Genomic DNA, 142089 nt, shown 5'->3' on the forward strand with positions numbered 1-142089 from the left:
TTTTAAGGTTGATCCAAGACCTTTTTCAGTCCCTTTTGTGTCTTTTAGCAGCTAATCTGCTACTTTGACTTAGAAATGTGTTAGTGACATTTACTGTGCCTTCTATGAGTTATATATAGCTTTGCATTGGAGATCTAGCTTTTAAGTAAATAGACTTTTTTGTTAATGTATTGGAGCTATTTTGTGTAACTTGAGAAGACCAAATACAGGTAACCATAACTATGTCCTGTCCTGTAAAGTGTGCATACATAGTATGTTCTTTCTGGCAGGAACAAATAATAAGCTGCTTTATTCCAGTATATTCTCTGTGATTAAACTAAAAATGACACCTGGATGACCAAGGCAGAAGACCAGCACTCAACAAATCTAAAACTTTCATTGTCCGTGAATGAACTCTCCAAAACTGAAGGATGCATTCTGGATGACTACAGCTGCATTCTGGAGTGGTAGGAGATTTTGAGTTACTGTTACATTATAATAATTCTAGCCAATGCTGCTATTGGAACACCCTGATTTAAAACAAAACACTATCCCCTCTAACCGGCAACTCTTCCATTACTTCATCTAGGAAGCAGGCAAATAGGATTTTGACTACGGTGTGCAGTTTTGGCATCTCCATTTTTCAATATAGTAGAACTGGGAAAGCTTCAGAGGTCAGCAAGGAAGATAAAGTGATGTAAAAGAAATGGAAAAAAGAACGTCTCTCAGTGGAGAAAGGTCGATAAAAAGATGAATGGCACAGAAGGGATGTTTACAACTTGCTTGTTTCATCCTTGTCTGCAGTTGCCTGAAGTTAGTCTTGCAAGACATACAACTAAGATAAATAAAGGTAACATGAGACAGGTTTAAAACAAACAGGAGGAGTTTTGTTCTCACAGGGAGAATCTTTCCTCAGCTTTTATTTACTTACCTGTTTTCTCTTACAGCTTCTTAGACTGATAGCAGTCTGTTTATGGAGATGTCATGGTTTAAGTCTAGGTTCAGAACTATAAACCACACAAGCCTCATCTGCACCTGACAGCAAGGCTCTTTATGCCACGGTGCAGATCCTAGCATAAGTCTGAAAATATGTATCATGCAAGGTTTAAAAAAAAAAAAAGTTACATGCCAAAAATACCTAAAGCATTTTGACTTTCAGTTAAATCTCTTTCCTCTTGTACTTTTGAATGCTCTTGGAATGAGGAATTTAATTCAGTTCTCAGATTCCAGTCCATGCAAGCATTCATCCAGATGATACTGTTGTGGGTGAATGAGGGTGGAGAATAACCCAGAAATCATATCAATTACGATTGATTTCTTGCTCTGAAAAAGTTCTAAACCTTTGCGATATCTACTTTTTAATATCTCTCTCTCTCTCCCCCCTCTCCCCCCCCCCCCCCCCACTACTTAATAGTAACTGCTACCATTTGAACATTGCTTTGGAATATGGGTAACAGAACATACAAATTAAATATTCAGTGATACACATCAGAAATCTTAGCTAATGCGTGCAATGTTAAACTCAATTTTTCTTGGTCATATTTTAAAAGAAAGAAAAGGGGGGAAACTGGACTTTTTGGTTCTGGATTTTTTCCAAACAGTTCTAAGTAATCATATACTTTTGAGGAACTTAAATATACCTGAACGTTTATCCGAATGTGTTTGGCTTGCCTTTCAACCCATATTCCCCAGAAGCAGTTGCTTTCTATGTATGAGATTTTATTTTGGCAGACGGAGTGTTACTATTTGTTTGAGGAAGGTTGAGCAACAATGTGCAAACTACCTCCCAAGTTTCTGGCAAAGGCAGCAAAATAGGCAATACTGTGAGGCAATAGCAATGGAGCTGCCAGTGTGACCTCATTATTTTCAGAGGACATCTGGAAGTTTCAGTGTATTGCTAAATCAGTCCTCGGCTTTTAGTAGCTTTTACCAGAAATTCTCAAACTAATAGCAGTGTCTCTCTTTATGGAAGCGTTTGGCTACTATGAGCTGCGTTCCTTCCTACTCTGCTTTAGGTGCGAGTGATGACAGCCAGAGCGGTGCCTTACATTTGCACTATCTTGGCAAGTCAGTGAGCCAACATCTACAGTAGAGTTTCTATCAACTAATCTCGCCGAGTTTTAGAAAGTCAAAGATACTGTACGCCTGCTTAACTTCCTGCACTGCTACCTTGAGCCCCAGGGACAGTTCTTGTTTTAAACCGCGTACAGGACCCGCAAGAAAGCGCGCTTCACTCGCTGGCTTGGCTGGCCTGCACCGCTCCGCCGTCCGTGCGGGGCCTGCACCCCGCCTGTCTCGCCTGTCGCGGGCGGCGCGGCGGGCTGAGGAGCCCTGGCTGCGCGCTTGGCTCCGGGCCGGGCAGGGCCGGTGGGAGCCGCGGCTGCCCTTTGCCGTCGTCGTCAGCTGGTGGGCTGGCGGCGGCGGGGCGGGCTCCTCTTCCCGGAGCGCCCGCGGCACCGCCAGGCCACCGCTCTCCGGCCTGGCGCCCGGCGCGTTGCGGATCGCGCTGCTGACGCCCTGTTCCTGGGCAGCAGCGGGGAAGGCGATCCGTGGGGCCCCGGGGACTCCGCTCCAGGACCGCGGTGCCGGGGAGGGGGCGAGGGGCCCCGGCCTGGGGTGCCCCCTCAGACCCGCCGCCTCGGGGGACCGCGACTCCCGGCGTGCGCCGCGCCCCGCTCTGCGCGGAGCGCCGTTGGCTAAGGCTGGAGGTTGGGCCTGCCAGCGCCTTCCGGGGCAGCGCGGGGGGGGGGGGGGGGGGGGACGGAAGTGTTCCTGGAGAGCACCGGAAGCTCTCCTGGCCATAGCAACGGCGGCGGAGCGCCCGTAGCAACCGGCGCAGCCATGCCGGTGTGGCTGCGGGAGTACAGCTGGCGGCAGACCGGCTCCGCCGTGTACCTCTCGCTGCCGTTGCGCGGCGTTCGGGTCACCCCCGCCAACATCTTCTGCGCTGACCAATACCTGAAGGTGGGGCGGCCGCGCACCGCGCCCTCCCTTGTCTCACGGGCCTTCTGTCGTGCAGTATCGCCGTCCGTGGGCCTGTGGCTTGGCGTTACTTTAGAGCGCTGTTAAAAAGCACACGCTTAATGTACCGTGGCGGTGCTGTCAAGTTTACAATCTTTTATAATATTTAATTTATAATCTCCCTCTGTATGCTGCAGGCCGTTAAATACCTATCCCGCTAGAGACAATGGCGTTACCACTGTTCGTTCTTCTCCGTTACTAATGCTCTTGCTACTCAATAGGTGCCAGCTGCCTCTTCTCTCATAAATGGCCTGAATTATACACATCTCCTTATATTACGAATAATAATTCTAAATTTGAGGTCCACGGCTTCTGTTGCAGTGTTGAAGAACCAACTTTTTCAATCTCTTTTAACTGGTCTAATAAAATATGTAACCTCTATACTGGATACTAAGCAAATTAGTTTTGCCAATAGCATGTGTTTCTTGAGGTTTACTGTATGCTTGTACTGAGTATTTTGAATATGTGACAATTAAAATTAAATCATAAATACTAGTACAAATTAATTATATTTTTATAGGTAAGCATCCCTCCCTTTTTATTTGAAGCCATTTTATATGCTCCTATTGATGACACAAATAGCACAGCAAAGATTGGAAATGGAATCATTTTCTTCACTTTGTATAAAAAAGAAATGGCCATGTGGGATTCCCTAACTCTAGCAACTGGTAAGTTCTCTACTGTGAAAAGTAGGTTGCATGTAAGAAACTCACACCGTGCAAAAACTTTACAAACTATAATAAGCAATGCGAAACTTCTGCTGCTAGATATCTGCTAAGTTAAACCTTGTTGTTCATTGTTAAAAACAGAAAGTATATGAAAACAAAGAACATCTACTGGCTCTAGTGTGCACAAAACAAAACAATGTTGCTTGTAAAACTTCCATTCGGTGTGTAAGCAAATCTCAGTTTTTCTTTTTTAGAGATGGGCTTGATAGAGACTGCTTTGTGGAATTTGAATGATGTTGCATTTTCCCAGACAAAGTAGCGAAAGGAATCCTGTTTTCTGAATATGGTACATAACAGTAGAACTTCAGGCCTAAATTACTAAAATAGTTTTTATTTGTTTTTTTAAGCTAATAAGGAGAAACTGCAATATCTAAGAGAGAATGCTGTTCTAAAAGCCCATGAAAAGGCAAAAGAGGAGACCAAAGCAAAAAAAGTTACAAAACAGGAGCACAAAAAATATGCTTTGGAGGCCACAATGAAGGTGAGCTTAGAAGGAACTCTACAAGACATATACATGTAAACAATTACCAACTAATCTGACAGCTGCTTGGTTAAATGCACCTTAAAAAATATGAAAAGTACTCGTTTTTATTACAGTGGGGGAGAACCTTGTTATTTCTTTGTACTTAAAACATATCTATTACCAAATATGAAAATGATACAGAAAAAATACTTAGAAGTTGCCATTTTCCGTTAGTAATATGAATGAAAATTTTTGGTGAGGAGCTTGGATTTTCGTCAGTTGAAAGGAGACTACAGTAATGTGGCAAAACTGTAATTTTTTGTGGCCTTTGCATCAGTGCAAGTGGTTTAGTCATTTAGCACTGTCAAAAATACAGATTTTTTTTTTAAATCTTGTTTATTCATTGTTATATCAGACTTGCTGTTCATTGCCTTTTGTGTGTGTGTATCTGTCGTTCTGTGTTTTATGTGTATTTTAAGATACGTTCTTTTCTTCAAAATTTTTATCTATATAAAAAGTCTGGTCACTTGTGTTTAAAAGGATTTTTTAAAGCATACAATGAAATTTTAAGATTGCATATGCAATTTGGACCAAAATGAACCGCAGTTAGTGACTTTCTTAGTAGCAACGTTGTACCTATTCTGCCTATGTACTAATCTCAAAGAGAAGATGAGAAATAAGAAATAGTGTATTAAAATGAAGCCATATATTTTACATTTCTGTATATTCCGGAGATCTGCATTGGAATATGGCTAGGATTTTCATTGTTTACAAGTAAAACTTATTTCTGAATGTTTCTGGATGATACCTTAGTAGTGGTAGTAAAATCGTTAAAAGATATGACTTTTAAAAGCTAATCAGAAATCTTTACTCTCCCAATCATTTTTAAGCATCTTTCATAACTCTGCTTGTACGATCACATTAATGATGACGCTATGCTTGGGATATGAAACTGGGAAAATAATGGTAACTTCTACTTAGTCATCTTACTTTTACCAGATGTTACATATCTCATAGGCTTATCATTCAAACAGCTAGAAGAAGCAGAAAGAAAAAGAATTGAAGATCTGAAAGAAAAGGAGCGGCAGAAGGTCACTAAGGAGTTGGCGTTATGGAAAAAACAGCAAAAAGATGCTGAGAAACAAAAGAGGGTACAAAAAGAAGGGGAACTACATCAAGAAGTAGAGCAATTAAAGGAGAAGAAAAAGGAAAAAATAAACAAAACTAGGATTCCTAATGAAGAAACTTCTGAGACCAGACTCAAACCTACTAAAGGTTGTATTATTGAAGTGTATTTTATCATTCTTTAAAGCGTGGGTATAACTTTATTCCTAGATGTTTCTAATTCATCATTTATCTTTGTCTCCACCATACTGAACTAATTCTTTCAGTTTGCAGTTATTTTAGTGTCTTTTTGTTCAGGCAATCTATTGAGCTAAAGCATGTGAGTTCTTAGCTCTCGTTTAAGTCTTTGGAAATACAAAGACAGGTTTTGTTCTAATCTTTAGAAAAGTAAAACAGAAAGCCTTTCAGATAGTGTAATGCAGACTTTCTGAGGGTGGAGTTCATGTTACCCTAAGTTACCTAACTGCTGGTTTTCACAGAAATAGGCAATCTCCTTTCACTCTCTCTTATACCACATCTTGGCCCCACAGCGAGCCAATTCAGGGAACTAAAACAACAGAAAATATTTCATTTATGTTTTGTTTGTTTGTTTTGGTAAGGTTAGTTTTAGCTCTTGTAGTTGCCCTGTCAGAGAATCATAGAAGTGACAGTGGTGTAAGAGGAGTTTAAGTTCATTTTTGACAGGTAGTGTAGCCAGTAAATAGATGGCATGATACAACAAGAACAAACATTTTTTTGAACCTTCCTTTCCAAAGAACAAGTCTAAACCTTTCTCAAGCTATTGGAGGTTTAGTTCTAATGTGCAGAATTTCTAAATTAGGTGTACTTTGGCTTTAGTAGAAAATCAGAAAAATTCCTTTTGCTTCATTTTTCATTTCCAGTACTCAAATTCTCTTCATAGGTCATGGTTCCTATAGTATGTTTTCAGAAAATTTAAAGGAAGAACAGTTACCAGCTCCTCGATCTGCTGCTACAATTAAAATCAACTTTACATCACGAGTTTTTCCTACAGCTCTGCGAGAATCTCGCATCGCAGAAGAGGAGGAGGTAAGGCTTGCTCTCTGTTTTAGTATGGTGCTTCTGCTGTCTTCCAAGGTGGTGAATTATTTAGCATTTATTCAGTAAGTTGACAAGAATGTTACCTGTGCAATATTCTTCTCTTCCAAGGAAGGCAGTGTTATTTAAATTAAGACTTAAAGAAACACTTTTATATAAAAATTATTTTCACCAAGCATGTGATTGTGCAGGTTAATAAACAGCATGTTCCTTTTTTTTTTTTGGGGGGGGGGGGGAGGCAGCAATATTTAATTCGTTGAAGTACAAAATTGGAAATGTCTTTACTCTTATATTTAAGATTCTTTAAGTTCTGCCTTCTTAAAAAGAAATTTACAATAAGCTCTTTTGAGCTCTATTGAATGAACACAAAGAGTCATTTTGGAAGTTCCAAAACACACAAGCAAACAAAAATGTATTAGTGATGCAGTAACCTTACTTCTCACATAGTAATAAAATATTTGGGGAAACTTGGCAGTTTTTAATCTCTGACATTATTAAGTATTTCTCTGTCCAAAATATGTGGCAAATAGAATTCTTTTGATAGGAGTGAGTGAATAGATGAAAGCAAAATCCTTTTTTGGATTTGAATTTTCCTTCAGAAATAATACTTGCACATTGTATATTTACAGTGGCTATGTAAACAAGCAGAAGCTCGAAGAACAGTAAGTGCTGATTTGTCTGAGGTGGAAGATTTAAAAGAAGAGGAGAAGAATCCAGACTGGTTAAAGGACAAAGGAAAGTAAGTTAGATTCCATTTGAAGATGTATTTAAAATGAAATACTAGTTATACAGTGTGTGTCTATTGTTTAGTTTTGATATTTTCTATTTATCCTAGACAGAGATGGTGAACATCTACATAGTAGAGAATTTATTGACAGCTTATGGGGTTTTAATCTGATAAAGTCATGAGATGCAATTGCTGAAGCTCATGATGAACAAAGTAATTGTGAACACATAATGCATATTATTCTATGAGGACAGTTAAGTCAGTGCAGTATTATACCTAGGTGGATTTCCTTTCATTTGTACTTTTTGTTGAGAGGTTAAACATCTGTCTAGAACAAACTTTAGGAATTTGATAAAAATACTGGTATGTTTATATAGCTGTGTTGTGCAGAAAGGTTTGATTAGGCAATCATAATCAGATACACAGCTTTCGAAATTAGTCCTGTGTCTGCATAGATGTGTCCACCTCTTACTGTTTTTCACTGCTTTTAAGCAGTGACTATTTTTGTTGAGTTATATGTCTATATGCTATACTGTCAGCATCAAGTTTGACTGAACTTCAGCGATGTTGTTCTCAGGAAAGGCTATAAATGGCCATTTCCAAGGAAAAGCTGCTAAAACTTCAAATTTTTGAAAATTAATTGTTAACAATAAGTAGGTATTTATTTTGTGATGTATCACCGTGTTTAAAGTGCATGTTTCACTTTTTGTTTTATACTTAGCAAAATGTTTGCAATGGGAAACTATCTTGCAGCTGTTAATGCATATAACCTCGCAGTGCGGCTAAACAATAAGCTTCCCCTACTGTACCTGAATCGTGCTGCTTGCCACCTTAAACTGAGAAATTTACATAAAGCTATTGAAGATTCCTCTAAGGTATAAATATATAGGTTCTTGGACTGTTGTCTTACACATGATTGTGATTTATTACTGTGATGTTTCAAGCAGATCTATAAATACTTATTAGTGCGATTCAAAATTTTTAAATTCAAACTTGATATAATGAAGCCATGGTGAAATATTAAAATTTGATAGTGATTGATTAATGAACTTTGAGAAATTTAAAACAAAACAACAACAAAAAAAACCCCAAACCATGCTTCCACACATTTCGGCCGAATGGCCCTATGTTGACTCAGTACATGTTTCTTTACAGGTAAAATATTGTAGCAATATATACACTTGAAAAAAAAGACACCTTTGAGCAGAAAAAAATTAAAATATACACAGATACCTTTGGTATTATGTTGTGGTGTTCTTCATTTGTTGGGAAGAAAAAAAAAAGGTGGTGGTGATGAGGAGGATACCTTAAAAAAACCCCAACAAACCAGACATTTTTAAAGAAGGGCTGTATCATCTCGATGTTTTAGCAGCCATTATTTGTGCAATGAGAGGCGTGATCTCAAATGGCACCTGAATTATTTGGAGAAAGTTGTCCCAGAATTATTATTTTTTGAACTAATAAGTACTTGAGGCTTGAAATTCGTTTTTTCTAGTAAATACTGCTACAGTAACACATGTGCTTCTTTAGGGCTGTACTTTTTTTTTTTTTGGTAGCATGGTATGTAATTTCATGTATGAAAATAGAATACATTATTTGACTGTAATAAACATTTAACACAGTATTTGTCATTTTTTAGCCATGACAATGAAACTGTATTTAGCAAACTGTGGGGTGATAGATACAAATCTTAATGACTAGATTCACAAGCCATATAGTTAAATTTGAATAGTTATTTTCTATTTCTGTTTGACTAGTTATTTTGTTACTGTATAATAATAGTACTTAGGTGAGAGAAGTGTGTGTAAATGAGAAAAAAACCCCAAATTATGGAAAATCTACCTCTAAATGTTTTGGATGTTTTCATTTGTAAAGGCACTAGACCTGCTGACACCACCCGTTCCTCATAACGAGCATGCTCGAGTAAAAGCATATGTGAGACGTGGAACAGCATTTTGTCAGCTGGAATTATATACTGAAGGTGAGACCTTGATTTTGTGAAAACATGCACATGGATTTATAGTGACATGCAAGTAATTCTGTTTAGCTCAATGAGACTGCTCGCACCTTCATTTTTTCAGGAGGGACGTTAAAGCAGGCCTATACAATCTATGTCTCTTTTTGTTATGAACCTTTATACAACAGTCCTTAATTTTTTTTTTTTTTTTTTAATTTTTTATTTGCTGGCTAATTGCAATTCCACTTGAAAAATCTTTACAAGTTTTAAGGAAATTGATTGTACTCCTAATTTAAGGAGTACAAATTAGTTTCTCCATCGAGGAAAAGGCTTCAGCGAGTTGTGTATCCTCTGTTTGGTCTATTGGGTAATCAGTCTTTCTGTGTATAATGGCCAGCTATTGATCATAGCAGCTTGGTGGCCATGGAAGGTATTAGTGAGGAATGAATGAGAGGTCAAAGATGAGGTATTTGCATTGGGAAGCATTCAAATGTAGGATGCAAACTATATGAAACTAGGTTGCACTAGTTTTGCTGTTCATGAAGCAATGTTTTATTGGTTTTGAGATTATATTTACAGTATTTCCATCTATAGAACAAATTAACTTAAAATAACCTGACATATTTCTAAAATATTTGCTTGTGAAGTGCTTAGTAACATATCTTTGTAAAATGATGTATGAAACCCATATTGATGAGCAAAATGTTTCATCTGGTACATGTGGTTTGTGTGAAAATATCTGAAGTAACAGTGTCCCTACTGAGTTCTCTAAGAGTATCAGTTTAGTTTTGTAAGGCAAATTTACAAGTGAAAGTTGATAATAGAAAGTGAAGAATACTCAAAATGTCAATGTTGAAATACTAAGCTTTTCACATTGGTAACCTTTTTCTACCTATGAATCTCTTTGTCATTCCCTTACAGCTTTATTTGCACTTGGAAACCTTACAAAAAACACAACTAAACAAGATTTTATTTTACTTCCTGTACTCATGGTTTGCTCCCCCCCCCCCCCCCCCCAGCTCTAGTATTCACAGCTCATGTCTTTTTTTTTCTTGTTTTCATGCACTTTCGTTCTGTCATTCAATTTTTCTCTTCTGCAGAACACTTTTGAACAGCTCTCTCATGCACGTGCACGTATATATATGTGTGAATGAAGAGGCTTTGTTTTCATGTTTCAATACCTGAAAATGTTTATGTAGTAGAGTGTTTCCACTAAAATGTTTTGTAAAATAATGTAAACAAAATATAAATTTATTTACTGACAAAAGTTAAACCTAATGTCACTCTGATTCCATCTTGCTCAATAGCAAAACTCAGGATCAATCCTTTATGCATATTACTAGGGAGCAGTTATTTCCAGTTAGTTGCTAAAGAGGATACTCTTGCATTATTGATTGACATTCTTATTAATGTATCTATATTAGGTCTCCAGGATTATGAAGCAGCTCTCAAGATTGATCCTAAAAATAAAACTATAGAAAAAGATGCTGAGAAGATTCGACACCTAATTCGAGGAACAATACAAGATTCTTAACAAAAAAAAAAGGGAACTTTTTGAGAGGGATGCCTTTTGAGGGCATCGGAAGGAATCTTAGTTCTCTTCAATATGTTGTTAACTAGACATTTTTCTGTTTCACTCAGAACCCCTACAGAACTGGTAAAAGATTGGACATATGAATTACTGTTTTTGGAAAGTATAGTCTTATAACAAATATGATTAGATCTATTTTACATAATTTTGATACAAAGTCATTTTTGCTCTCTGTGAAATATTGGTGGGCCAAATATTAAAACATGCTTTTGGTACTTGATTTAAAGTTACTCATAACTAAATGAAATACTTGTCTGGAAATACCTACTGAATCTAGACAATGGGTTTTCAGACAACTTCAGTAGCTCCATATAGTCAACACCTGTTAACTTCTTATCTTTCTGTTCTCCACCAAAGCTTGAAACAGTTACGTGTTTTATGGTTATGGCTATATGTTTTCCTCTTTTCTTATTGTTCGTGGTGTTTGGCATATCTGAAACTAAGGCAGTGAATTTAGATACTCTAATTCGGGCATCCAATTTGGAAAACCTCCACCTGGAAGCATAGAGGTAGATTTTATGTCGTGCAGAACATTCTTTTTAACATTAAGTAATGTACATTGAATATTTTCAGACTATTTTGAAACATTTATTTGGGTTGAACAAACAAGGTAATTGGAAAAATTATAAACCTGTAGCATGGTATTGTTGTGTGGTGGTAAATTAATCCTGTGGTAAATTGTCCTATCGATGAATATGACTTACTTCTTCCATCCTACTACAATTAGTAATCTTACAGTGTAGCTGTAAAGCATATTCTAAATCAAAAACATTGTTATTTATATGAGAATATATATTTTTTTGAGCTGGTATTTTAATTTGTACTCTGTTGACATTGACCAGTATCTCAGGAATACTGGTGTGATTAAAGATTCTCAAAAAAGGGGCCATCCTGGTGAGGTTACAGGTGTTGTAAAGTGACATGAAACACGACACTGTGCTTTGAAGTCCTGCACCTGTTGTTTTGGATAGTGGAAGAATGTAATATAGAATTGTATTGTTTTTTTATATATATATATATATATATGTATGTTAGTATTTGTATTACTGTGACAACCTGAAACACTGGACTTGAAGTGGTTCTGTTTTGTTAGGCATTCTATCCAAATTGTGACCATTTCAACTATGCTCCTTTCAGTAGCAGTTTTAGCAGACTTCTGAATTTTCCACACCAGTCTGTTTCCTGAATACCATTTATGACTGATTTCTGTCTTTAGAAGAAACTATTTATTATGTAGATAGATGTTATTCTGTGTAAATTTTATACTCTTGGAACAGGGAGGAGGTGGCATGTGTTGCTTCCAGTTGCTTTACTTAGAGCCTTGAGAGGAGTGCTGAGGTGGGTCAGAAATGTCTGGGGTAGCTGCTGTTCCTTCTTTCCTACAGGTACCTACTGCACTGCAGTGGAGGGGGGTGAGAATACTTTATTTATAGCAGTTGGAAGGAGGGCAGTGCAGGAGCTTTAGTGCCTCAGTTGAGTGTAATGGTATACTTGCCAAAATACGGCTATTTTCTGAGGGGAGGTGGGGGCTAAGGAGGAGAGACACTGGCCGTGGGAAAAAGAAAATGCAAAGAGGCAGACGCTGGTGGTAAGTTCCTCAGTTTCTGTTTTAGTTCCAGAGCCTGTTAGAACAATCTGTATAGGCTGTTTGTATGGTAGTGATTTGTTATAGCTGCTCAAGGCTATTTTTGATGTAGACAGGCACCTTTTTCTACTGCTATGAAATAGAAATGGTGCCCTCTTTAAAGGTTAGGGAAGCGAATGTGCTTGGTAGCGTGAAAAATATCTGCCTGTTTCATCTGATTTTATTGGGAGCAAATGGATATTAAACTTCTGACTTCAATACCTGAGCTGACGGTGCGTATACCATATCAAAGTCATATATGCATTATGTTGGTATTAGTGGCCTGAGATGTAGGAATGTGGAGACTGACTTTTAAGTTTTAAAACCAGAAAATACTTTAATTAAAACAAAGAAACCTTCAGGTCAATGTCTTCTGCACTTAACTCTTTCTATAAAATTAGAGTTCCACATTTATGATACCAGTTTCGACAGTTTTATTTTTATGGGTTTAGGTCTGATTGAGAGAAGTGTATCATCAAATGGGCTACATCCTTTTTGATACATCTTATTCAACCCAGCAAACCCCAAATAAATCAGATATTGACAGTTATTCCCAGAATGACTGAAGTAACAGTCAGATTTGTTTTTTTAAAGCTAAGTTTCTAGTCTAAGTCTGTGACAAAAAGATGGAGATGCATTTTTACAGAGTATGCTGTAAATTGGGGTAGTCATATACCCTACTTCTGTCAATGGCAGTGTTTAAATAACTATCTTGAAATGATCCACAAGTGAGTAAGTGTTTTGAAAAGGTTTGATCCACTGGGTGATAAGTACAGGGTACCATCTGTGAGATAGGTGGTATAGCACCATACTCACTTGAAGTTGTTTTAAACAGTAAAACCTGAGGCTTTGTCAAATAACCATTGGTCATGACTGTTTTGGGGTCCAGCATACAGGAAAACACCGGATTGCCAGGATTTGTGCAGAGAGGCAGATGAGGAGATCGGTTTTGCTCAGTGTACGGACTTGAAGGCAGTTTCTTGGCAGAAGTCATCTTCTTTCCCTACTAAGGAGATGGATTTTAATTCAGTCTTTCAAATAACAGGGCAAAGCATTTCAAATTTGTTCAATGTTTGCGGTCGGAGCAAATGTTGCTCAAGATGTGTATTGAAATACGTGCATGGTAGAGAGTGAGGAACTTAACACTGCTGACTTTTGACCTTATTTAGTAAACTGTGGACAGTGATAAATGCACTCATGTTGACTATGAAGTATAGTAAAAATTGGAATTTGCATCAGTTTCTGCATTAGTGATAATCTTGAGCATAGAAAATATCTCAATATGTGTAGCGGAAATAATTAGTATGGATAATAAAAATATGAATGAGAGTAAGAATATAGTGAGGCTTCGTGGATGGTTTGTTTTGACTTTTCCTTTTCTAATATATAGAAATATGTATGCTAAAGTAGAGCCCTAACCAAACCTCCAAATGACTGTACTTCCTTGCTCGTGTTCACACGTATGCATTTTTTTTTTCTCTGTCAGGAGCAAATTAACATACGACAGATACTTCTTATTCATGGAAAGCGCTCTAATGCTTTATTGATGAGCATGCGGTAAAACTGCACTGAATAGGTACCTCCCTTAGTTTTGCTGAGCAAAACCTGCTGTTCTTCAGAGGTGCAATGAAATCTTTTTTCCTTGTTTCTCAATCATGTAAGAGATGAAGAAAATATTTAACTTGCTAGCTTAGATAAAAAGTAAGAAATTCTGACTTTTCCTTTGCTTTGTTTATTAATGAGGCCTGTTTTTGTCTCCCACTTATTTTTTGCACCAGTATTAGAGCCCTGTTGGGGCCTAAATCTCTGGGCTTTAGAATCTACTCTGTTTGTACTGTGCCTGTTGATGAGATGGCATCTAGGTGCGTGGTGGGTGTAGGAGCTGCCTTACCCCCCGTCGCGAGCGGCTCTCGGGAAAGGACAGCTTCTCCTGGCATGGCACGGCCGCAGGCATCTGATTCCAAGCCTGTGCTGTTGGGAAACTTTCCAAAGTAGTTAATTCACAATCATTAGAGTTTTTCCACCTGTCCAAGACTAGACGGATCAAATATTTCTAGTCCATATACTGCACCTTCCCCCCCGGTTGGGGGAGGGGGGATGTTCTTTGGTGGGGCATTTTTGTTTGTTTTTGTTCTGGGGGTTTTTGGTTGATTGTTTTTTTCCTCCCCTCAGTACAAGCATTATTCACATGTAACGGAGCGCGTCCCTTCAGAGCCGGTTGTCCCTTTGCCTGGCTATCCTGCGATTACTCTAGGACAAGAGGAAACGGCCTCAAGTTGCGCCAGGGGAGGTTTAGATTGGACGTGAGGAAAAATTTCTTCACCGAAAGAGTGGTTAAACATTGGAACAGGCTGCCCAGGGAAGGGGTTGAGTCCCCATCCTTGGAGGTATTTAAAAGACGAGTAGATGAGGCACTTGGGGACATGGTTTAGTGGACATGGTGGTGTTGGGTCGACGGTTGGACTCGATGATCTTAGAGGTCTTTTCCAACCTCAATGATTCTATGATTCTATGATTCTACATCTGAAAAACGCTCCCCGCGCTGTAGGTGCCCCAGGGACAAACGCCGCCACCGGGCGCCCCGCAAGCCCGCCCTGCTGCCCTCGCCCCTCTCGAGCCGCCCCCGCGCGAATTTCCCTCCCTCCGCCGTCCCGCCGCGCGGTCCCTGGCCTCCGGCCCGGCCCTACCCGCTGCCGCTGTCCGGGGGCGCCGCGGCCGCTCGGCCCCGAGCTCAGCGGCGCGGCTCCGCGGCCTGCGCGCGGCGCGGCGTTGCCATAGCAGCGGGGGGCCCGGCGGGGGCGGGGCGGGGCAGGCCGCACCGCCCGCCGCGGTGCACGCTGGGCGCTGTAGTTCGCGCGGCGCGCGGCCCGACGGGCCGCGGTGGGGCGCGGACTACGCTCGCCAGAGTGCTGCGGAGCGCCGCCGCCGTGCGCAGGCGCGGCCCGGGCGGGTCGGTGTTGTTTTTGACGGCGTCACCGGCGGCCGCAGCCGGCGGCCCCTCGTCCGTGCCGGGCCCCGCTGGGGGCCGCGCTCAGGTAGGCGGCGGGACCGGCCCGCGGCGGGACCGGCCCGCGGCGGGCTGCCGCCTTCCGGCCCGGCCTCGGTGCGTAGACTCCCAGGGAGCGCGGCGGCCGGGGGTGCGGAGGGGCTGCCTGGAGCGGGGCAAAGCCCGGGGGCGCTGGGGCCGGGAGAGCCGCTGTTGGTCGCAGGGAGCGAGTAACCGGGGCGCTGCGGGGCGGCCGCGCCTCTCTGCAGCGGCCGGGCGGGCTCCGCGGGCGGCGTTCCTCGCCGTGCCGGCCCTGGCCCCGGCCGCTGGCGTTTGCCAACTTCCTTCTCTTTCGTCATCTGCCTCTGTCTCTCCCGCTGATGCAAGGTGTTCTCCTTCATAAATTGCGTTACTGTTGCATTAACTGTTCTGGCACGGTGCCGCTTTCTGTTGCAGGTGTGATGCACCACCTGTGAGAGAGAAGCGGTGGGTGCTGAGCGGGGAGTGCCCGGCTTTGGGATGGGCTGGCTTTTAGAAGCTGCATTTGCCTTGCTGGAAATCATAGCAAGGAAATAGTCTGTATGGGTTGCTAAATATATTCATGAATGTTACTTTGTGGAAGAAACTATACTGCTTAGTAGAAATAATTGACTTGCATGAAAACCCTGAAGTATAATACCGCTGTAACATGTTTGTATTTCTGCTGTGCAACAAAGAAGCTACTGTAGAAGAAAACCGTGAGTTTTTACTTGGGATGACAGCACAGCAAATTCTAAACAGCACCAATTCCTATCGGTGCCTTGTTATTCATCTTTTTCTTTGTCAACACTTATTGAGTTTTTTTTAGTCTAGGAAATCCTCTTTGCAGACGGAAGAACTTAGGGGTTTGTTTAGACTGGAATGGTGATTCTTTCTGAGACTGGTATTTATTCTGCTTCACAGTGGATAAATAGGATGTGGTATCTCATATTTATTTTTATATAGATATGTGGGGTAACTTGGTATTACCTTATCAACAATACACATGGCTGTAAACGTTTAGACCTTACGCTTCTGGTTTGCATTTCACTAAGGTTAGGAAAGTAGTTCACGCTTCTGATTTCCTGCCCCCTCCTCCCCCCCGCACCTCCCCCCTCAACAAAAATATGTAAGAGGTTGAACTCTGACTATAATGGTGTGGTGGGTTGACCCTGGCTGGATGCCAGGTGCCCACCAAAGCTGCTCTGTCACTCCCCTCCTCAGCTGGACAGGGGGGACAAAATATAATGAAAGGCTCGTGGGTAGGAGATAAGGACAGGGAGAGATCATTCACCCATTATGGTCATGGGCAAAACCAGACTCGACTTGGGGAAATTAGTTTAATTTCTTGCCAATCAAATCAGAGTAGGGTAATGAGAAATAAAACCAAATCTTAAAAAAACACCTTCCCCCCCACCCCTCCCTTCTTCCCGGGCTCAACTTCACTCCCGATTTCTCTACCTCCTCCCACCCAGCGGCGCAGGGGGATGGGGAATGGGGGTTCCGGTCAGTTCATCACACATTGTTTCTGCCGCTCCTTCCTCCTTGGGGAGAGAACTCCTCACGCTCTTCCCCTGCTCCAGCATGGGGTCCCTCCCACAGGAGACAGTCCTCCATGAACTTCTCCAACGTGAGTCCTTCCCACAGGCTACAGTTCTTCATGAAGTGCTCCAGCGTGGGTCCCTTCCATGGGGTGCAGTCCTTCAGGAACAGACTGCTTCAGTGTGGGTCCCCCACGGGGTCACAAGTCCTGCCAGCAAACCTGCTCCAGTGTGGGCTCCTCTCTCCACGGGTCCACAGGTCCTGCCAGGAGCCTGCCTCAGCGTGGGCTTCCCACGGGGTCACAGCCTCCTTCAGGCATCCACCTGCTCCAGTGTGGGATCCTCCATGGGCTGCAGGTGGATGTCTGCTCCACCGTGGACCTCCATGAGCTGCAGGGGGACAGCCTGCCTCACCATGGTCTTTACCACGGGCTGCAGGGGAATCTCTGCTCCGGTGCCTGGAGCACCTCCTCCCCCTCCTCCTTCACTGACCTTGGTGTCTGCAGAGTTGTTTCTTTCACATATTCTTACTCCTCTCTCTGGCTGCAGTTTCTATTGCACAGGTTTTTTTCCCCTCTTCTTAAATATGTTATCCCAGAGGTGCTACCACTGTCGCCGATAGGCTCGGCCTTGGCCAGCGGTGGGTCTGTCTTGGAGCCAGCTGACATTGGCTCTGTTGGACATGGGGGAAGCTTCTAGCAGCTTCTCACAGAAGCCACCCCTGTAGCCCCCCCCCCCCCCAACCTTGCCATGCAAACCCAATACAAATGGGTATTTATTTTGTCTAGGTAGAAATTTAAAAGGCGATGTCACTGCGAGTGTAAGACGCTTGTGGGCCTAGAATCAGCTTTACAGTTTAAACTGGAGTATAGAAGAACTTGAACTGTAATTTTGTTTTGAAAAATAGTGGCAATAAAGGTATTTAGTGAGAAGCCAAACCAATGAAGCTGTGTGTGTGGGGTGAGTTTTTCTTATTTTCAATCTTTCCTTCTGGCTTGGCCTGACGTTTAGGAGATGTGGAATACTGTATGGTATACTCCAGTTATCCCTGTTGTTATCGGACTAGAAACTATTAGCATCATCTTGATTCGTTAGGAAGTTTGCAGGCTCCGTGTCTGTTTAATTCCTGCCCAAAGCTACTCTTTTTTTAATAGCTTGCATTCAGGAAGACAGTGTTAACCATATCCAGCACCTTTGGGCGGGTAGGAAAAGCCTCCTGGTTCTTAGTGGGTCTTTGTCATTTGGTGGTGGAGAACAGAAGCTGGTGAAGATTTTGTGACTAGGTCAGTTTAGCCATTGGGCTCAGATTAGTCTTCTGTATTTCAGTTTCCTTAAGGGACTGGATTTGACCTCTGATTTAGTTATGACTGTGCGTGTGTTATTAATCTTTTACAGAAATAAGCTGTTTTCTCTAGCTGTTGATTGAAGTTTAGGAACTCTTTTACTCATGTATGTTTGCTGAATGTGCTTGTAGGAATATAGCGACCCTAGAGGTGCCCTTCAGTCTGATGTCATGCTATCTATCTGTCATCATTTTGATAAATTGAGCAGTTCAACCTGTAAACCTCAATCATTTTGTAATTATTCTTTTTTACTCCATTCTTTTTCTTGATATTAAAAACTTTTCTATTTTGGAGATTGATCACCTATATGCAGTATTAGTGTAATATTCTGGTTGAATACAAGATAAGTAAATTTTAACTCAAGGCCAGCAAGTAATATAAAATAATAATTGTTTGTCTGCTTGTTCCTCTCTCTCTCTTTTTTTTTTTTTTTTTTTTTTTTTAATATTTTTGATTATGCCGATACCCACGTAGTTAGGTCCTGAAGCTTTTGTTTGGGAAGGGAAGACAGGTGTTTAATGCTCCGTGGAGCCTGAGGCCATGGTTGTGTATTCAGTAGAATTGGTTTTATGCAGTGCTCAATTACCTGTCAGTCTGTGATCTGGATGGAGAGGGAGAACACCATAGTGTTTATGCTGAGTTAGCCAGGGCCCACGATCAAACGCTGAGTTAGCTAGAGGAAGACAGACATTGCAATGTCCAGCGCAGAGTCTGCTGTTAAAACTTGCCCTTTCAAAATTTGCAAATGCACTTGTATCAACAGATTTTTTTTTTTTTTTGTCTGTTAAAGGATTTGCGTTATATGACTTGATTGTCTTTCATCTAGCACTGAGATGCACTAAACCTGGAATTGCCATGTTATGAAACCACAGTCTGAATTTCTTCCACAGTGGAGATCAGACTTGCTAGTAAGGACTGGGTAGCTGCCTGTACTATATTTGTCCCAAACTGTACTTTTTGTGGTTATGCAAAAGGCTTCATTTTCAATGACAATAAATTTGGTACTCTTATGATCGCTCTGGTCACTGAACTGTAGAATAATTAAATGGGAATGTTTTTATACTGATGAGAATTCTTAAAAGATAATTTCAGAATACCAGTACAGTTTTTGCAACATAGCCAGCGATGTTTCTGATAGGTGGTAAGTTCTGGTACTAGTAGTTACCTTCCTCTGAAAGGAATGCTGCTGCTGAATGCCTGGTCAAATTCAAAATAATTTAATGACAGCAAGGAGATGTTATCATCTCATGAGAACTCTGGAATGCAGTCTTTGCCATTTGGGCATTTGTTATTTTGATGATTGAAGAAGTATGATTTTAAAAAAATCATGATTTAAAAAAAATTTTGATGATTGAATACAGTATGATTTAAAAAAAAAAACCCCAAACCCCAAACAAACCCCAAAACACCCCCCACCCCGATGTTCCCTAGCTGAGATTCCAGGAAAAGCACGAATGAAGGAAGAAAAAGATCTAAAGGAAAATGACAACTGTATTCAAAATAGGGCTTTATAATAAATGGAAATCCAGTTTCTCTATAAGTTTGATACCTAAGTTGATTGTTAGTGAATATTTTTGCTTTATAAACTGTGATTGTGATTGTCACCATTGCCTTTTTTACAGAGGAACCCCAAATATATTAGTTGAAGTTGATGAGGAAAAAGTGTTATATTAGAAAAACATATGATAACTACCATAATGCAGAGATATGAGACAAATGGTTACTGTATTTTTTAAGAAACCTAAATGGAATTGGAAGTTTCATATTTTGTTGTGCAAATTTCTGGCCACACTGGCATATTTAGATGTTCTAATTCAAGGTTTGTGTGTATATTCTGTGTTAACAAACTGGGAGTAAAGACACGATTGATAATAAAGTAGAGAGTGAATAAATTTGAACAAATAGGTGCTCTTCTCTATGTTCTTACTGGAAGTAACTAGCTGTGGGAAATAAAGCAGGTGTCTGAAGTTCTCAGAACTCTCTGCTTTCACAACATAATCGTCATTTTATAGAAGCTTTATTGAACCATGATTTCTTTTGCTGTTTTATTACCTTGGATGCATAATGTAACACTCAATTGATTGGAAATTGTTCTATTTTTGGGAATTTTTTTTTCCCCAAGATAAATCTATAGTAAACTTTATTTAACAACTGGATATATTTTTATTTTAAGGAACAAGAAATGCCTTAAATTTCTTTTTAAAGTCTTTCTGTTAGTTAAGAACTTTAAAAAAAATAATCAGAATGTGTAACAATAATGAATACTCTGTATTCCTGGTACAGGAGGAGAAAAAAACAGACAGCTGCAGCCAGACAGCTCTCTTCTGAAAATAACTACCAAAGTCATCCGGTAGTATTGTAACAAGTAAAATTTGTACTTCAGGTTTTTTCATTCTGTTTTTGTGCTCTCCAGATACTGTCTGAATTTTCTTCAGAATCGGTATATTTGAGAGTACTTGAAAGGAATGAAAGAAACGTGAATATTGTTTTGCCCAGCAGTTGAAGAGAATTAGTTCCAAAAGATCCTAATTTGTGTCTTCTCAAAAAAACCACGGTGTTTTTCTTGAATAAACTGTACTTCCTGTGCATGTAACCATTCAGAAATGACTTCACCTTCTGAAACATGTCTTAAACAATGATGCTACAGACAAATTTTAAATTTGATTATTGATTTATTGGCTAGCCTTCTGCATGTGTGTTTTTAGCTAGTCTAAGAGCTTTTTGGCTGGCTAAAATAGGTATGTACCTAGCAAAGCCATGTGTTCTCCAAGTATAAAAAAGGTAATAGGAAATATGTATAAAAGAATATATTTTCTTTCTAAACTTTTATTCTATCTTTTCTTTTTTAATTCCACAATAACAATTTGTGAGTTAGTGTAGTGTTCTGTAACATCATGATTTGGATTCTTCTGTTTTGTTTATTTTTTTTCAAGAGAGCAGTGAAATTACGTATCTTGCATGTTAAAGGAATCTACTTTTACTTGCAGTGTGCTTTGAAAATGTCTGAAAATTCCAGTGACAGTGATTCATCTTGTGGCTGGACTGTCATCAATCATGAGGTACCCAATCTCAAATTAATAAAGTTCTGTCAGTTTAAGACTAGCCACATGCAATAGAATATTATTTTAACTTTGTAGTTTTTGTTTAGTGTGGATCTTGCATATCAACAGAGAATATAGAAGAGAGATTTATGAATAAGAAAACATAAAACTACTGTTTAAAAATATGTATCCTTTATTATAGCTGATATAAATTTTGTTATTTAAAAGAATAATTTTTTTCTGCAAAGGTTTTACTTTGAAGAATTGCTAGAATTTTAGTGAGATGCTCTCCTTTGTTCCATCTTTCCTGAAAACATTGATATTTTATGTAACTTGTCTGTTGTTGCTAATATATTTCTTCTTTTCCTTCCAAATCCTTCTCCCCGCCCCCCCCCCCAAAAAAAAAAAAAAGTTGGGAATAATGGGCAGGAAAAATATCTCATACAGAAGGGAATGATTCCATGATTTCTCCGAGTCTTTTCTACCACCAAGGTATCTGATCCTACCTTTAACAGTTGCTGTTTAGGAACAGCCCTCTGTCCTTACATTCTGTCTTTCTTATGAAAAAATAGGACAGGGACGAGTTTATGCTCAATGACTAGAATATTAGAAGAAGGCATTTTCAAGGCTCATGTGAATGCTATAGTTTGTGCATAACTGACTGCTTTTGTTCCTGACTGGAACAGTCTCTCTCTTTGAGTTGAGCCTCTGAGCTCAGGAGGTTGAGGACTGGCATAAAGACATCTGTGAGTTATATGCTGCCTCTAATCTTTTGTATTGCTTCACTCTGCTTACAGGATGCAGAAGGCAGTTTGGAGAAAGATGCGCATAGGCCTGTTGGGTCTTATTTGCATGATTTTAAGCACTTTCATTTGTGTGGAATGCTGTTCTGCATTGAGAAGGAAAGATACGGGGAGTTTAGAGGGTTTGGGGTCTCCAGAAATCAAGTGTGTTGCAAAGACTGGTTGGAAATCCCTTGGAGAGGGTTATGTAACAGAGACTATGTAGTTATATATTCCATACCCAAGATGCTGGAGTTTTCCCAGGCTTTCTTGCGGCAAGTGAAATCTGGGGGAAGCTACAGTGAGTAGAGGAATACCAACATTTTATTAGGTTTATTGGGAAATGAAGGTGATGGGAGGGCAGGGCAGTGCAGGTCTCCTTACATCTGTACTGTAAGGTCAGGAATGAGAAGTATAGCCTTCTCGGAGCTTAAAATGATGATTGGTGAGGGCTTGCCATACTTACGCTTGGAGGGTCTTGAAAACTGTAACAGCCTGAAAGGCTTGGAGGTGGTAATAGATTCTTCTGTGAGAAGGACTGAGTTTTGAAGTGACTTTCTTTTCTGTTTTCCAAGGACTCGCAGCAGCTTTTAGCACAAGTTCTTTGCAATTCACGTTGGAATTCTGGGTTTCCTTGGCCCTACTGTTGAGGCAGGAGAGTGCAAGGCATAAAATATGTAAAAATAACCTGGATATTTGCACCTTGTGGAGGAATTCATATGGCAGTGCAGGACTGAGCTAGTGGCAGCAACTAAGAGAATGTTGGGTTTTTTTTTTTTTTTTTCCATTAGGCAAACTGTCACTGAAGAGACAGCTCCCATAAGGAAATATACAAAAGCAGTCTAATTATTGTGTAAGGAAGTTGTGATGGTAGATTGTGTGGCAGCAGGTAGAAGGAGTTAACAGACTGTGTGTAAGGCAAAAAACTGTTCTTGGTTCAAAATACCTGTTGTCTTTTAAGACCTATTCAATTGCTGTATGGAGCTCTATCAAATTTGTATGGCTTCACTGGTGTTTCTGTCCATCTTTTGATCTCTGCTATAGCTTCATTTATTAGGCATACTTTTATTTGGGATGAAATGCTAGAATTCCCTCATTCTTTGATCAAGTCTTGGGGTATAGCTATTTGTAAAGTCACTATTATGTCTGTGTAGCCCTGGTTTAATTTGTGTGTTTGTATTTCCTGTCTTCTGATGTTTGACTAGTTGTATAAAGTGACAAGGGCTTTATTAAAACAAAAGTAATTTTTAATTCCTAGTAGAATAAAGCTTGAGACAAAAGAAAAAAAGTGAAGCAATTAAAGGTCTGTTGGGATGGGATTTGTTGTTGCCTAGGTGTCTACAGGGTAGTAGGTGTCTGAATCTGATGTTGGTTTCTAAGTTTGCATTATACAGATTAAATCAATACAATCAATGGAGTCTAGAGCACAGTAATTCTTATGCTAAGGTCAACACATATTTGATCAAATGACTTGCTGTCTTGACTCCACTGACTGTATTGATTGTAAATGTGCCTTCAACAATTCACTCAGGTGTAGACACTTGAAGTTAGATAAGATTAATGTTTTATCGTATTTTCCTCTAGCGGTGAACAAGGCAGGCCTAAATTGCTCAAACTCTGAGAGGCCCTACCCATTGGTGTGGACCTGCAGTATGCTTTCGTCCTTTAGTCCTGGGGATTTTTCTGTCTCTTCAGATCTTGGCTGATGCGTGGGTGTATTATGGGGGTTTTCTTTGTTTTGTTTTAAGTATTTAGCATTGTCTTGTAAACTGAGCAGGTTATTGAGGCAGAATCCTCAGAGCAAATGGGTTAACTGTTTTCCTGGAATGACACTTACATATTGGTTGTCTGTATCTTCTTGTTGCCTGCCCCAAAACATTTTCAAGGAACAGTACTTGAGATATTTCATTCATAGGAGGAAAACAGAAAATAATGGGAAGAGATCATGGGTAGTGATCAGCTGTTTCTCCTTCACTGCATACTCCCCTATTTGCAGATTATAATGAAAATCTGGGTAATTCGAAAGGCATGCCATTACAAGCTTGTGATTGTACTCAAGTTTTGAAAGCTCAGTTCAGTTTCAAAAGCAAGAGACACAGTTTGTGGCTTATAAATGTTGGGCCATGGTTTCATTTCTGTTGGCAGCAAGCTGGTATTTAAGAGGTGGTTAAAATTACTTTTCCTTGTTTTGGGTTGGATGACAAGTTGGGAATCGTGTCACCAAAAGAGAAACAGAAAACTCACTCACTCCAGTCCTCAAGACCAAGCGGGATACAGGAGTGCACAGGCTGCCGGACTTTACAGACTTCTAATAAAAGTGAAAGGATTTAGATGTTGGGTTACTCAGCTGTGAATTGCAGGCTTTATTTTCATACTTGGGATGGTTATTTTACACTGTAACTGAAAATGAATTATGCAGTCTAAATAAATTAAGATAATACAAGATTTATAGGAAGGCAGGGATTTGTCTAGCCAAAGCAGAACAGATTTCTGTGCTGTAGAGATTTTCTGTTCCCAGTTATTCTTCCCTGATTAAAAGGAATAAAATAATTCTGTTCGGGGTGGGAAAACACTGGTGTTTAAGAGCTTCCATTATTGGCGTTCTCCCGGCAAGACAGCTTTGAATCTGAGCATGAAGAAAGTAGAATGAATGGGATGGCAAGATACCCTTCACACACTTGTTATCCAGGGAAGGGGTGGCATGTGGACTACTGTATATACTTTGGGGAAATGATTTGGATACTTAGAAAAGGGATAGAGCTAAAGATTGGACAAATTTGGAATACTACAGTATTACTCTCTCACGTATTGTTGCGACCTGTATTGTGGATTTGTTTTGCCATTTACAAAGGCACCGAGTTAAGAGGGGCAAGAAATGGCAATTGGCTAGATTGTGACTGCAGAGAACCGACAGCTGTGTATACTGAGTTTAATACCTGCTTTGAACAGAGAAGTGATGCTGTGTATCGTTGGACTACTCTTAAGAAAGGACTTGCTAATTTTGTGTAGGAGTGTAGGAAAAGGGGTGTAGTGAGGAGACAATATCCTTTCTCAACCTCTTTGCTGTTGATGAAATGAAGGGTGATGGAGGTCTAGCAACAGATTAAGTGAACCGGAGAGTTCAGACATCCACACCAGACTGCACGTGCTTAAAAAAGGATGTTGTGGAGCCTGGACAAACTCAATTTTTGTTTTTCTTTTTCTTCACACTTAAAAACCGAAAGTAATGGTTCTATTACACCAGAGAACAATTGTCATGTAAAAAATCTATACACCTATCTATAAAACCCAACTGAGCCAAAAACCCCAGATAATTTTGTATTTCCTTTCCTGAGATTTCACTCGGATTTTAATAAGTTCTAATGTAAGTTACTTATAATTGAGCGGTGAATTTCTGCAAAACATTTGAGATTGAAATTGTGATATTTTTGTAGTCAAAAGAAAAAAATACAAAGTATTTGTCAAATTACTAAAGCAGTTAATTTTTTAAGCCTTTTAAAAAGGAACAAAACTTTGTAATGTGATTGTGGAATGTATCTTATGCAACTCTTTTTGAGGTATCTGATCTTCCTGAAGTACAGTCTCCTCTTAAAAACAAAAGCATACATGTTTGCTTGAGTCCTGAAATGAGGCATCTTGGGAAACTGATCTGGAAGTATTACTACTACTGTAATTTCACACCTGCTGTTGCAAAAATAACTATCTCTGTTTACAAAAACAGCTCAAGTTATTTATGGATCAGAGTGACTCAGTATTTTTCAGTTACATTTTGCATGTTTGTAGGTTTCTAATAACCTTACTTGTGTTCCATCAGTTCTTTTAAACAAAAATTACAATATGAAGATTAAATATTTAGAGTTGTCAGCCATATTGCTTGCCTTTAGTGCCCTGCAGTCTCCGAGCGTTGTTTATCTTCAGTTCCTGTTTTGCTCTGAGGTTGTTGCTGACTGGCAGCTGGCTAATAACTAAAGGTCCTTTCTGTATTAAAGACAGAAATCCAATTTAGATTGGATTATCGAATTTATTTGGATATCCAATCCAAATAAATATTTGTTTACCCAGTGTCAGAGTTGTACTATTAAAACAGCCATTCAAATTTGCTGATAGGAATTGAGATGGAGTAGAGTTATACATATCTTTTCCTGGTAGTAGTACTTGTTAGAGTTCACGGTGGTACTCCTGGAGTTCCATTTTTGGGGAGTGTGTGTGTATTTACATACAATACATGGACATGTGTGCAAGAACTAGATCCCATATTCAAAACTCATTTGACAACCTCCTCTGTTTCTCTAAATTCTACTTAATAAAATAGGTCTAATAAAGCTAATAGAAAATAGTTATTTTAAATACTTAGCATAGTTGTTAATTGATGCCTAAATTGCTTTTTTTTTCCCCTAGAATTGTTCTACTCTGCCTTTTTTTCAATCATGGTCATAAGTATTGCACACTAACAGTTGTTTCCCTCTAGTTAATTACTTGGTATTTCTCTTGCTTTGCTTAAAGTCGTCTTCAGTTTTAGAGTTGATTATTCTTCTCTTCTGTTTTTATTATTAATATTCTGTTTTCTTTGTAACCCTTTCCTTCTGCTTTACTGATGGAAACTCCAATAACTGTAATGTTTATCTAAAATGCTTCAACTCCAGGGTTCTGACATAGAGACAGTGACTTCAGAAAATGGAAGCACAAATGATAACCATGAGTTTGTTTCAGAAGAATATGTTTCTTTGCAAGAAGAGGAGCAACCAATTGATTTGCAAGGTAAGCTATTAAAAGAGGAGCAGTTCCATAAAATAGGTGTCTGTTGTAGCATTGGCACAAAACTAGTATTTTTAATAGAGTTTGTATACTTTGTAGGCCTCTGTCAAAGTACTTGCTTCATCAGTGTTACAGAAAATATTCCGTCATCAACTTTATAAAAGTATTTTTTCTTGAAATAGATGAAATTAGTAGAATGTCTTTCATTTGTAAATACGTTAGATGTGTTATAGAATAGTATGCACTGGTGTTGCTGGAAAATAGTTTATAGAAGTGATGTTGATAAAAGAAATTCACTATATTAAACATTCCTTAATAATGTCATAGATCAAATAAGAGTAATTTGGAAGGAACCATCAATGCTTTTACACCTAAAAAATAACATTGTGGCACTGTGTTAGCATTTCTTGAGTTGGAAGTGTAAGTCTGGTGCATATTAATATAATGAAAATCCTTCTGCTTACTTTAATTACTAAATTTAATACTCAATTTGTTAATATTGGCATGACAACACAGATGTGACAGGTTCAGTATGCAGTTGACTAAATTTGAGCTTGGCCATGTTTCCAGATTCATAACCTCTCCTTGTAGAAACAGGACTAGACACTCAAACTGCAGTGACTATCTGGAAAACATTTTAATTATCCTACCATACAAATGTACTGTGGTATCAACTTACAGTGTAGTGTTGGTTTTTACCTAACTCTGCTTTTCAGTTACAGGTTACTTGCATTATGATCAGTATGAGCATTTGAATTTAAGTATCCTCCAAAACATTGTATTACATAATGACAAATTGGATTCTGATGTTTGTTAGGGGGATATTAAAAATGAGATTTAGTGTATTTTTAGAAAAACTTCCCTGATATGAGTAGATAATAGAAATCGGTCACAATTATACATATTTTAATATTATACGGGAGTGGGCATAATTTGTGGAGTTACTGGTTTTAATCCATGTTTGCTTGTTTTTTCCTCTTTTTATTTATATAGCTCAGTGCAACAATGATGGAGAGATACCAGTGGTAGATAATGCTCTCTCTGCTTTTGAGGAAACTCAGACAGTTCCAGAGGTAAATTACGTTACGTTATTCAGAAGCTTCTGTAAGCCCCATCTGACAATGCCAAGCAATATTTTGAAGGCATTAAAATAAAGATACAGATTTTTCCTTTCTTTAAAGCATTAAGAATTCCTGTTACTTTAAAAAATTACTTTATATTGTACATATCTGAATAATTTTTACATTGTCCATTTCCCTAGGGAAAGAAAGAAAAAATCCCTGATGATGGGTCCTGCATTGGAACTATTAGTGATGATTCTGACATTGTTACACTTGAAGCTCCAAAACCAGAAGAAAATCAAAGTCAGGAGGAAGCTCCAGCTGATGCTGAAGAAGCTCGAAGTTCAGAGGATTTTAACATGGGTTCCTCCTCTAGCAGTCAATATGCATTTTCCCATCTAGAAACTGGTAAGAGCAATAAATTACTAATCAACTGTGTGCAAAAATGTCACCTGGGGAAAAAAATAAAAAATCTTTGCTTAGGGAACCTTCTTTCTGTGGAGAGGGAAAAAAAAATTGGTCTTGTTGAGTACACGTCCAAGTATTTGCAGTCTCTAGGACAACTCTAGTTGCCTTAACTCTAAAACTTTGTCCAAATGTGTATCTGCAATCTTTTTATTTGGTAGTGTTCTCTCCCATCAAATGTTCACTATTTTAAATGGAAAGTAACTTTCTAGCATATTTTGGAGAATTAAAATGACTTCTAGTTCTTGGAATAATTGTAGGTTTTCTCTTGGCAATTTTTTTGGCTTTTATGGAGTTGGCATAAGTAACTAGCAACTGGGAGAGAATTGATTTTTGGGGCCATGAGGACTAATTTTGTAGCATGACTACAAAAACTTTTTGCTTACCTTCATAGCTATGTAGAATATATGTATTTTTTAAGATGCTCCCAGTACTTGGCAGAAATGCAATGCATGATATTCAGGAGGAAGGATATGAATATTTGGCCAATTAAAAACAAACAAAACCCCAACAAACCCAAACAAAAAACCAGCGTTGTGTTACTCTTCTCTAGGTCTCTAGTCTTCCTTTTTAATTCTGTTTGGCTGCTTATTTGTAATCTTTTCTGTTCTCTTTATTCTCTATAACACTTTTGTGTTACTGACTTTTACCTTTCACAGTAAGTTTATTACAAGAGCAGGATTTTTCTTAAAATACTGTTTTATTTTAGAAGTAGAATAAAGCGTCATTAAAGGTTCATGTACCTGTATAGTATCCATTGGAATCAGAAAATGACAGCTTAGCATCTAGTTATGACCAGTGATGATTCGTAACAAAGCTGTCACCTTCTTTAAGTCTTCTGGATGACTTAATTTTTAACTTAAAATTTAGTTGACTTTCTTTTTTCTTTTAGGGCTGAGTTCTAAATTTTTTTTTTCCCTCCCATGTTTTTTGTACACAAAAGTCAGTTGGCTGGAGAAGCTGAGGAAGATTCCTGATTGTGTAAGGGGATGGGGAAATGAGGTGAAAGAGCATGTGTCTCACAGTCTTCCTTTCCAAGGTGGTGTGATTAAGTTTGATCAGCTTGTGTAAAGCTGATGGCTTGTGGCTTGCATGGAGTGTTCTTGAAGTTATCAGTAGCAATCTGACTTGATCTTATAGTAGTGATATTCCAAACAGATGCTGAAAGCCAGTCCTCACTGAAGAATTTGGCTAAGTGTCAGTGTTTTATTTGCTTTTTTGAAAAATGTTAAACGTACATGTCAATTTGGAATGGGCATCAGTAAGCTTTGTAATACATTTTAATATGTGTGCTTGACCATTTAAATGAATGGTTCTTGTTGGATTCCAAATCTATGTGTGACTGGCAAAAGGAATTTCTTCCTTCTAACTTAAGCTGATTTCAGCATGGTCTTTAGTGCTGTGCGTTTGATTGACTAAGTATTACAGAAAATGTCCGAGTACTTTAGCATTTATTAAATGCCAAAGTTTCAGGAGTCAAAATTTTCATGCCACTTTTTGGCAATGGAAATCTTTGTCATCCACTTCTTGTTGAGTTTTCTATTATGTTGGAAAAGGATGAGCTTCAGATTTTCCTAATGTAGATACTAAAACGTTCTATGAGGATTTTCTGCCACTTCTACTTGCAAACCAATTACTGTTCAGGCTGTCTTCACCATGCAAACAGAAATGTTTTAATATTGCTTCATGAAGAAGTTAACTAGCAGAAGCACTTCTATACTGAAATAAACTGCATCTAGGCTTGAGACATGTCTCTGCAGAAATGTCGAAGAAAATCACATTCTTAACTTCATTGGTTACATTGTTACTTCATCTGGTTTCTAGTGTAGATCTGACACTTCAAAATCATAGCAGAAGCTAGAATTTTGGACTGCTACTGTGGTCGCACTTTGTTTCATTTATACTCCTTTTCATCCTGTGAATGTTAGAGTACAGCTTTGTACTGAATTCTTAGAGCAGCTGTAAGGCAATGTCGTTCTTGCCTGAAAGTGTAATGCTGTTGACAACTTGCCAGTAAGTGCTTATGAATGGCTCTAAATGTCTTGCAGCTTTTTCTCTTTGCTTTCTGGTTGTCTTTTTTTTCCTTTCCTATACTTTGCTGTCCAGTGTATATCAAAGAATTTCCCGTTAGGCTAGAAGCAGCTTGTTCCTTAACCGCTTTTGTATTCCATGTGCATAAGCTTCTTTGGTTGTTGGAAAAAAACCTAAAAAACCAAATAGGCAATAATAACACCTGTCTTATTAAGTATGTCCTGTAATAATCCTTTATAATGTCTGACCTCTGCATTCTAGTGAAAATACCTCTCTCCTGACTAATTTCTGAATGCTTGTCTTTATTGTCCAGGTTTGGGGAAGTATGCATCTGCTTAAATGACTGATTCTAAAATAGCGTCCTTTTCTGCCAAGCTATATAAAGTAATTTAAGAATCTGCATGTCAAGTAGCTGTTTAAGTGATTTGTCTTTATTGCAATGTCTGCTTGGTCAGTCTGGTTTGACTCATTGACTAAAATGGATTTTTTTTTTTTAGTAAGAGGGGAAGTTATCTTTCATTATCTGACCTGTTGCTTGTCCATGGAGTCAGAAATTAGACATGTATTCCAGATACTAATTGGTAATCTTTTCTGGGGTTGATGCGATCGCTTCTGTGAAGTTGGAATTTATTTTCAGTGAAGAATCTTAACTGGTAATGCTTTTTATAGAAAATGGCTGGCACTGCTTGGCATTCTTGTCTATTCAGTGATGTGTGCATGGCTTTGCTCAAACAAATGATTTTCAGTTGTGGAATGTTCAAGGACAGTAAATCTGTATTTATACTTTTACACTTGAGTGATGATCTCTGATATGACGATGAACAACCATATTTCTAGAAGGGGCATTAGCATTGTGTAATTGCAGGCACCAAATTTAGAACTATCTGAGCAGGAGCACTTTGTCATGTGCTGGAGGCTTCATTGATCACACTGAATCTATTTCAGGCATGTGAATTAGGTACGTGAACATAGATATTTGAAAGCTTCTTTTTCACCCTGCTACTGCTTCCTCTTGATATTTGCCTTACACTTGAAAATGATGCTTTCAAAGGAGGGAGATTAAATAATCATTACTTATATACCGGATTATATACATTTATTTACAGTACATGTAGCAACCATTTGTACCACTAAGAGCAACAAGCAATTACAGCTCTGTTGTTACTTTCCCGGTTAGAATATATGGCTTTTGGGCCATAGGAACATGAACATGCAAATGGTATCACAAATACCATTTTACGAAGATGCTATAGAAGATTTTTTTTTTTTATGGTTAGAATTTGTTCTTATCTCAAATCTTGGCCGATTCAATCTTCCAAAACATCAGTCAGGTAATAGAAGTGTTTTGGATTCAGAGTGTTAGGGGAGGGACAAGCACAGAAGCACCTGAGTGGTTCTTTTCCTGTGCAGTAGGGGTTGAAAACGGCTTTTTTAAAAGGTGGGTAAAGACGTTAATAGGTAGTATATGGTAGATATTAAAAGTAAACAAAATTACATATTTAAATAAATTTGCAATGCAAAGCTTTGTTTGGATATTTATAATACCTACATTAATGGAACTTTTAATGGAATTTTGTCTGCAGCTGCATGTAGATCACAGAATGAAGTTTTTTGAGAGAATATAATAAAACCATGACTGTCTTTTAGGAGGCTTTCTTTTAGCAAGCCTTTCTGTTGCTCTTTTGTTATTAAATAGTTCAGTCTCAGTATCTGTAAGAGAAGGAAAACTGGATTCTTAACCTTTCTACTTCACAAGAATTTGCAGAGGCAGTGCATGTAGGTGCTTTAAGAGGCAGGATTGGCTGAAAGAAACACTAATGAGCGAATGATAAGGTATGGGGAAGTGCCATACAGTCTTTTGCTGATGATTTCTTGATTCTCTATCTTTTCCTTTTAAAAAATGAATTTTTAACTTTGGAGATCAAGTATTCCTTGAGTAATATCCAGCATAAACTATCACACTGAGAATTTTTATTTTGTTTTTTAAGGTTCTCTAAGATAAATGCCAAATACATTTTGCATAAATACGATGGATTTTGGTACTCAAATTGATTTTTTTTTTTTTTTTTTTTTAAAGCAACAATTAATGCATTTTGAAGACTGTTGTTCTATGTTGGTTTTCAGTTTTTTCGTCTCAGGCTAGCAATGATGAATCAAGTAGTGATGAAACTAGTAATCAGTCCAGTCCCGCAGTACGAAAACGTCGGGCTAAGAAGAGGCTGATCTCTAGCTCCGAGACTGAGGGTGGGTCACCTGCTGAACCAGAGTCTGAACCTCCCAGAGAAGAGCAGCGCAAACGCCAGTTCAGTAGTGGCCTTAACAGATGCATCATACTAGCTTTGGTGATTGCAGTCAGCATGGGCTTTGGACACTTCTATGGTGAGTTTATAGAAAACAAAATACATAGAATCAACATCTTACATAACAAATACCATTTTATTGTGCCTCTGACTTTTTTTTTTTTGTCTTGTTCTCTGCTAACAATCTAAACCTAAAAATGAGAAAAAGCAACTGCTAATGTATGGATAATATAGGGAGGCCCTTCAGCGCTGCAATTGTATTTAATATACACTACTTTAAAATTAAAGTAAATAAAAAGAAATTAATTTTTGGTTGCCCTTCCAGATAGAAATTTCTTGTTGTTCTTATAATGCAGTGTGTACCCTTCACTTTTCACATCTTTTTTCTTTTGAAATAAATTTGTGGTAGTGCTTATCATTCCTAACAGCATTCACAGAGTTATTTCAGGCTTTTGTCCCATATGTACTAATCTGGTAAATGTAAGAGCAAGGCATGTTTTTTACAGGAGTTCATAGTATCAATATTTTTCTCTCTCTACTGTAGTTGTCCTTGCAATTCCAGAGTGGTTTAGGGAATCCAGGATAGCAGCAGTTTTTCTGTGTTCAGTGCGTTGCCTAAAGTTGAGCGTTACACAGATTGTTACTGCATTTAACAAAACAGCAGAACTCATTACAGATCTAAACGTACGTAGTGCAATCCTGATATTCTAAGATACATATGTTATGATAAAAATGATAGAGGGCATTTATTTTTAATAGTAATTTTCAGTGAGTAGTTTAGTTTTATATGAAAATGCGCCTTCATAAGAAGACTTGTGATTGAATTTGAGACTGGGAATGTGATTCTAATTGGATTTGATTTTTGACTAATTGTTAGGGGTCTAAATTTTGAGATTTATTTTGAGATTTATACTAATTTTCACTTGACCTGATTTTTATTTTTTTTTTGTTCTTAGGTAAACCTGAAGGTAAGAGTCATGAGTGATGTATTGTGGATGCTGTGCTTGCATTCAGATTTCCCTTTTTAAATGGTGTGTGTGTATGTGTACACACACATCCATGTATGTATGCATACTTACATTTAAAAAAAAAAATAAAAATCAAGTCTTAAGAATTACTAGTGTATGCGGGATCGTAGGAATGACTAATCCAGTCATGTAAAATACTTTTTATTTAGCAGCTGCAGCTAGTAGTAGCTGGTGTAAAAACTGATTGATGTATATTGGCATGCTAGAAGCAGAGAGGAGCACAATGGCTAGACCAATCTTTGATAGTGCTTTGTGGTGGTAACTTGAGGTTTCACTTCTGTTAATCATTTTACTGTGTTTAAATTGGGGTTAATGATAAATATTATCCTTTTAAAGAACTTTGAGATCTATGGATGAGAAATAGATTTTGGAAATGAACTCAGGGTCACATCTTTATAACAGGATTCACTTTGACTTGTTCATTCATTGAGTTTGTACTTCGAAATAAAAGTTGTCATCACTGATGACAGCGCTGACAGCATTCTCAGCAGAAAGAAGGCAACTCTGTGTGGCTTTAGTTTTTGCTTCTTCAAGTGAAAGTTTTTCATGGTTATGTGATAACTAATCTTTCTACCACTAGAAAGGAAATCAAATCCTGCTTTCCATCTTACTGTTTTTTTTTTGTTTATTTTTTGAACACAAACTTCCAAAGAGAAATCCATCTCCCCAGAGAACTACTTTGCATTTTTGTGATTCAGCTTGGAATGAATGTTTTCCACAGCTGTCTTTTAATGCTAGGCTAATTGTCCTGTGAGAGGATTGGAAAGGGTTAGTTTTTATGAAATTACTTTTTTTTGGGGGGCGGGGGGAGGAGGGGGGTCAGTTATCAGTATAGTGTTTTCCCTTTAGCTACAGCTCCAGGACCCCTTTAAGACTGTTAAAGATGTAGAAAGCAACTAGGATTAGGTTTTAATCGATAACTGTATCCTAATCAGTATTAAACTGAGTTAGCTGGCTTTATGATGCTCTAGGAAGGAGATCTGAAAGAGGGCAAGCTTTCCAGGAAAATAGGTACCTGGAAAAACTAAAGTTGGGAAGCCCTTGCCAGAAGAGTGTCTCCTTATGGACATTCAGATATTTAATTTTTTTCTTTAACCAGAATCTGCAAAAGGGAATATTGCTATAATGCTAGGGATTTGGATAGATTACTTAAAGAATCTGAAGGATACTGTGACTTAGAGTACCAGCTGGAAACACAAACCAATTACTGAGGAATTGTGCGTCATTACATGCATTTTCAATGTCTTTGCTACCCTTTCTGTGTTGCTAAATGTCACTTTTGCTTACTGTATGTAAATTACTATTCTTGATAGAGAAACAGACTTCAAGTGTTTTTCTGTAATTCAGGTTCTTCTTAACGTGAACCCTTTACACTAAATGATGATTTTTTTTTCAGAGGCAGTCTTCAGATTCTTAGGATAAATGGACTTCTTCAAAAGTATCTATAAAACATAAATATGAAAAACAAATTTACTGTCAGTATACTTAAATTCACTTATGCAAGGATCTGTGCTTCCAATAAGTGTTTATTAGGACTCTGCAAACTTAAAATCATTGCTGTAAAAACGTTGCTTTCCCTTAGCTGAATTGAACTATTGAGGTTCAAGTTGGTTTAATAGAGCATTGTCTGGTTTTAGGTGCATACTTGACAACAGAGAGCACAAAAAATTCCTCAGTATAATAGTATTTATGGAATTTCTTCTGTTTAATAATACACCCCCCCTTTCAATACAGAAATAGAACTCTGCATATGCTGCATTGGTTTTGAAAGAAACACCTAAAACTTGCTGTTGCCATCTGCTGTAGAGTCAATTGAAGAGAATCTTAAAAGCAAAGAAATAAAAACTACATCAATGTTAGGATTTACAGAACTGTAATAGATAGGGAAGTACCAGTAAAGAAGTTTTACTTGAGGGAAAAACTTGGTGGCTAGTACAATGAAGATATTTTTTCAGAAAAATAGTGTGTCTCAGCCTTTATCTGACAATTGAAAGATAGGATATTTGCTTACTCCTCAGCCTTCACTCATGGATAAGAATGACAAGATAGGGCCTGCAAATACTTGCTGCTTTGTGAGCAGTGTGTAATAATTGTGCTTCTGCATGGAAGTTTAAATACTGTGTTAAGATCCTCTTGTTCATGTAACTTTACTTAACAGTAAAAGTTGTAGTTCTGAGATGGATAATGCATGGACTAATGGTCTCCCTTTTATCCTGATTGGCTTGCATGTTACTAAAAAAAGGACAAAAAAAATCACACATATCCTGTCCTGCATAACTTCTGTTGTTCTGTATCTAACTTATTTCTACGTAGTGTTCCAAAATCCCTTCATTTGTTATCATCAAATAAAAGACAGCAAATTTTTGGTCTGTTTGAGAAATTGTTTATCATTGGAAGAAACAGAATCAGTATGTAACAATCTGGTTTTATAATCTTTATTTTGTTACAGCTAAACAGTTACTAGTAAGTACAGGGCAGAAACTGCAAAGTAAGAATGCTTTTGAATTTGCAGAGAAAATGAAGATGATGTTTAGGTTCGTCTGTTCCTCTAACTACTTTACTTAATGTAAGTCAGACTATCAAAAGAAAGTTTTTATCTTTGTAGGTACAATACAGATCCAGAAACATCAGCAGCTGGTGACAAAGACACGTGAATTAAAGGATATGAAAGATGACCTTTACCAGTGCCAACAAGAGCAAGGCGATAAAGTGCATCATAAAGTGGGGGTAGGTATGAGTTTAGCTGGAAGTCACTGGGTTATTCTGTCATTATATGTGTAATTTACACAAAGTGAACTTAATTTATCACACAATCCATTACATTTTTTTCTTTAGTAAATTCTTTCTGAGAATGTCATTTTTCTTTCCCCTGAATTCTTGACAAAGATTTTGTATTTTGATAACATTTGTTATTGGAATGTATTTAAACATACTGGTTTTTATGTATGTAGTCTAGGATTTATCTGGACACAGAGACTGTCTCTTTTCCTATGACATAATGGCAGGTTGTCATTAACGAAGACAGCTGAAGTAGAACATGCTGGGTAAAAACCTATTGCAGGTTGAACCTACAGGTTTTGTGAATTTGCTTTCTAAATTGTCAATGGTTATTAATTTTTTAAATACTTAACCTGTACTTTTAGTTTTTTACTGTTAGATCATTCAGAGAGAAGATTAGGGAGTGCTTTGTGTGTGCGTGTCTTTTTTTTTTTTTTAAGTTTTCTTTTATGTGGCTGATAGCAGCATTTATACATAATTCAATATGTTTAGTTCTAGAGTTTGTCAAGGACACCAAGAGACTGGGGAGATCCTTTTGTGTTAGGATATAGTTACATGAACACATATTTTCAGCAGCAAATTTGGTTCAAAATCAGTTCCTGAATTTCTGCCCCAACTGTTGAATGTCCTTGCTTCTGCTAATGTATTTGGTTTTGTAATCTGTAAACCCAGTTTGCTGAACATAAATCAACAGCAAACATGCACATTTTCATTTCCTTTTAAGATGGAGCAATTAATGTACCCAGTTTTTTATCCTTCAGCTAGTTAAACCAAGTGAGGGCTGATGACCTCTGGTTAGAAGGGGGAGCCTCTCACATGGTCTTTGTTGCTAAGAAAGTGTTTGTGTGTATATCTGAGATAAACAAACTAGCTCTATTTTTGCATCTTGCTGGAACATGTGTCACTGCATCCAAAATGAGAAGTAAACTCTCTCTGGGCTACCTTGGTCTTTCATCTTTCTAGCTGAAATTGTAACAATTCTAATTGTAGTATTTTTGCTTGTTTTCTTTTTGTTTGTATTAGTCACTCAAGGGAGATCTTGCCACATGTTTGACCTCTACTGAGGTGGAGAAGAAATTCTTTGACTCTCAAAAAAAAAGTCTTGCTGCAGAAAATCAGCACTTAAGAGAATCTCTAGAGAAGGAAGAAAAAGCTTTGGCCTCACTTCAGGAAGAATTAAGGAAGCTAAGACAACAAATTAGAAACTTAGAAGATAAAGGTACTAGTACTGAGTCTATTGTAATGGAAAATCAGAAACTAAGAGAACATTTGGAAGAGGAAAAGCAAAGAAACCACAACTTTCTTAGGCAAAAGGAAACACTCTTTGCAGAGGCACAGATGTTAAGGAGAGAACTGGACAAAGAACGTCATGTTACAGAAGCCCTAAAAAAAGAACTGGAACAGTTAAGTTCTCGTCAAACACCTGACAATGCTGATGATGATACATTAAGAGAAAATCAAGAAATAGAAACTCTGCGAGGAAGGCTAGTAGAACTGGAAAAAAAGCTAAACTTTGAGCAACAGCGCTCTGACTTATGGGAGAAGCTGTATGTTGAAGCGAAAGACCAAACTGAAAAACAAGAACTTAATGAAAAGGGACAAAAGAAAGGTGCTAAAGGGCAAAGTAAGACTAAAAAGAAATCAAAGGAATCATTTTTTGGTTCAGTTAAAGAAACTTTTGATGCTATGAAAAATTCCACGAAAGAGTTTGTAAGGCACCATAAAGAAAAGATTAAGCAGGCTAAAGAAGCAGTGAAAGAAAACCTGAAAAAATTCTCTGATTCTGTAAAGTCTACATTCAGACACTTTAAAGATACCACAAAAAACATCTTTGATGAAAAGAAGAAGTCAAATGATAAAAGACAAGAGGCAAACAAGAAAGCTCAAACTTTTTACCGAGAACGTAACTCTTACGAGAATCTGAAGCACGTGCATTACAGGGGACCTAACATGCCAAAAGAATTCAAAGATGGAAGAAAACATCAGTTTACAGCATTTGAAAAAGATACAGATTCACAGAAATGTCTCAATGATCCTTTGTGTAATAGAAAACATCAGTTTGTCTTAAAGGGCTGCTCTGGTATTTTTGAATGTGCTCATGAAGAATTCATTAATCTCTTTAACAGAGTATCGGATCCTATTAGGGTGGATGAATTTAATCGGCTAATGAAAAAGTATTTGCAACAAGTTGTACATAACTTTCATCACTGGAGAGAACTAGAAAATTTCATCAATAAGTTTTTTCATAATGGGGTATTTATACATGACCAGATGCTGTTCACTGATTTTGTTAATGATGTCAAGGATTACCTGGAAGATATGAAGGAATACCAAAATAATAATGAAAAGGTTTTTGAGGATTTGGACAAATACATCTACAGATACTACTTTCATTATGATAATTTACCCCAATATGGACCCAGGTTTGTTTCCGTGTTTGCTGAACTTGTTAACACAATGAAGTAGTCTTTGTAAAGACAACTAGTGTCCTTGTTCTAATAGGTGGTCTTCTAGCCTGTACGTATATATACATATATATCCACACTAGAAGACTTTCTGAAGGACTCAATGGAAATACTAGATTGTATTATATAAAGTGGATCTGTAGTACCTTATATATAAATCTTGTGTGTGTGTGATTGTTTGTTTGCGAGGCACTACAGATCCACTGTACATAGCACAATCTAATATTTTTACTGAGTTCTTTAGAAAACTGTGTAACTGCAAGTAGGATTACTTTAGACTGAACAGCTATGATTGCCTATCTGATTGAATGAATAACTAGCTCAGAAGCAGCATTAACTAGGACTTCCTTGTTGTCCTTCCCGGTATGAGAAGGGTTTTGGATATATTTGAGCAGTCTCAAAGTCCTGTTCTGGCAGGCATATTCCCTGATGGCTTTTTAGGAATTTCACGACTCTTTTGTAGCTTAGTATAATACTGAGTTAGTCTGTGTGCCCAGAACAGAGCTACTCAAATGGCAGGCTTTAGTTCAGGTCCTGACCCTGATTACATTTTGTTCAGGCTTGCTTGCAAAGGTCTTTGGCGTGAATTGTTTCCTACGTTACTTTCCTGTATCTAATGGTATTCTCAGGGCTTCTACAGAGCGGTTGTAGTACGCTGCCTGGCTGGCCCAATGGAGCTAGACATGGTGGGCTGTTCCTGCTGCATAGACTTTGGTGAAAGAAAATTAAGCAAGCAGCCTTAATATATTGTGTGGAACTTGCTCCTTCTGGAACACTTACGTATATATTTTATGTGGCTTTTAATATCATTGCTATTACAAAATTGGCTATATAGTCTCTTGTACTAATGTTTATTCTGATCAGGTAAGAAAAAATGTGATCTAGTAACTAATTTGTAATACACAAAAAGTTGTCCTTGTAGACATAACAGAACTTTTCCCTGTGCTGGTATTCAGTGCAAAGCATATTTAGTATTTAGATCAAGGTGCAGTTCTTCAGTCAGGTTTCTCTTTTGGACTTGTATTGTTTATTATTTCATGTGTTTTATTGCAGCAGGAAGTCTGAATACTTAACTACTTTGGGATTACTAAATGTTATGTGAGGTAGTACTTTCTCTTATTAAAAGTTGAACCGTGAAGATGATACTCCTATTATCAGCTACCAAGTAGCCTTTTTAATGTGTAGTTTTGGCAAACACATGACATAAGTTTTATGTTTTTATTTATAGTCCAAGTACTTTTTACTAATTTACTATTAAAATGAACTTTAATTTTTAATTAATTGAGTACTTCAGTTTGCAGAAAAACAGAATCTCAAATTCATTTACTGATAGTATTATACAGAAGTTTGTATGATACTGAGGATGCAAATAGCCTTGACTCAGCTTAGCAGAAGGCTAGAGACGCTAGTCATATAACAGCATGTAGTATAATGGGACTGTTTGCATCAAAAACTGCAACAGGTGAGCAAGTGTTTTGTCAGTGCCCCCTCTCTCTGTATAAATGTACTCACTGTACATGAAAACCTCTGAAGTGCCTACGTTTACACAAAGCATGCTTTCCTAAGGCTCTGTAAAGTTTTTGCTTTTTTATAGAGCAGAATGTAATAGAATAACTGAAAAATAGATTGAGACCTCACTCAAGCATCACAGTAGGAATAATCAAACAGCTGTTTACCTGGCTTTATCCTAAAAAGACCTTCAGGCAACCAGCTGCAGAGCATTTTTATTTTTAGAAAGAATTTATTTCAAATATACCAACTTATTGATGATTTAAACAAACAAATAAACCCCACCCCCATTTTGCTTACAAGAGAAAGGACTACTTCTTAATACTAATTTTGTTTTCTTTTCAGTCAACCTCAGCATGTTAAAAGCTGTTCTTGACAATGTAATTGTGTTTAAAAATGTTTTTAGAGAGATGCTTTCATAAGAGTAGTAATAAGCTTTTGTTTACTCCTTGCAGTCGACCTAAAAGGCCTTCTTTTACACAAACTGAAAATTCCAGACATGAAAAACAAGCTCAGAAGTACCACCACCGTAATAAAAGAGAAGGTAAATGGCATAAACATGGTCGCACTAATGGAAGACACATGGCAAATCTTGAAATAGAATTGGGGCAATTACCCTTTGATCCAAAATATTGAGTAATTTATGGTAAAAGTAAGATTAGAATTAATAATTCATGTTGTCTCTGGAATCTAATTGTTTTTCAACAAAGCAGCAAGATGCAAGTTTTTTCTCTAAATAATTTGATTTTTACACATTTTTGTTAAAAGGCAGAAGTCAAGCTTTCTAATTTGCATATTCTGTACTGTTGCTTTAACTGTTCTTCAGAAGTGATGATAGTTTGGGTGCCAGCAGTATTGTTGCAGAAACTAGGCATGCAATGACTTGTGTATGAAAAATATGCTTAATTGCATTCCGTTAGTGTAGCTCAAGCTTGAGTCATGCATAATGTACCAATAATTAACTCCAGTGTTTGATATACTAACTTCATCTCATCCTTCAAAAAATAGGTCTACATTATGGTAATGTATTTGTTAGTGTTTTGTAATCTTATACTTGCTTCTTGTCTTTGGGGGGGGGGGTTCAAGAGCCTGTTGAATTGTGAAGAATTTGCTGTGCTGCATTCTAATCAGCTTGCTGATTTAAGCACTTGAAATGTCTTGCATATCTGCATATTGTAAGAAGAAAAATAAAGAGACATTGTGGATAAAAGTCTTTATTTATAAAACAAATCTGCATAGCTGTACAGTTCTATAAACATGGTCCAGTCTTGTCTAATTCCTTATTGTCTAAGTAGTCATATGGTAACTTTGGTCTTCCCGATGTTTTCTAGTGTTGCAGGGTAGGTCAACACTCCCACCCTGCCATACTGCTACTGAAGTTGCCTTCAGGAAGAGGTTTAGGTATTTCCAGACAGCCAATGGCTGCCTAATCAGACTTCCCCATTTGACTTACCAGGTTTCAGACTCACTACTCTCTCCTTTCTGCAGTACAAGATCTTCTAAGCATAGTACTGCTATGCAAAATTGATCTCATTAGGTCTGAAGTCTAGAAACTGATCTTCAGGTATGATTCATTTCAGTTTTTTTCCCGTAGACGTAGATGTGGCTTCCAACTCGTCCTTGAGGTATGTGAGTGTGAAAGACACTGGCTGTTTTCTCATAGCCCCTTAAAGCTAGAAATGATGATATTTCCTGTGAATGAACATACATTAGTTTCTACAGTCAGGAACTGTAGTTGGGAGCATCAGAACAGTGTTCCATAGTCTTCTGAAAACTATCAGTTCAACTGTCCCCTGGAAGTTTTATCCTTTATTTTAGGAAAGACTGCTAGAAAAAGAGGTACCTATCCTGTTTGATCCTGTCCGGAGTGGTGGATATTCACCAGACACTTATTTGAGGACATGACTTCATAAAAGAATTGAGGGGAAAAGGTACTCTGACTGCAGGCATTTTTGCTTGTCATTGTTGCTTACTTAAAAGTGTATGGTTCTAGGAACAGACCGCTCATTTATTTTAATATGACTTGAGGAGAATTCCATAAAACATTATGTAATGTAGAATTCTCACAGAGAGGGCATACATGAATATAAAGTATGTATCACTGGAATGGTATCTATACTATATTATGGACCAGAGGGTTCAATTTTAATTTAAACTGTGTTTTAAAAAGTTGTGGACAACAATTTTCAAAAATCTTAACTATAACTCTCCCCTAATTTATTTTTTAACTTGACCTCAAAACTAGTTTGTTTCATCTTGTAGTTACCATACCTCTTCCAGCACACTGAAGAAGATCAAGTGACTGGGTAATAACGTATCATTGTAAAACTCCTTATTAAGCCAGCCAAGTGGATTAGAGTAAAACACATCTGCTTCGTCAATATAGCTCTCATTTCCGGTTAGGTCTGGGGGACACTGAAGGAATCTCATTTTTAGAGGACAGTGAACATGACTAGGGAGAAAAACAAAACAAACACTTCAGGATAAACTGACCAATATCTAAGATTTTAAATGACTCATCACTTAAAGACACCTCAGTCAAAACCAAAATTGAGTAATTAGTTTTTTCCCCCAGAGTCATATTTTCTTCCCTTCTGTACTTCATAGGAAAGCAAAAGTAGAACAAGTCGATTCAGCTCCAAACTGCTGTGACTATGTTGTTAGCAGTTCACAGAAAGCAGATTTATCTTAACAAAAATACCATCTGCGTAACATCAGTTTCTTAAAAAGATACTTTTCCATATCAGCTTCAGTGTTTATATCTGCTTTAATGTTTTGTTTACTTGCTAGGATCTATTGCAAACTTTTTGGAATAGCGACCTCAGTCGCTGTATGTTGTAATTACATTTCTTTACTCTCTAGCAGCAGAAGTAAAGGTAAAATTAATAAAGTTTGACAGTAACAATTAGTCTTTAGCTTTGCTGCAAAAGTTACCATAATGGAACAATATGACTTACTTTCAGAAGTCGTAAGACTGCGTATCCTCATATAGAGCTATTTTACAAAAACTGAGTAAAACTTAGATGCTGAATTTTATTCTGTGGTATAAGCGTTTGGCTTATTTCCCCTATTCATTCTGTATTAATGGTATGAAAAATCAAAACTCTTCCTGTACATGTTTATCCATCTCAATTTATTAAGCTTAGGGGGGGGAAAAAAAAAATCTTAATTTCTGCTTAAGTGTATGGATTTTAATATAGGACACTTAACTATTTTAATACCTGTAAAATGGAGTAGAGTGGCACGGCATCATGATGAAGACAAAAGCTTGTGACTGGTAGGAGTTATTACAGAGTTGCTGTATGTGGCTCATAACATCAAGAGTGCCTCGCTGGTGAATCAAGCCTGCGTACAGGGCTGGGAGTAAGTTTGATAAAAGCAGGAACCTTGCTGCAGATTTCTTCCATGCTTTCAGGTGTTTCAAAGAATATCCTATAGAAACATTTGAGTAAGTTTTAGAGTCATGCAAAAACTAACAGTTCCACACAGTATTTTTGAAAGTACCGTAACTTACTGGAAAACCATTACTCAGTTGATAACAATACCTTGCTTTGAGGTGTTTCAATATAGTGTTCTTTCTGTCTCTACTCTTTGAATGGAAATTCAACGGTTAGACTTTGCCCGTATTAACTCTTGGGTTTAACAGTGTAAATGTTAAACCCATACCTATCTTTTGAAGTACAGAAGTACGATTTCAAAGCCAGTGCTTTGTCTCTTTAGAGCTTAATTTTAATTTCTTGTGGGGAAAAATAGTCCATTTGGTAGTTTGGATGAATGATATGTGGTGACTTACTGATGTGTTCTGATTCACGCATGTCCAAGTAGAGCCAGAATAAATGGTAACTACATGTGCTTTGGTATGGCTGTGGTATTCTTTTTCTCCAACATGCTGAAAGCTACAGCATTCCCTTATGGTTATTCATTTTTGAGCTACTGTCCTTGGAAAAGCTTACTCCTCCATCTTTTCCCATCTCCTGTCCCTGCCCCTTCCCCTCCACTATTCTTGAAGGAGCTAATAATAGGAAGAGACATTTCTCCTGCTGGGAGATAGCTGTATAAACCTGTTTCTCACAACCACAATTTAGATGAACTTGGCACAGGAGACAGCTTCATGTTGCAACAAGTCTGGAAACCCTTATTAAGTCATGTGCTTGTCAGTACTAGGAGATAAAAATGTTTTATGCAGCCTAGCTCTGTGACCACTTTCACTGAATCACAAGAAGCAAGTTAGAATTGGCCTGTTTCAGAAGTCAGGAACAAGTAAGTTAAATTAGTCTTCAGCTGGTCTGCTCTGACAAATTGCAGATCTTTATCTCAGATGAAAACAAAGTCCACTAATTAGTCTGTGGTTTAAACACTAGTGGAAACATTCTGTTATAGGTATTTTTCTACTGCTTTTATGAAATGCTCTTAGCTTATCTTTAAGTGTGCTTGGAAATAATTTTGAAATTCATGTGGGTTTTTTTTCCTGCTTTTATTTATAATGTTTTGAGCAATTTAAAGACCTCTTTGTAACCAGTTATCAGAAATAACTTTTGTCATTTTTTTTCTTTACTAAAGTATCCAAACAGATGATAATTAGCTCTTGATAAATTGTGTAGATGACCTCATTCCCTTATAGACATGAAAGTTAAGAGGGATATTAATAAAAAATAGCGGTCTGGAATTTTTCTGCATGTGAGGTAGAACTGTTTCATCTTAAATCTGCTGTTGAACTAAGGCAAGACATATTACATATTTGATCTCAGCAGAGAACAAAAATTATTGAAATAAGATTTACTTTTGTTTAGACTAGCAAAACAGGTTAAAGAAAATTACAATTTTCATTGATTCATCTGTTTCGAACTTGTATTTAAACTAAAGCTATACAGCTTCATGTTCCAGAAGTTTTAATCTTTCCTTTGTAACTTTTCAGCATACTAGACTTTACATCATGATTTTACTTTTCCTACAGATAAACTACTGTAGTTAATACCTAGTTTTATAAACGTAAAATACTTCCTTATTAGGTTCTTTTCTGTGTTTAAAAGAAAAAAAACACAAAACAAAGGAAAAAAGATAAATAAATACTTTAAAAGTTTCTGTTAAAGTATCAGAAAAATCTTTGTTAGCAAAAGCAATATGCTTTCCAGTTTAAACTGCGGACAGATTTTCTTTAATTAATTTTTAAGTTAATCACATTAGTTCAGGGACCTTACTCCTGTTTTAACAAATTCACCTTACTATGCCTGAAGGAAAAAGCTATCACATTAACTGCTCTAAAACTTCTGTGGGAAGTAGCCTCCAGCTGGTGGTTGGTTGAAAGCAGACAGAAAACTAGCATCATCTACTAACACACCTGAATCTAGGAAAGGATAATTTTAGTTTTTGAATACTTTCATTTTTTTGTTACATACTCAAAGGCATTTGTCAGGCATATTTGACAGAACTGGGTGGAAGACTACTACAAAGGAGCCAAGGAACAAAATTCACTGTAAGGGTGGCATTGCTAAAAAGTTAGGAGTCACTGAGGCAATTTTCATATTTTTTGCAGGAAGTACTTTTATCCAAGCTAAGGATTCTCCATCTGTATTTCAGTCACTTGCTGTTCCTCATCCTTTTTGGTTTTTTTTCTTTTTTTTTTTTCCCCCTAGCTGTAAGAAAAGGTTAGGCTAGTTCTAAGAAGCCTTTGTCAAATACCTACATTGACTATTAACAGTCTCTCTTTAGGTAAAAATTATATACAGGGGAGGTTGCAAGACATTTGAAACCAATGCTTACCACAAAAAACCATGCAAAATGGCAGTACTGGGTAGATGAACCTGAATTCTTTATGGCTCAGAGTGCTGTAATAAAACAGATACAATAGTACAGCGAGAAAGTTAAATGCATCAGTTCTGTTGACAAAATGTGTTTTAGAGCATGGAGAACTGGAAGAAAAGCACTTGCATGTACTAAAAGCTTTTGGCATTGAAACAGTTTAGAGTAAAAATCCAAATTGTCACTTTTTAAGAACATAATGAGTACATTAAAATTAAGATTATTCGGTCAGTTTAAACCAAGCACTAATAAAAGTACCCGGTTACTACTCTAGCAATTAAGTGGTCTGATTCTATGACTACTAGATATAACTTAGCTAGTACTTCACCAGTTTGCTTTCTGTAATAAAACACAATAAAAAGCGTGGATGAGAAGCCAAGATTCAAGTACGCATTTGTAGCTAACAAAGTAACATTCACCTCTGCTAATACAACTTTACACAATTTCCCATGCCAACTTTTGGGGCTTTTTGGGGGATTACTGCAAGACTTGCATCATGGGAACCAAACAGGTTCTTACAAGACTAAGGGAGATAAAAAAGGCCTAAACCCAATAGAGCTATATCCAGTTTTGAGTTGGACTGAAGGAAGAGACGGCATTTGTGGCCTTGCTGCTGTTTTGCTGTATTTGGTTACTACTGCAGTCTAATATAATTTATTACTTAGTATTTATTAATTTGCTGTATCTTTTCTTCTCCGAAAGTGTCTCTCATTTAATCTACAGTTAATTCTGATGCTTTAGAACAGCTTACCTTTTCTTCTACTTCTCAACTTAAAATGAGACATACAGCCCTATGATAAATGTTAAGAGCTGTGTGTAGACTTGTGAATGGAGTAAGTTTTAGAGGCCTAAGAACATCTCATCATACTGGGGATGTATTAAAGAACCAAATTAAATGGTATTTTTGTTAACAGGCATCTAGTAAACACAGTTTTCTAATTAGTTCTGTTGTTGCTTAAACACCTGTTAGGTGATTGAGTGTTGTTTTTTTTTTCGTTTTCCATTGAATTTCATGCTGAATTATTTTATTCTTTAAGAGTCTAATCAATTCTAAAAATACATGTTTGGTAACAATACACGAAGTAGTATTACATAAAATTTAGAAACTATTGTATAATTGACTGCATTTCTTAGAGTGCTTGAATAGTTTAAAGTTTTCTGTCACTTAACCTGAATACTATGGTTTTTTGTTCTAGAGAGGACATGAGCTTTGGAAAGAACACAACCAGTGAAAGATAGTAGTTACACTTAGAAGAAATTACCTGTATACCAGCACTGTCCAAATCACTGCCATTAGAAAGATGCGATACCTTTTTGGTGCCAGCACACAGCCATGAATAAAGAAAGGCAGATGGGTACCCAAGATGACTGGTAGTCCCTGAGTGAAGTACCAATGCCAAGGATGAGATCCGTAAAACGTTCCCAAATTCTGCAGCACGTTGAATTTCAAGAAGTTCAGCTGAACCAGTACCCACTGGGAGATTTAGGGGAGGGGTGGGGGGGGAAGTTAAATACAAATCCACAGTGAAAACTAACAGCTAAATTGAATTACACAGTCATCATTGGCCTTAAATGATACAGCATTTTCACTCATACTTAGGTTTTTTTCCTACTAAGACTTGTCACAGACTTTCTATATTTGGCAATTAAACACAATAGCGTGTAAGTTTTGTAGTTTGTTGATAACTATGGATTTATTGAGAGCTGAGCATACTGATTTTAAGTAACAGTCCATCATTTAAAATAACTGAGAAGTCAGCGTTTAAGGGTTTATGGCTTAGGAGATATTTAGAGATCATAGGGCAGACACAGTCACAGAAATAACAGAAGTTAGAAAACTCTGAAACATCCGCCCATGTTAAAATGCTAAAACCCCACCTTTTTCTTGCAAGTCAAGTTTAAAACAACTTACCTCACCAAAAAATACACGGTCAATTATTAAAGAGGTTCCTACTGTGACCAATCTGCAAAAATGGAAAGTTGGTTGCACTGATATTGCCTGAATTGCTTTTGTATCAGATGCTACTCTTCTCCAAGTAGCTGTCAAAACTCCCTGATTACTAATCTTTTTCGAGATTATCCATACTAATGGCCATTTTACAGTGGCCAGTTGCCATCACCCGGTATCCTTGGCACAATCCCAGATTAAGCTGGAATGCTGTTCATGTCTCATCCTCATGAAATCTCTCCTAGTGCTTTTTTGCAGCATATACATTAATTTAAAGGAAGCATGCCCCTTCTTTAAACTTTTGCAAAAGGACTCTATTTTTTTCCTTGTTTTTTACATGAAATCAGCTTTTTTGGGTTGTCTGTGGTGGTAAAATCAATCTTAAGATATAGCTGTGCACAGTCATATTTTAAATTCAGAAAGAACTTACCCAACTGGAATGCAGTTGTGTAGGATAAGGACTGCTTTCCTCTGTTCTTGCAAAAAATGACTGAAGACCAAAGGTATCCATGGGATAACAGCGGTGGGACGAATAACGATTGCAAGTGCTATCAAAGCTAAATATTTGCAACTAGAATGAGAGAACATAAGAAAAACAAAACTTTATCAAGAGATTTGGTCAATTATTTTGCAGACAGTGACATTTAAGCAACTTAAATACTGTCATGTCTCTGACCAAAAGTTTTTCATGCTGCAGGTAACTTTGAGTCTCTCAGTGCAGATACTCTGTTTTGCTTGGAAGGCTGCCAACTATGTAATTGCTTTATTAGCAATGGAGTTGCTAACTAGAAGCACATACTTGCTTTAAAATAGATAGCTGGTAAAGAAAGTCGTGACCACAAATTGCCCTATATCTGAGCCCAAACAAGCTTTTGTTACCTTTTCCCAAGTTACCACAAATTCCAGTCCTTTAATTTAAAGTTTCCCATAAAGTGATACTCTGCGTAAGGGAACTGGAGAATAGTCATTTTACATACCAGCTATATCACGGCTTCAAAAAAATTTTTAGAGGAAATGCCACAATTGCTGTTCCTTCCATGAACTAGAGCTCTTGCTACATGAATGAGGTGGTTTTGGTTGCCTTATATTTTAAGACAAAAGTTAGCATTTTAAACAGTATCAGTAGATTGGTGTTATCCCAAGCCAAAAATTATCAGTACTGTTAGTAGAAAGTTTCTCACCTGCTCCCCATCTTGGAACCTTTTATCGGATAGCAGGAAAGAGCAAAAATGGTAAGAAGAGTTTCCATGGTGTTTGTTAGAGTTCTGGTACAGGAATACCATGTAAACCAGGAACACAGCTGGCAGAAGTACTGAAAACAATTATGAACAACAGGATGCACAGGGAGAAACGTTAACACAAACTCTGTATTTTCAAATGAAGGTGATCATTCAAGGTGTGACTTACTATCATTTTGCTGTTATTTGCACTGCAACAGTGTTTATTAACATGCATAATTTTTTTTTTTTAAGGCTGAGACTCACCACGCACTTTGCCGTTTCTGCATTTTCAAGGTGTCGTACTAATGAGTAAAGCTTCACATCAGCAAAAGCTGCTAGCACTGCCTGTGCAAGTCTAGGGACCCATATCTAGGTAAGCAGAGAGAAAATTTTACTTCCAACAAACCTGTTAAATTCCAAGTTCGAAGAGAAGACTACTGAATTAGCGAATGACTGTTTGGACCTGAAAGTGGTAAATTAGTGAATATTCTCTATAGCTTTTTTATGATTAAAAAAAAAATAGTAAGGTCCCAGAGTAAGACTAGTATTTCTGCCAAAACAAAGAAAGTCTAAAGTTCAGCTGAAAGTGTTCAGAAATTGGAAGTAGAATTCTTTGCCATTCATCTCCAGTAGGAGTCAAAAGGGACTGCTGTTACTGAGTTTAGTACAAATATATGTTAAACACTTTGGAAAACTCAACCACTGAGCAATTGTGATGTAGTGGCAAACAACATCAGTATGAAACTCAAGGGGAGTGATGGAGGCCAAGAATAATCCTCTGCAGTCACCGGCATCAGTACTGTGGCTGGGGATCTAAGAATGAGTTCTGCACCCATGCAAAACACTTCTGTGCAGTCTCTGTGCTCGTACGCCTCTAAGTGCCAGATTCAAGGCTTTGTATTTTACCTGAACAATGATAAAAACACACTGAATTTAAATATGATGCTTTTAAATTGAATTTTAGTAGCGGACACGTTTTTTGGTTGTACTCACCAGCAGCTGAACATCGTCCTTCCCCAGCAGCTGCAAAGCTTTGTAGATGCTTGCAAAGATCAGTGGGTATGAATAGCCTCTCAAGCCACTTGCCCATTCCCAAGTTAGGTAGCCATAATTAGGAATATTAAGGATAAATCATGAACAACTGAGCCAAAAAGCTCATTCGAGCTGTGTGTCTTATTCTCAGACTCGTCCGGGTCGAGACATTTGCCCCGTGACCAAAGGCGGTGGGATCTCCGTTACTGGTCAAGCTAGCGCCTTACGGCCGTGGAAGTCTCCACCCGAGCGCTCCTCCCACTCGCGACACGGCGGCCGTGACTCTCCGGTCACGCGGGGGCGGTATAAAACTCGGGAAGCGGGGCCGTGTTCCCTCCGGCCCGCAGAGAGCGACGGCGAGGGGGCCGTGAGGGCCGGCGGCGCGAAGGATATTTGAAGACCATGCGATGCGCCACTTCCAGCGACTGCCAGTACTCGTCCGGGACGAAGCTGGTCTGGACGAGGAAGCAGTTGAGCGCCCGCAGCGCCACCGCGAGCACCAGCAGCAGCGGCGTCGGCCCGCCGGCAGCGCCTGCGGGAGGGAAGGCTGTTCGTCACGGGTGCCTCCCGGGGGCGCCGCCGTCCCCCCGCCCCGCCCCTCCCCGCTTACCGGCGCCTCGCTGCCCGGCGGCTGCGCCGGGGGTGCTGTACAGCACCGACCGCCGCTGGCGGAGCCGCACCGCCCCCAGCCTCCGCGCCAGGAGCCCGGCGGCCGGCTCCATCGGCGGGGGCGGACCTCCGGCCGCGGCGGACCTCCGGCGGCGGCGGCGCATGCGCGACCTCTCGGCGGCCGGTCCTTCCTTCCGGTCGCGCTAGCGAACGGGAGGCCTCCGCTCTGCGGTCTCCCGCCCTTCAGGTGAGGGGCACCGGGCCTGGCACGGTGCCTTTCGGGTCCGTGGGGCGGAGCGGTCCCGCGGCGGAGAGCGCCGAGCTTTCTGCCCCCGTCCCCTCCCTCCTTTCCCCACCTGGGGGGGAAGGTGCCGCCGAGGAGCGCGGAGGGGCCGGCATGTGGGGGCGGCTGCCGCTGCCGCAGGTGGCGCTGGCCGCGGCCCTCGGCGTGGCCAGCGGGCTCTACATCTACCGGCCCGTCTTCCAGCCGCCTGGGCCCCGACAGCCCCCCGAGGGCACGGCGGAGCCGCTGGCGGACGCCGCGCCGCAGAAGAGGCCCTGAGGGAGTCGTGTTAGCCGCGCCGCTGCCCTGGAGCCGTTCCCCTGGCGCCGTTCCCCGGCCCCGCCTCGCAGCCCGGCCCGCCGCGCCTCCCGCCAGAGGTAAACGACGCCCAAGCCTCTCAGGAAGTCGGAGCGTTCGTCGCCTGCCGGGGAATGTCCCTTCCGCGCCGTGTGCCAGCCGTGGCGGTCCCGAGCGGCCTCTTCTGCGGCCTGGCCGCGCCCTGAAGCAGTCCGCCGTCAGAAGATGTAACTGCATGCGTGTGTGTTTGGTACCAGCCTGTGGGGACATGAATGTTGAAATTTGTATAAAATTCTGAACGCTTAAAGGTGTGTCTTCGCGCCTAAGTTTAAATAACCACCAGGGAACCGGAAAAAGAAAGTCACTGCTGTACGGTTACGCTTCATGGGTTGTTTTGGATTGCCTCTGATCTGATCTTCCAAGCGATAAATGCTGTTTTTATCTACTTGTCACGGTTTCAGTTCTTAACACGTCAGTTCTGTTGGGAATGCAGTTGTCCTGGTGGCTGAGGAGGGAACTGCACCCAGCTTTGGTGTCCTTGGCTTATATTCACACCTGTGTATAGATACATACATGCACGTACCACACACGCATACACGTGTCTTTCGTTCCTGAACGAATGAGGCTCGAGTGGTTATTTAATAGATGAGGTTGCCTGAAAGGTTGTACCTCTTGCAAGTGCTTCAGCGTGTAGCTCAGTAGGACAGCATTAACCTTGTAATAGGTGTGGATCAGCCTGACAAAGAGAACAGAATCTGAGACTCAAGGAAACTAGATCGGTAGATATTTCAAGACTTTAGTAAATCTAAAAAGAAACCAAAACCTGGAGATCTTGGGAGGAACTTCTTTCAGATTTTGGTTTTAACACAGAATCTTGTTTGGACAGCACGAGGGAAGAAATCCTTTCCCTGGATGTGCTTTTATTTAAAGCCAGGAACGACGTGAGAGCTGGAGGCAGTGGACGGAGTTTGCAGAAGCTAAGATGGGAGGATAGCAATAGAAGGCGGACTGGGAGGTGCAGCTGAGCGCGTGATAAATCTAGTTTGGACGTGAGGAAATGCCACAAGTCTGCAATGACTGCAAACACAGAAGAGTGGCTGTGGTGACTCCAGCAGCTTCCTTTGGTTGCAAGGCCGTTATATATTGAAAAGGCCATTTTAAAAAGGCGTAACTGAAGCCTAGTAGGCACTTTCTTTGTAAGCATAATTGCTAGAGGTTTGTCCATAAAGATGGCAGTAGATTTTTAAAAAGCCTCAAGAAAGAGGATGTCTGAACTGATGTAGGCAGAAGGGGTTATTGATGCAACTGAGCTTAAGACCGTGCTTGCTGAATTCTGGAGCCTGCTGGATTTAAAGTGGGTGCTGAGCAGCTCGAGAGAGAGAGAAGAGAGAACGTACTTTCCCCTTGCGAGGGAAGGTAGCCGGCAGGTGGCAGGAACAACTCGCTGAATCTACAGTGGTGGACGTTACCTCGCACCACGTATTTTCTCTTCAAAACCTGTTTTGCCTCTCATGAATTTTTATTAAACGGCGTGTGATCTTTCGGAAGAGCGGGGAGGAGTACGACTGAGGAGCCAGGTGGACGCGGGGGGGGGGGGGGGGGGGGGGGGGGGGGGGCGGCTAGGGCGGTGCTGCCCGCCTTGCCCAGCCCTGCCCGCGGCCGGGAGCGGCCGTTCCCGCCCCTACGTCAGGCCTTACGGGAAGTGATGTTGCCTTGACGGAAAAGGCACGCTTGCAGCCCAAAAAAGGGCAGGTGCGGAGGGGCGCGGCGCTGCGGGAGCCCCGGTGGCCGGGGGAGGCGAGCAGGTAAGAAGGCAGCGAGCCGGGCTGAGGGGCGGCGGGGCCGGGGGGAGCGCGGGGCTCTCGCCGCCCCGTCAGCCTCCGACGGGGCCGCTGCAGCTGCAGGAGGCACGGGGGGGGGCGGGGGGAGGCTTCAGAGAAACGTCGCCCCCGCAAAAGGAGTCGCTAAATAATCTCAGGACGGGTGTTTTGGGCAGGGAACTCGAAATACTGGGAAAAAAGGTGATTTCCCGGTGCTGCAGGGCCTGGGGAGCGGGCCGGCGTCCCAGGCTGCTGGCTGCGGGGGGTCAGAAAGCACACCGGCCCAGCTCTGCTCTGCGTCCTCGGCCTCCCGCCCGCCTGCTGCCGCCCCTCCACCCGAGCTACCTGGGGTTTTTAGCAAGGGGGCCTCGTTCGTGAGATCAGAGGAAAAAGTCCGAAGCCTCCTCGGCCTTCCCACTGCCCGTGCGTGTGCTTAACTTCACAACTGCTGCCGTGAGCACGGCTATGCAAATAATCCCTCTCGGGCCTTCGCGTGTAGCGGCTGTGGGACCCACAGGTCCCCCGCAGCTCAGGACATGCATTTCTTTTGTAAGAGAGAGAAGTGGATTGCATGTCTGATTTAAAAGAAAAAAAAAGGCCTTTAAAAATGGTAGATTGTTGAGGGAGCAATATGAGTGTGTTTTATCTGCTTCGCCAGAGCTTAAATCTTTTATTTGAGTATCAACAGATCTGTTGCTTCTTTCTGAACACTGCTTGTTTGTCTGACAGAGTCTGCTTGCTGAGAGGGTTTAGGAGGTCTCTTCAGCCTGATTTGCAGTGCTTGGGCTAAACTAATGCTTTGATGGTCCTGGATCTAAAAGCTAAATCCATCAGAAAAATGTCTTGGGTTTTCTAGCTCTGTAAGTAACTAGATTATATTAATACATAAGTAGTATTTTTTTATGGTGCTAGCAAAGTATAAAGGACATGCCTAGAACTGTCAAAACCACCCAACTTTAATTTTTATCTCTCCTTAGAGACGCATCAGGTGTATTTTGAGCTTTCTGATCATATGACTCCTCAAACACTTTCCCTAATGATTAGTGCTTACGAGTTTTTCATCGGGATAATACATATGCATGTTTGGAGTTAGGAGTTCTGCTAGGTGTTACTGGCAAGGTGATGTTTCTCTATACTTACAGTTTTTATTGAAACTCTACAAAATGTTTATCGATTTCCACGCATAAAATGCATTAGTGGCACTAATCAGTTTCTAAAATCTATTGTGCCTGCCTTTTCTTGGAAACTTATTCTTACGTAGACTTGTCTTCTCAGCCCTTGTTTCTTTTTGTAGACTTGCACTACTTTTGTGACCGTTCCAAGTATTTTCCAGCCAGGGAAAAGCATATAATACAATATGCATTTCAAATGTTGACACGTAATTGTAGGAATAGTATTTATGATGTTAAATGGATGTCTCAAAAGCATGGTTAAAAAGATGGAAAAAAGAACAGCATGTTCCTGTGTTTCTAGTTCAGGGTTCTAATTTTATGTCTACTTAATCCCTTGCACAAAGGAGTTCTGGGTGGGGGGAATGTGCTACAACTTACACTTTTATTTTTGCAGTTAATAAAATTTCTCATCTGCAACCAGATATCTAAAACCTGACTGGGTAAGTTTGTTTTCATCATGATCGTTAAACATGGGAACACATTATTTTATCACTTGACTACACGTTTCCTTTTCTTTCAAAGAGAAGATCGGTGAGATAAAATAATTATTTTTAAGTAGCTTTTGGCATTTACAGAAACAAGTATTATGAGCAGTAATCCTTGTGTGTTTTCTTTGGATTCTTGGTTCTGTTTCTGCCAGGTATCTGCTGTGCAGGCATAATAACCCTGGACTTGCAGATCAACGCCATTACTAAGAGCAATCTGTCATAGTCAACAGAGGGCCAGTAAGAATTTAATTTAGAAACAGGCAAAATTGGCACTAGAGATGGAATATAAGGAATGACAATTCTTTTTCCCCATTAATATCTCAGCAAATAATTATAGCAAGGTGCATTTAAAATGTGTTAAACTTGTGATTTAAATAGTTAATCATCAAATACTCTCTTCTGTATTAAAGCTGTGTTACTGTACTCCACTGCACATGTGACCTGATCCTGCAGATAGTTAAGTTTGTTCTTCAGTAATTTCAAAGGATTACTTACATATTTATAGCTAAGCATTTGCTGGGCCAGGCATGTCAAGTGCTCAAGGATTTGCTTTCGCTCCTCTTGTCTTGCAGATACTCATGCTGGAGATATAATCATGTTTACAGAACTGACTTCAAACATGGCTGAAAAGTTGTTTAAGTACAGCATGGTTTAAGAAGTACTTGCCTAAAAGGCAGCTTTTTATAGCAGAAACACATTTTTTTTCTATTTATACAAATACATTCCCAACCAGTCTTCCTCTGGGAGTAGCATCTGGTTATGAGATTTCTTTTCCTCATTTCTTTTTTGTTCGTCTTAGTCTGAAAACTGCATCCCTGTCAGGAGGCAGGACTAACTTGAACCACATTAAATCAGCTGAGATCACACCCTTTTATCTCCAGTGGAGGTAAAACCATAGTGAATGAGAAGTCCTAGCCCCTAATTTCTTTCCTGGAACTTCCTTATGTTGTTTTGTTTTCATACATAATACAACAGAATTTACTTTTGATTATTGTAATGAGTAGTCTCAATGTCTGTGATTTATTTTCCAATCTAATAAGCTTTGAAGATTAAGTTATGGCATATAGATTAAAATATGACATACAACCAGCATAATTTTTTCTTGTGATGTTGCTGTGGCTTTAAGGGGTTGAAAATACTCTGATATATGTATAACAGTTTTGCATAGTACCAGGTGTTGGAATCCTTTTCATGTACTGGCCAGCACTTTGGAACTGACCTGACAAGTTCTTCAGTATTTTTAACTACTGCAGGGGAGGAAAAAAAAGCATGTCCTTGCATTTACGACCCTGAAGATAATGTGAAAGTGTAAACCAATGCAGTGCTATTTTTGTGAGTTTGCAAACCCATTTCCCATAGCTGTTCCCTTTCTCTATGTCTGATACTTTTATTGATGAGAAATGGGTAAGACTAAACCATAACAGATAAAGGCACTTCTGGAAGACAACGTGAAGACTGGTAGTAAGGTAGGGGCCGGAAGCAACAATGAAGATACAAGCTTAGTAGGAGGAGTATAGCTTTTCTAGAAATTCGTGGTTTGCAGTGGAAAAAAGGAGTTGGTAGATATATGAGCATTGTTTTTAAATTAGAAGTTAAGTTTATGGGTACTTGCAAATAGTATTTTGCAAATCACTGTACACGTCTGCAGTGATTCTTTGTGTAAAAGAGTTATGTGAGTGAAAGGACTGCAAGGAGTAAACCTAGCTGAAATATTTTATATGCAGATAAAACACTGGGTGGGTATAAGGACAACTGCTACACAAATCAAGTAGCTGATTCCAGATTAACTTTGGAGTTTGTGATTGCAGTTTTGCAGCTGGCCATCTTACTGCTTCTGTGTACAGCTATCAGTTGAAAAGGTGATAAAAGGCTAAAGGAATAAATAGCAAAATAGTTAAGTATTACTCAAGATTCAGGTTTTTTTCCTTTCAGGTAAGGTGAGCTCCATGGGTAGAAGTAATGCCTTTTATTAGACCAACTTACGTTGCTGGAAAGGGTAGGTGAGCTTTCAGGTATGTAAAGCCCTTCCAGGTTTGAATTAGAAACAGCAGAGTACAAAAAACAAAATTGAAAACAATTGATACATGATTTTTATAGTACATTGGTTAAGCATATTGACCCATGGGGCAGCATTTGTCATTAGAAGGTGATGAAGGTTCTCTTGCAGAAGTGCTACTGTTTTAAAGGCACCCTCCCATTTCCAATTAAACACTCCAAAATGGCAGTGCTGTCACGGTAGCTGCTATACAACCGTGAAAGTGAACAGCATGTGCTCTCCAAAGTCAACCAAGCTTCACTCTGAGGGCCTATCTCATTATTTTCATAACTGTTGGATATTTCATTTCGTTCTCTTAGCTGCTCAGTCAAAGGGCTATAAGGAAAAAGGTTGCTCTATGAACTGAAAAGGAAGAAAACTATTTTTTCCAATAACATTCTTGGGGAATGGGAGTATTTGGACAGGACTGAAGGCTGCTATCAGTGATAAGGACTGATAAAGCATGTATGTTGGGTAGGAGGAAAAGAAAAGTTGATTCATTTTTATGATTAAAAAAATGCAAGTTTTCTGGTTTTCTTGTGTGTGTCTGCCAGTCTTGCAAGTATATGTTTCATATTAGTAGTTGCTGAGGGAAATTACATTCCTCCTGCAAATCCCTGCTGATAATTGCATGACTAACATGGAGCGTGATGCATTTTGAAAACTTCAGGATATCACTCAAAGCTAGCAGTTGTGGGAGTTGCTTGTGCTGTGAATCTGTTTTATGCAAGGTTTGCATGAGAGATGAATTGCTGTTATAGTTATTGCCAATGGGTGGTGCTTTCCAAGTCTACTTTGAAGCCTAGCTAACATTCAGAATGTGGATTATAGCAAACAGTAGGATAGTTGGTTTTTTGTTTGGTTTTATTTTTTAAATTGCAAATGTTAATCATAATTCCCCTCCCCCGATTTGTTCAGTTCCAAACCAAACTTTGTGTGACTGAATGTGACCCAAACCACAGGTATCTGGTTAGGGTCTAGCCCTGCTGGTATCATCCATTTGCAGAAGAGTGTTTCTCATCCACCACTTTAAGATTGTGTGCACGTAACAAACAGCCCATGCTCCGCTGACTTTCTCCTCTAGCAATGATTCAACTTGACAGGTCTTTTTGCTGGGGCATGAACTGTCTGGCTATACTTAATTTTTCCATACTCTTCCTTGCATCAGAATAGTGTCAGGATAGACATCTCTCTACAGAGATGGTGTCACCGAAGTTTGAAGACTACTGTCTGAATTTGATTGTATTTCTTCTGAATTTGATAGCAAAACTCTCATCATTTTAGTTTGGGTAAATGTAGCCCTAAGTTGGAGTTGTTAAAGTAGTAGTTTTTTTTAATGTTCTTTAGCTATGAAGTAGAAGAGGTGACTATGAATCTTTATTTGATAGTTTTCTAGAATTGTCAGTTTAGATATAGCACCCAATGCACAGGATGGGGCCTGAGATCTTGCTGTGTGTCAGTAGAAGTGGGCTTTGGAAGACCTGTGAAAAGAGTGTGCTGCAAAAGTAGAATCACGCTTTCTAGTAGGTTTAAAAACAAAAAAAAAACACAACCCCCCCCAAATTTGCACTGCTAATACAGTGAAACTCAATTAGTTTTTATTGTTAACTTTTTATTTTTAATAATAGATGTGCTTAAATTTAATTTGCTTTTAAATAGCAAATGTCTTTAAATCCAAATTGAAAGTAAATGTAAAACTGAATGATTGTGGTAGTATGTGCTGCCACTAGTTCGGAGCAATGCATGTACAACTTGGCCAGCTAGTGGGTGTCCCTTTTAGAACTGAAAAACTAACTGCCAGCTTTCAGTGGAGACATGCATCTCACTCTTTCCTTTATCCAGCTGCCAATTTTTCACAAAGTGTATAGGAACTTCATATCTTTGTGGCTTCTTCCCCTCTGTGAAGGAGTGTTAAAACTGATCAACAGATTCAAATGTTGGGGGAGAAGGCAGAAATGAGAGAAATTCAGTGTCTGTGCCCCTCTCTCTAATAAGCTTTGTTTCCTTAGGAAACCAGGCTAAGAGGCATGTCCTCATTTCAGCTTTGTTTTTTGCATTGCAAATCTGGAGCTTTGCTCCAAGAAGTCCTTATGGCATTCGCAATCTCCAGTATGGTGTGTTGAACCTTACGGAATTTTTCTTCAGCCTAGCATCCTGAGGGATCATAAGGAATGGGAACAGTAACGTTTTTCTTAATTGGGAGTTGCACAGGGAGTGGAATAGGGCCGATGGAACTGAAAGACCTGCTTTGCTAATGTACTCCAGAACCACCATCTTTACAAGCCCACCCATTCCTCTTGCATGCTGTGAAGGAAATAAGATCAACCAGTCAGGTTAGTCATACTTAGCTTAGGGAGTCACTGAATAAACGTGGAAATGAAGGAGCTCTAATGTTAATGATATTCATGGTTTAAGAAATAGTAGAGAAGAAAAATAGGCATCACAGGTGTTTAGTTAGGTTTCATATGCTTCATTGCATGGAAGATCAAACAATAATATAGGACAAAAGGAATACTTTTCTGTAGCTCAGAAGAGGCATGCCTCTGTATCTGTTAAGTAGTGCAAATAACTACCCTTTCACTTTTTCCTGCTGAGAGCAAATTTAAAGTGGAAAAGACGCTGTTGTCAGCTTAGGAGGAGAATGAAGGACCACTTGTCTTATTAAGTAGATTTACAAAAGGTGTGAACAGGGTCTTGTGCTGGAAAGAAAGCCCAGCTGTGTCCAGATTGGAACTCTGCTGAGATCAGTTTTAAAGAGCAGTCTCTTTTACTTGGCAATGACATACTGGATCAGGTAGTGCAAAGAACAAATGCATATCGATTAAGCTTAAGCATGAATAAAAATATCAGAGCAAATTTCCAAACTGTATTAATATTATAGGATTGTAAAACATTGAAAATCCTTTCTAAGGAAGCTGTAGTGCACATGTTCCTTTACATTGGTACAACAGCTTCCTGTAAAGCTACTACGTTTTTTAATTAAAAAAATACTTAGTCATCAACCCTTTTAATATGTAGATAAAGATCGTTGATCTAAAATGAGATGTGTAACTCTTCAGACTGAAGATAGAGACATCAGATTATTAGCGTGCCTGTACAGCTTCTTACCAAAATGCAGGGACACTTCTATCTGCGTGCATTTCTGTTCTAGGTGCTCTCTCCATGCAGTCAGGCACACACTTCATAAGTGTTACAAGATGTGGAACCAACATAAGTCTCTCGGAAGAGCTGTAGCATGTCGCGTAATTCATCCATCTTTAGGTTAAATATTCCTCTTTTGAGTACAGATGATGTAATTTGAATAGTGTGAATGTTGCCAAAATATCGTTTCCTACATGCAAAAGGATCAAATTTGTTCATTTCAGTCAAAATGAATAATTATGTTCTTACAGTAATACATTTTATTGCCGTTTTAAATACAGAACTTTTTTATTTATATTTAAATAAAAAACTAAGACACCAAGAAATGTCTAAGACACCATTTCTTGGTGTCTTAGCACCTTGTACATGGACACTATTTTTTTCTATTATTTTCTTTCTAATATTTCAGAACTGTAATAAGAGAGAACCTGATTTAGGAATTAATTGGGGTTTTTTTCTTTCCCTTTTCATTCCGATCTGGAGCAAGCACCTACACTCTTGGCTTTGCCTCAGGATAAACTATGCCTGTACTGACATTAATAGAAGGTGATGTGGAGGCAGTAAACTTGTAGTTAACAGAATTGACAAATCAATTAGATCCGCTTGTCTGGGATAATTTTACTAGTCTTTTCTGAGATACTAACAGGTTCTTCAAATATAAGCAAATTTTATTTTGGGAAGCAATCTTTTGATGTTTCCCCTGTGAAAAAGATGACAGAGTTTGGTCTAAAGTTTTTGAAAGTGCTGATGTTGAGTGCTCAGTTGCTGGGAAGGATTCCTGTCTTTAGGCAGTGTGATGTTCCATGAAAACAAAATTGATGCTTTTAATTTGTCAATTATTTTACTGTTAACTTTTTTTAATTCTTGAAGAGACCCTGGTAACTCTTTGTAGTTAGTCATCTAGAGCCTCTCTTGGAGGGCACTATTTTTAACGAGCTCTTTTCTGTGTAAAACACTACTGACCTTAAACACACCAATACTTTATCTCTTGCAATGCTAAAAGAAAGCTCTGTCACCATTACTAGAAACTGCCTAGATTGGCTTATAGTTGAAAGAACAAAACATGAAAGTTTTATTGTAATCTATAGTATTACTAAATATTTAGCAGATGTGCCTTTTGGGTAACAGGAAGGCCTGCCTGACCTACTTTCACTTTAATCACTGATGGGGTATTTCATGATTTGATGCTGGCAGTGTTCAGCTATTACATTTCTGGTGTGAAAGCTGATTTTCTGAGTGTGGGTTGTCTTTTCTTTCTTTTTTTCTTGGAGGGATATTGGTGAGAAGAAAGCAGAAAAAAATCAATATAAAGGATTTTGTTTCTTCCTTTCAGGTCTTTTTAGTTCTGTCTTGAGGTATTGGTGTGTTGCTGCATTTATGGACTGCTGCAGCAGTAAGTAGCAAGCTCATTCACGTGACAGCCGGTCAGTATTCCTTCGCAGCGCATCTCATCAGCCCCTCTAATTTTTTCCAGAGTGTCTTTTTGTGAGAACCTGACTTTCTTCCAAGGAAACAACTATAATTCTGTTTTACAGTTGTAGGAATCTGCTGGTACCAATTAATATGTTCGTATTTTGCCTATTTACTTTTTTCTCGCCTCTTCTTTTTGTATTTTGTAGGGTATTTCTCTCACTGTGAAATAATTGCTGTATAGCATGTGCTCTGGCTCTTCTTGAAGTTTGCCAGCATATATACGAAGCAGTTCATAGGCAGTGTGTCCCAGTGGCTGCTTTTCCCCCTCTTGCGTTTTTTAAGTTTCCTCTGTTTGCCAGTAGAGGTTTTGTGGCACAGATAAGATTTGTGGATGCTAACAAATAACATTACCCTTGGCTGCCTGCTGGTTGGTTTTCATTTAGCGTTGCAGGTCATCCTTTGAATGTACATGTAAAAATGATGGCTGTTGGTAAGCACATGGTGAGTTTTTAGTGTGTGTTGGAAAAAGCCATTAACTCATCAGAGTGCTGAAGAGGCGACCTCCAACAGAACTGGGTAATTGGGGGGTGGGGAGAGTGGAGGCGGTTGACACTGGTGTTAGGCAAGTTCACAGCTTTTGGCTTTGAAAACAGAGATGAGTTCTTCTGGAGCATTATCTGAAATGGACTGTTGCTAGATCCTCTTCTTCCCTTATTTCTGTCTCCAGTGGCAGATGTCTTAATTCCTGCATGAACCGTGATCAGGCAGGTAACAATCCAGCATTTTCTTCTAGAGGAAACAGGGCAGTTCGGACACTTTGCAGCTTGTCTCGAGCATGGAATGTATGAAGGCAAATATTCTGATGCTTGTGATGAAGAATGTTCCACACTGTCCACTGTGTTTGACTCTCCTCAAATTTCCTCCTAAATTCCTAGGCCTGTATAGCATAGATAATTTTTACAAGGAGGCCATAAATTCCATGCATTCAGGACATCTTGTTTGTACAACCTGTTCATAAAACTTGTTCATAAAAACGGTGGGAAGATTTAATAACTAAGTAGGTGGCCATTCCTTTGTAGAGCTATAGCTTCACATTTCACAGTTTCAGGACTTTACTGGTGTAATTTTGATCCCTTACATAAACTGAGAAAATGTCCAAGCCCTTATAAACCCCTAAGATTCGGGTGGCAGCGAGAGGAAGGCTTACCCTGGGCTGGCTGCAGTAGTTCCTGTTCCAGCTGCTTCCTGCCACCACAGTAGGGTTGGCTCAGCTATTTGTGCAGCATTTGCTGCAAATGTGTTTGTTTAAAAACAGATACTTTAAACAACCAAACATTGATGTCCTCTCAGTTTGTAAACTGGGGCCCTCTGTTTCAGTACTAACTGCAGTTTGAAATCAACGTAACTTCACCCTCAGAAAATAAGCTTTGTTTTAGCTGTACCTTCCTAGCAGAGTCTTACTGTTTCAGATAAAACCCCTTCCTGGAAGGGGGAAGTGGAAATTGGTTGGTATTCCTCACACCAGGTTGGTAAGAGGAAAGTTAAGCCTTGTTTTGTCCTGAAATCAAAAGCTGAAGTCTGGAAATTATTTTCGAATTGCTTTCCCCTCAAAGATGGCAAAAGTCTTACTGTGTGGAAGAGCTTGGACTCAGTTTACGTTGCTGGTTGAGACTTCCAGACAGGCAGATTGTGTTCAGTGTGTGTAGCCACCCCCCAGAGCTGTTTGCAATGCGGCAAAAGAGTTGTTGCTTTGCGTCTGTCAACACTTCTTACCCTGTTCCTCCTTCTGCTCTCTAACTGGAGCAGTTACCAGAAATTCTCAGGTGCTTGTGGTCTGAATATTTCTTCACAGTGAGCAAATGTGCTGGTATCGATCAGGGAAGCAGTTAAAGATTAAAAATGTTCACGTTGCTGAAAATTGAACACAAACTTTTTTATTGCATGTGGGAGCAAAAAAGGGACTTCTATAAATTTCACCACAGTTTCAGAAGAATACAGAAGATTGGAATGAGCCAAGAATGGGTAGAGTTTTAAAAATTATAACCTGTAACAGAATGTCAAAGAAATGGATTTTAGTTAAATCTGGAAAAATGCTAAGGCAAGGCCTGAAAAAGTGTTCCACCAGAGATAGTTGTTTGCCAGCTCTGTGTAACAGAACTTAGATGTTCACTGGGAAAGGGAAATAAAAATTGCCTTGATTTGCGGAAAAGGAGGTGAGATAGTTGGGACAAGTGAATTAAGGATCTTGTGGAGTTGTTTTTGTTACTGGTAGATGAATGCATTAAGGATACATTAAATGTTGTAGCAGGCTGACTGCAGCACTTCTTAAATTATAAGACTGGAGAGTAGTCTTAGAAACCTTCTTAATTTGCTTTCTTACTTTTCTGCTCTTGAAACACTGTGAGGAAAGAAACTGAGACAAGAAGGGTTTGTGCAAGGCGACCCGTCTTCTGTAAAAGCTCACATCTGCTATATCTTACATGGTGAGTGCAAAACTCACTTTGTCCACACCTTTAGGTCCTCTACTGTTAGCATCTGTGATGTCAAGAGCGTTTGTGAGAGGGGACGAGGCCTAGTGGTGACCGCAGGCAGCTGTGTAGTTCCTCTCTTATCCCTTGGACCCAATGCAGGGACGTCTGTCCAGTGAGTGCCTTGGAGCAGACATCAGTGCCGTAATGTGGCCAGATGCGTGAATCTTGCTTGTTGGGTATCTGTGTTAACAGGCCCTGATGAATGGACTCGTTAAGGATGAGTTGGTTTACATGTTAAATTAGTAACTTCATTTCACTGAAATTATTTAGATGTGTAAAACATCTGCATGTGTCTCTTGGGATTGAGGGAGGGGCTTGCAGATTGAGCTGCAGTGGTTCAGAAAGTTTCTGGCAGCATCTTAACTCTGGTCTTTTGTTGGAGCTTGTTGCTGTCAGAAGTCGTTCAGCAGAAGGGGCTGGATGTGGATGCCCACAAAGCCCCAGGTACTGCGGCCACTGCCTGCCTGAATCCTTCCAACTCCTCATGTGGTCTCTCTCAGGTGTCTTCGTCAATTTTGTTGTTGGTAACTTTTTTCTGCCATCTGTAAAGGCATAAAATAAAACCAGGCTCAAAACTGAAATTCTCCATTAGGTTTTGTGAGCATTTGGTGCTCACTGTGTTTCGTTATAGTAGGCTACTGTGTTTGCTGTATTTTATTCTATTTTTTTGTAATGAAACATACTGCAACTTCCTCTCCCTATGACAAGAAGCAGAGGGTCAGTAGTTTAAGCAAAGGCTCAATGTTTGTTACCTGGTTTAGAGAGATCTAGTTAATTATGTTGCTTAGTTTTAAAAGGAGGAAAAGAGATCACTTGATCAGTCAGCAAGACCACATGACAAGCAGCTGAATGTAATTAGGTGGGTAGGGTGGTTGTGTGGGGCTGGCAGCTTTGCATGTCAGTGTGAATTTCAGAGCTATTATTCTGAACTACACTATTTTGTTTTTATTTTCCTTCTCTGTTGACACTACCTGTAGATGAGAAACAGCTCTTTTTGCGTGACTATGGTATTCAAGAGATCTGAACTGCGTCAGGAAACTCATCACTGAAGTACCCTTGGAAAACTACAGATCCATTTGCAGCTGTTAAGCATAGGTATGTAAACACTTTCTCTTTTTTATTTATTTTCGTAAGATTTATTACGTTGTTTTCCTTGAGCTGACAGTTGTTGTATGCGAGCTGTTAAGAGCTTTGAAACAATGTTGCTGTACTTTTGACAAATTGCCTGAAATACTTTCATTTTGAGAGACAGTTCAGCATTGCTGCATCCTCATGTTCTAGAGGGAAAAGTAAACTTAAAACTGGGAAGTATACTGGCTTATGTAAAACATAGGCTTTGGGTTTAATTGACAAAACTGCAGCTCTCTGGTACGTCTTTGGTCATTGCTTTTCGCAAAGGAATTGGTCAGATTTAAAGACAAAGCTGGATAAGTTTATCAGTAAGATTAAAATAAACGACTGCACTGACCAGTGTCTGGATTGAGTAACCATAAGATGCCCTTTCTGGTCCCAGGTCATCAGCCTACATTTCCTTCTGTGTTAAGTCAAACTTGTTCTACAGTTAGAAGGTGGAATTAGACCTTTGATAGTGAAGTGTACTGCGCAAATAACGTTTCATAATACAGAACAAAGTAACTCAGTATTTTTAAATGTTGTACTGCTTGAGCTTTTTCCCCCCTCTATTTATTCCTGTGTTCTTATTAACATATAAAGATAAATTATACTTAATAAAACAGTCCTTTAGAATGGTGGGGTTTTTAACTGGGTTGCGCACCAACATGTTTGTTCTCATGTATACTAAATGTATTGATGATAAAAGGAATAAAAATGGTGTGTTGCACAGTCTGATTTTGCTATTTTTGATTAGCAAAAGAAATTGGACTGCAAGGAACCATGAGAGCTCATCTAGTTCACATTCCTTGTTCAGTCATATAGTAATGGTTTCAATCTTAAAATTAATTATGGTAAAGGCAATATGGCGGTGGGATGTTATCACTGTGTTTTGTATCTTCTCTGGAAGAAACTCAAAATGTATGTGCCCATCTGACTAGGTCATTCCTTGCCACCCCAAGCATGAATTTGTAATCAGGCATCCTTTCTAGCCCATGTGTTTGCCAGCATTTTTCTAATTGTGAACCAAAACTCTGGTTTTGGTAGACTGTAAGTAACTACGGAGGAGTTGTTCAGAGAACAGAAAATAGTATTCTCCACTTCTGTGGGAAGGTCACAAGGCTTTCCCAGGGTTTTAACTGATGTCTAGCATAGCGTATCTTAAGATGATTTTGCTAGTCCTGATCATCACCGCTTGACTTGTGTTTATGAGAAAGAAGTGACAAATTCATAAATGTAGTTAAATAAATATTTTTTCTTGCTGCTTCCTTACAGACATCCTCAGTGTATGAAAAAGCTTATATAAAATAACTGGGAGGAAGGATTTTTGTAAACATTGATGCTTGGCTTGGTGTTTTTTTCCTGTGCTGAATGGATTGGTTGTCATAGTTGCCTCATTGTAATTTACTGTTATATAATGCTTTTCAATTACTGCATTACATGTGCATTTTGAATGTGTGTTACAGAAACAATTTCTAGCACATTTTAGGGTAGTGATTTCTAATAGCCTAAGTTATTTGAGGATTAAATTTTGATAATGTTGGGATTCTGTTGTATAGAGCAAAACAATATTCTTGCATGTGGTGCTGCCCCCCTTTCCCTCACTATACTCCCAGTGGGTTTTGGTGTAGTTGCTCTTTTCCAGCATGTCTTTCGTTTACAACACTATCTTAAACAAAACACCCTTAGTAATTAAGCCTGGTAAAGACAAACTAGGAATCTAATTCAGCTGGAATTCTTTAAACATGTCACTAAGAATGGCATCAAAGAGAAATTGTTTGGGTTTTTTTTTGCCTTAAAAAAATAATTGAAAAAAAGACCAACAAAAATTCTGAAACTATATAAAATTTAAAGAATGAACTCAAAAAAATCTTAAAAGCAGTTAATGGAAAAAGACCTCGAACATATCCTGGTGGAATGAGGGAAATAAGCTCTAGTCAAAGGAGAGTAGAAATAACTTTTTAAGGAGAAAAAGTTGAGTAACTTTTCTTTGGTCTAAAATATTTGGCTTCATGACTAGGAAATAATATAGCTCCTGCTTCTGAATTTTGTTTAAACACTGTGTCATAGGGATAAAGTTTCTTTACAAAAATTCAGTTTTGATGCATTATGGTGCAACTGTTGGTATCAACAAAAGCAGAACTAGGATCTTGGTGAGGTGAGAATACTCTGGGAATGAGTGGGTTGATCTATGTTAGCGTAGCTCCACTATAGGCACTGTAGCTGTACTGATTAGTGCTAACTGAGATTTTCTTTTTTTCACATGCTGAATTTGTTTTTACTGGAATCTCATTACTGGATTTTTATTTCCTTCTATAGGAAATCATATGCACTGGTTTAAAATCAAACCAAACACTGCAAGCCAAAGTCAGTCTTTTAATAGAAGATGAAACAGCAGTGCCTACTTTAATAAGTCTTTTCAAATAGAAACTCTCGTTGGACAGTACCATTGCATACTCCCAGTTTCTTGTGACTTGTGCACAGAAGCGCGTAGCTGAATAATTCTTTCATATCTACTTACCCTTTATATCCCATTTTTCATTTCAGAGGTTTGATGCCTTTCTCAGTCATAATGTAGAATGTAAAAAATTGCAAATCATTATATGAAGTTGGTTTGTTAGTTTGCGTGAGATTTTCGGATTCTTTACAAGTATGCAAAGTTTTAGTGTTAAGTCAAGAAAGCAGTCTGAATCCACTGTGGTATGGAAACTACATATGTGTTTTCTTGACGCAGCTTTCTACAGGGTACTTGCACTGCTTGGATCAATTAGAGCAGTCTGACTGGCAATTTATTTTCTTAGAATAATTTTGTGTATTTTTCTGGAACTTGGGTTATAGGGGTGGTTGTTCTGTAAGCTCGCTGCTGCTAAGCCATGTCTTAGCTATAGCAGAAACATTCTGAATAATAATTTTAATTGAAGACTTCTGAGGGGAGAGGTAGGAAATTGCCTGTTATTGTAGGTCAGTTAAAGTGAAACTTGAGGACACTCTATGTCTGCATGAAATGTTAAGAAAGAATTTTGCAGGAGGGCATCTACAGCATGAAAAGCTGGCAAGAGCTGCCAGGTTTCAGCCAGGGGTGTTACTCTACAGCCATCTGGGGGCCTTCCCTCAGTCTGGGAATAACAGATGAATAGTATGGGCAAACTGTGGCATTAGACTTGTGATTCTTTACGCTTTCCTTGCAGGGCTCATGCATACCTCCATGACAAGAATTAGTGTAAGAAATTCTAGTTTGCTGTGCCCTTTATCTGAGCAGTCTTTGCTGTATATCAAGATTTAACTATCATTCATGCTGGAATATGGAATTCTGATCAGAGTAGCAAGATAAATAGTGTTGGCAACTCAGGTTGAAAAACAGCAGGCTTTTTGAATGGAAGCTTTGTGTTGTGCAGTTCAGCCTGCTTAATCAGTGCTCCTTTTGAATTATCCCTTCCCTGAGGCTCTAGAAAAGAAGCCGTGCTAGGAGACGAATTGAAGCAAACGTTTTGCCAAAGCACCGTCTGAATATTTTGGCACACTGCAGAGCCTCAATAGAAAGCTTGGACAGTGTTAATACATGCTGCAGTTCTGGAGCTGTTCAAGTGGAAGATTCAGTGACTTATTGAAAGTATGGGCTTATTTTTCAATTCTTGCGGGGGGAAAAAAAACCCAAACCCCTGTAGTTTTAGCTTTGCTTTGTTAGAAGAGTTGAAGAGTGATACTTTTGAGCCGTAAGTGTGCTCCAAAATGACTGTCTTGCTGTCACAGATCAAGATTTCTCCTTTGCTGTCACACGTTCGTAACTTCCTGAAGAGAACAGGTTGTGGCCTATTGAATACTGCCTGGCTCTTTTTCAGACAGAAGTGGTGTTTTATTATGTAATGGACAAGTTAAATTATGCCCAGAGTATTCTCAGCAAGTTATTTCTGACCTTTCATAGCATTTATGAAACATGGAAGCATCACATATGCTTACTATTTCCAGACACGTTTACTAAAAAATCCTGCCCAGTACTGGCTGAAAATATCTCTCTCAGACTGTAGCTATTACTGACTCTGAAATCAAAGGCTCATTCTCTTTTTGAGACCTCTTAAGAGCAGATTATTCACGACTCACCTCTCTTTCCATTTCTTTGAAGTGTCGTGCTGCCAGCCTGCAGTGTTCTGACTGTCTCCACATTGCAGTGGTTGCCAGCATGATCTGAAGTAGACCCAGTGAGCTTGGCACCTGCAAGGATGCTTCTGTCAAGATTTTATGATTTTTTTAAAAGTTTGGGAGAGGTGAATGCTATCTGTGAGCCTCAGTTTTATCAATTTAGATATATCCTTCCATCTCCGTCCATGTGCACCACTTCCCTGCTTAGCATCTCTGACTGTCCATTGTATTTCAAGTCTAACCACATTGGATTCAAGACTAAGGAGTAGAAGAAATAACCTTTTCTAGTTACTAGACAGGGTTTTTCTCAACTGACAGTTTCTCTTGTTTTCCCACAGGTAACTATACATTTATTTTGCCCTTTTTGCTAGATCAGTTTAAGAAACCCTTCTGATTAAATATTTCCACAAATAACTTATTATTCCTAATGTCATGCCTGCTATTCATAGATAATAGGTATTTTCCAGCTCATTAGAAATGGATATTGATTAATTGTTCAGTCAATAACTTTGATAACCAGTAAGTTTTCTGAGGAACATGATGTTTTCACTGGTGGCTGGAAGTGTGATCTGACACATCAGTCCTGCTCCAAAAGGCTATTGTGCCTTGCAGTTAGCTGTTTTCATTTGGCAGGTGTAGACAGACTAACTTCTTTCTGATGGACTTAAAAATCTTCAGATATTTCAATGTCATCCAAGTAATGAGAAAACTTCTAACTTCCCAAGGAATAAATAGCCAGAACAAAATGTAGGAAATGCCATATACTGTGTCCCCTGTTACTTATGGTTGAACTAAATCAAGTAACTTGCACCAAAAATAAGGACAGTTCACAATATTATAGAAAAGTAGTAATGCTAAAGAATGGTAGCAGCTGCAAAAAAGAGTAACTTTTGTTGCATCTTCCAATCAAAAACCAGAGTTAGCAAGGAACAGAGTTTACCTGCTATGAAAAACAAGAGAAGCAGATATTTCCCAATCCAGAGGATGAAAAGGTGGATTAAGTTCTGTGCTGAAATTCTTTCCCGCCTCACCCCTTTGTACACTTGCCCACATCATGTTAGATGAATGATGTAGTGTTATTTTATAGTCCCATTTGTATCATATTTGTGTGGGTTTCACTTTTATCTAACAGTGACTGGGAGGTATCTTCAGGTTGTCTGTTGCCTGACCTTCTCCATAGACTTTTAATTGACCTAATCATGATAACTTATTTTTGCCAGATTATTTCCCTCTAATGCAGAATGTATCTTATCCTTCGTGAGCTTGGCGGTGTGACCTTTTGGAGAAGCATTATCCATATTCCAGGTATCTGTCTTACAAAACAAGGTGGAAGGCAGCTGAGAACTTTCCTGCCCTGGAAGAGAAAAAAAAGAATTTTTTTAAAGAAGCTGCAAATATTTTCCTCTGGCTGTTTACAGTATGTGCTTTAAGGGGCTTAAACAAAGAACGTGGCCTGACTAATGTGTATTGCAGCCTACTGAATCGCCCACAGGCAGAGCATAAAATGTAATACTTTCTTTAGCATGAGTACATGCACATGTTTTCCTGAGATGTCGCTTCATTCGTATTCTAACTGCACATATGAAATTGCTTCCTTTTTCAGTTTTTAGATTTTTTTACCTTTTGTTATTCCTTTTATTCTGCTTTTTCATGTATCTGCTTATTCTAGCTGTCTGCTGGAGATTTTTGTTATCTCCAGGAAAACCCAACCACTCCTTAAAGAAATGCTCAATTCTTATGATCCCGTGTGATTCTTATTATCTTCTCCTGTATTTTTCAGTGGCTATTTCTGAGGGCAGAAATAGAAGTGTATTCTTTTTTCCTTGCCCTTCTGGAGTTGGAAGTGTTGGTGAATGGGTGGGTGAGCAAACTTCTGGATATTTCCCTCCTGTGAATACGACCAGCTTTGTGGGTGAAATCCTGGTGGCTCCTGTGTTGATTGAAAGAGTTGGAAACTGTGTAAATCTATGTAAGACTGTCACTTATAATTTCTTGATACTGTCAAGGGCAGTATAGTACAGTATAGTGATGTGTTACCAATGTTAAGGTTAGGCTGTGGGTAAGCTATGAGCCGAGTCCCAAAGCGGTCAGAATTGTCACATCAAGGAAGGATGCTGGGCATTGCTCTGAATTTCCTGTTTGTAAGTTAGTGAAAAAGCATGGCACGTTAACTTGTAAGGCATTGTGGCTTAATGTATTTATTAGAGGAACAGTTGAATGGTTGAGGAAGGAGTAAGTAGAATGGAGCTGTTTTTTAAAAACAAGCACACACACAAAAAACTTATTTGCTTTATTTTTCCCAGTCTACTCTCGAGTTTATTCACGTGGTACAGATGTTTGCTTCACTGCTAGAACTTTAAAGCAACTTCTGATGAGAGTTCAAAGAAGTAACTTGGGAGGCGAAAGTCTCGTTCCCAGGAGGGGGACAGGTCCTCTCAGGGAGTTCAACTGTTTTCATCAGATACTGTTGCAAATCTTTATTTATGTGCAGTATTTTCTTACCGCGAAGTATGAAAATGTTAGAAACTGATGAGGGAAAAGAGATGGTGCTGTGCTTTTTGTGGAGAAGTTGAAACTGCACAGAGATCCTTCCGTATGGGTAATGTTGGAGCATCCCCTGCAACATGCCTGCTTTTATTTTCCATTTTTTTCCAGTTCCATGCTGCCTTTCATTCCTTTATGTAACTAAGCCATTCTTTGAAATTCAGCCTCCTTTTCATTGGTTTGGTTATGCTGAAATGCAGATGTAGTTGCAAAACTAACTGTTGTTTCCTTTCTTGGCTTCTCCATTCCCAGTTTCCCCTGGCTGTCTGGAAACGAAAGCCAGAATCTGCTGTTTCCTTGCACAGCCTGTTGTGCAAGGTACTCGCCACATATGCAGAACCTGTTGCTTCACTTACCCTTTTGTGCCCCCTTTTATGGGTATGATCATGATTTTATGCCTGGCATCTCCCATTGTAACTCATTCTCAGAGTGCTTTGTGTGCCTGTCAGTTCTTGCTCTGCAAAATTCTGCAGTTCTAGCAATGCTGACAGCTGACAAAGTGTCCTAGAGCATCTCCAGCTGAGATGGAAGTGACATCAGCATTTGGAAACTAAAGCCTCGCAACCTATTTGGTTGCATGTATTTTTGCAGACTCCTATATGTATCCTGAGCACTCTTAAAATGGCTTAGATCCTTCCAAGAAAGAGGCAATCCTTAGACATTGATCCTCCAATTCCTTAGAATTCCTCTATAGTTGAAACTAAAAAGATCGTAACAGTGAGATGTCAAGTAAAGCAATTGAAAGTAACCAAAAGATAAATGCTCAGAGCAACTGAATCTCTTCCCCTTCCTCTCCCAAATGAGTGGTATTTTCCTTCTTGTTATTTATGTTACAGAAGAGTCCTGGAAGTTAAAGCAAGCCAGGTCATATATTTTCCTAAGAAAAAAAATAGCGCAACTCAGAATATTTCAGTGAAGTGCTTATTTATTGACTCTCTTCCCCCAGCGTAGCAGTTACTTGAGTTTATAAAAAAATTGTTGTCATAATTTGTTTATATTACATTTATACATATCTGGCAGCTTTTAGCCAAAGGCACTTCTAATAAAGCGTTGACTAAGTAGGAACGTTGTTTAACTCTGTCCCTTGTTTTGGCAGAGCTGGCAAGTGTCTGAAGGTGACCAGTTTTGCAAGCATTAAGGTGCTACTGAAGCCTTAGAGCAGGGTGAGGCTGTTCGCTACGCTTCACCCACGCTAGGCAAGAATGTGGTTATTGCTTTGCTGTAGTGTGATGGGAGTGCTGGTACGACAGGATTAGTGAACGTATTCCTTTGAGGTCCAGATCACTTTCTCGGTGCTTCTGCTGTAACAGATCAGGTGATATATAAAACAGCTATTGAAGTTGTTTAAGTCTGTGTAGTGCCCTGGTGAGAAGCTTTTTTAGTATGAATTTACTTGCACTTGCAGAATGATCAAACCTGTACAAACGCATTATTACCATGTACTTGTATTTATACATTGTCCATCGAGAGACCTGCAAGTATTTTCCTTTTGTCAGTGTGGGATTTGGGCTCCTCTTCCCGCAGTGCCCATGTCAACTCTTTAAGCATGCAGCCTTAACTGCTTTTTAAGAATAAAGCCATATTTGGGGAAACCTTCATTTGCAAAGCATTTTTGAACTCTAGCATTGACTTTTTCACGGTATATTTACAAATATGGCTCGATTATATATGAGTACAGTGGAACCTTCTTAAGCAGATTCCAACTTTTTTGCCTATTACACACTGCTCTTGCTGTGATAGATGCCAAGGGATGTAACCCTTCGCTGCACTCCCTCCGTCCATTGAGGGCTGGATCTCCGTTGCAGGGGGAATATGCAGACTTCACTGCAGTTTGGCTCCTACCTCTAGGACACAGCCTAGTGAATGTCCCACTATTCCAGTGGGATCTGGTTCTCCCGAGCAAAGAAGGCAAGGCCAAGACACAGCTTGTCTGTCTTTTGTCTGTAAGATCTACCTGAAAGCTGAGTGGCACTTGCAGAAGGTGGATGCTGTTAAAAGTTAACTAACTCTTGAGCATCTGCTGTCCATCCCCAAAAGCATAATGTGATGAAATCCTGTGGTATCTTAAAATATGAATTAATTATTGGTCTACTGTCTGTGTTTTGGCAAATTCAAATTAGTTTGTCTCTTTATAGTTTTGTGGTATATCCTACCACGTTAGTCATTGGCTTTATGGCTGGCTGCACTGCAGATCTGGGATGTTGGGGTGATGTCTGAGTTTGTGTAGAGAGTCATTTCACTTGGTATGAGGGGGAAGAGTGGGTTGAGTCAAACAAATGGTTTTATTTGAGTAGTTTCATACAGAATAGTGGCTTTTTTGCTCTTGGGAGGGCTAGCTAGGTGGTGTAGTGTGGGGAGGACTCCTCCACCCCTAAAAAGCTTCCTCTTTTAAGTATGTATTGCTTCTCTGCAAAATGGGGTGGTGGTGCAGGTATGTTCTGAAGTCACGTGAGACGTAATACCTTATGTTCCAATTTTTGCCAGAGAATAATTTTTCTCTTCTTTGGTAAAGATGGCTTTCACCATGGTACCCATGGGGCAGCGCGATGTTCTCAAGTCTGTACAAGAGAGAAAGAAAGAAAACAGCAGTTTGCATCAGACTGCCGTATCCTCCTTGCGCCTGAGAGAGAAGGATGTAAAGCTATGAACGGAACTGAACAGCTGTGATCCATATACTCCATCATTAATATATTTTTGTATGAAAACACTTGGTAGGAACAATGTAATTGTATTAAGGTGTGTGGGTGATTTAGCAGATACTTTACATCTGCTTCTAGGTAGGTCATGCACAAATCTCTTCTGAAATGCTCTTTGCCTCTAGGAATAAATGGGACGTGTGAACTGTGTAATTGCTTCCCAGCCATGCTGTCAGGCAGCACCCTCCTTAGACATGGAGACATGAGGCACACCTCTTTATCTCTGAGCACCCATCAACATGAATGCAAACAGGTGACACGTAAGCCTCTTGGCTGTGTGCTAAAGAGGTGGTGCTAGAAAAATACTCCTACTGGAAGTACTATCTCCAGTGTGCCCTAACTATTCCTTTAGCAGAGTTTGGGGTAAGTGGTATACTTTACTTTAAATTGATGTGCTTGAGGACTGTCTGATTAAGAGCACGTTCAGATTTCCTGAATTTTACACTCTGTGTGTGTGTACACATTTTTATTTGCAGCTCAGTGCTTTTTTTTTTTGGGGGGGGGGAGGGCCTTGTGTTTTCATCTGTTCATTTCTCTGTGTCTTCTTCCTTCTTCCTTCTCCCCTCCATCAACTCTGTAGCAGCACAGGAGTTGCATGTTTTGTGCAAGGCCAGTTTGTTCAGAAAGCATATTCCCTATCCCCATACTGCACAGGGGAAATCCTGCATGCCAAGCCAATTTCCTTAATTTTTTCAGGAACAACACTGCCATAGCCTTGAATGTTTTATCACGCATTGGAATTGTGATATTTGTGTCCTGGAGGCAAAAATACAAGCCTTTTAACATTGATGCCTGTTAATGTGAAAGTACCTTGGACTGGGAAATCCACTGAACAAAAGCAGCACTTGCTTTGCAGAGCATCCCTTCTTGGCAAGCCACAATCTGGACGTGTGTGTGTATGTGGAGGCTTCAGAGTGGCAGCTGTATAGGCACAGCTTAAGTGATGGCTGTGGGGGTCCTGTCAGCAATGGAAAAGGCCAGTGGAGTTTTCCCAGCGCTTGTTCATAGCCCCTGTCCATCTGCATGCTAGGCGAAGTGCAAAGCTAGAGCTGAATGGGATTCAAGGAGGGGTTTACAAAAGGCAAAAACCCTGGAGGGCTTGATGTGGAGCCTAAAACTGTGTCCGTCAGTGAATTTTTTCAGCCAAGGACTTCTTACTCTTAGAAGCAAGATTTGGGAATGATCATTCTAAAATGAATTCAGTGTTTTTTCTTTTGGTGACCTGATGAATTCTAACTATCATAAATTTTTTCTGATATTTCCTTTTCTACCTCCCACTCTCCTGATAATGAGGTATAGAAATGTGGAAGGAAAGACTGCAAGGTGTGAAGCTATAAAGCCTAATTTTAAAAAAAGCCAAATTGGAAGGAAAAAATGGGATGGGTGTAAGGTAACAGGGCCATGACTTTTAAAAACTCCACAGCAGTTTTTGCTATGAATATACTTTGCTGTGAATATATTCTTATTTCTGTTGTGTGGAGCTGGATGTGTCTGGGCCCTAGGACTGCAGGTCTTGGAAGTAGAGGGTGGAGATCACTTTTCAAATATTTGTACAGGGAGGAGGACAAGGCTTGAAACTGCTATGAAAATAGCTCTCTGCATGTCTCCAAGGATAGGTTAACTGCAGGGTTTCACAAGAACCACTCCCTGGAGATATTTGAATAATAGATTGACATTATAGGGTACAGTGAAAGGTGTGTGCATTTCAAAAGCCTAAGGAGAAAATTTCCTTCTCAAGCAAATCCTTTAGGAGGCATTTTTATGACCTTCCTGTGAAGGGCTCCTAGTCCTCTATCAGTCATTTGCAAATTGCATTTGTTACCAGCATATGGAGAATTGAGGTTTAAGTGGTCCGAATGATGTGGCGTGTTTGTCCAAACAGATACTCTACAAATCAGATAGGACACTAGGAATACGTTTAGGTTTTACTTCCCCAAGGTCCCCTTTCTGTTTTAACCAGAGCTTTCACCCAGCTCTGTCCAGTGGAAGGGTGCAGCTGAACTGTAACAGTTTCTTACAGCTCCAAGTAAGACCTGTAGCTCCCTTTCTTCCTCCCTAAGGACTTGCACTGGGCAGAAGATAAATTAGCTTTCTTACAACATAAATTAGCAGTGATTAGGTAGCACTATCATTTGTATCTTTTGTGAAAAGTATGTTCTATATACCTATAGCTAGCTAACAAAACACCAACAAGACAAGGCAAATACTTCTGTACAAGTGGGATAGCATAGTAAAAGACATGAAGCTAGCTTGTCTTTGTATAATATATTGGCCCTAAGATTTGCATTTAAGCCTTTTTAAGCAACAATTAATTTAGGGGTATTGAAGCTGAAAGAACATGTACTTGAGTAGTGGGGGAGCTTACACAGCCCTTTGCCCTTGGAGAACATCTGAGGGCAAAAGAAACACCATATAAGAGATGGAAGTCTAAATCAAATCCAGGCTTTAGTAAAAACCTCTTTGGTTGCTTTTTAAAATATTTTTCCCTTTCTTCTAGTGCATTTCAATGAAAAGACCCTTTGTAGAGCTACAAGGTAGGCGATCTGATTTTACTTTTTTTTTTTCCCCTTCCCCAACAGGGGGGAGGATTTAAAAAATGAAACAAAAACCCCAAAACCCCTTTTGGTGTGAGTGTGTCTAATGGATCAGGGCTTTTAATTTCTTCTAAAAATGTCCTTATGTCAGTGTGTGGCTGTCTGTTCCACTTGCTCACTTGAATATACTGCTCCTTCAGACCTGCGTGGTGGATGCAGGCCTGCAGTTGCTGTCTGTTCATGTAAAAAGCTCACTGATAACTGTTACTGCGGGGTTTTTTGTTTCAATCTTTTACTCTGTTGCAAAACTTTGTATTAAAACGCAACAGTGAAAAGTGAATTAGTTGGCTGTGGTGTGGTAATGAATGTGAACTCTGTCACCTAAAACCCCTTTCCTGCAAGGTTTTACTGTCATTGAGGGCATAATGTAAAATATGCCTTGGCTGGGGAAAGGGAGACTTCAAAACTAGAAATGGCAAAAAAGTGTCAGATGCTTTCCATTGACTCTTCAGTTGGAGAGTATCTGGGTGTAAACCTGACCATTATCTGCATTCGATCGTGGTAAGTCCAGCCATGGCTAAGTCAACTAATAACAGTTCTGTCTTGTAACCAAGAGCAGTACTAACATAGAGTTGAAGCTTTAAAGATAGTTACGGTTTTAGCTTAATGGTAGTGGTTCATGCCCACATACTTGAGATACCGAGTTTGTTACAAACATCCAGCTGTGAGCTGCTATGCAAGAAATGAATTGGTGTTTTGCCATTGATGCAAACAGTGTTGGACTTGAAATGAATAATTTTATCTAGTTCAAGCTACACATAGTTCCAAAAATACTTATTTGCAGTTGAAACAGCAGATTTTACTTTTTTTTAATTTTATTTCATCATCTATCTTATTTTTTGTATTTTGGTATCTATTTCCCTTCTTCATAAGAGGCAATTTAATGCCAGTTTTATGTTGCTTTTAGAATGGTTATTTTAGGCTTATCTTTTAATGTTCATTTCTTTGAAAACAACATAAGGCAGCTCTCTACTGTTTGTTTTGGGGGAAGAGAGGCTCAGTAGCTACTCAACAGGAAAGTACTAGTGCACTTACATTGTTCTTTCTAGTATATATGAAATTTGCCAGTGATTTTTGTAATACATTCTAGCCGTTACTGCACTTTGATCAGACTATATCTAATATGGTTATTTTTTCAAAGGCACAAAAAGGATAGAGAAAAATTTCTTAAATGTGTATGGGCCATGGGAAAATGTGTGTGGTGTTTAATGGCAATTCAGAATCAAGATTTAGTTTAAATGATTAACTAGCATCATGATAAAAACTTTTAAAACTTTGAAAATTGGTCCTCTAAACAAAACAAACAAACAAAAACCAACAACAAAATGTTGCTTGCTTATTTTTCTTCCTGGTATGAAAAACTTTTTCAAGACTGAAAAATAGCTATTAATATAAAATTATTGTAATTTTTATTTAAATATAGTGGGCACCCTGGAAAAAAATTGTTTTTGCATATCTTAATAATGTCACAGTGAATATGAGGTCAGAATTGCATTGCTGGTACATTTAAGTAGCTTTTGCCAGCTTCCACGCAGATTAAAAACAGTTCTGCAGTTCATGTTCCAGATATCTTGAATACTTTGACCTTGACTTTTTTCAGTCTTTCCTGAAGAAGTTAAAATTGTGTTGCCTTCTCTTTGTAATAAGAGGAATGTGATAAAATTAACTATGCATTTTTTCAGTCACAGCTGAATTTGGTATTGATAATTGGCATAATTCAGAGTTTAAGGTGAAACCAGTGTAAAAGAGTACAGAACTGGTCCCACTGCTGGATGCTTTGTAGTTCAAATAATGATTTGTATTTTAAACATTTGTCAAAAGAAGCCTTGGCAGAGTTGTTTACTAACTAATCCTTTTTGCTTTGCTTTTTAAGGTGTCTCCTGAATTCTCACTATGTCTGATGGGGACTATGACTACCTCATAAAATTTCTAGCACTCGGTGATTCTGGAGTAGGAAAGACCAGCCTTCTTTACCAATATACGGATGGCAAATTTAATTCCAAATTTATCACAACAGTGGGCATTGATTTTCGGGAAAAGAGAGTGGTGAGTTTTCGCAAACCGTGTGCTACTTTAAAATGGTATCTGTCTTGGTGAAGGCTAGAATCTGTTTTTTAAAAATCTAACCTGCCAATCCCTATGTGTAGGCATGCAATCAATAGTTACTGTGTACTTAATCTTGTGACAAGGAAATTATCTCATTTTACCTGGTTATTTTTGTCGTTGTTGTGTGTTGTCCCTCCCCATTTCCCCCAAAGTTAAAGTAAGAAGAGCTGATTCGAAGCAACCACTTCTTACTCCTCAGCAAGCGTTGATGAGTGTATTTACTCTCAGTTGTGAACATAGTACCTGGAGTAGTACTTTTATTGTTGAGCTCCCTTCACAAGGAAGGATTGGGCTGTACTAAAAATGTTTTTGCTGTCTGTGAACTGGAATGGCTAGTGAACAAAGACTGCATTGTTGATTTTAAAACCGTTCTAAAACATGTGAATGAAATGGGATAGCATGATACATGGAGCTGATCTGGCTTCCTAAGCAGTTACCACTACCAGAGAATTGTGAAGAATAAGGTAGGTTTTTTGTTTTTAACCCCTGAATTGTTATTAAACTAGGCAAACGTACTTTTGACATGAAGCTGAGCACTGCATTATGATAACCAATTGGATGCTAGTCCTTACTGCAATGAGAAATTGAGTTGGCAGAAGTTTCTTTCATTCTTATGCAGAAGTATTAAATGCCTTTCAGTGTAGTCTGATGATTTCCCAAGTGTCCAGAAATCTGGATGTTGTGGAAGGAGTAAATATCTTAGTGAAATGCAAAACTGGTCTCTTTAATAAGTTAGTATTCCTTTTGTGGGATAGTAAACGTGGTGGGTTTACTTGATCAGCATATTTGATAACTCAGGATAAGAGTTAGGTTTCACAACCCAAATCATATAATCCACAAATTCAGCGAGTTTATGTGTCTCTAAAGATAATGTTTGTAACTCTGGTAGTCTTAGGTACAATGACAGTTGAAGGTAAAGAAGATGACCTAATATGAAGTGTTCTAAACAAGAAATGCATCTCTTTTTATCTGATCCTTCCAAAGCTAACAGATGCCCTTATTTATATTTTCATGCTGAGTAAACTCTTCAGCTTTTATTATTAGCATCCAATTTCTGCTTTTTAAGCTGTGATATGACAAGATCTACCCTCAGCTCTTTTTCAGCAATCTTTTGGCAGCTAAGAGGAGATGTCTTTATGAGTATATTCTGTTTGCTAATGAGGTTCTGTTAGTGGTACAAATTTATTACCAGATTGAATGATGCAATTGTTGCTTTCTTATAATTACATTTTAATTTGAACACGATACAAGATAATAGCAAAAAATAGAAAATCAAAATACTAAAATTAAGCTTGCCTAATGAAACTTAATGGCCACTAAATATCTTTTGGAGTCCATAGTCTATTGGATACTGTTTTTCCAGTTTCACTTTTACCCTTATTTTTAAATATTCAGCTGGATGCAAAATTAAAATGCAACCCATATTACTTTTGTCTTATAAAGCAGTTGGGATCTTTGCATTGGCAATGCTAGTTTTGCTGCATTTAATGACTTTAAATGTCAGTTATTTTGTGTTCTATAGAGGCTGGACTGCTAACACTCAGTCTTGCAAATTTACCTTTTACAGGTGTATAGACCCAGTGGGCCAGATGGTGTTGCTGGCAGAGGACAGAGGATACATCTTCAGCTCTGGGATACTGCAGGGCAGGAAAGGTATGTTCCGCACCCCCCCTCCCTCCCCCCCAGCAAGTAAGGCAGTTGTTAGCAAGCTACATGCAAATGGAACCAAGTACATGAATTTTCTTTATTGATTGCTACATTTTAATTGTATGACTCAAGATGGGAAAGTGCGCTTTATTTTTAACAGCGATGGAAACTTTCCAATGAATACCCGTTAAATTACAAATGTATTTTACAACTGTAGAACATTAGAACTGTAATGGTTGCTTTTTGTCTTTTGGAAACTTTCAGTTTATTTTTTCATGGCCAATGCATATAGATGTTTTTAAAGCTTTTCTTTTTTCAGTTTTCCTTAGATTTCTGTAAATATGTTGAGGTCTTGGGAAAGTCAGACAGGTGAAATCACCTCAAAGGATTCTTTTCTATTTGTCTATCAAAAGACTAGCATCCTAGTGGTTGATAGTCTTAAAATCAAGAACTGATTTGTATAGGGGACAAATTTCTGTTTGAAGTTTGAATTTCATTCTTATTTTAATTTCTGAATCTTAATCAAGTCATGCTTTATAGTAGAAGACACTATCTAAAGCTCTCATGCTTGAGTGAAATGTCTTCTTGACTTCCTTAGGCCTTGATTAGGCCATAGTAATGTTAGCAATTCTTGTTATCCAGTCCCTACATCAGCAAAACAATTATGATGAATATTTCATTCTAGTTAATTCAGTCTTAAGTTACCTCAGTTTTATGACTGTATGCAATTGTATTTTCAAAGTAACTTGTCAGATAAGCCAACTAATTTCACTTTGTTGGTCTAGGTTTCGTAGCTTGACAACGGCTTTCTTCAGAGATGCCATGGGGTTTCTTCTGCTCTTTGATCTGACAAATGAGCAAAGCTTTCTGAATGTCAGGAACTGGATAAGTATGGCATTTCTTTCTTCTTTCTTTTTTCTTTCTTTGCACACGCGGGGAGGGGGCTATGTTTATAAATACGGAGTCTCACTGAGAAATAGAACTGAAAATTCTGGGTTTTATACCTTTCTCAGTAAAAGAAAGTAAATGTTGCATTCATAACTGTAATAGCTGCTAGTGGTGGCTTCTAGTGCTTACCTGAAATTCAGCTTTGCCTACTGAACTTGAATCTTAACTTATATAAAAGCAAGCTGAGAGAACGTCATATCCCTGACTCTGGTGATATTCAGTAATTTAAGTGTGTGGAAAGCCTATGCAAAACTCTATTTTGACTCACCTAAAGCTTTGTCAGCAAAACTTAATGGAAGGCAAATGTTACTAGGCTGGTGTATCTAGGCAAAGGAGTTCCCAAACTGCATCATCCATCAGGAGAGGGAAGTATATCCTTTCCTGTCAGCTCGTTGAAGATGCTTGGTGAGCATAACTCCTCAAGCTACAAATACACAGCTTCTGTGCTAACTTTGTCAGGCTTCTGTTCCCCTGGCTTGTTCCCTGGCTTTTTCATTGGGTACATGATAGTGGATGTGCATCTGTTCTCTGGCTCCTCAGTGCGATAGCAGAAGTCCTGTGAGATAACAGAGAATGTACTTGTTTTCTGCCTTTCAAAGAGTCGTTTTCCTGAAGGACTTTGTGTCCCCTGAAATGTGGTAGTGTTCTTAGTGAGCTTTATGAGTGACAGTAAGTTGTGACCCCTATCCATGTTGTTGCTGTTAGGTCAGCTACAAATGCATGCATATTGTGAAAACCCTGACATTGTATTATGTGGAAACAAGAGTGATCTGGAAGACCAAAGAATGGTGAAAGAAGAAGAGGCTAAGGAACTTGCAGAAAAATATGGGTAAGTAACTTCCTTCCAGTTATTGCTGTGTTTAAAGCAGAATGAAATGTTTTCTGTAATGCCTTTGCTGTAGACTGAAAAGTTATTGTGAGAATAAGCATTTTAGAATGCTTAACTGGCTGGTATGATACATGTTTTTTCTGTCAGAGATTAATGTTTTCTGCATTGCCTAAAAATTCATACTTAGTATTGCAGTAATCTTGCACTGGAGATTGGTTAATCTTCTTCTGTCCTTGGCAGTAAACAAAGTAAATTTTCACAAACATTCTGGAAAAGAGAATTTAGCTGGAGAGGCAGGTGAATGATGGGGGTCTAATTCTTTGCTCTTGCCTGTGCTGAGGCTTTCTGTGGGGCACAGAAAACCCAGATCTCTTACAAAGTGAAATCCAAAAGAGCATTTGGTGAGGTGATGAGTGTCACATCAGATTTTAGGGAAAACAAAAATAATACCAAGCAATGATATCCTAATTTACAAGTTGAGTTGTTTTACAAAAGTTTGTTGTAGGGTAGCCGTTGTCTTTGGCACGGCCATGGAAACATGTGGCCTCAGTTTCTTTGGGAGCCTTGGGACCCATTCACTGGTGTTTGGATAGTCTGCTTACAGAGTGCTGGGTTCCCACAGAAGAGCAGTTCTGGTCCAGACCACAGTTTCCTGTTCTCTGCCCCCTCCCCATTCAGTCTTCCCTCAACTGTTCAAGCAGTTTTGTTAGGACTGTAACTTAGGTGAATTCTTAGTGACTGTCGTGGTTTAACCTCAGTCGGCAACTAAGCACCACGCAGCTGCTCGCTCACTCCCCCCCACCCGGTGGGATGGGGGAGAGAATTGGAAGAGCACAAGTTAGAAAAAGTCGTGGGTTGAGATAAAAACAGTTTACTAATTGAAATAAAATGATAATAATAATAATATGATAATAATAATAATACACAAAGCAAGTGATGCACAGTACAGTTGCTCACCACCCGCTGACCGATGCCCAGCCAGTCCCCGAGCAGCAGCTCCCCCGGCCAGCTTTCCCCAGTTTATGTACTGAGCATGACGTCACATGGTATGGAATGTCCCTTTGGCCAGTTTGGCTGTGCCCCCTCCCAGCTTCTCGTGCACCTCCAGCCTTCTCAGTCGGTAGAGCATGGGAAACTAAAAAGTCCTTGGCTAGTGTAAGCACTACCTAGCAACAACTAAAACATCGGTGCGTTATCAACTTTGTTCTCATCCTAAATCCAAAACACTGTACCAGCTACTAGAAAGGAAATTAACTCTATCCCTGCCGAAACCAGGACAGTGACTTAGCCTCAAAGGGGTCAGCGGTATTTTCTTGCAGGCATCTGCACTCTCAGAGACTCCCAGGGAGTATGAAAACCAAGTCAGACTAGCAGGAAGACAGGGTAGCCTTGCCCTTCCCCTTCCCTGCAGGCACAGGTCATGTGTCCCTAAAAGAACTATGTGAAATCATTGTTCCATACTAATTAATCCCACAGTACTCCTATACTCCCTTAACTCTTCCATGGGTCTCATCTCTGGGTTACATTTGCATTTCAGTGTGGATTAGAAGTCCACTTTTGAAGCAGATCTTTTATTGTGGTTTGATTCACATAGTGGAGCAGCTTTCTAGCATGTGAACTGGATTCCTTCTCAGTTGACAACTAAACTAGATGGTGTGCTCCAACCAGTAATCTGCATTCAGTCTGAGGGACTAGATTAGAGCTGGTCCACAGTAAAGCCCAAAAAACATGCATGGTGTGAACACTAGGTGCTCAGTACTAACTGCCTTGTTCTGCAGGTCTAGTCCTGTTGTGTTTCCTATCACATAGTCACAAATTAGCTTTCCTTGACCTTGAAGAGTCATTGGAGGCAAATCAGAAGCAAACTATTAGAGACAAACGGGTTTAGTGCAGTATTACCTTCTTACTTTTTCCTTCTCCTGTGAAAATGTTTGGTTGAAGTCCATGTCACACATAAAACGGGAAGTGCGTTTGGTACTTTAACCAGCTGCTTGTGAAGGAACAAAAACTTTTGAACAGCAGCAGATGGCATGTAGTCGTTTCTTACACATGTGAAAGAGATCTCTTTGCGTAAGACTTCACCTTCTGGAAATAATTTATGAAATGTTCATCTTTGTGGCTGAAAATGCCAACTTAATTTAGGAATAGGGAGCTAAAAGTCAAAGTTGTAGATCACACCCAATCTGTAGGCAGTTACAAAGTTCTCTGCCCTGTAGAAGTGAGACAGTGATAGCTGCTAGGAGTCACTTAGTTTCCCAAATGCTCCTGAGATAAATCCTGCTGCAGCAAACAGTCTTCTGGTAACAAAAGTGTGAGAGAGTGAATATCCTCTTTCTGTGGAAAGGCCTGGTACTGGTAAGTGATGTATTTTGAAAACGATTGCAGGAGACCTACACACTGAGACAGCAATACAATATTTTTGACCACTCATTGAATCTTGCACGCTAAGTAAGAAATCTTAAAATCATGAAGTGCTTTTGTTTCAGTCATTCTTGGGAAGTAACGCTAATGTAGCCACTCTAGCACCACCCTGTGGGGAGCACTGGGCACAGAAGGTCAACAGCCTACAGACCCGCCACCGAAACATCCCGACCCACAACGATAAGGAAAACTAGCAATGTATTTTCAATACCAAGGTGCCCAGAAACCTTGTTTAACAAAGACGTAGGTGGTCTGAGCAGTGGGATTTTTTTTTTTTTTGTTTTGTATGTAAGAGAGTTTATAGTTGAGGTGTCAACAGAAGAAACGGTCACCTTTTGTAGCGATAAGAGTACCATGTTAGGGGTCTTTGCTGCCTTGCCTGCAGGGGAACGTCCATACTAGCATTCCCTCTCTTGCAATGACACCCTAGCTGATGTAGATAGAAAGCAGTAAGGAGAACACTTATGCGCACAAGGCCATATAAAGTAATTGCATCTCTTGTGGGGAACGGAGCTGAAAAAACAGACCTTGGGAGCATAACTTTGGGAACTCATACTGACCAGTGCCTCTGTAAATTGTGGACTCCAAATTAAAGCTTATCCTTCTGCGCTACCTACAGAGTCAGCCATTTCATTAATTTCTTTTGCATTTCGGACCACTGACCACTTCGTGTCTTTCTGCTATGGAGTAGCAGTAACAGTGTTTGTGTGATTTCAAAGAATGTGGCAGTAGTCATGTATTGGTTTTGCTCCTATGAATATAAACTGTGTGATGTAAGTTTGTGTGTTTGTCTTCTGCAGAATACCGTATCTTGAAACCAGTGCAGCTAATGGAAATAATGTAAGCAAAGCCATTGAAACTCTGCTTGACCTCATTATGAAGCGCATGGAACGGTGTGTGGATAAATCCTGGATCCCAGAAGGGGTAGTGCGCTCCAATGGGCACAGCTCTACAGAACAACTGAATGAGGAGCAAGAAAAAGGCAAATGTGGCTGTTAACTCAGTTACAAAATGTATGTGCTAAAGTATAGTACAGTTGCAGCTTAACTGTTTAACTTACAAACAAATCACATTGTGTAGTTATTTAATGAGCTGTATTAATTATTGATAATAACTTTTGTTTTTTTCCTCTCAAACAACATTGACCTTTGCTTGCAAGGTATGCAGTTTATTAGTGATGGGACAGAGATTTAATTTGGTGTAGCACTTGGATATTCCTCTAATTCTCTACTTTGGAGGGAAGGGAAGGTGATTTCTAAATTACCAAATTTAGAAACATCTCTCTGTATGGGCAATGAGAAAGGGTAGGCTTCTGAATTGAAGGATTTTCAATTGCCCTTTGAAGGCTCCACTAACTACACAGACTAGGCATTTAGATTAGATACTGTGACAGCTCTTAGTCTCTACTAACAGCAAGCTTACCAACATGGTTCTTGGTTTTGAACAGAAACATTTAATCATTTCATCAATCAATAACGATCTTAAAGAGCAAATCCTGTGTTTTCCACAAAAGCCTGCGAATAGCTTTTCCTTGCTCTCTCAAACCATCAGTTTTAAGTGATGAAAACCAAAATAAAACTATTCTATATAGAGTAAAAAACTACAAAGAACAACAGGGGTGCATATGTAGAGCACTTCAGGTATGTCATGAAATTGAACATGTAAACTACAACTGTACTATATAAAATATATCCAACACAGCCTGTGAGACCTCCTGACATCATTTGAATTTCTAGAACATGCATAAACATATATTTATATGTAAATGGCATAACTGTACATCTGTTGTTATGTTTCATTTATGTTACCACTCATGTTTTAACAGGAATGTAGGGCAACCTAGATGTCAGCAAAATTTCATCAGAGCTAGTGCTTTGCACTGAACTTATTTCACCAAACACAGATTTGGAATGTTTCTTCAAATTTGGATTGAAAAATGAATGATGATTGTCTTCTGGTGAGATGCAGCTAAAATACCAGTTCTGTCTAGATCAATATTTCTATAAATTTATAATGCTCATTTTATTCTGCCAGCCTTTGTGTCCTGTACATCTTGGTTACCATACATTCATTTATGGCTTGTTCATTTCCTTAAGGTTGTATTTAAAAAGAAATAGAGTTGCTTTTCTCTCTTTCCCCCTACAGATCACACAAATGTCAATTTTGGTTTCAGTGGATCATGTTACTCTTTGATCTTTTTTATTTATTCGTACAACCTAAGGAACAATCAGTATTTTTGTGGTCTTTTTTCCAGACTGATTTATAAGGTGTGCCTACCAAACTGTTTTCTACCCTGGCAGAAGTTGTATAACTCTGAAGTATTGCCAACTAAAGTCATAACATGCCAAACTGAGTCTTTTTACAGACTTTCCACAGCAGTTTGTTTACAAAACTCCAAAGCTGTTACTTCTTTAGAAATGATGTCTTTATTTATTTAAATATTCTAACAACTGCAATTTCAGACAGACGTTGATACCAGTTGTGAACATGAATTGCAGCATAACAGATTTTTTGAAGGACCAAAAATGTTTCTAGAATAGGAGCTAATAAAAAAAAAAAAATATTTGGTGTAGCCTCTGGTTATATTAATAATGCAAGAATAAGTGTTAAAACTTTGGTTCTTAAAATATTTTACAAAGTAATGCATTGTTCTTTAACAAACACAACATGTAAATATTAGATTTTTATCACAGCCTACACAGAATATTTTAAAAGTGCAATGTAATTTGACTGCTTTGGGGCTAGGACGGAGATTAAAGCAATTTATATTGAATAAATATAGGGTTTTTTTCTACTACACAATACCAAGATTCTAAAATGCTTGTGGACCGGCGTTACTGTAGTTTAACTCAGAGTGCCTTTTGAAGTTACCATCATGTTTCTGACCAGTAGAGTATCAAACTCTGCTGTAGGACACAATACGTTTCAATGTACTTTAGTGTCTGAATTTCTTTTAATGTAACTCTCTGCTTTTCAGAGGGTTGTAGTGGAACTTTGTCATGCGTTAATTTTAATGGGAGTTTTTGTGCTTATAGCTCCATCCAGTTCCTGAAAACAGTAAGGATTATTGCAACCAACTACTGAGCTAAGTGACTACTGAAATGGTGTAAAAATATTTCCTTTTGAATACTTATGTTTAGATTGGATATTAAATACCGAAACTGTCATATTTTTGTCATGCATATTATATGTAACTATTTACTGTATAAAGAGAGTCTTTATACAAAGCATAAAATTGCTTTGATGTCAGCCTTTTAAATGTGCCATAAGATTTACCTGTTTGAATTATTCTGTGGCAAAACTTTTTGTTCCCTTTTTAGCTCTCAAGAGAAATCATGGTAAATGTTTCTTGACAGTGAATTACACTATTCTTACTAGTCTAGCACTGGTTTTAAAAAAACAAATAAAGATGATTTCTCATGTGATGAGAAACTGTTATTTCGAAAAAAGTTGTTTCCATCCAGTGTCTGATGAAAATGTTGATCTGTAATGGAACAAAGTTTTGGAAAGGATTTCCGTTATGCTGCTTTGCCCCAGGATTTCTTATTAATATAAAATAGTTAAACATTCCTGATCTGAACATTGTCAGCATTTGTTGAACTGAATTGTAACGTTTCCTGTTGTCTCAGTTCAATAGCAGTCTGTGTCCTGCACGATCCCTATGCATTATGGTTTTTTTTTTTTTTTTTTTTTTTTAGTTCAAACATGTTTAAGTTCTCTTCTGTGGCTTAGGTACTTCTTGATGTTACCCTCTGGACTGACTGAACCAGTCGGATGGGGGGCTGATGCATCCTGGGTGATGCCAGGAGGAGCTTAAACCCATAGAAGAAAATAGAGGCAACACTTCCGTATTCGTAAGACATTCAGAAAGCTGCTAATGTGAGCATGTAGCATGTTCAGAGCAAAGGGAATTAAGCAATACATTTTGTAAAATCTACTGCTTCTACAAAGGTAAGGAGCATGATTTTTCAGAATGGCTGCTTCCATCAAGAGCAGTGTAGATTACCAGGTAGGTTATGATATGCTGAGATTCCTTGACAGGCAAGAGAAATGAGCTGAACTAAACGTCACTAAGTTTAACAAGGGCAAGTGTGACTGGGTATTCCATCTGGGTTGGAATAACCCCATGCAATAATACTGGCTGAAAAAAAATTTTGCAGAAAAGGGGATGGGCATTCTGTTTAAAAGCAGGTTGACCAGGAGCCAGAAGTGTGCCCTTGTGGCAAAGGTGGCCAGCTGCATCTGGGGTTGCATTAGTAAAATGAAGCCAGCAGGTTGTGGAAGTAAGTGTTCTCTTACTCAGTAATTAGACTGTATCCGGAGTTCTGTGTCCTGTTTTGGACACCTCAGTAGAAGAAAGACATTGACACACTGGAGTGAGTCCAACAGATGCCACCAAGATCGGGGGCTGGAGCACAAGGGGTAGGAGGAGAGAGAACTGGGTTTGCTTAGCTCTAAGAAGAGAAAGCTAAGGGAGACCTTTCTGCTGTCTTGAACCATCTAATGGGAAGGTTTACAGAAGACGGAGCCAAACCCTTCTCAGAGGGCACAGGGATAGGAAAGAGGCAACAGAGAAAAGTTAGTGTATAGAAAATTGTGATTAGACATTAGGAAAAAATTGTCACGATACAAGTAGTCAGAAATTGGAACAGGAGCTGAGGGAGGTTATGGAATCTGCATCTTTTGAAGACACTAAAAACTCAACTGGATGTGGCCCTGAGCCACCCAGTGTAATTTGTCCTGCTTTGAGCAGGACTTTGCTCTAGATGACCTCCAGAAGTGTCTTCCAACCGACATGATTATATGCTCTATGAACCTGATCCTACAAGTGCACATGCCTGACACTTGTTGGTTCTTTTATATGACTGTATATGACAGTTTATATGAACTGAGTATGACAGTTCTTTTACTTCTATTAGGAAACTTGGACAAGTACATAAATATTTGCAGACCAGAGCTTTGTTACGAGTTTAAGGTATTGAGTTGACATGTTTGGTGAAGCAATTCTTGCTGTGGTAATCTGTGTCAAAAATCAAACAAATGAGTCAGCTTGCTGTAAAACCTCTTCTTCCAGTGAGGCTGTTTTTCAGCTGGATACCTAATTCTGTCTGTGAATAACTGTTAATGGCGTAGAAGTACATATTCTTTTTTGATAGTTAATCTGGATTCTGGCTCCAGCAACCTTCAATCTATATTGCCTTTTGGATCAGGAATAAGCACTTCCAATCCACAACATAATGGCTTGTACTTGAAGAGGAGATTAGCACCTTGATATGAAAAAAGGAGGGGGAAAAAATCCAATTGTACATGCTTGTAGTTATCACTGTGCTCTCACATCCCATCTGCTGGAGGCGTTGGTGACAGTCTGTAATCCACAGTGTTTAAATTGTAGAAGGCACCAAAGACCTCGCAATACAGTACTCTGCTAGGAAAAAGCTGTCTTCAGTGAAATAAATACAGCCCATGGGTGAAAAAAGTCACATGGACAGGAAACTCAAAGTAATCAAACTGAAAAAGAAGGATTGCAATTGCACATGCCAAAGTACAGCAGCCCTAGACCTAAGCAAACTTGTTTACTATTTGGTTTTGCCTCTAGCTGTAAACTTGATAGCTTCCCTCATAAAGTTGCTTTGTGTATGTGTCTACTATTTCCTCTTGTTGGCTGGGTTGCCATCTTCTGTTACGCCTTCCCTCCGGTGTGCAGCATGAAACTAACTAATATCCTGTACAGTCCTATCTTGCTCTCTGTCTCCGAGTCAGTTCAGAGCTGTAGTTCCTTAGGGCTGGGGGTTGAGTACTAATCACCAGTCATATGCTCTAGCCTGTGTCTCCTGCAATAGGATGTGGCTGAGGTCTGATTTTCAGAAAGATTGGAGGCAAGTTCTGTGCTGATAAGGTTAGTGACTCTACCGTGCTAAAGCAATTTTTTTTTCCTTCCTTCCATCTTTCTTAATATAGCCCCAAGCTGACTGCCTTTTTTGTTGTTCTAGAAACCAGAAAGCAAAAACTGCCCTAAAGGCACATGCAATTCAACACATGGATTTTTCACCAAATACTCAGATAATTTCTTTTAAATGGAGAAGCAGGAATTGTGGTGGTAAACCCTTAGGTGGTGAGGAAGATTTCAGACTCTGAGCTGGGACGGCATCCTACGATTGAAGAACAGAGAGAAGACCCTCTCCAATTCCAAACAACTTAGGAAGGTACAGGGCCTAGCATTTAGGTCCTTTCACAATAAACAGGTAACTCTATGGGAGGGGGAACAGAAGGAGTAATAGGTTCCTTAGAGTAATGCGTGCAGAGCCATTGGTTTTAGACAGTACTTCAAATTTTGCTTTAAAAATTAAGAAGACTTGGATCTTACAAATATGGAAATGGAGCAGAAAGTGATTTGCCTGGATTCTAGAGTAAATCAACTGTAGATTTAAAAATCTATGTCTGACTCCCTTTCCTTGGGTTACTGTCTCTATGTTAATACTGAGCCATTTCAGCTTAATTAATTTTTCACACTTAGAACAAAACTTTGCATTTATAATGACAAGCCAGAGGGGATCAAACACAAGCTGATCACAAAATCTTTTAATTTGTATTTAATTTCCATACTAAGATAGGAATGTAAGTTTCAGGGAAGTAGAGAGTCATCTGGGAAAGAGAAAAGTCAGCTTAGTTTTGAAGATGCAGTATTGTCTAATAGTTTGTCCCAACTTCATTTCTGTGTATGGGTTGGGTTTTTGTTTTGGTGGGGGTTTTTTTGTTGTTTGTTTTAATACTTTCATGAGCATGAGTATCTCAGCTTTCAACAGGATTCTCCCTGGTGAAATCAAGGAACGGACCACGCTCTTCATAGAATGGATTGCAGTTAGCATGCATGTGGCTGATGTGTATATGTGGTGAGTGAATGTAGCGTGTTTGTGGCTTTTGGCATATTACTGCTTTTGTAGATACTCTTCTCACCCTCTTCCCCCTGGTAGCCTGTTTGTGTAATGATTTAGAAATTGTGGCTCAAATCAGCCAATAAATGGAGCTTGCTTATAGCTTCCAAGAAAGCACAGCAATGAGAACTTCGACACAAACTATAACCTCAGCGTTGTTCATGTGGTGGCCTTGTGGCCTGGTTTCTCATTTTTGGAGCCATAATCTCTTCTGCATTTTATATACGACTGATCTGTTTTATTAAGAGCTCTTGCTAAGACATATAATAAGTCTCATGGTCCTCCTTGTATTTCACAACGGTTAAAGCCTGCCAAAGAAATGAAGACCAATTTGAAAAGCTTACACTACTTTGCTAGAGCTAAAACCAAACCATAATCCCCGAATTAAAAAATGACACATTCTTCCGGAATTGCTTTCTGTGGGAGGGAATGTGGCCTGGAGCATGCTCGTTTTGGTGAGGTGAAGGGTCAGTCCTATGTTGTGCTGTAAAGGGGTTTATGTCCAGCAGGAGCTGTCTTTCCTATTTCCCATTCAGTCTGGCAGAGACCACAAACAGCGGCCGTCTCTGGTCTCTTCAACCACGCTCAGGAAGAGGAGCTCTTTGTTTTTCAGGTAGGCTTTACGGGATCCAATTTACAGGACTCTTGGGGGTATCGCTTTATTTCGGGCTGCTGGTTTCTTCACAGGATAGGTCGCTCGGATGCCTATAGCACGCGACAGAGGAGCACTGCCGCTCTCGTGTTGCAAGGCTGTTCACTGTGGGTGTGAGGAGAGGCCTCCACCGCCCCCGATACAATTGGAAGTGCCGTTTTCCAGCGAGTAGCGTGTGAGGAGAGGTGGCACTGGAGCGTCGCACCTCTTGCTGCCACACGAGCCGGTCGGGGCGCTGGGGCTGGGCTGGCTGGCTGCTTCTCGAGGCCTGCGGGGGGCCCGGGGCGGCGGCTCCGGCCGGGGCGGCGGCGCGCGGGAGGGCCGGCCCGCCGGGGAGCGTCTGCGCCTGCTCCCGCGGCGCTTTGGCGCCCCGCGGCCGGCAGGTGGCGCCGTGGCCGCTCTCCCGGGCGGCGCCCCGCCGCCTCCGGTCAGCTGAGCACGCCCTTCCGGCAGGGCCTGCGGCGCGGCGCGGCGGGGGCCCGGCGATGCGGATCGAGAAGTGCTACTTCTGCTCGGGGCCCATCTACCCGGGCCACGGCGTCATGTTCGTGCGCAACGACTGCAAGGTACCGCCCGCCGGGGGGGAGGGCGCGGCTGGCGCCTGTCGGCCGGGCCCGGAGCCCGCTCACCTTCGCTGCCTGCCCGACTGGGCCTGGCCCGGCGGCGGGGCGCTCCTGGCCTCTCCTGCGCCGGCCCGGACCTGTGCCGGGGGGGCTTCCCTTTGTGCACGTGGGGGGCCCCAAAGGTACCCGCCCTGCGGGGGCGGGAAGCTCTCAGTCGTCCCCCACCCCCCCCACCCCCACCCCCGCGCGGTGTCCGCCGCTCGCGCGGCTCGGTTACAGGCGTCGCCAAGGCCCGAGGCCCCCCGCGGGGCCGGTGCCCCTGTCCCGGGCCGGGGTGCAGCTGCTTACGCTCCTACCAAGCCTCGTTCGGCGTGTGGAGGTCTCGGGCCGCGGCGGGGGCGGCAGGCAGCGTTCCCCGCGTCGTGCTGGAGCCCGCGGCGGTTTGGAACCGACGCACCGGCGGTGCTGGGCGGCGTCACCCACCGCGCGGATCTGTTTGCTATGTGGGAGCCGTCGCGTGGAGTGATACTGTAATTTGGCCGCTGTTGTGGCTGTCGGGAAGACTGTGCGCTGAATTATTTGTTTTCAGTTTTTACTAAGAAATTATATGCTTCGCAGAGTAATACAAAATCTTCATCCTTTAATTTTCTGATTTTGGAGAAGTGGAGGCTTCAGATTAATAGTAGGTGATTCTAAAGCTTTGAACAATCTAGATTACGGACACCGTGTACTAAAGCTGATGGTTCACGTCTCTCTCATGGTCCTCTACTAAAAGTTGTAACTCCCTCAGATACCTGATGTGACTTACCCGATTGAGTAAGTGATAACAGGGTGTGCGTAGCACTTTGGGCTTTACATTACGGTGATGATTTTGTACATAAAATGTTGTGTATAGTTTCCTAGCTCTGCCGTACTCCTTATCACTCCTAGAGGGCATTGGAGACCCCAGTGTGAAATGAAGCTTATGCAAATAGCTTCCTTCTCATGCTCGGACGTCAGAACAAATACTGGCTCAACTGTACTGCTCGTCTGAGTCACAGCTTTTGGGAATGTAGGGATAGATGCAGGTTGACACAGTTCCATTGACTAGAAAACAGCCACAAGGTGTGTGTTTTTTAAAAAAAGAAAAAAATTAGCACAATGGCAGGTTAGTTGTGAACAGGTAATTATGAAAAAGCAAAATATAATGGCAGATTTGTCTGAGTTAAGGTGAAAAAATGTGGTAGAAGAATGTAAAAAAAAAAAAATTTGAAGATAATTACCTTTCCTAGAGGTTTTGTATTTTCTATTCATTTTGTTTAGAAGTGGCTATTAGATGGGAAGAAGAGCATGGTTGAAGAAGAATAGGGTTTTCAAAATCTCATGAATGTAACTCTGAGTGTTCTTAAGTAAAGTTTCAGTTCTGCTCTGGGTACTAGACAGCCGAGGATAGTTCAAAGTGATGCACAAATTTAGGGATGATTAAGATCTGTAAATAGGGATGTGATTATGTCCCTTCTCCCCCCCGTATCTTACTGCCATCTTGCTACAGTCTTTTTGACTGGAAGATGTCTGTTGGATTTGGGACAGTTTGGGATAGAGAGTTGTTCTTTAGCTTGGCTGTTAGTTACATAATACTAAGAAAAGGGAAATTTCAAGTATGGAAAGTGAAGTTTCTTTATGCGTCTTTAATGGGCCTGAAAAGATCACCTGGATAAACATAAGGCGCTTGCATGGCTAGCAGTGGCTGGTGCCTAAAATGAGTCTAGCATTCTGTAGAGTGTGTGGAAAAATGGAAGGGGGGGGGGAGAAGAAGGAAAAAAAAAAAAAAAGGTCACTGAAAATGTTTTGGCATATACTTTAACAGCTTTCAGTAATTTCAGTCCAGGGCTTAACTAATGTGCTTAGGACTCCTGCTGCAGGGTAATCTTTCAGGATTAAATCTACATTCCAGAAGATAGACTTGTGTGTGTGTCTATGTGTATTGCATTCAAAAATGTTATATGAGAGGTGTGAGGATTTTTTGTTGTTGTCGAGATGGCACTGTATCTAAAAAGCGCTGACAGGTATAGAAAACTGTTTATTCATAGTAGAGATTTGGTTTTATAGTTATTTTTGCAGGTGATAATTCTCACAACTCCGGTATATTTTACTTATAATCAGCTTAACTGTAGGTATTTGTGCATGTCCCTGACAGCTGTGAAAATGACTTTATAATGAAAAAACAAGAATAGTGCTTGAAATTCTTCTTGTTAATAGCTATATTTGAACTAAAAATACTGAAATTTGAAAGATGAATGTCGTTTACGGTGAGCAGTATTGTTAGAGAAATGTCAGTGTCTGATACCGTGCTTGCAGTGGGGCGGGAATAACATGATTTGACTGTAAGCTTCTCCCCCCCCCCCTTCTTCTTTAAGATATTTAGATTCTGCAAATCAAAATGCCACAGAAACTTCAAAAAGAAGCGAAATCCCAGAAAGATGAGATGGACCAAAGCATTCCGGAAAGCAGCTGGCAAAGAATTGACAGTGGTAAGATGTTGACCTGGTTCACGCTTTACATTAGGTCACTAAAATGGCAGAAATCTAGCCTCTTCCAGCTGCAAACAGGTTAGGTTAGCTAGCTTAATGCATTATCATTTAATTAGATGAGCATGAGGGGTGGAGTAAGTGGAGAAAAGAGGGACTGTGGAAGAGGAGAGGATGTGAGAGTTTTCTTGAGAGTGAGCTATTCGTTTAGCTTGACTATAACTTGGAACTTCTGTTTCAGCGTCAGTGTGAAAGCCAGTATGTCAGGTGTCTACGTTGGTAATACGTGGCGTTCCCCAAGTCCAAGGCATTTTTTTCCATCTATAAATCTCCTAGTCTCTGTACGTTTACATTTGATAGTTGTATTTCTGCACAATCAGATAATCTGGGTTACTGGGTACCCCAGGAAGTCTCTCTATGTAGACACATAAGATAGTTACCTTTTGAAGTCTCATTAAAGCACACAATATATAGGAAAAGTCCTTGCATAGACAGGAATGTTTCAAAAAGAGCGTATGAGATCTTAAAAACAATTTCAAGACAAAGTTACTTCAGTGGTAAAAATACTAAACACTCGTATTTGGTGGGACAGTCCTTAAATAATTCAAGAATTACTGTGACTTAATTACCTGTTTTTTCCCAGAATACTAGCAATTTAGTAAGTATTTTGACACAGTGATTTGCTGCCTTCTGTGGATCTTCCAAGGGGAAGAATGCGATTTTATTTTATGTTTTTAATGTGACTCTGAGAAGCCATGATTAATTAGCATCTTCTGTAATTGTATTTCTTGCTTTCAAGTTGTTTTTGGCTAAGTTGAATTACCTTTTTGAAAAGAACTTAATTTAAAATTCCTTTATACATGTCTAAATAGGTGACAATATGCTCCAATTTTGAGATCTGTCTATGTATGCTGAGAATTAAAACAATATGTAAACATGGTGCGTTGTTGTAGTTTGGTTGGTATCCATTCTTTCATAAGCCAGTTTTGGGGAGAGTGTCTAAATAGGCTTGTGACAATGGGAAATAGTGTAGTTTGTAAGACGGTGACAGTTCTTGCTGCTTTAAACAGGTACATTGTATAGAGGTTAAATATATTTACTTGTTTTCCTGGGTTTCAGGTTTTTATTAAACAAAAAAATTAAGAAGGACATAATCTTGCCAGGTGGTTGTTCACAAGGTATTTCTGAAGGACTGTCTTATTCCCTCTCTCAGAATGACCGAGGAGTCGGTCGTTCTGTCCCCTCATGTTTGGAATTGAAAAGGTCCATTGGCCAGTATGAGACAGCTGTAGTTTATCTCTATGCATGTGGGTTAGAAGACTTTGAACATTTGTACTCTTACAAGACTTCTTTTCACTGTTTGTGGTGTGTTCTCGTAATACAAAACAATGCTGTATATTATAAATACGTAAAAGCTGACACAGTTTAGGATAAACTGCAGTGAATTGATGTGGTGCTGTGTCACGCTTGGCTAAAAATGAATTTTAGGTAATTTAAAAAAATTTTTTTTTAAGAATAAGAATGGCATGTACACGTTAGCATATGGTGTGCTCTACAGCTTGTATTTTGGATATTTTGCTTGATGCTATCCCATGGTGAAAACTAACATTCGTCTGTCAATGGAGTGTGACTTGTGGGTGTGTATGTGCCATTTCTTGCTATTCTGCGTAGTTTCTCTCATTGGACCTGTCTTTAGCTCAAGTGAAGATTAGCAACTGGGCTAATAATTCTGCTTTACCACTACAAAAAAGAACCTTTGGGCAGGGAAAAGTCCTCAGATAAAGTTGGTATAAAGCTAAGTATGCCTAGCAAAAAAAAAAATCAGGAAACTATTTTTCCACCTTAAACTCTTGGGGAAAAAACCAACAAAGAGAAAAACCCCCAGCTGCCCCAAACACCACAATGTCATCAATTGAAATATTTCACAATTTCAAATGATTTTATATTGTTTCGATATTCTTAAAATGAAATAGTGTTGGGTTTTTTTAACCTTTTCAAAATTACAGGCTGTCGAGTGGAACTTATTTGATCTCCATTAAATGCTTTTGACACTACACGTTCTCAGTTTTGCCTTCCACCTGTCTAGTCTACTCTGTATTTCCTACTCCACATTGGTTCTCTCTGTTCCTTTTGTCTTGCTAAAAAGAAAATAGCTGAGGGAGATGTTTTGATAAATAGTTCTCTTCAGACAAATCATGGTGGCTTCTGACACTTTGAGGTCAAACACTCCACTTTATTTCTTTCTGGTTTAGTAATCTCTAAAGGTTGTTAAAGTGTAGGAACTGAGATTCTGAAAGGGAAAAAAAAATTCACGTAAAATTAAGTCATATGAGTGAGTGCTAGAGTAAGAATGTGTTGATCTAAATATGCTTCTCTACATAATCTATATTTACTTCTTCTTAATATAGGATAATTCATTTGAGTTTGAAAAACGTAGAAATGAACCAGTGAAATACCAGAGAGAGTTGTGGAACAAGACTGGTGAGTCATTTTAGAAAAAACCAAAAGATGAACTATGGGGAGTGAACTTTTACTCTACATGAACATGTTTTCAGAAGACTTCTTACAGTATTGACACTTTGTAGCAGTTGTGTTTGAAATTACTGGAATCACGACCAAATTCTTACATGTGGAGGAGGTTTGAGTTGTGAACAGGTGTGGAGTTCCACTTGATTTTATTTTTTTTCAGAAACTGGTTAGAAAATGAGGTGTGGCATTCCTCTATTTTGAATTATTATCTTCAAAAAACCTCAGTGGTTCTCCAGCTTTTTAAGAGGCTCCCAGTGTAAGCCTTTTATACTGATGCAGTTGTTTCTTTGTTCCCACTCATTCCACTTCAATTTCTTTAATAAATCAATTGCTAAAAAAATGGAAGAGTTACTTATGTCGTGAATGAATGCCACAAAGGAGAAGGTGGTAACTTGCATCTGATTTCAAGTGGAGTAAGAGTCTTTTGTAGTGGTGGCTAATTGTAGAAAATATGCGTAGGCACAGAAGTGGAAGCATAAATAAGTTTTTAAATACAATTCATCATAGTTGGTACACAGAATATTCCCCTACCCTGCTCTTTGAAGAAGGAGTAACTTCCTCTATGTAGTATAAGAGTTGCCTCTGATATAGAGGTATTATGGAGCACTGGTAGTGTTGCTCAGCAAAATAGCATGTACTTTCAACTGTAGGTTTGTCAGCACATTTAAAACAACTTCTGCTTTATTTCAGTTGATGCAATGAAGAGAGTGGAGGAAATAAAGCAAAAACGCCAAGCTAGATTTATTACGAACAGGTGAGGAAAAGTATTTGTATTATGGGAGCTCTTGCAAATCTGTATTGGACAGTCAGTCTTTCCAGAGAAATGATGATCAAAAGTTTTAAATGGTTATTTGCTTTGTACATACGCAGTCATCCAAGCGATGGGGTAAAATAGCTTGAGTGGGCTCCACTGTGCTACCAAACTACTACGCGTTATTGGCTGTCCAATGAAATGTAGCTTCTGGGCACTCGATGATAATAGTTACGTTGCCTTGTTCATAATACGGAGTCTTAGATTTAAACAAACTTCTGATAAGAGTTGATATAGTGCTGGCTTTTTTTCTGGTTTTGTATCCAGTATATGCTTGAATTGGTTTTCAAATACTTTTTACCTTTATTTCCTCATAATCGTAGTTATTTGCAGTTTACATACCTTAAAACAAAAACATACATCTCCTCTTTGAAGGTAATTAAATTTCATTTCCCCCCTCCCCAGATTAAAGAAGAGCAAAGAGTTGCAGAAGGCAGAAGACATCAAAGAAGTCAAACAGAATATCCACCTTCTTCGTGCTCCACATGCAGGTAAGAACTTGCTTTACCTGGTTTGCTTAGGTTAACTTGTGTATACAGTTTTATGAAGAATATTGATTTTTTTTTTTTTATGACTAATTCTACAGATCAATAATCCTGTGCATTTTTCTTACAATTAATTTGTCTTATTGAATATGGAGAATAGCTCTTACTGCTAAATGTAAGCAGTATCTTTGTTCTGAATCAAGCGTACCTTTTTATTTATCTAGTCCTGCGTTCATCCTTTCTTTTCCTTATTTGAGTATTTTAAACTGCATTTAATACCTGGCACACTCTGAACTGCGTGTTTGTTAACTAATACCTTTATCTAAGTCTTCCCTTTGAATTGATTATTTGAACTCAACATACTAGACCACTGATTGATATAAAATGCAGTACTTCAACAAATTCAAAAAGCAGAGTTTGTTAATTGTGAGTAGGTTTTTTTGTAGTTCACTGCGTATAATGAAGCTTACATGAAAATACTGTTTCTTCAGTGTAAGCCTAGCATTTTTTTAAATATCATGGTAATTTTACAAACGTTCACTAAAATCTGTGCCTAGTTCAGATATAATAATGTATATTCTTTGTTAGTGAACTGAGTTTTTCAGTTGGAGAAACCTGTTTCTCTAAAAAATTTTCTGGTTTCTAAACTATGACAAGTACTAGCTTGTGTTAGATGATGTTGATAAAAATGGATTGTAAAGATGGTTTATTTTTTAAAATACAGTTAATGGAGTAGAGCAATGGAGAGAAGTTAAATATGCTTCCATTAGTTACTGTTTTATAAAAATTACCAGTGATTTTGTCTCTGTGAATGTAGGTGTGGCATACTATTAGACGTTAACTAGAAGTCTGTTCTATGTTTTTTTTTCTTGCAGTTTGCATTAACTATAGTCTAAGATTGTATATATGTGAAACAAGGTTTTGTCAGGATATATTTAAACTTTGGTTTAATCTGTCCCTTGTTTTTTGAGGGAAGAAAAAGAAAAAAGATCTGAATTCAAAAGAATAAACCTGAATGTTTATTTCTTTTGGCTTTGCTTGTGTTAAATGAGTGATGCACAATAGCATGTAGTACATCTGGTTGTCAAACAGCAGCTACCTTTTCAGTGTTTTGCAATTCCTGCTGGGCCTTAGAGAGAGCAGAATCAAATGTCAATCCTGGATTTTTTTTTTTTTCTTTTCCTTTTGGTAGTATTATTGAGAGTTAACACTGTTGCCATCCAACACAGCATTCAGGAGGGCTTAAATCTTTATATAAAAACTAATGTGTGAAGGCCATTGATATGTTAAAAGTAATACATTTTTATAGTCCTTTGCAAGGTTCTGCTAGGTATTGCCAGCTATATCAAAGTTCATCATACTGGATGAAAACATATGTTTGACTGCATTTCAGATTTTGCATAAAAACAGTGTCAGCTTTTCTGTTAAAACGATTCTTCAGTAGTTTTAGGTGGTGCTGGAGGTTAGCAATAAATACTTGTAAGCTTGATGGGTTTACTCCTAAACAACTCTTTAAGCAATATATTTAGGCTGTTTCACCTAGAATAGACACATATATCGTTCAAAGAAGAACAGTTATTTGGGTTTAGAGAGACATCTTGAATTTAATTTTTTTCTTTGCTTTGAAGGCACACCAAAACAGCTGGAGGACAAAATGGTGCAGAAGCTACAAGAGGATGTGGCTATGGAAGAAGGCTCTTAAAATGCTTTTATTTTCTATTTATATCTCTTCAGCAGTTAACAGTTCCTTACTGCCTCACCTGACATCATTCAGATCTGTGCTTACAGTAGAAGAAAAATACATTTTAATGAATAGTGGTCATTTACAGTTTGAATGATTTTTGGTTTTATAAAAAATAATACGGATACTGGTTTGGGCAGTACTTACAATTATGTAATTTGAGAAAACCTTGTCAGCAGCATGGAGAATAAGGCATAAAGTTTGAGATACTATGTGCTCCTTGGAAAGTTACGCTTGCTTTCTGGGTAACATTTTCCCTGATAATTCAAGGAATAAAACGTGTCGGCCCTGAGCTTTTCTTATTTTGTCTGTTGTTCTTTCGTAGTGGTAAAAGCAAATAAAAATCTACCTTAATGGTTACAAGGTGGGGCGGGATGGATTATTTTTCATCAGTCCAGCACAGTCCAGACTTGTTTTCACTCTCGTTATTGGGAAAATTTTTCAGTTTGTTATGAATGCATATATTACTTGTTTTATCTGCTTTTTAAGTCGGCTTCCCCAGGATTACATTGCAGTTGACAAGCCTGGCAAAGCTAACATTGATGTAGGACTTACTGCTGTTTGGAAAATAGTAATGGTGATAGAATCCAGTCTGAAGTTGGACCTGCCATCCTCCTGACCTACCAAAATTAAAATCTGACATGTCATCAGGCTGACTGAGATGCTCAATAAGTCACACTTTTGACTATTTTTACCTAACACTCAAGATTATTTTGATAGAAAAGATGATGTTAAAGCGTAGGTATTTTGCATATTGTGGTGGCATTTATTCAGTGTGTCAGCAGTACTGAGATAAACACTCCGCTTTTTTAAACTGTCAGCAGTTTATCTACAACAGTGTGATCAGAGAAGCCTTTCAAAGGCATTTAAAATAGTGTTTACTTTCTTGTCAGTGCTAGTTATCCTGAAAAATAGTAATTTGTGGTTCTATTCCAAACTTGAATATGTGCTACATCAAGCACTGGAAGACTTCCTCATGCCTACCACCTATGTGTGTATTGTGTAGTTCAGAAAAGAATCATATTTGAACATATGAAAAGGGGCAATGGGGAGTGTGTGAAATAAACAGGCATGGTGCTCAGTTTTTCATCTCTTGATTTATGAATTATGTTTAGATATTTCGAAAACTGATTTATTTTAGTGAGATAAAAATAACTGAATTCTAGTAACAAAAATGCATAATTCCTTCATATTTTCATGAAATTAAAGTTTTGCTATAATTTAAAATTTGCTGATAAGGTGATAGCCGATAAGTATTTTAGATGTACAATATTAGTATTTCCCCTGTAAACTGTAATATAAATAACATCTCAAAAGCATATGGTAAGTTGGCCAGAAAACATATGTCAATGGGGTGAAATCGCGAAGATGCGACAGTATCATCCTTGGACATAGTGAAGGGACACCTTCACAGACTGTTCATTAGTATGTTTATGTGTGACTGTACAAGTTAACTCAATATTTCAGGTTGGGAAATGTGTTTTTTGAGTGGCCTGTTTTACCATAGTATTTGATGTCCTTAATCCTTGAAGTGGGATACTTTATCTAAAAATCTCAATACAGATTTTTTTTTTTTACTGAGTTTTAAAGATCCGATGTTCAGTGAGTGCCAAGTTTTAATTTTCTCCAAAAATAGTAAAGTAAATCTGCAAAGCAGAGAAAGGCGATGAATCCCATTCGATGTTAGGTCGTATTTACATACAATCTTTTACTATATGAGGTTTTTTAGCGTTAAATAATTTATATTACATAATATCTGTAGTTTTTCTGTCCACATATCTTTAAATGAACTGCAGTACTTGTTTGTGTGCACTATAAAAGTGTCTGTATGGGATTGTTAACCCTTTCCTGTGAAGGTCTGCAAGTGAAGTAGTCGTCGCGCAGCAGCTGAGAAGAGCCATTTAGGGAGTACACTACAACCATAAATTGTAAATGTCCGGCCAGTTGTATGAGTTGCTTAACCTGTGTACCTCATTACAGCCTGTGTAATAATAGTGTAACTGCAAGCAAGGGCTTTGAAAGTTAATACTGAAATTGTCCATCATTGTGCCAGTGGGCTATCTCCCTGACAAGCAGAGACTTGGAGCCTGCTGCATACACCTTGTGAGTATGTAGGAGGTAGTTGAGTTTAAAAATCTGTCGTGAGTAACATGCTTACAGCACCTGTTCTGAAGGTGCCCTTGTGATTTTTTTTTTTTAAATTTAATTGCTATGGTGTCCTGTTCTTTTGTCTGTGTCAGCTGGAGCAGGGTGCTGCTGAGACAGCACATGGTGAGGGGGGGAACAACTGCAGCCGAAGAACAACATGGGGCTGGTGATCCTCTGTCCTGCACATCCCTGCATAAACCACTGCATGCAGAGACCTTCCCGAGGAGCTGCTCAGCTGTGGAGGAGTGGTGGTTTTTCTTTTTCTTTCTTTTAGGGGGCTGGCTGTCAAACCACATTTCTAACAGGAATTATTCTTACTCAAAGACGTTTTGGTGAAGAGCTGTTATTTTCTTTGCTTGCTTAGGATGAAAATTTTCAACTAAGTCAAAGCTGACCAAAAATTCCTTTAGATTTTGGATTTTTGTCTACAAGACTCGGAGGGAAAATGTCCAACTGAGCAGTATTCTGGTGGTCACGGAGAAATACTGCCAAATATTGGAAAGTAAATGCATTCCTCTTTCCACTTGAACAGCTCTAGCTCAGACACTGTCTTGCGGAGGAGTGCGGTGACGTGGAAACGGGAAGCCCTCATCCGCCTCCTGCCTGTGGGGCTGAGCAGTGCCCGATCCTTTGGGGAGGCAGGACCTGCCATGAGTTCCCCCAAGAGCAAGTTGGAGAGACGGTATTTTATGAGCAGCACATGGTTATTCATTAGAGATCTCTGTTTTAGTGTCATATGTCCGAATCACTGATCCTGTCTGTGTTGATCTAATAGGAGCGGAGCACAAGGTGCTGTGAGTACAGCCTGTTACAAGACAGATGATGATGATGTGTCCATTTGATTCAACATTTAATCAGAAAAATTATTTATTTATGAGTAACTGTTAGTGCTTAATTCCAGTATTCCAGTAATTCGATCAGAACAAATGTGATACTCTATTTTTAAGAAATGCTTTTTAGTTTCAGTTGCCATCATCTTTTCTTACAAAACAAAAACAGATGTATGTTTTTCTTTTTTTACAGACTGACTGTGCAAAAGGTGGAAATGTGGATTTTAATAGTGATTTATGAAGTGACTTTTTCTCATATTTCCCCTTATCCTTTTTAATCCATCACTTTAATGATTTCAAGTTAAATGCTGGCTTTGTTTTCAGGGGGAGGTTAACCTCGTGCTAACACATTTTGGCTGCTGCCTCACCTCCTTGTGCTTCAGAGCCCTGAGCAGGCCTGCGGCCCCTGCGGGGTTCACAGCACTGCGCTGAGACCCCACAGATGCCTTTTAGATCTTTTATCAAGTTTCGTTCTTTTTCGGTGTGTGTTGTCATCATAACTATCCGAAACCCCACTGCTCAGGGGTGCTGTCTGGGGAACCATTTCTGTTATGCCTGGGAAGCCTGTGGCCCACGCTCAAAGACGCCATCTTAGAAATGACATTTGCTTAAGGTTTTGTGGGATGCTAAGTTAGGAAGGGAGGGAAAGAAGTATTTATTTCTGCGTATTGAGCTGTGAATCAAACACGCATCTATTGCCAAAGGTGGAGGAGCAGCGATGTGGTGGCAGCACCAAGTGAGGTGCTGGGTGGGTGGCGGGTGGGGCGGGGCCCATTCCTGAGGTAAAAAAGCTCCCGAGGCTGCCCCAAAACAGCCACTGTGCCCCACAGAGAGCTCAGGTGTCCTCTGTGGGCCTGCGCTTCTGCTGAGGTCATTTCCATGTTTCCATATGAAGTAAGACCTGGAGATACTTCTTTTTGCCTTTGGTCATGGGTTGGTTTTGCAATCCGTCGCTTGTTGCTTCAGTTGTCTGTGGAGTCTCTTGTTTTCTTGTGAAATTTTGATCCTGAGAGAACGACTGAAAAAATGAAGTGGTGGGTGATGGTGGGCTTTTTTGGTTTGTTTTTTGGTTTTGGTTTTAAGAAAAACAAAAACATTCTCAGGCTTCCCTTTCAGTCTTTCCTTTGCAAGTGCTGACAAAGTACAGTGTGGAAAAAGTGAAAATTACTGCTTTCTGTATAATTGAATTGTGCTGAACTGGTGCAGATTTTCTTCACAGGAAATTGGGCCTTCCCATATTTTTGAAAGATCTGACTTTTTTGTACTTGGCAAGAGAAAAATCTTTGAGATTATGTGGATAACGGTAATTTTGCAAACTAGCTGAGAAACAAAAGGTATTAGATACAGTAAACACATTTTGGAAATAAGATTATTTTTTTTCTTGTAACTATACTGTAAAAGCTTACAGCTTAAAGCTTTGTTCAACCTTTTTTTCTGACCTCATAAATATTAGATTTGGTTGGATGCCTTTTAAATATTGAAAGGCAGTTCCTGAGAGAAACTTGATGGTGACTGGAAACTTTTAGTTTGCAGGAAAATGTTGGCAGGTGTTGTAATTTACGTAGCTAACTGACTTGAGATGTTCTTAGTCTTAGAGTAACAGCACAATGGAGCCCAGAACACATACAAGATCTGTCCTTTTGCAACACAAAGAAACATAAATCAGTTCAATATGTTGACATGGTCATATGTGTCAATGGCTGGAAAAGCAATATAGACAGCTGCTAATAGGTCCAAAGGCTTATGTCCCAGGAGACGGTATTTCAACCTCCAGGCTGTTCCAATTCCTCAATTACTGTTCTGGCCTCAAAAATTCAATCTCCTTCACCAGCCTAACTTATTTATGGGTTGCACTGAACTGCGACCAGGGAGAGCAAAAAGCTGAAATAAATCAACCACTGATAAAATTGTTTAAGTCGTCTTCTTGTCTGTCTGTCTATTTTTAGATTTCAATTTAAAAAGGCCTTATGCAGAGAAATGCCTAGGATTTTTTTTTTAATTGGTATCAGTAATAATTAGTCTTTGCTGGTGTTTGCTAAATACAAGGAAGTTTTTTTCCTAGTTGTGACCTAATTGACCTGATTATAGCCATAGTGTTTTGAACAAGCGGCATTACTTGAGACCAGGTAGGAACAGAGGGAGAAATAAGGATTTGTGGAAATAGCTGAGTTGGAAGACGTTCTTTGCTGGTTTTGGTTGTTTGGTTTTAGTTTGTTTTTTTTTCCCCACTTAGGTTTTTCATATTATATTTAGTTTGGTAAAGTCACTCTTGTTTCTTAAACTGCTGTTGCTTCACCTTTAAAAAGGACTCTGAGAACATTTTATCTGGCAGTAAAGGTATGTACTGAGTAAAGGGGTATATCAGCTCTAGCTCTACAAGCGGCATGATTTATTAGTGACGTTGTTTCTGTACAGGGGACTGACTCCAGAATGGAAACAGATGTGTTAGAAGGCAATAATATCGTGCATCCACAACTTACCACCTGGAATCAAGGCAGAGGTCTCTGTGTAATTGAAAAGAAGTTCTTGTTTACAGTTATATAAGCTGTTTTCTGTAAAGCTCCACTGTGCACTAAACTTGCTGATTGAGAGTTGCATGGGTAATCCACTTTGACTGAACTGATTCCTGAGTGGAGAATTTGAGAGATTTCTTAGTACCTGGCACAATAAAAACCTGTCAGAAATTCTCTCTTGTGTTGAAGCTAGCATTGGTTACAGTATCTCTGTTTATGCAAGATGTTGCCAATGGTAATGTTTTCAGTCTTTTAGTCTCACGGCAGAAACTGACTCCAAAAAGCAGTACTGGGTAAGGTGAGTAGTGGAAAGACCAAACGGTTTTCTCTCATACAACCATCGCCTGCCATTCCCAGCACTGAGCAAGTTCAGATTGTTCTTCAAATCCCCACGTACTCAGACTTTATGTGCTTCCTGACACAAAACTCGGGGACAGAGTAGTACAGGCCATACAGGTTTAGCTGGATTCATAAGGGTGGCAGACCTGAACCCAGCAGTCTTCAGACATGTCTGTGAAGACAGCTTTTTCTTCTAACAAGCCTAACAAACTGGTGGTGGGTTTGGAAGTCAGAAAGAACCAGCCAGGCTGGCCCCCTGGCCTGCTCCTGCCTTCTCTGTTTGGTTAGTTGTGCTTGGGTACAGATGGAAAGTTGTTCAAGGTTAATTTGATTAGCTCTACCCAGCTTATGAATAATCTCTGGGGAAAATCTTTCTTTGAAATAGGAGATACAGATACCATAATGTGATCCTAATTCATGTGTGATATTTAGAAAGAAATAGTATTTATCCTTGAGCTAGGAATAAATTTAGAATGACCTATGCACAAAGCACGCTCTAATCCAGATTTCTTTAGGGCATGGCCTTGCTACTGCTTGGGATGCCACATATAGAGGATCCCCAGGATATCTGGGCCGTACTGTGTTGCTGCATTTAAAGAACTCGTGCTTTTTCTCCATAGATGTCTACCTCTATGTCTGGTGTTGACTTGGGAGGAGATTGTGTGCCAGATTTTGTCATGGGCGCTGTCAGAAAGCTGTGATACGAAGGTGATAGGAAGCATTCTTCACTTTTCACAGCTGATGTAGATTTCATTTGTTTCGAAAGGGAAGGAGGTGGCTCTCTGAAAATTGCTTTTACTGTCTGTTGAAGGCTTTCTACAGCAGATATATAGAATTCAGGTTCTGCTTAAAAACATACAGCTGTGAACACAGGAGGTATTCTTAGGTCAAACTAAAGGTGCTTGAGCAGGGTAAAAACCTGTAGACCTCTAATAACAAATTTATCCACTTCCTCTGTTGATAGGAAAATAGCGTCTGCAGGCAGCAATATTGCAAGCTTTTCCAGTGATTGTTGTGGTCTGCACTTCACTCGGTTCAATTTATTTTCTTATTGTATCATATGTAATGATCTACATGAACCTGGTCATATGAGGAACATCTAAACCGTACTCTCCCTATTTTCTAAGGATATGCCAACTTTTGCTGAACTACTTCTCCCAGACTGTGTAGTTTTTTTGGCAGTCACTTAGATCTGCCTTAATAACATGAGTTTCATCTATTTGTCCAAAATTTGTTAATAGTTTTTCACTTTTCATGACAATCATGTTGAGTCCAATTTTGGAAATCTTTAAAGCCTTTAGACTGAAAATAGAGGAACTTTCATGCTGGTTCATATCTAAAGTCCATTTAACCTAGTACTACCAGTGGTGGCCAGTATGATCGATCCTTTCAGAGAAGTATAACAAAGCGTGCATCTGAATGACCTTTTCCATGGTTTATCTTCGCAAATTCAAACAGTAATTTAGGGATTTCTTGGGAAATTGCTGGTGAACCAGTCTTCTATGCCTGTATCTAACCTAATTTTGAACTCCTCTATACTTTCATTTCTCAAATGTAATGTGGTGATGAATACTCCTGTTTAATTGCTTATAGTGAGGAAGAACTTATCTGTCATTTGGGTTTGATACCATTGGGTTTTCTGTAGTTCTGGTATTGCAAGAAGCTGAATAATCATTCTCTTGTCACCCTCTTTGCAGCGTTTGCAGTGTTGTGGACCTCCAGTTACCTATTTTCTAAACCAAAGGGTCCTAATCTGTTGTCTTGTTCTGTAGGAAGGCATACTTCTCAGAGCATCTCTGTTGCTCTTTTACATCTACTCTTCTTGTCTGGTTTGGGATGGAATGATGAGAAATTCTTGCAGTATTCAAGATATGGATGTGCCTTGGATGTCTACACTGTTTCCCCTTTGTTCTTTGTTTCTTTTGTAACGAACTGTCTTTTCAACCAATACCCCTAGCTTTTCCCTGCATGTTTTGCAGAAAGAGAATAACTTTCACTGTTCACATTTCTTTTGATTTAGAATTTGCCAGGTCATTCACTATATTTTCTCTTTCTAAATCTTCAGTGAACAGACAAGTCCGTGGCTACCTGAAGGCATCAGACATCATGGTTAGGATTTTGCTTTTAAGAGAAGTGAGATAGACAACATTATAAAAAAATAAACAGACACACAAAAAAGAACTGCAAAGGGATTAAATTCTGTCAAAACAGATCTCAACAGAAGGGCATCTGCTGCTCGTAACAAACCAAGAATATCACCTTGAGTGCCCTTCATGAGAACTGTGACTTGGAAGTGCGTGGTGCTGTTGTCTTAAATGCTTGAACATAGTTGATCATAGATGCAAGGGAGTGTTCACTGGCATGGAGTTTTATGAATAATTTACCTTTCTAGAAGTAAATTCTGACATCCTAAATACAGTATGCTGTTTCCCTTCCCAGACATTGCATGCAATAGCTGAGTGGTGAGTAGACAGCTACAAGTCAGCAGACCTGAATTTTATTCCTGGCTGTGCTTTCCTCAGTAATTTTATTCAAGTTGCTCAGCTTTTGTGAGTCCTGTCTAAAATGGTCTACCTGATCCCAAGGAGTGCATTCCCTTTCTTCCAACTTTTCCATGCATAGCAAGGGACTGAACCCCAGCAATTAATCTTAATTTTATCTTAGAAGCCTACAGGACATTTTTTATGTCATTTCAGTCTTACTTTCCCAGCTCTGAAACAAAGTTCCTTTCTTTCATCCTTTCTGTCTTCTTTTTTTTGATAGGTTTGTGTCACTGACTGGGGCCTCTAGGGCCAGGTTCAGTCATGAGACAGTTTTACTGGTTGCTGTGGAAGTCAGATGGGACTGTTAATGTGTGTGCCTGATACAAATCAGTATAATACAAATCAGACACAGTGCCATTCAGTAATAACTCTGTTGGTCTGACCCCAAACACCTGACTGGGAATAAAGAAGCTCCCATGCAAACAAGAAATTGACTGTTGTTTTACTGGGAGAATGCCTACGGCGTGGGACATCTTACTTATTTCCACTTCTTCTGCTGAAGTTAAATAATTGGAAATTCTAGTAGTTCTTATATCTAGTAACACTTTGTATTCTATATGATTTTTTCCCTTAAGCCACATTTCAGAAACTCTCTCTGCTTATGTAATTTGGAAATCCTAATAGACCAGCATAAGTCTAGTATGCAACCAAATTTAGCACTGAAATCTCTGTATTCATTATCACTAGGGAGACAGGACAAAAGAGCTGAAATATTCCTTAACTATTCACTGAGGATATAGTCACGTGTATTTTGTGATTCCAAGGTTGCGGATTTTATGATTTATAGCATGAAATGTAATCCAGTATTTTAAAATGTAATTTAAAACTTTTTTCCTTAGCCCTCAAGCTTATGAAGAATGTGTCTCAGCCAAGTATGAATGCCTTAAAGAAGTGGTGTCTTATTCAGTCTGCAGACAAGCAAAACAGATAAAAAGTGAGACAGATTTCCACTATTCTAAATCCAGTTTTAATTCTGAAACTTGGGTTAATCAAAATCAAAACTGGCAACTCTTCAGCTCGTTGATCACAGCAGCATTTGATTTCATCTCACTGTCCAAAAATCATTCTTACTACCTGACAACCCTGAAGGTTTTTAAGCTGAAGTTGATGATGATCAAAATCCTTCTGGCATATTGAAAATTCAGAGAAAGGCAAGTTCAGCATTCAAATAAAGAATAAGTGGGTTGATATACTGACTATATAGTATATTTTCATAGGTATTTCTTAAAATTCCTCATTTTCTCTTCAAAACAAAGAAGGCCCCGTTAATTGGTGTCAGAAAACAGTGGAAAATTTACGAGGGAGAATAAAGCCCCTGGCTGAAATCAGATTTGTATGGCCTACGTTTTAGAAACTTGATCTGCTTGAGCCATTGCAGCCTGAAGGAAACAAGTATCTTTCTTGAAAACTTGATGATGGGATCCAAGATAATCAGTAACCTAGGGCATACTCCTAAGGATGCAGAAAAGGCAGTCAGAAAAATTTTTCTTGGACGATAAAAACTTGAAATGAGTCTCAACATCCAGTCGTTAGCATTCAAAGCCCTATCCAGTCACAGAAATGTCTTTTTGCTCTTCTTTCCTCAGCGCTATATTTATTAGATGGTAAGAATTTGATACAGAAGCCAGAACCTGAAGAAGGTGTTCAGTGTATTGTGATTTGGCTGCCTGGCAAAAGATATTGATTTGGCAGTCCCCAGACTGATCTTGTGAAGTATTCCTGAGGGAAGGAGATTTCTTTCCAGAACTGTCCTCCTTTGGTGAGACCATCTGTCTCTATACAGTCATTTGGGCAAAAATATAAATTACAAACAGGAAATTGCCCTGTTGCCAGATTAGCTGCAGAATATGCACTGATGGTCTACTCACTCATGAGGATTTAGTGCCAGGGTTCTTTGCTAGGGATAAAACACTATATCATATTTTCCCTTCCTGTTGGTGTTGGATTATAAACTAAATCCTGCTTGTTTTACTTTCAGAAGTAGTCCCAAAGGATTTTGGTGGGATTAATTACATATGAATAGCAAGCAGGATTTGGCATTCTCTGTACTTTGAAAATGAAATAGAGGTAAACATTATCAAAAGCTTGAACTTACTGATGCTATTTCAGGTTGTCTGAATCTTTTCTGCTGAATACTTATTTAAAGATGCTCATGTAACTTCAGAAAAATCACTTAAAGTTCTGAAAGGGAAAAGGAAGAAACCTCTGTATGTGTAGGATCTCAATTCAGCAAAGACTTGAAATAACTACTCAAGTCCCTCTTCCTCCCTGAAGTTAGGCACATATTTAGGTGCTTTGTTGAATTTGGGAGTTAACAAAGAACTCCTTTTTTTTTTTTTTTTTTTCATCAGATGCACATTTATTTTTTGCTGTAGTTTTTCCTCTGTAATATTCTAAGGCTTCTGCTGGGGAAAGGATGTGAAACATCTTTATGATACATTGGGGATAATGCCCTGAAAAAGCTTTTGTTCTATGGATTTAGAGTTTGCAGAACAGATTTTAATTCTGGAGATAGTGTGGGTGGATGTAGGGATGAAGAGCTCCAAAAAGTAAAAGTCAATACCTGATGAACTTGAGACAGTTATAGCATCAACTGTCCCAGATTTTATGTGATGCGGGAGTGGAAGAAGTTCTGTCAAAACAGACCTAAACCTTTTTTTTTTCTTTTTTTTCCCCTCTAATCTTTTGTAATCCATTGTTATGGCTTTTTGGTGAGGCTATTTCACCTACCTCAGTCTTCGACCTTTTTGAGGTTGCCAATTTGTAATTAAGGATTGATTTTTGAATGCTGTGCGGAATCTGTTTCAATGACTTGTTCTCCTGCAGTTTAACTGAGTTTACAGTACTCTAGAAGGATCCTTTGGGGAAGGTTGGCTTTCCTGGGGAGGGAATGGAGAGAATCTGGGTGTCCAAGTGCCACGGGAGCACAGAGCACATGTGGGCAGGGAGATCAGGGAACATATAATGTAACTTACCCAAATCCTTCAGAGTGCATGGACCTAAGGTGAGAGCCAGAGTGGCCTGGTTAATCCCAGTACCTCAGGGGCACCATCAGTTTTCAGAAACTAATTTTAAGATCCTGAAGATCAGTAGTAATCTTGGGTGGAATCAGTGGGCTTGTGTGGAGGCTGAGCCATGGAGAGGGGAGGAAGCACTATTTGATACCTTGAGCACTAGAGCTGCAGGGTTTTTGTGCCATGGGGTTCCTTGCTGCTGTTATTTTTCTATCTGTAAAATTAAAGCTAAATATTTTGCAAGGATAACATCCAGTCTACCTTGGATGTGTTGTGCCTTGGGCTAGAAAGAAGCAAACTGGATCTGAGGGCATCCCTTATTCAAGGGAGACTGACTACAGCAGCTTTTGTGCAGGCTGTGTAACAGCTAGAGCAACAGCTTTCAATAAATAAGTTTCTCTTGTACTTTCTTGCTGCCCTGCAGCTGTTTGCTCCAGCCATCACCATCGTCCTTCACAGCTTCCCCCGCAGCTCCCTCCATACCTGTCCTCTGTCTCCTTGCATGGCAGTGTCTGATCCTTTCTTAGTCCATAGGCGCTGTTATGATAAACATGTCTTAGGAAATAGTAACACACGAGCAATACTTCAGCTGCATTTTGAAAGCTCCATATAAAAAGTGTTCAAGTGAAACCCAAGTCCATGATTCCTGACCTGAATTTTTTGTTCCAAGGAGCATATTAACTTCCTGAATGAACTAAAATGACCTAAAATGGCATGATGTGGCTTTCCCTTAGGGCAAGGACACGGTGCTCTACTTGTCTGTATCTGTACATTTGCCATCTTACTCAGTTACCTCACATAGGAGCAGCCCAGAAGTCTTTACGGGGGCATAGGTAATAAATCCTACATGATAACTTTCGTACTGTTGTTGCATGATCGGGGTGATTTAATCCCACTCTCAGATGGTGACAGCAGCAGAAAACACTAGGCCCCGAGAACTAGATGTGAAATAATTGCTGTGGTGCTCTTTGCCTTTAATTCCGGACAGAGGGGAGACCCGATACATGGTTCAAGTGCTGAAATATGTAATGCATTTTTAGTGTTTTTATGGGAATCTTTCACATTGTGTTTAGGTACTTGTCCATCATGTGGTATACTGGTTGTTTATCAAAAAGCTCAAGAACCAAAGGCATAATTTCATGTAGGTTGGTATGAAGGAGGCACAGTGTTTGTGAGATGCTGGTATTTTAAACACTTTTGACTAAAAGTTAACACACTCATAAATAACAGAAGAAATTCTTGACATTGTTTTTCACATCCATTTTTGAGCAATTCTTTTGAGTTATCCTGATTTGATCTCAGATGTTCCCTAGTCTCTTTGTTTCAGCCTGTCTTCTCTGAATATTGATAGTGATAGATGAAAACAGAAGATCCAATTACTTAATCTTTTTACACATGCTTTTACTTTTAGAAAAGCAGCAAGGTGCAAAATCAGAGCATGTTTAAGACAGTTTCAGTCCTCATTTTTAGTTGTGGTACATTACCTTCATAAGAAACAGCTGATGGTATGTACAGCATAACTACTTGGATGAAATATATGTACTACATCTTTTAGTTCTCAGTGCCTGGGTGTTTAGTATGAAGAGCCATTTTGTTGGTTAATACTGCTTTGCAGCATCATTAGCAGGGAAATGGGAAACATATAAAGAGGTTCTACAGGTACTGCAACATACCAGAGAAGCAAACTTGTTATTTTTATCCTTCAAGAAATTACACCCACTCCCTACTGTATGAGAGATGCGTTTAATTTATTTTTTCATCTGTCTTATTGATCCCACAGTTGTCAGGCTTTTCATTTTGTTTGTTACCAAATCTGTACCATTCTGATCTTGTGGCATCACATTTAGATTTTGAACTGTGTCATTGTCTTGCCATCTGTTAAAGCCCTATGTCTGCTGAGCATTATTGTGAGAGCGCTGCCAATTGCTAGCCAACTCAGAGAAGGTAACAGATTTTTAATTATGCAGACAGGATGGGAGTGGTGGGGGACTGAACAGTGAGTGATTATTGCTCGGACAGTGGTTGTCTCTCTCAAACAGCCTGCTAACAGCATGCAGTCTACCAGAAGTGGCTAATGTTGTGCATGCGTAACTGCTCTTTGGAGATAAGCTGAGGGAAGTGGACTTCCTGGGGTGGGCTGTGATTGATGGGTGCCCAGCAGTGTGAGAAAAGTGGGCACAGAATTAATTTAATCACAAGTTTGGTAGCTGGAAGAAGCTGAAAGCTCCCTGTAGTCTGCCTTCTGACCTAGTGCATGCTGAACCTATAGCTTCTTGCTTTGATAAATGAGAAGGCCTGTATAAATAATTGCTTCCTCTATTTTCCATTGATTAGTATTCAGGATAGGCCACTTTGGAACTGAAAATGAAGAGATTAGGTGTACGAAACCTCGGCCTGTTGGATGCATACAATCTTCAGACCATTTTGCACCAACAGGTTCCTGAGTGCTCACTCAGCCCGTCTCCACATGTGGATCCGCATTTCATCAAAGGAGACAGGAGGGAAGAGGCCCCAGCAGCTCAAAGCAGGCCTGCTGTCTGGTTGGGATAAAAATCCCATAAGCTTTAACAGGAACTTGTTCTGCTTTATTCTCCTTTCCATGCCTTTATGAGTCTACTTGGAAAGAAAAAGGGATTAAGAACATCTATGGCAGCACTAAACTGAAGATCAAAGAGCAGAGCCTGTTTGCAGGAGTTGTGACTGTATAATTAAAGGCTAGTCTGGAGGTGGACTATGGAGGACTTGCTGTTCCCTTAGAATTACTGTGGGCAAACTGGGCGTAGAATGAATTTATTTAGGATATAAGAAGGAGTGGATGCCATCTCTAGGCAATAAGGCTGCCTGCAAGCAGTCGTGCTGGGTCTGGGTCCTCTGAGAGCGCTGCTAATGCTGCCTGTTGTCAGGACCCTAGGACTGGGACAGGACCGGGGGCCTTAAATTGCAGGAAGGCGATACATCCCCACCACCACACACTGGGATTGGGGAAGAAGGATTGCTCTGCTTTTTGAAGTATGACTATTACTCAGTTGGGGCTGACATTACAGCAAGAGATTAGATTTATGGGCTGGAGCCTTTCACAAGTCCTAAACTGTCCTGGCTAGTGTTTTTCATTTCAGCCCTGGTTCCTCTAACTGGAGTGTTTTTAATCGGGGGTTTCTTTTCATAAAGAACTTGCACTTGTACCCTGACATCATGGAAGAAATTTAAAAAATGGCAAGAAAGTCTGAGTTTGTGTTTTCCTTTCATCTCAGTTCTGCCTTTCTGCCACCTCTGGTACTGACTGAAGCTGTAAATTCAATTTCTCCTGGGCTGCGGCATGGCTGCAGGTGCTCTCTGCATGCCTGGTGGGTGCTGCCTGCCCTGGGCCTCCCCCAAAGAGGAGGGAGAAGCCTGGTTTCTCACACACTGAGACAGCTGCTGGCGGTGTGGGGATAGGCCCTGGTCCCAAAGCACGATCAATGCCCTGCATTTGTCAGTGCAACCCCTAAAGGGCTTGTATGCTGCCCACGTGTTGGCTTCTGCGTCGTGGGGCTTCCTGCTCAATGGCAGTTACTGCGTGTACACCCAATGCAAAATACTTCATCCTGGAGGTTTTTACCAAGAATGCTGTTGAGTCGCTGATTAATTGAATGACTGGTTTAAGTAAGGGAAATAGAAGGTACGCTATTGACTTGATTTCCCCTCTACTGTGCGCTTCATTAGACTACACTAATCTGTGTTATGACTTCTGAGATTGTCTCTTCTGTTGATGTAAATATATAGTCAATGAAATAAAAACCTTATAGAAATTTAATTTGCTGAGTCATCAGATCTCTAATCTTACTTGATTACAGCCCTGTTGTCAGAGCCAGGCTTCATGTGCTTCAAATTCCCAGATCATTACTGAATTGTTTAGTGTGTAGCTGAGTGCATCTTTGCAATGTTACTGAGATAGGAAGTTACTTGCTAATTCTCAGTGAAAGCACCACTCTTGGCTGATCCAAGGGTAGCTGTTGGAGAAATTTCAATAAAATTGGGGGGTTTGATTGTTTTGGGGCTTTTTTTGGTTTTCAATGCAGGACAAATATATTTTGAGCACGGTACCAGTTGGAAAGGCATTGCAAATGCAAGCTTCTGAGTCAGCGAAGAGCCATCCAGGTTAGGAATTAGAATGAATGGTACAAATTGTTTTGACAAAAACAAATGAATCTATAAATGTACCCATTTAAGCTAATAAATCTTTTCATAAATATTCATGGCATGTCCTGGTGTGACACTAGCAAATACCTTCGTTGTTGAAAAAATAGGGGAGAATTTGTATAGCTGCTAGTGATGCAGAGTATAAACAATTTAGGTTAAATGAGCGTGGGGGAGGAGAATTTAAGGGTGTCTTGAAATAATTTGTAATTCTGATGAATTGTGACTTGTAGCCAAAGTTAGTGGTGTACTTCCAGAGTGGGGAAGTATACATTTCATGGGGTAATATGTCAGTTATCATTGACAGTCTTGTCTGTACTTTCATCTGTGTTGCTAATGTGAATAAGTTTCAAATCAGCTGTCTTCAAGAGATTTCACTCTCTTGTACAGTGGCGTGTGCAAGATGATACTAGGGCTTAGACATTTGCGTCTTCATAACTAATTAGAACCTTCTCAGTGTGGGCTCTGGTGGACAATAAATTCAATTATCTCTTAAGTTCCCCAGGCTAATACTGAGGGAGGGCTGTGTGCAAAGCAGAAAATGGTGCTTGTTAGTATCTGCTGACTAAAACCTGTAATGAATGTAACTTGGTTATTTTAATGTATTACTGTTATGTTCCTTGTATATGAAAGGCCAGCATATGGTGAATGTTTTTTTGCCAGGAGTATCTGATTTAAAAATTGAAGAAAAATATTCAATCCTCTCCCTAGATATATATCCAGTGTTAGTATTACCTGCACAGCATACTCATCCAAGCTATGAACATATTAATGATATGCTTTTATATATCACTAAAACTTGCCTACTAAAACTTGCCTATGTTTGTGAGTATGCTCCCTATGAACCTCACTAATTCTTGCTATGTAATCTTGAGCTTTGTATCCCAAGCTTCAAGAGTACACACAGAATTACAGCTTTCAGCTCATGTTGGCGCATTGTTAAATCACAACTGGTGGTGAGTTGCTACAAAAGCAGATCATCCACTTACATAAAGTGGTTGTTCCCTGGAAGATCAGATGCCTCTGTTCATCAGGGGTGTGTGTGTGTGTATAGCTACTGGGCTGGCCTCTCAGGGCCATCCCAGTGCAGGGGCCAGCCCCAGCAGGGTGTGCCCTGGGGGGTTGCTTTTACCTGCCCTCCTACCTTGGTGCCTGGTAGGTTTGCTCAGTACCAAGCTCTTCAGAGCCACCTTCAGATGTTAAAATGCTGAAGCGCAAAGTTTACCAAAGGGATAGGCAAACAAAGCAAATGTGGCAGAAAGGGCATTAATGGATGGTGCTGGTGGATGGGGAGAAATGATGCATTTCTTTTGGCTGACGCAGCAGGGACAACTTGGATGGAAGTCATGGACACTGAAAGTAATGAGGAGATTTTTTTTGGTTAGGGATCCTCTATATCCCTGTGACAGTGACAGAAAGAAGATCAAGAAATCTTTATAATTAAGAAGAGCTTGTAGGAGAAGAAAAATACAGTTTGTATAGAATTGTAATTATAATTAGTCAAGGGGAATAACAACCTTTAAGAAATAAACTTAAGATGCGAACACATTTCTAGAGCTAAGCCAGGATTAATTTCTTTTTTTTTTTAACAATATCTTTTTAATTTGTTGAACAGCCAAAAGCCATTTTGGAGCAGCTCCAAGGAAATAAACCTTGTACAATAAATAAGGTAGAGGTTATAAAACATCAGCATTCTAGTGACTGCAAAAATATTATTAGTATTGAATCATTTGACAGTGTAATAAAGGAGTTTTTAAAAAAAAAAAATTTCTGAATATATGCTCTCTCATGGCTCACAATCTGAATTTTAAAGTTGAAATATTTAATACACAATTGTAGAGATAATGACTATGCTTGTCCTCATTAAGGTCCTTATTTGGAAAAATAAGAGTGGATAATAAGTGTAAGTAGGTATCTAGACAGCAGGGTCAGTAATAAGAGTAACAGTAGCCATCTGGTAATGACTGGGAGCTATACTTGCAGAAGGAGAAATTAAACAGAGAAGCAATGGCTTCTAATTACACAGCTAAAAAAAGCCCTGCCTGGTTGCTTACAATACACTGCTGAAAGTATATTGCAGCTAGGGCATGAGAAGAGATAACCAGTCCTCTGATAAATGGGAACTGGGAATGTGCAATAAAGAAACACCACTCATATTGATATTTTGTCTTTAGTGATGCCTGGTTTCATATGCTCTGTAAAATCTTCCATTGACCCTGGGAATTCTGCCCACGTAAGGAGTGATCTCATCTGCCAAGGAGGCAAGTAGCTAGAGAGAAAAGCAATTTCTCCTGTGTCTTGAGAGAAAATATTGATGTAACTTGATGGTAAATATGGAAAATGTGAGTGAGTAATATTTGGGAGCTTGATCCTGCTGGCCAAAACTATCCAGTGTTACCCCCTCATGACTGTATTGGTGGGTGATTTGCCTATCTACAGGTGAGGCTTAGCAAAGCTCCTTTAGTTTTAATATTGCTGCAGCTGCAAATCAGGCCTAAAAATCTTGACACCATGCCTCTGAGTTTTTAGAGGGGAAAATAATAATTTTAGCTTTTAGCATTACATTTCTAAGGACTAGGGAGTAGACGGTATGATTAATATTCAGAAAAGGTACTGACTTGTGTCAAGTTGTCAATTACAAGCATATCAGCCAAAATCAGCTGTGGGGAAAACCTTGATTAAAAGTAATAGAAAGAGGTTTATCAAAGAAAAGTGCAATTTCATTAGGAACACACACTGGTTGACTGGTGATTTTGATTAAAAAGGTAGTGTGATTGCTGGTGGACCTTCTCTAGGACAGAGCAATCCTCCTCATTTATCTCGCCTTAGAAAAAGATGCCGATAATCTTGTTGAAGGAAGAGTAGAATTAAAAGCACAACCAGAAGAATATAAAGGGAGAGGAATGAGCGTTTTCATGGAGAGGGGTTTGAAAGTGATGGAAACTGCAGTTCTGTGGGCAGTTTCACGTACAAACTGTCTTATTCTTATGTATAGCTAAAATACAGTTTTAAAGCAAGTTTGACTGCAGAGCAGAACTTATTGTGATATATTTAGGAAGATGTTTGCATCTTTTGTGCAGTGATGCAGCTCTGTTTAAGCAAATATATACTTCATCGCATGCTTTTGTTTTGCTTTTCCCCAGGTTAAAGTTAAGTTACTTTATAGTAGAATTCCTTTACTGATTTGCAAATCTCATTAGAACAAGAGGATAAATGCCAGCAGTAGGAAAAATGGAAAGATTGGCCTTGGTGCAAAGAGACAGCCTCTTGCCTGCACCCAACTTGTTTGTGACAGAAAAAGTCAGGCAGGTGAAATCTCCAGTGAGGCACCTACTCTTGCTTCACAAATCGATGTCTGGATATCCCCCCAAGGATTCGCCCTCTAGCCCTGCACAGACACCCCAACAGAGGTGAAAAAATGCACTAGACTTAATTCCACAGTCTCCAGACTATGCCTATAGACTTGTACCATTCCACATTTCTCTTGTAGACTTCTACAAGATGAATGTTCCCCGTGTTTCCCTGTTTTTCAGGTTCTCAGCAGTTATTAGAACAAGTGGCTCTCATTGATTAGTGTGCCTGTCATCAGCCCTTTGATGGATCACATGCCTGGTGTTTATTGTTAGCACAACATGTTTGGTGGTGTCACTCGCAAGAGTTAACTGGTGTAAACTGGATTTGAAACAAAGGGAACGGTACTAATCGACATGAGAAAGAATATGTCCTGTTATTTCTAGACTTGTAATGGTTTTGTTGTAGTTCCCCAGCTGATGTAAACTGTATTTTACAGAATGCTTTATTTCTGTTAATTGGCTCATATTATGTGCTATTAGCAGCTGGTGATTTGGAGAAAAAATTGCTTGTTTTTCTTGTGAGTGAAAATAGCAGCCTCTGTTTTGAAAGTGACTTTTAGTGTTTCCCATGTCATCCACCACACTGGCAACCATTCTGTTATTGCACCTTGTTATTATATCTTAATCCAACTCGCTGTTTCACTTGCGTGTCTGTTATCTCAGCTGACACTAGCAAATTCTTCTCAGCCAGCACTGCAATAAGAGAACCAGGGGTCCTGATCTGGAAAAACTTGCTCCCAGACGTGTGCACTGCTTTCGCAGGGCATGCAGCTTTTATTCCTCTGTAGGGTGGCCCCTGCCATGGTTGAACATGCAGCATTTCTGATGTGTTCAGTCTTCTTTCTTTTCTTTCCTCCCTTTCCTCATCACACTCTTGGTTTCCTGCTCCAACAAAATGAAAAACCTCTCTGGTCTGTGTGCTTGGCAGTTGAATTTTTTTCATTCCTAGAATTTTTCCTTCTTCTGTTTGAAAGCTTGGTATGCTTGTCTCTGGCTGTCATGATTAGTGTGTGAATGTCTCAAACAATCTTGAATGGGTTCTTGCAAAGCTTGTACTGTGCAGATGATGAACTGAGGCACAGAGGAGAGTGACAAGGTCACAGAGGATTCACTGGCAGAACTAGGAACTGAGATGTGTTTTAGCCATGAGGCCATTTTGCTCGCTGCATCAAGGAATAAAGTCTTAATTTTCATAGTAACATTTTTTTAAATTTTCTTGAATGATTTTGGGGTTTGAACTGAATTCAGAGATATGCGCCCATTTCTTTTGACAGCAGTGATGATTTTGAGTGCAGGTTTGCTCTCTGGGCCTGTTTCACAACAGACTGGGACCGCTGTCCCAAAAGACCAGGAGAGGGAGCCTGGGATAGGGATGAGCAGCAGCCAGAAGGGAAATGGTGGTAGGAGCTGCTTATGCTGGAGGTGCTGCTGAAAGAAATGTAATCATGCTCAGCACCTACGCAGTAACAGAACCTTCCCTTCTGTTCCTTTTAAAATGATAACCAATCTCTTAAAGTCTTTGCAAAACAAACTTTCGTTTTCTGAATTTTGAGACCTCTTAAAATACAACTTTCTTCCTGCAAAAATAATTGCCTTGTTCTCTAGCGACTACAAAGGATCTCTTCTCCACTACACACAGGAACAAGGGAAACTAGTGTGCCTGTAGCTCTGTGGAATGAAGGAGTCTCAGCTTTCCCTTTGCAATTCTCCCTCAGTTTGTTTAAATAGCATGCGAAGTTTCCTGTTCCCTTTGCCACCTGCAATCTCAGGCTGCGCAGCTGCCAAAACCAGTTCAGCTTTGTAAGCAATTATTTTGCAAATGAACTGGTTGCAAATGAAATCAGGATCCTTTCTGACTCATCCTGAGTCAGGGCAAAGGGGTCCAGGAAGGCTGGACGTTCTTCAAGAAGGAAGTCTTAAAGGCGCAGGAGCAGGCTGTCCCCGTACGCCGTAAGAAGAACGGGCGGGGAAGATGACCGGCCTGGCTGAACGGGGAGGTCTTGCTGGGACTCAGGAAAAAAAGGAGAGTTTAGCGCTTGTGGAAGAAGGGGCAGGCGACTCAAGAAGAGTACAGGGATCTCATTAGGTCGTGCAGAGAGGAAAAGAGAAAGGCAAAAGCCCAGCTAGAACGCAATCTGGCCGCTGTCGTTAGAGACAACAAAAAAAGTTTTTACAAATATAATAATGACAAAAAGAGAGCCAAGGAGAATCTCCATCCTTTATTGGATGTAGGGGGGAACATTGTCACCAAGGATGAGGAAAAGGCTGAGGTACTTAATGCCTTCTTTGTCTCAGTCTTTAACAGTCAGACCAGTTATCCTCAGGGTATTCACCCCCCTGAGCTGGAAGCAGGATAAACCCCCCCATAATCCAAGAGGAAGCAGTCAATGACCTGCTACGCCACCTGGATGCTCACAAGTCTATGGGGCCAGATGGGATCACCTGAGAGTGCTGAGGGAGCTGGTGGAGGATCTTGCCAAGCCACTCTCCATCATTTATCAGCAGTCCTGGTTAACGGGGGAGGTCCCGGATGACTGGAGGCTTGCCAATGTGATGCCCATCTACAAGAAGGGTTGGAAGGAGGATCTGGGGAACTACAGGCCTGTCAGCCTGACCTCGGTGCCAGGGAAGATTATGAAGCGGTTCATCTTGAGGGCACTTACAAGGCATGAGTGGGACAACCGGGGGATCAGGCCCAGCCAGCACGGGTTCATGAAAGGCAGGTCCTGCTTGACCAACCTGATCTCCTTCTATGACCAGGTGACCCACCTAGTGGATGAGGGAAAGGCTGTGGATGTGGTCCACCTGGACTTCAGTAAAGCCTTTGACACTGTCTCCCACAGCATTCTCCTAGAGAAGCTGGTGGCTCACGGCTTAGACAGGTGTACTCTGCGCTGGGTCAAAAACTGGCTGGATGGCCGGGCCCAGAGAGTTGTGGTGAATGGAGTTACATCCAGTTGGCGGCCGGTCACGAGCGGTGTTCCCCAGGGCTCAGTATTAGGGCCAGTTCTGTTTAATATCTTTATCGATGATCTGGTCGAGGGGATCGAGTGCACCCTCAGTAAGTTTGCAGATGACACCAAGTTGGGCAGGAGCGTTGATCTGCTCAAGGGTAGGAAGGCTCTGCAGAGGGACCTGGACAGGCTGGATTGATGGGCCGAGGCCAACTGTATGAGGTTCAACAAGGCCAAGTGCCGGGTCCTGCACTTCGGCCACAACAACCCCATGCAACGCTACAGGCTTGGGGAAGAGTGGCTGGAAAGCTGCCTGTCGGAAAAGGACCTGGGGGTGTTGGTCGACAGCCGGCTGAACATGAGCCGGCAGTGTGCCCGGGCGGCCAAGAAGGCCAATGGCATCCTGGCCTGTATCAGAAATAGTGTGGCCAGCAGGAGTAGGGAAGTGATCGTGTCCCTGTACTTGGCCCTGGTGAGGCCGCACCTCGAATACTGTGTTCAGTTTTGGGCCCCTCACTACAAGAAGGACGTCGAGGTGCTGGAACGTGTCCAGAGAAGGGCAACGAGGCTGGTGAAGGGTCTGGAGAACAAGTCTGATGAGGAGCAGCTGAGGGAACTGGGGTTGTTTAGCCTGGAGAAAAGGAGGCTGAGGGGAGACTTCATCGCTCTCTACATACCTCTACCTGAAAGGAGGTTGTAGTGAGGTGGGTGTCAGTCTCTTTTCCCAAGTAACAAGCGATAGGACGAGAGGAAATGGCCTCAAGTTGCGCCAGGGGAGGTTTAGATTGGACGTGAGGAAAAATTTCTTTGCTGAAAGAGTGGTTCAACATTGGAACAGGCTGGCCAGGGAAGTGGTAGAGTCCCCATCCCTGGAGGTATTTAAAAGACGTGTAGATGAGGCGTTTAGGGACATGGTTTAGTGGGTGTGGTGGTGTTGGGTTGACGGTTGGACTCGATGATCTTAGAGGTCTTTTCCAACCTTAATGATTCTATGATCCTCTTTGTTTATAAAGTCACTTTTCTTTCTTTTCGTGTCCCCATCCTTGTCTTCAATGTTCTTTTCTTTGCTACTCTTCTATTCCTTTCCTCCCCCTCATTTTTTCCCCATTATTATTTGTACGAGTCCCAGTTCTCCTGTTTCCTTTCTACATTCTTCCCCTGTTTATTCTGTTCTCTCCTCCATCACTGGAGTGCTATCTCCTTCCTTCCTTTACCCAGGGGATACCTTCTACTGATCTGTCCCTACAGAGTGGCAGACTCTATTTGTGACTTTTGTTAAGGCCAGGAACTACATGCAGCATGCAGCTAGTCTCAGCTTCTTCCTTTCTGTCTGTCCTTTTGCCTCTGATGGTTTAGTTCCTGTGGCATAGCTTTTTACTGAACACAATGTGACTGAGAGGATGGCTTTTCTCCTAGACTGAAGGATGCAGCAAGCAAATGTCACACCAGATGGGTGTTGCCAGAGGGACGTATAGGTACACACCACTTTTTCAACACACTGATGCATTATGGCTTTATTGTCAATTGAAACAGCTGCTAAAGGATTTCAAAATCTGGCATGCAGACTGCAGCTTGTATAATGTATTGTCTGTATTTGTGAAAGTGCAAATGGCAGACAATGGTGGATACAACATAAGAACATAACTGAAATAGCTGTATTAGACTTTTGGGGTCACAGAATTGGATTGCAGTAAGAAGGTCTCCTTCCAGCTGTGCTGTGTTGCTCTTGCATTTCCAGTGTTGGGGGAACATGGAAGATGTGCCTGCTGGCACCCACCTCAAACCTTTCTGGCTACTGCCCTGTGGGGCTGACTACTGTCCAGAAACAACCATCTTGAAAAATCAATAGCTGATTAGAAAGGAATTTATTACTGTAACCCACACCATTTTTTTTTTCTGTTGATAAACCGATGACAAAATGAACCAATGGCCAAGTCCCACAGGAAATACAGAATACGACTGGTTTTGATTTCTGCGCTGTAGCGGCTCAGGGTGAGTATGAGACATCAGTGTGATGGAGTCATAAACGTATATAGAGATGTTTCTCGAGGGGCATACAGCTGACCCTCTGTTATTCATGGATGAATAACCTCAGCTGCAGGTGGATGGGGTCACACTGTCAGAGATATAAGGCTTAGCGCTGCATGGATCCAGCTTGGCTCTGGCGGGATCTGTCAGCTGTGGCCCTGCATTGCAGGGATTTGGCTGTACAGCTCCTGTGGCAGGTTTGAGCTAAGTGAACCGGTCAGATGTGAGTGATTTAGTTTTATGCCCGGTGTCAGGCCTGCTGGATGCAGGCTGGCTCAGTACCCAGCTGGTGCTGGATGGATGCATTAGTATGGGTGGGATGCTCTAACAGCACAGAGTGCCAGCAGAGCCCTGCTGATGTCAATGCTGGGGACGTGCTGCGGTAGGTCTGCAGAGCTAGCGGGGCCCCGGGTGTGGGACACTCGCCTGCTTCTCTTGCGCTGCCCAAGCATCCCACAGGCTGGCATTATGCTGCTGCTGCTGCTTCTCCTCTCTCCCTGGGTGAGGGCAGGCGACTGTGAGGGCCATTGCTCAAGGCCCTGGTAAGCCCGTAACAGTACAATTATGTACAGCCCTTTTGGTGCAGGCTGGAGCAGATGCAGAAGGAGTTGGGAGGCTCATCAGGGAACAGAGAATATATATTGTGAGGAAGCTTTGGCTGGCTCAGGAAAGCAAAGCCTGAGAAATGGATGTGTTACTATATAAATATGCCTAAAGAACAAAGTCCAGGGAAAGAGTTTTGCAAGATAAATGTTGGCACAAGTAATGGGCGTAAACTGGCAGTGAATAAATTTGGATTGGAAGTAAAGTTCCTAACTGTCAGAAGAATAAAACTCTTGGACAATGTATCTATATCAGAAGCAAAAGGGGAGTTCAAGAGCAACTCTTTTAGTTTAAGAAATGATTATCTGGAGTGGGCATGGTAGCAAGTTGTTGGAGTTGATATCGGGAAGTACTTTAGTCCTGTGCGCTTCATTTGCAAACTACTCAGGGTAATTTTTGTGAGCTCAGATGGGATAAATATAATACTAGAGATATAACCATGAAACAACAATTTGTACTGTTAGTAAATGATTTTTCTTTGTGATGTAGTGAATGTAGAAAAAAATCCAGGGAGAATAATTAAACACCTTCTTAAAGATGAACTTCAAAATTAGAATATCATTAAAAAATATAGAAACCCTTCCAATTTTCTGTTCTGAATTTGTGATGCTTTGTGAGGCTGTGTGAAGGTCAGTTATTCAAATAATCTGAATTACCTGATGATTGTGCAGAATGTATTGGAAAATACAGGTAATCTGGCTGAACAGCTGAGTGATAACATAACAGACAGCTGAGAAAAAGTTCGTCTTCGGATGGTGTTTTGTTAGGCTGCAAACCATGACTGGCTAATGCCTTTTCCAACCAAGGGACGCCTGTACTCCTACGATCCCTGGGGATGCGTCACTGTTATGACCATTCTTAATAAAGAGGCAACATTAAAATGCTGTTGCCACAGCAGCCAAAATTGCTCGGGCAAGGAGAGAAGACATTTGCTGTGATTGCTTTTTATAGCAACCTGCTGGTGACATTCTTGGAATCTGTGGCAGAAAAACAGACGCTCTGTAAGTTGCCTATGGGAAAGTCTTTCATTTTCTCACGACCAAACAATAGAATCAAGCATGTGAGGCTACTGCAGACCATCGCCACAGTACTAACACCTAACTCTTCTCACTTGCGTCACTCCTGGTTTTAGTAATTCGATGAAGTCTCTAATTTTCTCACTTGTTTCCTTGTCAAATCAGGAGTTTATTTTCCTCCCACAAATTTCTTGCTTATCTTTATTAAATGCTCAGTGGATACTAGAGATCAAGCTACCTACATTTAATCTGGTATTCAGAAATTCAAGCTTCCTTTAATTTCTGATAACTTTTGATATCTTGTGAAAATGACTACATAGGGAACTGCTAAAGTGACAGGAATAACACAGGAACTAAAGCCATTTTCTACTGAAAGCTGAATAAAACATGCAAGAGTCCTATCAGATTCTGACTGTTGTCACCACAAGAGACAACATTATGATGCAAGACAGGCTCTTCAAGATTTACGCTCTCCTATTTTGTGAAATGTAAATTTTGAAGTTGTTATTGTTGTATGGAAGCCATTAGCAATTAATATATGTCTATCCCTTCTTGCTAGTCAGTACACCAGAAATCTGCAGCAGGAATTATTTACCTGATTAAAATATTTTTTTTGTTTTTATTTTGGGAGGGGAATGTGCAGTTTTCATTAGCCCTTTTTCACTGACTGGTGAGATACCTACTTTTTAATCTGTTGAAAAAACCTTGAAGATCAGCTGTGGCATTTAAATGAAAAAAAAAGTTTTTAGTTAGATGTAGAGTCTTGATGTAAACCTAGGTGTTTTCGTCTGAGAAGTATTCAAATCCAGATTTTGTGGCTGTCTTCTCATTCAAAGAGCTAGGAGCCTGCATACTGGCTGAGCTCTGTTTTTCTTGCTTTTTTCTCTTTGTTGTTGCAGCAGAGTTTTGTCCATGATAACACCCTAAAGAGTGATTTATTTAAATTTTAAATGCTGTTCTCATTAAGCCAGGAGACTATGTTAATTGGTACACATTACACCAAAAATCGAGGGTTTATGAAACTTTTCACAAGCAGAGTATAAATTGTGTTCAACCACCTGGGGAAGACAGGCTGGTGGCTCTTCTGTGTGCTAGTGATCTTAGCCTTAAAAATAGATTTGCCTTTGTTTACAACTTGGGTTTAACTTGTAATTAAAGCTGCAGAAGGAAATCTGATTTTTTTTTAGATTAAATGAAATTTTGTGTGTGAGAAAATACTGTGAGTTTCTGAAAAAAGATATTTAAATAAGCTTCTCATAAGTCACTCTACTGACCTTCAGGCCTCAGGTAGGATAAATAACACTTGAATATAAAACATTCATGATCCTCTGAAGCATCTCTTAAAACTATAGTTAGTGTGAAATTGCTACATTTGCTAAAATAATTAGAGTAAATTATTACCCCAAGTATGGCCTTTACAGGCCTACCTAGATATAAACTTGCTTTGATTTATTTCATTTGGTTGAAACTCCTTTGTTCGATACTCTCATTTTCAGTTTAGTATCAGCATATTCCTAACTGACTTCTAAAATCAAATTGCATCTGAATTAAACTCAACTCTTTTTAACTTTCTATACTGAAATAATTAACTTGGTTAAAAAATAATTACACTTACTTTAGAATAGTGTGACTCATTTTGTGGACAAGCCATTAGCCTGAATAATCAGTCATATTTAGGCTCAGAGATGGTTACTGGTGAACAGTACATGCAAAATACTACTTTGTGCCAGGGCAAAACAGATTTTCATCAATAACTACAAAAATAGTGCTTCTCAAGGGGGCACTTGGATTTGCTTTCCTGTCAGTGGATTCTGTCAGCATTCAACTGCAAAGTCAGGCTTCAAAATCTGGTGTTTAGTGTACCCAAAGGAAAGCATAAACATAGACTCTGAAGAAGAGTCCACTGGTTTTGGTTGAAAACTGCAGCAGTTGCTTTATGCTGGCATTTGTGGGATTCCTCTATTTCAAGCACTGAGGGCCTGGAGACATTCAGCTCTTGGCTCCTTGAGGCACAGAAGTGTTACGAATAATTGTGGCATATGAGAGCCAGAATGGCAGGACAGGATTCTGGGAGCGAGTTATCTATCTTCTGTCTCCTTAGAGCTGTAGACACAAGCAAGCTGCCTTTTATTTCGTCTCGCTTTTCTGAGTGACTGTAATTTGCTTTTTGTATTTGCATGTCAGCGGCTGTCTGACTGCCTGTTGCATTCTGACATGGAGAAGAAACTGTGATTCAACTTACCAGAAGTGTTATTTCAGAGATCAGCTTTTTATGGTTGTCCCTATCCACATCCAGATTCAGCAGGCACATGTGAGGCAGAAAATCTCCATATACACAAAAAAAATTCAAAAGTTGCAGACTTCAGTCTGGATTTTCCTTTGCTTGGGAGATGTAGAAGTGAGATCCAGCTCTGCCTTAGACTAGTGTAGATTTTGGGATCATTATTCTTGTAAATATTGAGCTTAACTTATATTCCATAATGTCCATATTCACTAGTGAATACGATGCAACTGACATCCTTTGCTGCTGTATTGCTCTGTGGTCGTTAGTTTGCTGGATTTTAATAACCATGGTATAGTTTGTGTGTCCCTACTCCACTCCTTGGAGAGGCTGCTCACCAAAGCTGACTCTGCTCAAGCATATTGCAAGAAGCTTCTCCCTTTCCCTACCTACATTTCTACAATCTCCAGATCAAAGTCTCCATACTCCCCTTTCCTCTGATACCATAATTTCCTTTGCTCGTCTTGATTTCATCTCCTTGTAATAGCTACTTCTGCCCTTCCTGTTCTAGGCATCCCCCTCACTCTACTCAGTCAACCTTGCCATATTTGCTCACTTCCAGCATGATACCAATTTCACTTATGAGCTGGCTTACTAAGAGAGTCCTCTCCTCTCCCTTAGTGTAGACTTTGCTGGCGTATTTAGTTGGATAATTTGGAGAGGGCTGGGGATGACAGAGGAAAGTGAGGGCATTTAAGTAGGTGGGATTGTCGTAATATGAGTATTGCTTAGACAAGAATCATCTCTTAGATAAACTCTGATTTGTAATTATGTCAGTTGCATTTTCTGTATCTCTGTACCATGTATATATAAAAAAGTTTGAAATTAGCTTTTTGCCCAAGTAAAAAATGCTCATAGCTGTGAAGGCTGCAGACTGTCCATTGAAGCAGCTTTGCTGTTATGATTAAGTGAGGATTAAAGCCTGGTGGCTTCATTCTTGTGGGGGCCATTTGGGCAAACATCTGAGCTGTAGTGGAGTCCTGATGATTTCACTGAGATCTCATGTATATTCAGAGGACAGCTAATGGATCAGGAAATAGATAGTTTAAAATCAGTACAAAATTCTGTGTGGTATTGTCTTTTATTTCCAGGTATTTTGCATATTTTCTGTTTTTGTGACTGTTTCGTATTCACAGTATTATTTTTACTTAAAAAGTTGTTTGTTGTGATGGGGGAAAGGATCTCTGAAGATAACTAAATATGTCATGTAAAAGAGAAAATAGGCTTTATAGGAAATACTTGTGATTGCACAAAACTTCAAAGTGAAAACTAGAAGAAATATTTTTTTCCTTTCAATCTTTCAGATGCTTCTTGAGTTATAGCAACACTGGAGTAAAAAAACCTTGGATATGTGAGTTAGATATGTGGATCTCATTAGCATCAAGACTAAATGGTTGGCTTCTTAAGTCTTATAAAACATGTTAATTGAACTCTTTATCTAGTACATGGTAACAACAAGTTTTTCAGGATGCACAGCTGTATTCTGTCTGTGTCCCTGTAAAGTCAAAGAACAGTGCCCTAAATGAAACACTTCCAGGAACCGGCTGCTATGTAATTGGGTTAAGTTATGAAGCCAGTAAGGAGAATACAAGCAGCTGTAACTGAAGCCTTTTTTAATCTGCCTCCTTTATTTTGATTTTTTTTAAAAAATTCTTTTAATGAGGTGTATCTATACACAACAATGGATCAGCTCATTATATACTCTTCAAAAGCTGGTCTTAAATTTATGATCACATTCGCAGCATGACTTATCATATACTTAACACTGGTGGGCACTGCAGAAGTCATGTCAACAGGCCACATGGCTTTTCTAATGAGCACTTTTTCCATCCTAAATTCTGGAGGAAAACCATGTAATCTGTGTGCTTAAATTTGGTGTGAATTTGGCTAAGAGTCAAGGGAAGGGGGGTGAGGTGGGGAGAGGAAGGCAAGTAGAATGGAGAAAACTTAAAACAAAAGAAACAAACAGAGACCTACGGGGGGCTTTGTACAGAATTGTGGTGTTGTGTGTGATGCCCAGACTGAATTATTGACAGGACCATTTGTCACCATAGCCATGAGGTTTTCAGCAACTGTAGAGCAGTCTTGGGATCTCTTCCTGGCTTGCTGCCCTGCTCTGGGTGATGGTAGAAAGTCATCTTCTCTTTCCCTTGTATTGTAATACTCATCTTGCTCTCTAGGAGACAAAAGTGGTGGTTTTTTTTTTTTTGTATGTCAGGATGCCTCAGTGAAAACTGGCCTTACTGTGATAAGAGTTTCTGTTAAATGTATGACATTGGTGTGTGAATGCTGGCTGTTGTGTTCCTCTGTCAGGTCCTGCTTGTTTTGAGAGTGTTCAGCTCTTGTCTATTGTGAGGAGGAAAAAGGAGGAGAAAGGCAGTACTGGGAGAGGCCCCCAAAGTCAGTGCTGTGACAAATGGACCGAGGTGCTCTGCAGCTCTCCTGGCTTCACCCAGGGTCTGCGTACAGAGTGTGGGCCACAGGAACCAGTAACATCTCTGTCGTATCTGTAGCAGCTGCACTGAGGTTGTGCCTCTCTGTGCTCAAGTAATAATACAGAGATCATCAAAGATGCATATAAAAAAAAAAAAAATCTAAATCTGCAGTTCCACCAGAATACTGGATATTTCACTGATTATCACGAATGAAAGTATGCATTTCATTTTCAAATGGATTTGGGTCTGTTTTCTAACACATGGCTAATTCCTGATGAACTTCTCTACTTGGAACCCAACTAATTGTAATTTTTTGGCTGCTGCCTGATCACCCATTTTGGAATCCCTCCTGTGACCAGGGACTTGGCTGGGAATATTAGTCAGCTGCAATGGAGAAATCGACTTTGAGCGGTTCACTTAGTAAATTACAGGCTGTGCTCCTAATTATAGACACACACTTGTGGGAACATAATCATACAATTCCCTGAAGTATATCTGGATTGCTGTGTCCAGATATTGAAAGCTAGAGGGTAAGATAATTGGGTTTTCTTTAACATTAAATTATGAAGTGAAAGCCAGGGACCTGAGGCCACATGGCTCAATACATGCTGTGCTAACAAAATAATGAAAGCCTGCTTTGAAGTAAAGCAGAAAAATCTGCCTTCCCTATAAACATCAACCTGAGCATCAGAGCAGTTGTTTAGTTCTTGAATCTTACTCCTGGTCACAGGGCAAGAGTCCCTGGAGGATACCACCCCTGCAGTAAACTGTAATCACAGAAGACAGCTACTACCCTGAAATAACCTGGTGAAGGCTCCCGTTGCCAGGAAGCAGCAATGGCAACACAGAGGGAAGGCTGAACTGTGTCAGCATTTCATTTATGTGCTGGATAACCTCCTGCTTAATGAATATCTAAAATCAAAACATGCCATTTTATACCGGTAGGTTTTGGGTGAAACATCACTCACTTTTCTACTGTAAAGCAGCGTATAAGCCTGATCCTCACCAGCAGCATTGCAGACATGTCACTCTGTCTAACCTGTGTTTATTTTGCTGTTGGAGCTGAACCTTTTTAGAGCTGCAGTCAAGGAGCCGGTCTGTGCTGCAGCCCCCTCTCAAGGGGACACACCACGTGACCAGTGTATTCCCTCACATGAGCTCGCGATTTGCTTCTCATTCCTAGCTTCCTAACATAATTTTATCCAGTGGGACAATGAGGCTGATCCTGCTTTTTCTCAACAAATCTTTCTTTCTTTCTGGCTTTGTGCAGCAGAGTGCTATTGCCCCTCTGATTTAATTTTAGGGGAGATGGCAGTCGTGGACACGACTTATCATTCTCATGCTGACACTGGCTGTGTGAGGACAGCTGTCAGAAAAGTGTTACAGTTCTCATAACCCACTCTTGCGTGGTTGTCTGTCCTCTCAAAAGACAATGAATAGTCAGATTGCAGCTTCCCTACAGTGATAGGGAAGTGATAACCTCCTGGTGTATCTCGGGGCCTTGGGGCATTGACTTCTTTTACACTTTTATGCTCAGAGCAGTTTGCAGCACCCAGCTGGTGATGAGATCTGCTGGGATAACAACACGTATCCAGTCTCTTGTCCTTAAGATTTCTTGCTTGTTCTTCCCATCACATTAGCAAAGGCAAGGGAGAGAAACCATGGATTGCTAGAGACCCAGGATTGCTGGGGGCATTAAGCATTTTGTGAAAAGGTAGAAAAATCAGAAGTTTTCTCTTAGGAGAAAATGCTATTGCATATTAGGAAAAAAATCTAGGTGGCTAAAATATTAATGGAATGTTGCTCCTATTAGTGCTGAAACTGTCAAAAGGCTGCATATTAATAAGGACAGTATTTCCTTTAATCTTGTCCGCAAAGCCAGAGTCTGCTGGTATTCTTGGGAGGTTATAAACAGATTCACCAGCTTTGCTTTTGGAGCATTGCCACTTGGGTTAACAACTCCATTTTGCTCTGTGGCTTGTCAGGGTGTCTTTGTTTTGTTTGTGGTTACATCTGATGAGCTAGCAGATGTTTGCTGTGCTCTTCCCAAGTCATGAAATTCTAGTGAAATGGTTTGGGTATATATCTAGAACTTTCCTTTTCAGTAGCTTAAAAAGAATTGCTACATAAAGCAAACTGACCATCACATGTGTGTAAAATCCATATATCTATTTGCCATGCTTCTGATGCAGGGCATAGCTATGTCAACAAAAAATACTTTTTGCAGTCTTGAAACTAACTTCTATTGTGATGACATTTCCCCATGCTCAGCGATATATTTAAAAGGGGTTTTCATGCCACTGAATCATACTGTATACAAAGGAAGGAAAATGACAACTTTATTAATCTTTTTCCTTGTTTCCTCAGATTAAACCTCTGTTTTTCTGTCTGGGTTTTACACACTCAGAAAGAAACTCCTGTCACTGTCATCAATCTGTTTGCTGGCAGAATTTACTGTGATATATTACTGCAACACGGCTCAATCCAATACAAGTACTGAAGTTCAGTAAGTTTTAGCTTTGCGCTGAGTAGAATTTGATGTACTTTTGTAAATCCCTTAAAAAGATGCTGAAGTAACTTCTCATGAATATGAGAATGAATATTCTCATGAATATTTCTCATGAAATATGAATATTTCATGAATTTCTCATGAAATTTTTTTTTGTAATGCAGCTAATGAAAAATAATTCATATCTGTGTTTTTTCTATTATGTGAAAAAGTAGGCCAAGGAACAAGTTTTGTCACGCTGTATCTGAACTGCTTCATGAGTTACCACCTCTGAGTTTATAGCTGTGTGTTTAAGTGTTATGGCCGAAGTGGTTATGGCTTTAAGTGTTTAGCTTGTATGTGTCTGGGTGCTAGGGAAGGAAAAGCTTTGTATAAATTGGTATGATGGGATTTAATCTCCCTTCTGAATTTCTAAGTGCTAATCGAGTTTGTAACGGTACTTGCTCCTGCTAAAAGTAATAACAAATAAACCAAGTGGAATTCCTGTAAAAACTATTAGCAGACTTTTCTTGAGAATACGGGCTTAGGTAGCAGTTACATATTTTCTATGCTTTCATTCAATTCCATCACTTAAGTAGTGAATCATTTAAAACTGCATTTTATCATCTATTATAATTCCAAGTTTTCAAGATAAATTAACAGCATTACTACTACTTTTTAAAAGAGACTATTTCTATTCAGTTTATGTCTTCCTTTCAGCTTACAGTACTTACAGTGTTATTTCAAAGATTAGACAGAATTTTACAATAAAAATTCAGTTTATTTTTCCATTGTGAAGATACTTGAAGACATCTGCTTCCTGGAGTGGTAATATAAGAGGAAAACCTGCAGAGGGCACTGTATTGTCTTAGATGAATTTGAAAGACCAGACTCAATGAGGATGTTGGGTTTTCTAGGTTTCTGCATTTTAGTAAAATTACAATCAGAAAATATTTTTTTCATACATGTACTGAGAAGTGGAGTTACAGATTGGACATAAGGATGACATTCTCTGTTTCTTATATCTTTGAGATGAAAGGGTACAAACCAGAAATACCATGCCGTTGTTTTCAATGTAATTCTTGCTTTCACCTTCCTTTCTTCACCAATGATTGTCTGAACATTTCAGCTGTGCAAGTGTTTGGAAAAATAATGTTGTAACTTAATAGGGTAAATCCTGAAACTGCCATGTGTCAGAACAGGAGATCTGAAAAACACTAATATAGTGTGCAAAATTTACTTCCATCCACCTAAAGTAGGGCTCAGATTTCAGATATGAGCTCTCCTTCGCCATCAGGAGGATAGTACAATACTCCTCTTCTCTAGAAAGTGATGCACGAATGGAAATTTCTGTTGATTGTGGTCTTCCAGAGATTAAAAATTGCTCATTTATACAGACAAAGCATTTTTGATGGTTGTAGAAAAGTGATCAAAATGTTGTGTCCCACTGTGTGCTTGCAAAGTGGATTTAAGTTAAGTTTTAGTGATTTTAAAATGCAGACCACAAGTTACTGCATATCTTTTCAAGTCTTCTTCACATCTTTGTTTAGATTAAGGGTTTCTCTGTGAGCCAGCTGGTGCCCCAGCATTGCAACAGTCTGCCTTGTTTTTCTTCTGTGGGTAATTATAATGGCATTTGTTTTCTAGTTTCATTTTCACTAGTGTTTAGATTTGTGTCTGAAATACAGTCATGTCTTTTAGGTATTATTGCATGCTCAAACTGGTTTTAGTCCCTTCTCATGCACCATTTACAAAAGGGCTTGTTGCTTTAAAATTATTTCTTTTTTGTTTTGAGAGCTGAACTACGAAACAGACCTCAAGATCGGCCCTCATGACTAAGTGATGCTTTATAGAGAACAGTGAACAATGACAAAGACTTCCACAACTTGTGAAGCGCTCAGCTAAAAAAATACAGATGATAATCTGCCTTGATTTTTGTCTTGGGTCTTCTAGTTTTTCATATTTTGAACAATTTATCTTCTAGTTCTGTAATTGGGGGATATTGTGTGATAATGTGAGATAGGTATTCCAGAGGCTCTGTATCTGGCCACCTAGCATTTCCACTGCAGTTTAGCAGTTTTTTCTACCTGTAAAATCAGGGAAAGGTGTAGTGTCCTACAGAAAAAAAAATGCAGACTGAGAAGAGCTAAGTAATCTTGATTCAGATCTTGCTTTAGAAGGGGTTACAAATGATCTTCACCTTTCAGGCTTGTAGCCAGACTTTCATCCTTCGCTTCTTAGCACAAATCTGACAACCCCTCCTAGTGTGCAGGAGAAAAGCTGATACTTGCCATGTGATCAGACCTTCCTGCAACTTCAGCATTTAAAAAATGCTACTGTCCTTATGCATTTCTGTCAAGGGGACTCAAGACAGGTGAACAGATTCCTGTTCCTTGATAAAGTAGAATTATTCAGCTGTCAAGGAAATATTTTTGGCAGAGGATAGCTCCTGTTCAAGTCTTCTAAGGTTCATTGGGCTGGCACTTCCCGGTGAAGGGAATTTTGCTCTTCTGACTGGACCTGCAAGTTGGCACCTGAAAATTGTATTAGAAAACATGTTAATCACTGTATGGTGGAGATATGGGAGCCACCTGCATCTGAATGCTTTTACTGAACAACAAGGAGACTCAATACCAAGTCTGTAGTTTGGTTCTCTGTTTCCATGCCTGCTAGTACCTGTATTGGGACTTTAGTGGTTTCCTTAGTACCGCATTGGCTAGACCTCTCAGAACAGGGGGTAGTTGTCACAAAAATAAAATTTGAAAACCTGAAAAATCAATTTTTGCCTGTGATGCAAAATCATGTTATCGATCTGTTTGACTTGATCTGTAGAATTAAGTTAGAGCAGGGTGAGCTACAAAGTCATGGAAAAGACTAAAAGTCCTGGCAGTACCCAAATGTCCTTTTGGCATTGTAGAAGTAGCAGGTATGACAGCAAAGAAAATGCAAAAATTCCTGTATTTGTTTGTTCCTGCCTGTGGAGCCTGTCTCCTTGATGCCTGCCTTACGTCTCTAAGTTCCTGCTAGGTATAGTGAGAGGGAAAGGTATTAGCAGCTCTGCAGAATGGTGACTAAGAACTCTGCACAGCTTTATATTTCCCCTGCAAAAGAGCACATTTAATTCACATCCTGTAGAAGGCAAGGCAATACTAAAGCACTTGGAGAAGATAGATTTGTTCAGATCACTTGAAAGACAACCCAGAGCTTTCAATAGCCCTTTCTTGAAAGCCCCTACTGACTATTGCCTGAAAGTAATTATTCTCTGAGAGGTGAATGGCAATAATGTGTATTTGGTTTTGCCTTGTGCAAAGTCTGGAGAGCACGTCACCCTGATACCAGGGTGAGTGGGGAGTTCTAAAAAAACCCAAACCAACAATCTATCAGATAGTTCCTGTGGTTTGCTATCCTGGCTGACAAAGACAGCACAGATACTAAAGATTAAATTAACTAGACACTCTATACTGCTCTTGGCCCTCTCAAGTCGAGGTTCAGGTGTGCTCCTATTTTTGAGAATTCTTTCCCTTGAACTGGGAATTCTGGATACACACTGGTTAAAGTGGAGATACACAGGCAAGTTTTAAGAGCATCAGACTCACTTGAAAAGAAAGTACTTGCATTTCTTCTAAAACTGCTCTTGCAAACTTTCTACTTAAACTTTCCTACACCAAATAAACAGGGATATAGGTAGCCTATGCCAGTGCCCCAGATCTAGCAGCACTTGAGGACTCCTGTAAACCTTAGCACAAGTCTCTGCCTGCCCACCTCTTCCCTGAGGTTGTACTCCAGGTGAATGGCAGTCAGCTGCCGTGTGGTATGGACAGCCTCTGTGTGCAGTGTTCTTATATGAATGCAGAAACAGGAAGGGACAGAGCCATTTGCCATAGGTCTCTAAAAATAATCACATATAAAAAATAATTTAACTTGTTAATGAGCAGCTGTCTCTGGAGTGCACACAGTGTCTTATTAATAAAGTCCACAATACTATAGATTGGATTACAGCAAGGATGAGCTCTCTGTCCAAATGAAACTATCCAGAAGGATTGTATGAGCAGGATATAATCTCTTTGATCAGAACTAGAGCATGTCACCGTCATGAACACCTCTTAACCATAACAAAACATGCCACAGAACCTGTAATGATCACGAATACTCTGGATTGCTGATCTTGTCTGAGACACCAAAGTCCGTAAAGTCAGGACACTGAGCTGTTCCCATGCTGTTTTCTGTTTGGCATCCAATATGGGAATCATGAAGCAAGATTATTTCCCCTTCCTCTTTTTTTTTTTTTGTTTGGTTTTTTTTGTTTTTTAATTTTAAGCCCCTAAAAACCACATCTGAAACTTTTTATGCTATGTTGCGGCCTGAAGACAATTTCTGTCATGTAGTTATAAACCTCTGTAAATAGGTTTCTCTACTGAATTAGCTGACAGATTCATAACTGTAGTACTGCAAATAGTGCTCCTAGTAAGTAGGAACGGGGCTACTATGCATCCGTCGTTATGTACATGTTAAAGTAAAAACCAGTTATTGTCTGTTTGGGTGTATTGATTTGTGTAGCTGACTACATGGCAATTTAAAGCAGATTAGAGGAAGGTGAACATGTTTATCTCTACTGTGCTGATTCGTGTGGGAGACTGTCTCAGCAAACAGTGATTATTATTTCACTGAAAAGGCTTTTAATATAGTAAATTTCACCTAGTGACAATATAATGTGACTCTTTGAAATAGCAAACGGTATAGAAACCTCCTGGGAATATCGCTAGCATAGCACCAAAATAGAGTTGTATGCGGTAGTCTGTCAACTACTTTTCTGCTAACTGACATATAAAGAAATGCAGAGCAACCAAATTCTTTAAAACTGGTTTTCTGTGTTCTGTTTGCATCTTCCTCAGGTTGCCCTTAAACCAGCTGAGTGTGTAACCAGGGATCATATTTTCTTCTAGGAACAGGAAAAATATTGAGCTTGTTACAATGTTGCTTTAAATATTATTTTATCTCCCTGAGGTTTGGCTCATTTAGTCTTGTCTGAGGCCATAAATACAAATCTTTATCTTTAAATGCACACTTCTGACTCCCTCCTTGTGTGTTTGCTTGTTCTGTCACTCCAAATTCATTCCAAATTTCCCCCTGAGCTGGAAGACAGGGACGGCGAGCAGGATGAACCCCTCGTAATCCAAGAGGAAGCAGTCAATGACCTGCTACGCCACCTGGACACTCACAAGTCTATGGGGCCGGATGGGATCCACCCGAGAGTGCTGAGGGAGCTGGCGGAGGTGCTCGCCAAGCCACTCTCCATCATTTATCAGCAGTCCTGGTTAACGGGGGAGGTCCCGGAAGACTGGAGGCTTGCCAATGTGACGCCCATCCACAAGAAGGGCCGGAAGGAGGATCCGGGGAACTACAGGCCTGTCAGCCTGACCTCGGTGCCGGGGAAGATTATGGAGCGGTTCATCTTGAGGGTGCTCACAAGGCATGAGCGGGACAACCAGGGGGTCCGGCCTAGCCAGCACGGATTCATGAAAGGCAGGTCCTGCTTGACCAACCTGATCTCCTTCTATGACCAGGTGACCCACCTAGTGGATGAGGGAAAGGCTGTGGATGTGGTCTACCTGGACTTCAGCAAGGCCTTTGACACTGTCTCCCACAGCATTCTCCTAGAGAAGCTGGCGGCTCACGGCTTAGACAGGTGTACTCTGCGCTGGGTCAAAAACTGGCTGGACGGCCAGGCCCAGAGAGTTGTGGTGAATGGAGTCAAATCCAGTTGGCGGCCGGTCACGAGCGGTGTTCCCCAGGGCTCAGTACTGGGGCCGGTCTTGTTCAGTATCTTTATCAATGACCTGGATGAGGGGATCGAGTACACCCTCAGTAAGTTTGCAGACGACACCAAGCTGGGCGGGAGTGTTGATCTGCTCGAGGGTAGGAAGGCTCTGCAGAGGGACCTGGACAGGCTGGATTGATGGGCCGAGGCCAACTGTATGAGGTTCAACAAGGCCAAGTGCCGGGTCCTGCACTTCGGCCACAACACCCCCATGCAACGCTACAGGCTTGGGGAAGAGTGGCTGGAAAGCTGCCTGTCGGAAAAGGACCTGGGGGTGTTGGTCGACAGCCGGCTGAACATGAGCCGGCAGTGTGCCCGGGCGGCCAAGAAGGCCAATGGCATCCTGGCCTGTATCAGAAATAGTGTGGCCAGCAGGAGTAGGGAAGTGATCGTGTCCCTGTACTTGGCCCTGGTGAGGCCGCACCTCGAATACTGTGTTCAGTTTTGGGCCCCTCACTACAAGAAGGACGTCGAGGTGCTGGAGCGTGTCCAGAGAAGGGCAACGAGGCTGGTGAGGGGTCTGGAGAACAAGTCTGATGAGGAGCGGCTGAGGGAACTGGGGTTGTTTAGCCTGGAGAAAAGGAGGCTGAGGGGAGACCTCATCGCTCTCTACATACCTCTACCTGAAAGGAGGTTGTAGCGAGGTGGGTGTCGGTCTCTTCTCCCAAGTAACAAGCGATAGGATGAGAGGAAATGGCCTCAAGTTGCGGCAGGGGAGGTTTAGATTGGACGTGAGGAAAAATTTCTTTACTGAAAGAGTGGTGAAACATGGGAACAGGCTGCCCAGGGAAGTGGTAGAGTCCCCATCCCTGGAGGTATTTAAAAGACGAGTAGATGAGGCACTCAGGGACATGGTTTAGTGGGCATGGTGGTGATGGGTTGACGGTTGGACTCGATGATCTTAGAGGTCTTTTCCAACCTCAATGATTTTATGATTCTATGATTCTATTCCAAATGCTTTGACTGATAATCATATCTGGAGAGTATGGAAAGAAACTATATTTATCCAATATTTTCATATAGTTCAGTTAAGACTGATTCAACAAAAATATTCACAATTTATTTTACTGAATAGTTTCAAGTTGATATGCTGACAGCTTCCCTTTCAGTCCTTCCATGGATTCTGTCATTTGGAATGTGTCTTATAAAACACTGTGTGTAGGTTGATGCTGGCATGGGTGTTGCTGGTATGACCATCGAGACAAAACTAGGAGGAACTGGAACTTCAACTAGAAAAATAGAATCAAGAGGAGCTTCATTTTCCAGAAGTTTTAGTCACTTTTAAGACAAGAATTTTTATTAAGGATTTTTGTTCTAGTCATATGTCTTGAAATCAAGCCACTTGAATAAATTTCCTTATAAAAGCAATAATTGACATTTCAATTGCTCCTTTTCATTTTTTGAGGAAAGTGCCTCAGTTTGAAGATTGCAAATGAGCTCAAATAATAAAACTATTTTAAGTCATTTACATCGTGTCTGCATTGTTTCTAGGGACTAAACTGAAACACAGTCTGATCAATGATGCATAAAATATCTTGGACTATATATATAAATGAAACCCTCAAGGAGTGGTACTTAAACATTACAAATGTGTTGTAAATGGGGATTAAAGGAAGAAAATATTCTAGTTTTAAGTGGCTTAGTCATTTTCGTGTGTCGGCAAAGAGTATCAGAAAACGACTATTTAAACAGTTCTGTTGTAATGGCCTGTGTCTTTCATCTGTTTTTTGCTCACCTCTTTATTTCTTTTGAAGCTGACATAAGATAGCCTTTGAGGCTGTGGAGGGTTGTTGGTCCTTCTCTTGGGAGGAGGTGGCTTTAGAGACTGCAGAGCAGGTGAAGTAGGCACAGCAGGGAGCTGGGTGTCTGCATCTCGTGCAAAGAACCTGCAAGGAAGAGCAGGGAGCAACCTGCCAGGTCTAGGACGAGGACAGACAGAACTGCCTGGGGACCAAAGGGAACTGGGCACAGTTTGCTGCAGCTCAGAAACTGGTGAAGTGGCAAGCCTGGAAACAAAGACCACTTGCCAGGACAGGGGACAGGAGCAGTCTTGTCTGCAAATCTTGTCTCTGTCTTCTCTTCCAAGTTGAGTTCCATCTGTTAGTATAAGGGTCTCCTAGGTTTTTATTTTTCTTT

The 142089-nt window shown here is 39.8% G+C and overlaps 7 protein-coding genes across 24 annotated transcripts; 5 read left to right on the top strand and 2 right to left on the bottom strand.

Moving 5' to 3' along the window:
• Nucleotides 1–2820: 2820 nt before the first annotated feature.
• DNAAF4 (dynein axonemal assembly factor 4) lies at nt 2821–10862 on the top strand. Its single transcript, XM_076347704.1, has 9 exons — nt 2821–2943; nt 3521–3668; nt 4076–4209; nt 5226–5466; nt 6218–6363; nt 7002–7111; nt 7821–7974; nt 8975–9080; nt 10481–10862. Exons 1-9 carry the CDS (start codon nt 2821–2823, stop codon nt 10588–10590), a joined length of 1272 nt encoding a protein of 423 aa, XP_076203819.1. The 3' UTR covers nt 10591–10862.
• A 1062-nt stretch (nt 10863–11924) lies between these two features.
• PIERCE2 (piercer of microtubule wall 2) lies at nt 11925–15006 on the bottom strand. 3 transcript variants are annotated; one of them, XM_076347708.1, is made up of 3 exons: nt 14959–15006; nt 14163–14242; nt 11925–13274 (listed from the first exon to the last, which is right to left on the bottom strand). In XM_076347708.1, exons 2-3 carry the CDS (start codon nt 14223–14225, stop codon nt 12912–12914), a joined length of 426 nt encoding a protein of 141 aa, XP_076203823.1. In that variant the 5' UTR covers nt 14226–14242; nt 14959–15006; the 3' UTR covers nt 11925–12911. The 3 variants fall into 3 exon arrangements, with proteins under 3 accessions (XP_076203823.1, XP_076203822.1, XP_076203824.1); XM_076347707.1 differs by having other exon boundaries at nt 14163–14253; nt 14959–15001; XM_076347709.1 differs by lacking the exon at nt 14959–15006 and having other exon boundaries at nt 11925–13277; nt 14163–14232.
• A 220-nt stretch (nt 15007–15226) lies between these two features.
• CCPG1 (cell cycle progression 1) lies at nt 15227–44234 on the top strand. Of its 7 annotated transcripts, none has more exons than XM_076347710.1 (11): nt 15227–15306; nt 21147–21218; nt 26626–26740; nt 27731–27810; nt 27999–28206; nt 29156–29302; nt 32419–32673; nt 33551–33562; nt 36228–36349; nt 37424–38823; nt 40830–44234. In XM_076347710.1, exons 2-11 carry the CDS (start codon nt 21159–21161, stop codon nt 41008–41010), a joined length of 2580 nt encoding a protein of 859 aa, XP_076203825.1. In that variant the 5' UTR covers nt 15227–15306; nt 21147–21158; the 3' UTR covers nt 41011–44234. The 7 variants fall into 7 exon arrangements, with proteins under 7 accessions (XP_076203825.1, XP_076203829.1, XP_076203828.1 ...); XM_076347714.1 differs by having other exon boundaries at nt 29207–29302; XM_076347712.1 differs by lacking the exon at nt 15227–15306 and adding an exon at nt 15324–15374.
• PIGB (phosphatidylinositol glycan anchor biosynthesis class B) lies at nt 41573–50472 on the bottom strand (the record flags this gene model as incomplete). The annotated part of the gene is made up of 10 exons (XM_076348660.1): nt 41573–42066; nt 42646–42826; nt 43596–43806; nt 46135–46199; nt 47436–47647; nt 48086–48137; nt 48552–48692; nt 49303–49433; nt 49606–49710; nt 50335–50472. Coding segments are annotated over 10 exons (1368 nt in total), but the record flags the coding sequence as incomplete, so codon positions are not given.
• Nucleotides 50473–51037: 565 nt separating this feature from the next.
• LOC143164791 (protein PIGBOS1-like) lies at nt 51038–52007 on the top strand. The gene has a single exon (XM_076347729.1). It carries the CDS (start codon nt 51380–51382, stop codon nt 51542–51544), a length of 165 nt encoding a protein of 54 aa, XP_076203844.1. The 5' UTR covers nt 51038–51379; the 3' UTR covers nt 51545–52007.
• On the top strand, nt 51183–88763 carry RAB27A (RAB27A, member RAS oncogene family). Of its 10 annotated transcripts, none has more exons than XM_076347722.1 (9): nt 53265–53367; nt 65140–65257; nt 70630–70714; nt 77147–77183; nt 79117–79289; nt 80917–81002; nt 81782–81885; nt 82650–82773; nt 85995–88763. In XM_076347722.1, the coding sequence occupies exons 5-9, from the start codon at nt 79137–79139 to the stop codon at nt 86191–86193; spliced, it is 666 nt and encodes a 221-aa protein (XP_076203837.1). In that variant the 5' UTR covers nt 53265–53367; nt 65140–65257; nt 70630–70714; nt 77147–77183; nt 79117–79136; the 3' UTR covers nt 86194–88763. The 10 variants fall into 10 exon arrangements, with proteins under 10 accessions (XP_076203835.1, XP_076203837.1, XP_076203836.1 ...); XM_076347721.1 differs by lacking the exon at nt 70630–70714 and adding an exon at nt 74775–75012; XM_076347720.1 differs by lacking the exons at nt 53265–53367; nt 70630–70714 and adding an exon at nt 51183–51229.
• Nucleotides 88764–93212: 4449 nt separating this feature from the next.
• On the top strand, nt 93213–101706 carry RSL24D1 (ribosomal L24 domain containing 1). The gene is made up of 6 exons (XM_076347730.1): nt 93213–93344; nt 95738–95851; nt 98257–98329; nt 99068–99131; nt 99594–99679; nt 101302–101706. Exons 1-6 carry the CDS (start codon nt 93264–93266, stop codon nt 101373–101375), a joined length of 492 nt encoding a protein of 163 aa, XP_076203845.1. The 5' UTR covers nt 93213–93263; the 3' UTR covers nt 101376–101706.
• The last annotated feature ends 40383 nt before the right edge of the window (nt 101707–142089 follow it).

This window comes from Aptenodytes patagonicus, chromosome 10 (assembly GCF_965638725.1).
Source record: "Aptenodytes patagonicus chromosome 10, bAptPat1.pri.cur, whole genome shotgun sequence".
Lineage (NCBI taxonomy): Eukaryota > Metazoa > Chordata > Aves > Sphenisciformes > Spheniscidae > Aptenodytes > Aptenodytes patagonicus.

Excerpts from the sequence above, each read along its gene's own strand:
- DNAAF4 (XM_076347704.1), top strand. The coding sequence starts at position 2,821 with ATGCCGGTGTGGCTGCGGGAGTACAGCTGGCGGCAGACCGGCTCCGCC. Across the intron at positions 2,944-3,520 it reads GCGCTGACCAATACCTGAAG|GTAAGCATCCCTCCCTTTTT; the intron begins GTGGGGCGGCCG and ends ATATTTTTATAG. Across the intron at positions 6,364-7,001 it reads GCATCGCAGAAGAGGAGGAG|TGGCTATGTAAACAAGCAGA; the intron begins GTAAGGCTTGCT and ends GTATATTTACAG.
- PIERCE2 (XM_076347708.1), bottom strand. The coding sequence starts at position 14,225 with ATGCCTGCGGCCGTGCCATGCCAGGAGAAGCTGTCCTTTCCCGAGAGC. Across the intron at positions 13,275-14,162 it reads AGAGCCGCTCGCGACGGGGG|GGAAAGAAGATGACTTCTGC; the intron begins GTAAGGCAGCTC and ends TCTCCTTAGTAG.
- CCPG1 (XM_076347710.1), top strand. The coding sequence starts at position 21,159 with ATGTCTGAAAATTCCAGTGACAGTGATTCATCTTGTGGCTGGACTGTC. Across the intron at positions 28,207-29,155 it reads ATTTTCCCATCTAGAAACTG|GGCTGAGTTCTAAATTTTTT; the intron begins GTAAGAGCAATA and ends TTTTTCTTTTAG. Across the intron at positions 29,303-32,418 it reads TCACAGTCTTCCTTTCCAAG|TTTTTTCGTCTCAGGCTAGC; the intron begins GTGGTGTGATTA and ends GTTGGTTTTCAG.
- LOC143164791 (XM_076347729.1), top strand. The coding sequence starts at position 51,380 with ATGTGGGGGCGGCTGCCGCTGCCGCAGGTGGCGCTGGCCGCGGCCCTC.
- RAB27A (XM_076347720.1), top strand. The coding sequence starts at position 79,137 with ATGTCTGATGGGGACTATGACTACCTCATAAAATTTCTAGCACTCGGT. Across the intron at positions 81,003-81,781 it reads GATACTGCAGGGCAGGAAAG|GTTTCGTAGCTTGACAACGG; the intron begins GTATGTTCCGCA and ends TTGTTGGTCTAG. Across the intron at positions 81,886-82,649 it reads GAATGTCAGGAACTGGATAA|GTCAGCTACAAATGCATGCA; the intron begins GTATGGCATTTC and ends TGTTGCTGTTAG.
- RSL24D1 (XM_076347730.1), top strand. The coding sequence starts at position 93,264 with ATGCGGATCGAGAAGTGCTACTTCTGCTCGGGGCCCATCTACCCGGGC. Across the intron at positions 93,345-95,737 it reads TCGTGCGCAACGACTGCAAG|ATATTTAGATTCTGCAAATC; the intron begins GTACCGCCCGCC and ends TTCTTCTTTAAG. Across the intron at positions 98,330-99,067 it reads AGAGTTGTGGAACAAGACTG|TTGATGCAATGAAGAGAGTG; the intron begins GTGAGTCATTTT and ends GCTTTATTTCAG.